The 113802-nt window shown below is 40.7% G+C and overlaps 2 protein-coding genes across 4 annotated transcripts; one reads left to right on the forward strand and one right to left on the reverse strand.

Moving 5' to 3' along the window:
• Positions 1 to 23772: 23772 nt before the first annotated feature.
• Positions 23773 to 87952, reverse strand: Rala (v-ral simian leukemia viral oncogene homolog A (ras related)). Of its 3 annotated transcripts, none has more exons than XR_263026.2 (6): positions 87705 to 87948; positions 40916 to 41068; positions 37392 to 37600; positions 31958 to 32132; positions 24675 to 25800; positions 23773 to 24044 (listed from the first exon to the last, which is right to left on the reverse strand). XR_263026.2 is itself a non-coding variant. In XM_005397730.2 (6 exons), the coding sequence occupies exons 2-6, from the start codon at positions 41027 to 41029 to the stop codon at positions 24009 to 24011; spliced, it is 567 nt and encodes a 188-aa protein (XP_005397787.1). In that variant the 5' UTR covers positions 41030 to 41068; positions 87705 to 87952; the 3' UTR covers positions 23773 to 24008. The 3 variants fall into 3 exon arrangements, 2 of the variants coding, with proteins under 2 accessions (XP_005397787.1, XP_005397786.1); XM_005397730.2 differs by having other exon boundaries at positions 24675 to 24707; positions 87705 to 87952; XM_005397729.2 differs by having other exon boundaries at positions 23773 to 25800.
• Positions 87547 to 89600, forward strand: LOC102016986 (translation initiation factor IF-2-like). Its single transcript, XM_005397961.1, has 2 exons — positions 87547 to 89254; positions 89388 to 89600. The coding sequence occupies exon 1, from the start codon at positions 87547 to 87549 to the stop codon at positions 88546 to 88548; it is 1002 nt and encodes a 333-aa protein (XP_005398018.1). The 3' UTR covers positions 88549 to 89254; positions 89388 to 89600.
• The last annotated feature ends 24202 nt before the right edge of the window (positions 89601 to 113802 follow it).

The following is a 113802-nucleotide window of genomic DNA, read 5'->3' on the forward strand; positions in this document are numbered from 1 at the left end:
AGTTCACTGTGAAGGCTCTGGGTTCAATCCCCAGTATCGGGAGATGAGGAGGGGTTAGGAGAAGAAACAGCTCTTGGGGTTCCTGATGTAGGTATGGTCCTCAGACCACAGCTATATTGACAGACGTCCCCCTTTTTGGCGGTTTTGCTTTTTTGCTGTTTCAGTTACCCACAGTGAACTGTGGTCTGAAAATGTCAAATGGAAAATTACAGAAATAAATAAAGCGTAATTTCTAAAGGGTGCGCCCTCTTGAGTCCTGTCATGAAATCCACATGGTTCTGCCCTGGCCAGCCCAGGACAAAAATTTCCCCTTTGTCCAGCGTCTCCGCATGTGGCTGGATGAAGCTTTGCAGCTGCCTGGATCGTCAGACCAACTGTCATGTTGTCACTGGGCTTGTGTTCAACTGATCTATTTTACTTAATAATAACTCCAAAGGGAAAGAATAGTGAGGTTGGAGATTTGGATATGCCAAGGAGGTGCCCTAGAATGTTGTGAGGGAAAGGGTGGGGGGTCCTTCACTGAATAAGAAAGGAAAAATCAATCAGATATCAAGGTTGTTAACTCCACAAAAAGAATGACTCATCTATCTGTGAAAATGTGATGAAGGAAAGAAGAATTCGTGCTTAGTTTCCGGATCACACCTCTGTACTTGATAAATGCTTAGTTGAGACAGAAAAGGATGAAAAAAGCATTCAGTGTGTGGATGTATGTATATAGAGCTTGGTCCTACCAGTGGTCGCAGGCATCTACTATGTATAGGTCTGGTAATGTAACGCCTTATAGATAAAGGGGTTTACTGTATCTTCAGAGAAACTCATTTTATTTGTCCTAGGTCTGTGTACAGTAATTACTAATTTTGAACCAGGAATAGTAGTACATGCCTGTAATCCCAGTACTCTGGAAGGCTGAGGCAGGAGCATCCTAAGTTTGAGACTATCCTGGGTAACTTAGGGACTTAACAAGACTCTGTCTCAAAACGGAAGGGTTGGAGGGATAGCTCAATGGGTTCAATCTCCAGTACTAAAAAAAAAAACAAAAGAAAACCCTAACATTGAATCTTACTTCTAGATTTACAAAGGGCTTTCACAATGAAGACTGAGAATTTTCCCTTTATATAGGTGGAAGTCTAAGGCTTACAGTTCCTGTGCCCTTTGCTCAGCTGGAGGCAGCCTCTCCAGGGTCCTGCTCAAAGGTGAAGATGATCTCAGTGTGTTTCAAAACACCGCTGGGCGTGATGGTGCATGCCTGTCATCCCGGCTCATGAGAGGCTGAGGCAGGAGGATTGCTGGGAGATCCAGCCCACCCTGGGCTACATAATAGGTTCGAGGCCAGCATGTATTATTAAACAAAAACAAAACCATGGAGCCTGGCCCACAGTCACCTGGGAACTTGTTAAAGCATAATTTGGGGGTCCTACCCTGCCTGGCAGCATCTGAGACTCAGCAATGTGGGTTTCAGCAAAGCTCTTAGTGATGCTGAGGACAAAGGCTGCTGCTGGGGGGCGCTAGATCCCAGAACCGGATTCTGGCACCTAAGGTAGCTCAGGGTCAAGATCCCGCATGTGCAGTGCAGAGTGGAGCCAGCTGCTTGGGAAATCAGCGAGCCCGGAGGAGGTGCAGGGTGAACCAGCCTGGCTGCTTCTGACCTTTTCCCCGGGTTGGTCGGACACCAGTGCCCTTTCTGTTCTCTGCATGGTCGAGTCTGCTAGCAGATGAACTTGTGTTCAACCGGCCCCGCCTCCCGCAGGCCATCTGGGTGCCCTGACCTTCAGCCCAGGTCCCGGCCCCAGGGAATGCTGGAGGAGCTCCTAACCCTCCTCCTGGTCCCTTCTGCTTGGACACAGAATTCAGTCCTGCTGTTTGCTCCTGAAAGCTGAGAATTCCCTGCCTCCCACAAGCAGACATCTGATCCCCCTCTGTCTGCAGGGCCAGGCTCCAGCAACTCCTTTGTGACTCCCTGCTCTCCCCGCTCAGTCCCTTTCCAGGGAAAGAGAGCTGGCCCTTCCTCTGCGCCTCTCTGGGCCCTGCGCTTACTTCAGCCTTCCCCTCACTGCTTTGTAATTCTCGATGTACTCTTCTGAACTCCTTCTTGGACTCCCAATATCTACATCCACTCTTGGCTCAAACTAGGGCAGCAGGCAGTCTTCCTTAGGTGGAATGAAGGTTTGATTTCCTTCTCATTGGGCAGAGTGCAGTCTCCATATCGTGTGGAATAACGGAGACCCATCCCGGCACCCGGCATTATTTTACTGTTTTGCAACCGGGCAGCCTCCCTGCACCCTTGCTCTACGGTCTGTCTTGCTGCTCAGAGAACAGCAGAAAGGACAGTTTAGAGAGGGGGCAGCAGGCATAAATGAGGAGCATCATGGGCAAGTAAAGAGGTGTGGGGTGGAGGTATAGCTCAGTGGCACAAGGGCCTGCCTGGCAAGCGCAAGGTCCTGAGTTCTATTCCACGTATCAAAAAAAAGCTGGGCGTGGTGGCACACGCCTTAATCCCAGCACTCCGAAGGCTGAGGCAGGAGGATAGTTGCAAGTTCGAAACCAGCCTGGGCTACATAAGTGAGCTCAAGGCCAACCTGAACCGCTTAGAGAGACACTGTCTCAAAAAAAAAAAAAAAAAAAAAAAAGTGTGGACACCCCATCCCTGAACTGTGGGGTTGGTTGGGCTCACCTGTATTTGGGAGCCAGCTTTGGCCAGCTGGGCCCAAGGAGAAAAATCTAGATAGGGGACAGTAAGAGTAGTCTCATGACTGAAGTTGACAGCATTTTTCTATGAAAATTAGTGTATATACCACTATCTATCCATGTATCTGTTTATCTGTCTATCTATCTATCATCTATTGTTCGGAATTGAACCCCAGGCCTTCACACTGAAATTTTTTTTTTTAAATTTTGAGACAGGGTCTCATTAGGTTGCTAAGTTGCCTAGGCTGGGCTTGAATTTCACCATCTTTCTGTCTCAGCCTACCAGCGTGCTAGGATTACAGGTGTGCACCACTGTGCCCTGGCAGTGTTGAATTTTGAACAAAAGGCAGCCCAACTTGCAAAAAGTTAAGTCTTGCATTTTGTCTCAAAATTATCTTCATAACAAAGGATTCTTCAGATTATTAAAAGGTCCTTTTAGAAGTAGCTTCAGCCAAGGGTGAGGGTGAAGCTACCTCTAGTGAGGATGTTGTTAGCAGGTAGGCATGAGGTTAAGTCAGTGGATGGTTAAGTTCGAGGCCAGCATGGGCAACTTAGTCCCTACTTCAAAATATAATTTATTTGTTTGGTTGTTTTTTTTTTTGTCTTTTTGAGACAGGGTCTCGCTATGCAGTTCAGGCTAATCTTGAACTCATTTTTTAGCCCTGGTTGGCCTTGAACTTGCAACAATCTTCCTGCCTCAGCCTCCCAAGTGCTGCTCAAAATAAAATTTAAAATGAAACGTAGCCAGGCATGGTAGTGCATGCCTGTAATCCCAGCACTCGGGAGGCTGAGGCAGGAGGATCACTGTAAAATTTGAGGCCAGTTTGAGATGCAACGTGAGTTCAAAGTCACCCTGAACTGCTGAGTGAAAACTTGTCTCAAAAAGACAAAAACAAACAAACAAACAAAAAGAAATGTAGCTTAGGGATAGAGCTCTTGCCTAGCATGTGTGAGGCCCTGGGTTCCACAGCCATCGGTGCAAAGCAAAACAAAACAAAACAAAACAAAAACCATCTTCTCCTGTGTGCTTATCAGAGGGAGAAACTAAAAATCGGAAGTTTCAGTCACTAAAATCAAGATGAAGTTATTCTGAAAGTATGATGCTAAAAATAGTATTTTCCTATTATTATCTTTAAAGGGTTATCTGACCAGTAGTTTTTTAATTTTATTAGGTAGGAAGCAAAAGCCCCTGATGCCCAGCAAGATTAGACCCAGGGAGCACAAAGCCCTGACTAGTGAGCGCCAGGCCCCGACTTAACAGAGGCAGCACAGCTGCAGCTCTGGGTCTGCTCTCCTGCGCTCACCCGAAGCTGGCCCTGCCCCAGGCCAGCTCCCACATCTCTGCCAAGGCCGACTCCTAAGGGGCAGAGATAATGTGACAGAAAACAGACCAAACACGGGCAGAAACGGGGCTGAAGCGATGAGGAGGCAGTTTATTACACCAGTGGGCTTTTGACTAGGAGCTCTCCCAAATAGCCAGAGCCCTGCCTGGCAGGGTTTCAGGGGTTTTAAAAGAAAAGTGAGTGGGGAGGTGCATATGCAGATTTGGTGCATATGATTGGAGGGTTGAGTGACCTCATGGGATGCTGAAGGAGTCTGAGCATCTCAAGTTACATTGTAAGGCTGTCAATTACACAAAGCATTAGTTACACAAAGGAAGAACTTTCCTGTTACATTTTAAGTTACATTGCAAGGCCATCCATTATACAAAGGCAGTAGAGGCAGGGATTACACAAAGGAAGAAATGTCCTGTTACCGGGCCTGCTGGACATGTCCAGTTGGTCTTGGTGGGCATCCCGGGGCAGGCTTTTATTTAAAATTTTAATTTCTCCCTTCAATAAGAAAAATTAAAGGCATGTGAGTCCACTATTTATTCTCTACAGTGACTCTTAAACAGGGAAATCTTCCTGTAACACCCTCAGGCAATTTGGAATTTCTCCAGAATTTTGTGTTATTTCTGCATTACCTTGAAATTCAAAATCAATGGGCCATGCAACTAAGTAACTAGTTTTTAATTGTAGAACAATGAGAAATGTAAATAGAAGTTCATGTAAATAGAATGAAGTTCATGTAAGTAGAATGTAAATAGAAGACATTGACTATTTGAATAGTATTCATCATTTTTTCAAACCTCCCTAGAAGCAGATCCTATCCACAAAAGCAACCAAAGTTATAAACTAGACAGAAACCTCCCAAATGTAATCCCAGCACTTGGGAGGCTGAGGCAGGAGGATCACCAGGAGTTCAAGGCCAGCCTGGGCTACACAGTGAGTTCAAGACCAGCCTAAACTATGTTGTGAGACCTTGTTTCAAAAAAAAAACAAAATAAAAATTTATGTTTACAGGTACATATTTGCAGTACGAAAGAACTGCATTTCTTGTGGGAGTTTGTACGGGTACATACCAACATCTTAATTCCCATTCTGCTCCATGCTGTTTCTTCCTTTTCCCATTTGCAAAAGTCTACCTTTTTAAAATTAATTAATTAATTAATTAATCTATATTTTGTGCTATCCAATTCAAAATGTAAATATTACTTTTCTGACATTTTTACCACATAAAGTACATCTATTTGGAAGAGTGATACACGAATATAGCCCATGAATTCTGAAAAAAAAAAAAATTAATTACCTCTAAACATTAAAAGACATGCACAAAAATGTTCAGAGTAGCATTACTGATAGTAACCAAAGGCAGATAAGGGCTGGGGCTATTAGGTCCAGGGAACACAAAGCAATCAAAATGAATTTCCACTGCACTAGACGTCATGGATGAATCAGACATAATTATGAATCATCAAAGAATATGTTCTATGTGATCTATTTACATAGAGTTCAAAAGCAGGCAAAACAAATCAAAGTGACAGAGGAGAGAGGAGAGAAGCTCAGGGTACTGATATTATTGATTATTGATATTAGCTATTGATATTATTCTAGTTCTTGGTTTGCATGCTATTTACACAAATGTGTTCTTTTTGGGAATTTGATCAAACAGCCTGTGTATAATTCGTGCACATTCTGTGTACCTGATACTACACTAAAATTTCTTTCTTTTTTTGTGGTACTGGCAGTGGAAGATGGGGCCTTTGTGCTAAGCTACATTCTCAGCTCTTTTAAAATCTTTTCATTTTGAGACAGAGCCTCATTAAGTCACTAAATTGCCCACATTGGGCTAAAATTTGTGATCCTCTTGCCCCAGTTTCCCTGAGTGCTGGGGTTACAGGCATGTACCACCACCGCTGGTTGAATTTAATTTTTTCATTGTATATATTTTAGGTGTACAACATGATGTTTTGATGCTCTTATCTTGAGATACATAGCTTTATATAAGAAAGTGATTACTCTAGTCAAGCACGTTAACATAACAACACATCATACAGTTTCCTCCTTTTTTTGGTGGTAAGAGTATCTAAAATCTACTCTCTTGGCAAATTACTGGTATACGGTATGATATTATAATTAGCTACAGTCCTCATGTTGTAAGTTAGATTTCTAGCTTTATTTATCCATAATGACAACTTTGTATCTTTTGACCTATATTTCTTCATTTATCCCTATCTCTCAGGGCCTCACCACCCATAACTGCTGTTTCTATGTATTCTTCTTCTTCTTTTTTTTTTTTTATTATTTAAAACTTCTTAAAAAGTACCCCTGTTAGCCTTGAAGTGCTACCTTCAGGAAATTTTGCTAGGGAAAACAATAAACAAGAGCGCCCAGAGATGTACAAAGATAGATGTTGAAGTACTGTTTATAATAAAAAAATAGAGGCAACCTAAATGTGTAGTGACGAAGGAACAGATGAATAATTTATGACAGTTACACACCCTGACACACTACCCAGCCCACTGTGGATGATAAAGATCTACATTTATGGACCTAGCAAACGTCTCCAATGACACAAGCAGTGAAGTATACTGACATTTTCAAATCCAGCACCAAAATGTTTTCCATAGTAACTATGGTGGTGGGAGGATTATGTCCGACTGCTTTTTGTTTTGCTTATCTGTATTTACCAACTTTTCTATAAAACTCATAGCTTCAAAAAGATGATCATTTCATGGACATTGAGAAGGCACAGCTATGGATATAGAGAAACTTGTCTCCTCTAAGAACTAATACTGCAGACAGATTCAGAATGGTGATCCTGCCACTTCTTAACCGTGCTGCTTTGTGGGTGCTGCCTTGAAATGAGAGTTTCCTGTTCTAGGGTGTACCTCACTGGTGCAGCACATGCTCAGCTTGCAGGAGGCCCTGAGTTTAATTCCCAGGATGGGAAAAAAGAAAAGAAAGAAAAGAAGAAAGAAGAAGGAAGAAAGGAAGGAAGGAAGGAAGGATGAAAAGAAAGAAAGAAGAAAGAAAGAAAGAAAGAAAGAAAGAAAAAAAGAAAGAAAGGAAGAAAGAAAAAGAAAAGAAAAAGAAAAAGCTTCCTTTTCTAGACTTATAAAAGTGAAGGCAATTTTGTCTAGAGGGCATAAAATGATCCAACCTATGTGAAGCATTTCTTATTGAGGGACAATGGATGTCACTGTCCTGCTTTGGATGAGTCCAAGAAAAGTAATTTCTGGATTTAGATTTCATACTCACATTTGGAAAGATGCCCACTTTTCCAAGTATTATAAACTAATCTACAATCTTTTTTGTTCTAATAAACTATTTTTATTCATGCTTTGGTCATTTTGGTGACAGTTCCTAGGCTTTTCTTCCCCAAGAAAGCAAAAGAAATGGGATTGCTGGGCTTGGTGGAGGTCCCCTACTTAACGCTGTGTGCAGGCGCCATTGCTGCACTGGGATTGAGAAGCCAGTCTCTTATAAAGCTCCCTCCCTGCTTCTCTGGGGCCTGGAAAACCACAGCGCAGCGCTGACTGAGACCTCTGATTGTGCTTCTCTATATGGGACCCTGAACCCAGGGGCTCCAGACAAACAAAGCTATGCACTCACCAGTACGTGGCTCCTGTCTCCGTCTCAAAGTTGGTGCAGTGCCTGGGAAAGACATGCCTGAGTGGTCAAGGAAGTGCTGTGGCTTGCAGTCACCAAAGCTTCATGTATGGAAATTTCATTCCAGTTGTGAGAAGGAAGAGCGTGGATATTTAATAGGATATGGGGCTTTGGAGAGGTGATTAGGATTATATAAGGTCATCAGGGTGAGCCCCATGAGTGAATCTTGGAGGATATAGAGATAGCGTCTGATGCTACAGAAGTTATGGTACAGACCTCACCACCCTTTTTGTTATAATTTACCCAGTATTTGATATTCTGTGACAGGTGACAGGAAACAGGCAAAGCAGATTAATACAGGAGGTACAACCAACCTCCTCTTGGATCAAACCTTCTCTGCTCTGGGTATTTACTTTCAGGGACACAGGGTCGAGTGGGTTTCAAGCATCATCTCAACCAGCAAAATGTACATCTGAGGGGAACTTGTTCCCTCACACGGAACTCTATTCTTGCTAGTAGAGGGAGACTGGCTCCTGCTGAGTCCTCCCACCTGCAGGCTCTTGTCTCCGTAGTCGGGGCTAGTCAGGGCTTGTCTCACAGTGGTTCCTTCCACCTGAGACCTCCTCAGAGGAGTGGAGAGATCGCTGTTCTTGAGTGGAAGACAGGCACACAATTTACAGTTTAGTGCCCACATCTGGAGGGAGCTGACATGGCAGCAGAGGGAAGTACCTGCATGGATGGCACTGGAGGTGAGGGCCCAGCTCATGCCAGTATCCAGAGGGGTGCCAGGATGTCAGTGTCCAGGAGTGGAGCCACATTGCATCTTGGTATTGTTTCCTTAAACTCTATAATTTCTCCTCGTCATTAATTTTCTTGTACTCGATGTGTACAAGGGGTAAGTGCAGCAGGCTTAATTATGACAAAGTTCTGTGGCCTCAAATCTTTAGAGATAGTGAGGATAGGAAGAATATAGAGATAGCGTCTCATGCTACAGAAGTTAGGGTACAGACCTCACCACTGCAGGCAGTGGTGAAATGACCAGGAAGAGAAGCAAGCTGAGTGCCTGGAAATTACAGAAGGATGTGTGGGCAGATGGAGAAGACCAAAGAAAGCCAAACTAGCCCAAGGAAGAAATCATTAATAGAGCAATAAGCATGAGCATGGCAATAGCTTTCTTGTCTCTGGGACAAAATACCTGACACAATTTAAAGGAGAAAAGTTAATTTGGGCTTGTGGTTTCAGTGGATTCAGTCCATGGTCAGCTGGCTCCACGGCAGAAACAGCATGTTAAAGGATATGGTGGAGGACAGTTGCTCACATCATGGCAGCCAGGAAATAGAGATCAGTTAGAGACAAGAATAGACCCACCTCCAACCAAGCCCTATTTCTTAAGCTATAAACTCATCAGTGGATGAATATACTGAGGAGTTAGCACTCTCACAGTAAAATCACCTTCTACAATCATAACAAGTACCCAACACAGAACACAAATGTAATCAGACTTCATTTTCTTTATTAAAATTAATTGACAATATTATATTGACCATTTATTAAGTGCCATGTATTTGGCATCTTTTGTAGTGGTTTTACCTAATCTAAGGACAAACTACTCAAGAGGGGTTCACAGTCCTCATTCTACAACCAAGGAAACTGATGCCTTGAAAGAGCTCCACCTGAATTTTCCAGAAAGTCTGGAAATGACCTATGTCCTCACCAGGTCACTTGCTAACTATGTGCTCTGGGGAACCGAACCTCATCCTGAACTCCTGAAAGACATTTGGCAGTTTGAAGACCACAGGCTCAGACACACCAACGTCTAGAGCCCTAATGCACCTCCAGTGCCCTCCCACAGTCCCTATCTTACAGATGAGGAAACTGAGGCCAGAGGCAGGGATAACTCTAGAATGCAGGCTCCGGTTTCCAGGCAGAAGCTGCTTACATATTGCCACTTTGCTTGCACATCCTTTCTCCCTGTTCTGTCTATGAGAAACTGATGCTCAACTCCGAGAGAGGCTAGTCTGAGCTGGAAGTCACTACAGAGGCTGGATTCTGCGCTGCAGGAAGCATCTTGCGCTGCAGTTTCCGGTCTCTGCCCTGGGGATTCCTTCTCCTCCCGAAGGTCAAGGGGAGTCGCTGGGGAGACTGAGCTCAGCCTCTCACAGTCGTCATGGAAACCTCCTCCTTGATCTCCAGGGACAGCAGTTTCTCTCTCTCTCTCTCTCTCTCTCTCTCTCTCTCTCTCTCTCTCTCTCTCTCTCCTCATATTCACCAATGAGGATGCGTGATTCCTGTGACGTCAACGGTAGCTGGTCGGGTTGTGAAGCATTGACAGGGAGTTTAGCGACACCCAGAGCCCCTTGTTCAGGATTGGGAAATACCTGGCGTGATCAAATATAATGTGGATATTTACCTTTTTAAAAAAATGTATTATGACGAGAGACACATTGCCATGAAGTCCCCTCAAAATTTTCTTCTTTGCTCTAAACATACTTATCTCATCATTCACTTTGTGAAGCAGTTCTGGAAGTCTTCTCTCCTGTCTTCCCAGGTATGCTAAAAAATTACAGTGAATGCTGCTGCTGAATGCCATTCAACAGAAAGGCAGCCTTGTGAAGACGTAACAGTGTGTCCTCATCCACCTTATTCACTGGGTCTGGCTCCATGCAACTTCCGGTTCTTCCCCAAAGTCCAAATAACCACGAAAGGGAAATGTTTGGAAGCATTTCAGGACACTGAGGCACTATGTCAGCACAACTACGGACACTCATGAAAGAGGACTCCCAGAACTGCTTCAGAAAGTGGCAAGAACACTGGGATGAATGTGTTCAAAGTGAGGGGAGGATTTTTGAGTGGCATTTGTGGCAAAGTATCTTTTACTGTAATAACTATCTAAAATTTTTAGTAAAACATTCACACTATTTTTCCATCACACCTCATATTGTGCATACTGAGGAGGAAACGCTGGAGTCAGAACAAGCTTCCCGTCCTCCTACGTGTTCCAAGGCACTACCTATCATGTTTCCCTAAAGGTACACTCCCCCTCCCTCACCTGCTCCTACTGGAATAATTTCCACACTGGCACCCCATCTCTTTAAGGAGCAAGGGACCATGGGTGGGGCAAAGTGGAAGAGGAGCAGCAAGGTCAGAGAAGGCTTAGTGGGGGACTTCGGTTGCTGCGTTTTGATTCTGGCAGGAAAGGCTGAGTGGGAGGACGGAAGGTAAGGATGGTGAGAACTTTCCTATGTGGGAAATGCTGCCTAGAAGCAAAGAAGTCTACTTCAGTAACTACACTAGCCTGGGAGAGGATTGGTCCAGCCCAACCGTAGGAAGCTGGGACACCAGCCTGTGAATCTCACTGTCTTGCTGCAGATGACCAGTATTGCTACAGGCAGGTAGTGCATGATTGCTGGTGACTAGGGGAGAGGAGAGGAAGGTCTTTGCCAAGGATGCTGGGGTGCTGTTCCTCAGATGAGGTCTTAGTTATTGTCTTGTTGTTGGGACAAATACCCAACATCTATAGTTAAGGAGAAAGGGTTTATTTTAGTTCACAGTTTATAGAGGTTTCAGTCCATAGTTGGCTGGCTCCACAGCAGGGTGGCATAGCAGAGGGGCATGGCAGAGGAGAAACAACCCATGGTGGGGCAGGACAGAGGCAGGGAGCCTCCTTTTTTCTTTCTCTTTTTATTCCACGCAGGCTGTAACACTATTGGTTGGTGTTACGCACACCCAAGGTGAGTCTTCCCTTTTCAGTAAATCTATCATCCATGCCCATAACCATGCTAAACCAATCAGGGGACTAATCCAGTATCACAAACCCATGATCCAGTCCTCCCAAAAGCCCTTCCTATGTGGGCATCTAGTTATAAGCCATGACAGATGGGCACCAACCTGGCTCAGTCAACTTAGGGAGGGTTTTTGCCCATCCATCCATCCATCCATCCATCCATCCATCCATCCATCCACCCATCCATCCTTCCTTACTTCTTTCCTTCCTTCCTTCCTTCCTTCCTTCCTTCCTTCCTTCCTATTTATGAAGGACCAACTATGAACCAGGCTGTCCTCCAAGGACTGGGCACAGAGTAGTAAATAAGACAAAGACCAGCCCTGGAAGGCAACGGCATTCTTAGATGTGTTAGAACCTGAATTCTAGACTCAGACTGTGCTCTGAAAGTGATCACTTGTGCCAAATGAAGTGAACAGATCATGCTAGACAAGGCCCCAGAGGATATATTTCTCTCTTCTTTCTTCCTTCCTTTCCTTCCTTCCTTCCTTCCTTCCTACCTTCCTTCCTTCCTTCCTTCCTTCCTTCCTTCTCTCCCTTCTTCCTTCCCTTCTGAAACAGTAAATTTTATACAAATCCAAGCTGTTTGTCTCACTAAGTTCAAGAATAAAATCATAGACAAAGGAGGAAGTTAGGACAGTATTTATTGGAAATAAGAAGAAAAAAGCTTGTGGTGGATGCTGACCACAAGGGGATTCTGGACGGAAGTCCAAATTACCTTCTTTGTCCTGCTCTTAAGTGAATAAGCAGAATGTGGGAAGAGGCTGGTTCAAAGAAAAGGAGTTCAAAAGAAATTAGTTATTTTGGATCTCTATTGTTTCTGGAAGTTCCAGAAACTGAGCATACGCTGTTTAATAAGTTTCTTTTCTGGGAGGATGGGCCTTATCTCTCTATTTTATTTTAATTTTTATCTTTTATTCCTGTGGTTCTTTTTAAATTTTTTAAGCTTAACTAGATGCATCACTTGAATTAGCTCTTAACTGGTGTTTGTGTGCTATTTTCTTTGTATTCTTTTTTTTTTTTTTGGTTTTTCTCCGGTACCGGGAACCGAACTCACGACCTTGCGCTTGCCAGGCAGGAGCTTTTGCCGATGAGCTAAATCCCCAGCCCCTGTATTCATTTGACTCTATTTTAGGCCCATTCCTATTAACTTCTCCTTCCTCCCTCCTTTCCTCCCTCCCTCCCTTACAGACAGGGTCTCACTATGTGGTCCAGGCACTTTCAGATGCAAATGGGCCTCCTGCCTCAGTCTCCGGAGTAGCTAAGGTGGATGTTGAGGTGCCCAGCTGATGGTACTCTGGTGGCACTCTGAATATCCCCACTTTGTCCCATTGTTAAGGACTGAATCCTCCTTTGGTGTGTACCCTCCCTCTATGGGCTCAGATTCAAGGATTCACCAAGGAAGCATAGGCAGATTTGGAGGTGGTTCCTCAGCTGTGACCTGAGTTCTGGTTTCCAGGGAAGAGTAAGTGGGGCATGGGATGGTGTTATGGCTTGTGTCTAGATGTCCCCCCAAACTTCATGCCGTCATAGGTGGGAGTTTCAAAGGTGACTGGATTGAGGTGTGTGAATATGGATTAAAGGTGTGACACTGGGGTTAGGGGTGTGGAAAATGGAAGCCCCACCCTGAGTGTGGGTGGCACCCATCACTTGTAGCCTGGTTGGACTATGTAGTGGATTGATAACTGGTAGGCAACTGGTAACCCCCAGCTGAACTGAATAAGTGTGGTGCTGGGTGTGGGAGGCCCACCTGGGGATTGTTGCCAGCAGCATAAGAGACAGACCTGGGGAAGAAGAAGAAGGCTTTGGGGAACTAAAGAGGCTGTTGGGAGCTGAGAGAGGCTGTTGGAAGCTGGTAGAAGCTGTAAGGAGCTGTTGGTTGTTTTGGAGGAGGTTGTCATGCTGGCTTTCCTGATGAACTTGCTGTTTTCATCCTCCAAGGAGCTTGGGACCTTGTTGGTACTGAGAATGGCTTCAGTTCACTTTGGGGGAGCTCTGGTCCTCACTTTGAGCATCGCTTCCTGGCTCTGGAGGGGAAGATGGTGCATTGCCAGTCTCCTAGAGAAGCTTGCTGTGTTGGCTTCCCTGATGGGAACTCGGCTATCCTGATCATCAGAGGAGCTCGGGACCTCACTGTTGCTGAAGATGGCTGTGGTACATTTTGGGGGAGCTCTGGTTCTTCTGAACATCACTTCCTGGCTCCAGTGCAGATCCCTCAGCCAGCTAGCACAGGTCCTTCATCCTGCTGGCACAGACTTTGTAGATTCCACCACTGACCTTTGGGCCTTCGCAGTGCAGATCTGTGAAGCAGGCCTGCATGAGATATTGTTATGGGCTCCGGGCCTCCAGTTAGACTCATGGGAGGCATTGTTATGAGCTCTGGGTCTTCAGCTGGACTCATGCAGGACATTTCTGTGGGATCCAGGCCCTCAGCTAGATTCCTGGTCTATAGTGTGTGGACAGATTTCCTGCATTCTTTTGTACGTTGTTCTTTGGGTGACTATTATAAATAATCTTAAAAATATGTGTCCTGTATTATATTGTTCCCTTGCAATATCCCCCAAACTAACACAGACTATAAAAGGACAGAAAGAAGGCAGGCTGATGCTACTATTTACTACTTGGCACTTGTTGTTTGTTGCCTTCTGTCTGCCACACCATGAACTGTTTTTCCTCTGTGATGTGCCTCTGGTATCGTGCTTTGCTCAAAGCCAGCTGACTATGGACTAAAACCTCTACAAAATTTGTGGTGAAATAAGGCTTTCCTCCTTTAACTTTGGGTGTTGGTTATTTTTGTCCCAGCAATGAGAAAAGTAACTAAGACAGACGGGCACATGGTATCAGGGTTTGAGGTATCTGTGGGCTGATCAAGGAAAAAGATATGACTATCATTACAGAGAAGTTGAGATCAGAGCTGGGACAGTGGGGAGGAGGGAGAATGGAGGAATGTCTCTGGATGGGTGAATAGAGCCGTCTAAATTACAGTTAGATAAGAGCAAGTTCTGGAATACTAATATAACAGGGAGGAGCCTGAGATAGCACTGTGGGCTAGAAAAAAGAAACTAGCACACTGGATTAAGAACTAATTCAAGCAGCTAAGTGAAGTTTAGAGATGTGAAGGTAAACTCAAGAAAAAGGATAAAGATTCAATAAAGAGGGAGATAAGGACCATTCTTTCGAGGAAGAAGCTGTGCCAAGTCAATAGCTCTTCCCTAACTTAGTGTTGGACTTGAAAAAAACTTAAAAATCAGAGTAACCAGCTTCTTTTGAACTCAGTTTCCTGCAGATCAGCTCAATAACTCATTTTCTTTGAACCCCAAGCCCATAATACCACCTATTTAAAACAAGTCCTATTAAAGAAGGCCAAAACAAGGCACGTTGGGCTTCCTTCTCCTCTTGGTTATCCACCAAGAATTTCTTTCTTATTATTCCCTATTAACTCCTAAATGCTTCCTCAAATTTATTCTTGAATTTTGAGAGAAAAAGAACTTGAGTTTATACAAAATTAATTTTCAGTATCTTACAGTACTAGCACAACTACAGATAATAGTAATGTACTATCCATTTCAAAGAGCTAGAAGTATGGATTTTATTTTATTTTATATTTTATTTTATTTTTGTATCAGGAATTGAACTCAGGACCTTGCTCTTGCCAGGCAGGTGCTGTGCAGCTGAGCTATATCCTTGGCCCAAAGTACAGATCTTAATGTGTTCACCATAAAATAATGGTGAGGAGACGGATCTGTTTAGCCTGGTTTAAACATTACACAATGTGTACACATATCAAATATCATAAGGTACCCCATTAATGTGTATACTTTTTGTGTTTTGATGTATCAGTTAAAAATAAATTTAATCAATAAAACAAATAAAAGGTATGATCATAAAAGATAGGGAAACTGGGAAAAACCCAGGCTCTTGGTAGGAGAATCAGCTGCCACAGGCAAACGTGCAAAAAGGGGTCGGGGAGACAGTGCAGGGTTGGGTTCTATAGCCAGAAGTGTGTTCTGGGCGGCACAAGACAGGAGGCTCCCTGCACCCCAAGGCAGGAGGAGAGAGTTTATATGGTACATTACATAAAGGTGAGCCACAGCCAACCAGAATGTGCCTGGCCCTCCTCAAAATTGATTAACATGCTCAGTGTCAGTTAAAAAACCACTCAGGCATCATGTGCAGCACCAAAGCTTCCCGGACTGTCATAATGACTTTCTTTGTCCTTCAGGGCTTGGAACGCAGGCAGCTATAACCAAGATGGCCATAGTCATGCCAAGCTGAATGTTTACAGACAATAGACTTATTGGGAGCCCTTGGACAGGGTTGTGAGAGAGAATCCTTCACAGCAGGAGGCCATCTGGAGGCTTAGGGCTGGGGGAGCCACAATCCCAAAGGGGAGGAGGAAAGAGGAGCTCTGTGGAGAGGACAGAGAGGGGCCCTCCCAGGGAGGGTGACCTCCCTCAGTAGCAAGGTGGGATGTCTTCAGGAGACTGTAGAGGCCTGAGGTCTTCCTCTACAGGCTCTCTCGCATATCTATGGCTTTGGGGATTGGGCAAATTAGGCGGTAGGCAGGCTCTACTTCAAAACTGCTCATTTGGGCTATTTTATAAATAACTGGATGTGTAATAATTTGAACTTTACTCTGGCAGCCCCCTCCCATGCTGAGGATTGAACACAGGCCCTTTCATAATATAAATTTCTTTTTGAGACAGGATCTTGCTAAGTTGCCCAGGTAAAGCTCAAACTCTTGATTCTCCTGCCTCAACCTCCCAGGGTTCTGGGATTAGAGGTGTGGGCCACATGCTGGCCTCTGGCAGGTTTTCAGGCTAATGGGTCTCATCTTCTGAACTCTGAATAGAATCTCCCATTGAGCTCAACGTGCATCATTATAGGACTGCTGGGAACCAACCCTTCAGTGCATGAGCTTTGGGAGGACGTCTGAGATCAAAACCATAACAAGCTTCAAATTCATTTGGAGATACTATCAAGCATTTTGTTCTCAGGGACATCAAATGTTCTTCTAACTTTTTCCTTCTTGCCCTCAGTTCAGAGATTCCTAATGTCTCCTTGGGTAGGAAAAAAATGTTCTCTTACATTCATTCGAATCTATTTGACTGCTGTAGCCATAGAAACACCAAAATGACACCCAGGATTCTGAGGCAGATTTATTTAACGTTTTGATGGGCACTGACAGGGAATCAATCTTTATATAAATGTCAGGCCTCGAAGGCTCAGGGAGGGAGGTTTTTATGGGGTTTCAAAGGGGAGGTACAGAGGTAGAGCACTTGGCTGGCTTTGATTGGGTCTTAAAATACACATCCTAGTGACCAGCTATGCAACTCAGTGACCAGCCATTTCTAGGAGACAGTAGTAACAAGAACTCATGTATCCTGGCTGGGGTGGGGGCATTTTTTGCTACATAAGCACCTACCCTGAGTCCCCTTGTCATGTCTGGGGGTGCACACCTTTTGAGACTTAAAGCTTTTATCTTTCATTCTGTTCTTTCAAAGACATAGTTTGAAAACCAGAAAGACATAATGGATATTTTTGTTTCTGTAATTCTTTTTCTCTGTGGCTGTGAGTGTAGAGTCCTGTAGTTGATATCCAGGTAGAGAGCAAAGGTCACAAGGCACTAAGGATGACCAGGAAAGAGAACACTTTGACTACTTTATCAAAACCTATCCTTCCAGATAAGCCTTGATACTTTGGTGCCTGTCATCCGATATCTTGATAAGATATGAGAAAATATGCCCCTATGAGGAAAAGTCTTCAAGTGTCTCCTCCCAAAGAAGAGTTCTGTGTTCAAATAAGTTTGAGGAAATATTCAGAGCTTATTACTATGGTAATATGCACTGTGATTGCAGTATTTCCTAAATTCACCATTTACCAACACATTAAAGCACATAAGGGGTCTGTGTTCCAAAGTGCATCTCTGTGTCAGTAAGTAGCGGAATCAAGGCAGACATGCTATCCAGGAGGAAATGCTGGAAACTGGTGCAAACGGTGGCCCTCAGGCAGCTGGAGAGGCAAGGAGACTTTCTGTTCACTGCACAATACATTTCTTTGTATTTTTTGATTTCTGTTTATTATGTGCTTGCATTAAAATAGATAAAAATAATTTTGTAGAAGCTTAGATAAGCCCAAAGCTGGATAACCAGGGTATAGAATCCCTTAGGAATGACACCTACTAGTCTAGCTGAGAGTTATCTTGGACGCACCCACCAGAAACTCATGGCTGAGCCAGCTGTAAGGGCAAAATCCTGGACTCGCTGCAATTGAAGTGGTGAACTAAAACTTGTAAACTAGCACAGTAATGTGTCAACACTGATTTCCTGGATTTGCTATTGAACTGCACCATTGAGATGTGTCATAAGAGTGACGTTAAGGATGCTATAAAATAGGAAGGCAAGGAAAACGTCAAAACTTCCATCTGACTGGTCTGGCAGGGAGCTAGAACTACTCAGTTTTTAAAAAGCTTTAGTGCAGACAGGTATGGAGGCAGCTGCCTGTAATCCCAGCACTCTTGGAGGTCCAGGCAGGAGGATTGGAAGCTCAAACCAAACCTCATCAACTTAACAATTTAGTGAGACCCTATCTCAGAATAGTAAACAAAACAAAGCCAGTGCACAGCTGGGGTTGAAAACTCATTGTCATATAGAGGGGCCACGTCCCTGTGTGAGGCCAGGGGCAGCACAAGGAGCTCAAAGGAAATTACGATTCAGCCTCCAGCTTCAAATGGCTCACGGAGCTGGAAGCTGCTCTTATCAAAGAAGGGTCTGGAAAGAGCCATTCTGTCCACTCAGGCCTCACTGTGTACACCCTGGGGCTGAGACTGGGGCTGTGGCTGGGTGATGAAGGGAGGCCAGTGTTGGATTTGTCTAGAAAGCAGCTCAACTGAGCTTTTCAAGTCAGCCCTGGAAAATAAAGAGCGTTAGGTCGCCCGGAACCCCAAGCTCGGTGACTACATTTCAGATGATGCTCAGACCTCCATTCTGAAGTAGGGGGGGTTGATAATTTGAATAGTAGTGGATCCTAGAAGTCTCTCCAATTGTCAGCTCCTAACCACATGTATGTCCATGTGTGGACACACACACACATACACACACACACACACAAACATTTGGTGTTCCAGATACACAGCCACCCAGTCTCTATGTTAAACTCTAGCAAATGGAGAAATTGCTTCAGGGGAGGAAGCATTTATATTTTGGCTAACTTTAATTCTATTTTAAACTTTTTATTTGGAAATAATTATAGGCTTTGCAAAATTAATGCAGCAGAGTCCCTTTCCTCCAACAGGGACATTTTCTTTAGGTGCCGTACAATGTCAAAATCAGGACATTGATATCGGCTCATTACTGCTCCAAACTGCAGGTTTTATTTCACCACTTAAAAAAAAAAAAAAACCAGCAAAACTGCACTAAGTTGTGTGTAGGATATTCTCTGATGTAATTTTACCCTCTGTAGGAATTTGTGTCTCCGCCACCACAGTGAAACTACAGTACTGCTCCATCGATCCTTCACGGGGTGGGGGCTCCTGTTAACCAAGTCTGCACCCCTGCTTTGAGGGCTCCTCACATTTGCCCCTCACCTCACGGTCCAGGCCGCACATCTGCCTTGCTTATCTCTCTGAAGACATCTATCTACCTGGAAAGGTACACCTTTTTCAAATTTGTTTTCTCTCTCTCTTTTCTTTCTTTCTTTCTTTCTTTCTTTCTTTCTTTCTTTCTTTCTTTCTTTCTTTCTTTCTTCTTTCTTTCTTTCTTTCTTTCTTTCTTTCTTTCTTTCTTCTCTTTCTTTCTTTCTTTCTTTCTTTCTTTCTTTCTTTCTTTCTTTCCTTTCTTTCCTTTCTTTCTTTTTCTTTCTTCTTTCCTTTTTTTGAGACAAGAGCTGACCTTGAACTTGCTACGTAGCCCAGGCTGGCTTCCAATTTGCAGTGATTCTCCTGCCTCAGCCTCCCAAGTGCTGGGATTACAGGTGTGCAGCACCATGCTAACCCTCTTCTTTCTTTTCAAAAGTATATTTTTAAGAAATTGACACTGGGGTGTAAGAAAGTAAGCTGGGGTAGGGTAGAAAAAGCAGGACGAACTCAGCAGTGAAGCAGGATCAAGTCCTGACCTAGCCCCTCCAGCTGTGGCCTTGCATGGGCCACCTAGTTCTTTCTTCACCTGAAATCTACTGACTTGAGAGGTTGTTCATGACTTAATCAGTGCTGAGCAGAATGTCATCCACAAACAGCTTTTACTGAGAACAGGGGCCTGAGCACAATTAATATTTTCCTCTGCATTTGAGAAAATAGATGCCATATAATAAAAATAGCTTATTCTTCATATAATCCTCATAATAACTCTTGGAGTTAGGCAACAAATGCCTGTTTTACAATCAAGAACTTAAGTTCACAGAAGTTCCTCAAGGGCCAGTGAGGAGGGAAGGAGGCCAAATTTGGATTTGAATTCATCAGGCTCTGGGGAAACTCAGACTCTCCATTTGAGCCCCTCAGCGTGGGTGTGGGGGCGAACACCTGAATGCGGGCCAGTTGGGAGACTGCGGCAGAAAGGTCACAAGTTCAAGCCTGGCCTCAGCAACCTAGAAAAAGCCTGTTTTAAGATCAAATTAAAAAAAAAATATGGGGTGGAGCTGGATGTATATAGTTCCGGGGTGGAGCACTTGCTTAGCATGCATGAGCTCTTGGGTTCAATCCCCAGGACAAGAAAATAAAAACTTAAGAAGAAAAAAATAATAAAAAATAAAGACCTTTCAGTCTCCCTGGAAATGGGAAAGGTAAATGGCAAGAGCTGGACTTAAAGGACAGAGCCAGAATTCTAGTCCTTCATTATAGCGTGTAGTCCTGGGCAAGTTCCTTCTTCTAGTCTGTATCCTGGCTTCTAACATCCCTGCCCAGACAACTTCTAGGATCCTAGAAAAACCATCTAAAAAGCTTTCCACCAAACCTGGCATCCTTTACAAAGATCAGACTGTCACCAGGTATCATGGGCCCTTGCTGTTGAGGAAATGGAAATGAATAGTAAAGCACAAATTTGATAGTGCATGGTGGTGCACGCCTGTAATCCCAGCACTGAGAAGGCTGAGACAGGAGGATCACTGTGAGTTCAAGGCCAGCCTGACCTACACAGTGAGACCCAGTCTCAAAAAAAAAACAAAAATAAAAACAAAATAGAGCACAAATGTGCAGGGAAAAAGCTTTAGTTAGAAATAAGATAAAGGGCTCCACTTGGGGAATAGCTGGAAGGGGTGCTCTGGTGAAGAAAATCAGACTGGCCCTCGCACAAAGGGTTAGCTGCATGGGATCGGGGCGAGGGTCATGAACTCAGGCCTGGTTTCCAAGCTCTGGAGGAATCCTATGACTTGGGGTCGGGGTGGGAGGCGATTCTGTTCTCACAAAATGATTGTTTGGGGCAGTTTCAGTCGTGTGAGGCTCTGCTGCTCCTGGGACCCAGGTGACTACTGGACCTGGGCATCAGCAGGGGACTTTCAGGGTCCCTCTGCATCCTGACACTGTAGTCGCTCTTACCTTGGTGTCCTCCATCTTGAAGCGGGATGAGCTAGGCCGGGTAAGTCTAGGGCTACTAAACTTTGTTCTGTCCACTTTTCCTACATGAGTGACACACCCATACCCAAAGTTCTACGGTAATAAAGGACAACATAAAGGTTGAGCTTTGTTCTACTCTTCATTACTCTTTGGGTGTCTGGAAGGCCCGGTGAAGAGTCAAGGCTTGCGGCATCAATCCTCTCAAATCTGCCTGTCAAAGGAAACACAAATCATGCTTTAACGAGTGATAGGCTAAGGACCCAGGAGTTTGTCCTTTGTTCCTGGAGCCGTCCCTGACAATGCCAAGTCCACACGCAGGAGCTGGCACGTGAGGCTGCCCCTCACCGGAAATGCCCCTTGAAGTGCCACCGCACATCCACAGGGGCTCAGCAGGACTGAGCTCGTAGGATAGCTCCTGCGCTTCAGTTTACCGAGCTCAGCTTCCTTCCTGGCTTTTCAGCCCTTCCGCCCTTGGGAGTATTGTCTCACTGTCAGACGCTTCTAAGTACCTAACAGCTTTAGCTGTTTTGTTTCTTTGGGGCTTCTGACGAAAGCAATCCCTGTCCTATCAGATTAACCATCACTGACCCAGAGCCCGCCTGAAACAGCTGTCAAGTGCTCTCTGCCCCCTTCCTGGGGATGCTCCCGGTGCTGATGGAGAACGCAGATGATTAAACCTCCCTCTCCGCCTGCTTGCTGAGCATCTACAGGCAGTCCTGTACAACAGCTGCGACAGAGGTGCTGGAGAATGCACTAGGATATTATTTTGCAGTTAAATAAAGAATGGGAGCTCCGGGCTGGCAGAGGCACACTGCCTCAGTACTGATGCACAGCCGGGCCTGGCATCGCAACTAGGCAAGCTCTTCCCTCCATGTGGGTGATCAGTCTGCAGCCCAAGCGGGTCGGCGCTCAGCAACCAGGCTGCAGCTGGAGAAGCCGAGTGTGGAGTGGCAACATCTGCAGGCTTGCTGAAGTTCTGCCTTGAGGAGTGCGAGAACTTGGGTGGTTCTCACCTCTGTACAGGTTAAGGAAATAGTTCACTAGTCTGAGGCCTTGCTGTTTCTCTACTGGTAAAGCCAGGGACTGGACTTAGGCTGACTCCTGGCCCCAATCTTAGCAGTGAGTTGATACCAGCCCTATGCCCTTGGTGACTTCTCTATGTCTTAGAATCTTCATGTGCAAAATAAGGGCTAACAAGGGTATTTATCTTTCTGGATTAAGTTGTAAACTGAAATATACATAAACACAGTATCTTACATGTAGGTGTTTCTTTGCTATTAAATGGACTGGGGGATTATCCCAGAGTAAGGAGACAGAGTTTAAAGACAACCAGGCTTCGTCTCCCTCCCAATTCCAGTTGCATCACCAGCCCATTTATTTATTCAGACAGGATGTCATTCAATTGGCCAGCAGGGACTCAAATTTATCATCCCGCCTCAGGCTCCCTTATTGCTGAGATTACAGGATTGTACCGCCCTATCCAGTCAACACTTTTTTGAGACAAGGTCTCACTACATTTCCCAGCCTGGCCTTGAGCTTGCCATCCTCCTGCTTCCTGGCCATCAGCTGGCGCCGATTTTAGGTACATGTAGCTACGATGTTCTTCATTACGAACATAGACAGGTAGCAGAGATTACAGGTGTGCATGACCGTGCCTGGTTTCTGATCTGCTTAGGACTTTGCTTCCTGTGCGTGTGCGTGGGGTGTGCTGGTACTTTTCTCAGTGTGAAACTCTAGAATACCCAGCTCATGTTTCACTCAATCTTCCCAGCAATACCTGGGTCCACAACAATCTCCCCCAAAATAAAAAACATGAGGACCTCCAATGCAATCTGCAAAAGGAGACTTCTAACACTGGATTAGGTAAGCAGGATTACTTTGAAACCCCTGCAGGAATTTTGGTAAATATTTTGATAATTTACCCTTAAGATTACCAACTGTGGTTTTTGTCCTAGTCACAAAATTTTGAGAGACGGCATTCTGAGATTAGAATTTACCATCATAACTTAGGTTAAGAGCGGATCCACAGTGAAATTTGAATTATGCTGATGGTTACTTAAATGTATTCATCCTAGCACTGCTTTTAAGATATTAAAGTGAACTGCACTGTGAAAGTGTGCTCAAGGCTGGACCAGATGTCTTCTAACTTTGAGGCTGTTTGATAGTCAGTAGGTCATCATTTCCCACGAAACAAATGTGAAACAACTTGGTAGAATAGTACAAGGGCGTACCTCTGTCATGATTGGGAAATTCTTTGGGGGGTCACTCTGATTAGAAAATGAGCTGGGCATGGTGGCACATACATGTAATACGTACTACTCAAGAGACTGAGACAGGAGGGTCTTGAGTTTGAGGTCAGCATGGGCCACTTAATGGGTCTCCACTTCAAAATAAAAAAGGGCGGGGGATGTAGCTCAGCTCTGTAGTACTTGGCTCGCATGCATAAAGCACTGGGTTCAACCCTTGTAGCACCTAGAGTTTAGCAGCATTCCAAAAGCAATGCCCACATTTGTGATTTTCATGACAGTGTAACAAGCACCTTCCGCGTAACTGTGCCCGTGGGAGACTTCCATGTCTGAGTGTTGATTTAAGCTGATGACAGTTATTTAGGAAATCTGGCATTGTACAAAGGAAGTCCCGAAAGTGATGGCTCAAAAGATTTAGTTTCTCAATCTCTGATAAAAATGCCTCTTGTGAAGGTCAGGGATATGGTTCAGTGGCATGAAGCCTGCAAGTGTGAGGTCCTGAGTTTGATTTCCGGAACCCCCCCCCCCAATGCCTCTATTGAACGATTCGATTTTATATTATAAACATCAAGTAACACCACAGACATTTTAAAAAAGGAAGTTTATTGGTCTTTAAATGGCTCAAATTGCAAATAAACGAATCGGGTAGTGGCATCAGCCTAAGACATGTGATGCATCTTTGTCAGTTGGCTTCATAGCACCTCAGTACCCAGGAGAGGAAAGGTCTCAAAGCAAAGTCACAATGTTAGTGGTTAGGTCCCCTGGTTCAGTGAGACTGCAACAAGTACACATGGAGAGCGCTGGGCCTGCTGCCCGGGTTACAGCGGTAACTTGGATTCTGCACATGGCATAGCCTAGGAGAAATACGAAATGAAAGATGGACATCTTAAACCCTTCACGGACAGATATTTAACATGACAAGCTGGATGGGCTATCTAAAGAGCTGAGTTCCTAAAGAGCCTATTTTTGATAACTTTACACACACGCCTGTTACCTGGAATGCCTGAACACATCTTTGACCTGCTGAAATTAAGACTGAGCAGTGAGAAGGGAAAACTTGGCTGAATCACCTTAGTCTCATTCCAAAGAGGAAAAGGAAACGGACAGTGGTGTGTTTCCCACTGACATCACGTTCCCAGAGTGCCCTGCACTTCTGGTGGGAACGCCACCCAGCGGTGACAGCCTGACGTCTGGTCTGTGCGCCAAACATATTTTCTGCACTGTACCTGGGTTTGACTGGTTGATGCTGACTTTAGGAAAATGTAGCTACGGTGTTCTTCATTATGAACATAGACAGACTACAAATATTCCTAGTAACTGCCATACAGCCAAACTGTAAGCTCATGAGTACGGACTTAGAAACGAACAGGTGGCAAAAACAAGTATTTCCCGAAGTATTCTAGTGCAAAATGCGTTAGCACTGTAGATGGTTCTCCCTGTGCCCTGCTCCCAGGAGATAAAAAACTTAATACTTATGTGCTCACCACTTGCAGAAGGTCATTTCCAGGGACCAGCATCTTAAGAGAAAGAAAAGGCGTTCACTCAAATATAACTGGTACAGAATCCTGGTAGTCTACAATTATCTTACAAGTCTATGCTGGCCCTTATCCTCAACTACCTTACAGTTTATTAAAAGCAATCGAAGAGCTCTGGAACTTTATATTTTCAAGTACCAGAGTATGGCACACATTTTGGAATTTGGACAGACTCCTGGCAGACAGTAATTTGTCAAGAATCTTCTATACAAAAGCCGCCCTCCACCTAGGTAAGATCAGATCTCTCACCAGGACGCGGGGGACTGCGGGGGGGAGGGGGCGACCCCTGGTACCAGCAAGAACACACCCGGAATGATGTGACCAGATATTTTTCGGTTTCTAAATTAAGGCATATTCAAAAATTTCCATGTACAAACTTTACGCCACTTTTCTAAGTCAGTCACCAGGCAATTAATGCAGATTCACAGATGAGTTACTCTCAGTTTAACTATATGCAACAACCACGCCAGTAACTTTTTCTTCTATATTTTGCATAACAATGGTTAAAAAAGTGGTACAGTTTAACTATCATGTTCACAATTCATTTTTCAAGGCAGTAGAAGACCAGGACATTTTAAAATGATATAAAATTTAAGCTTTATAATAAACACCAGAGGAAGTGGCCTTTCCTCCATTCCCCACCCCCATTTCATCTCTTTATTCAACAGTTCAGGAAAGACTGCCCGAGAGACACAAGCTCACACGCTACATTCAGGACTGTGGTAGATGTAAGCAATTATGAGATAGGTTGAACTTTACTTCTTGGTGAAGCCACATTAATTTCTTTTTTTAAGTGATTTTGACTTTCAGTGCAGTTCCAATTCATGCTTTTAGTGATACATCACAATTTCCAAAATGTTAAAGTAATTTCAGTCAATTGGGCCTTCGATGGCAATGCTTATAAATTATATTTATTAGTATGGTCAAGATAAGAAAGAAGTTTGGGCTTTGATTATAAAATGCAGCATCTTTCTCTGATTCTCTTGGCTAAACTTTTCCTCTTCTTTTTTCCATTCTTTTCTTTGCTGTCTTCCATCTTTCTGGCCCGAATTTCCCTCATTAAATCAAAAAATACCTAGAAAGAAGAAAGTAGGGTAAATAAAGCAAACAGATAATATGAACTTGGTACTTTTCTGAATCATGGAGGAAACCTTGGGGATAATGGACGAGTAAACACCTTCAAGCCCGCACTGCGTTGCCGGGCTGTGCACTGGGCTATTCGAGCGCTCTGCCTTTGCAGCAGCCGAGCTCTCAGGGCTCTCACAGGAGGGACAGGGAGAGCACGGCCCAAAACCCACGTCTAGCTGGGTGTGGTGGCGCAAGCCTGTAATCTCAGCCCCTGGGAGGCTGAGACAGGAGGACTGCTTGAGGCCAGCCTGGGCTACAAAGTGAGCTCAAGGCCAGCCTGAACTGCATAGCGAGACCTTGTCTCAAAAAGACAAAAAAAAAAACAAAAAAAAACAAAAAAAAAACACCAAAAACAAAAACCAGAAAACAAAAAAACCCACGTCTGCTTCTCCAGTATCCCGGGAACATGGGAAAACTAGAAGCCTTTCTGAATGGTACTTTTTGGTAAAAATGTCCACAGAATACCTGATCTTTCTATTCCAGTTTTCAAGACAAAAACAAAGTGCCACAAAGTAATAATAGTGCTAAAGATAAAACTCAAAATGGATTACTTTTCAGTATCAATAAATGCATTTTAATTCATACTGAATAATTTGCTTAATAAAATTATATTGAGTAACAGTTTAATTATTAAATTTGGTAACTTATTTTCCTCAGGTCTATTTCTAGAAAAGGCCCTGAGGAAGGCAAGTGCTTCCTTATTATCTTGATATTGCACACTTGGTTGTACCGTATTTGAGAATTTGACAATTTTTGTCTGATGTCTAGGCATTGGCAAATAAGGAGATTAACGTAATAACTAAAAGTCACTACTGTCACCATTCAAAAGTTAAATTTCAATTATACACGTTCTCTAAAAGAGAGGGGCCCGGAAGGATACACACTTGTAACACAATGAAGACTTTGTGAGTGTGTGCGAGAGTGGATGAGAAACTTCTAAGGTTCACACTTTCGTATTTTTGGTTCCCACTGGTATTTTTGTATTTTTGGTTTCTTTAGTTATTATTTATAGACTAAAAAGACTAAAAATAAGAAGGTATAAAAGACAACAAATACTCTAAGTAAACTAATACGTCACAAATGAGCAGCGCTTTGCAGCGCAACTCCGGCTCTCTAGTGGACACTGACTGAGCAGGAGCAGGACAGGCTGTAGCCCATGTGCATCCGCTGGCCTCTGAACATGCGAGCAACGAGAGAATGAGCCCAAACCATCACCAATTTCATTTTCAAGAGGAGGGGAAAGCAGCAGATAGGGGGTCTGGGGTTCTCTGAATACACTCATCCTATAATTTCTACTTTGGAAACATAAAATCAAATTAAAACAGTACAGATGGACTGTATTCCAAACTGGTGAGATAATCAGGGAGAGGAAAGAATTAGTTCAAGGGTCTTTGAAACACAGCATACAGAATACTCGTGTTAGCACAGATAAATAAATGAAAGCCCCATAAAAATACTGTAGGATATCACAAGTAAGCAACCCTGTCCATGTGCTGTATGCACCAAGATTCCAGGTGCTAGAGGAAGACACACGGGTAAAATCAAAGAGTTCTGTGGAAGCCGAAAAAGCTAAATTTGAGTTAGAAGTAACAACATGAGCTTGTGAGGGTTTGTTTTGTTTTGTTTTGTTTGTTATTTGAGACAGGGTCTCTCTCGGTCTCAGGCTAGCCTTGAATTCACCATGTAGCCCAGGCTGGCCTTGAACTCACAGTGATCCTCCTGCCCCCGCCTCTTGAGTGTTGGGATTCTAGGTGTGTGTCACTACACTGGCTTTTAAAAAAAAAAATACTATCTATTTCCTACCACTTTTCACTGAATCGGCCACAAAGAAACGATGACCCAAATGGATGAATCCTGATCTGCAGCAAGAAATATAAAATTCCCATCAGCAAGAGAGAACATCCTCAAAGATTAATGAACTGAGCCAAAGGGATACTCGATCAACAGCAAGGGGCACAAATACTTAAAGGGAAAAGTGAACACACACACACGCACACACAGCCACACAAATGCAACGGACTGAAACACAGTGCTGATGTAAAACGCGGGAGTTCTTGCCCCCACATACTGGGGAAGGGATTTTAAGACCTCTGCCTCAGGTTGGTGTGGATGAGCTGGGCCCAGAAGCCTCCAATCTAACCAAACGTAGTTTTCTGAGTAACCCCAGGACTGCTTTCTGAGGTACACACCCCACTATGGAAAGGGTATTGTGAGACGGCTTAATTTCTAATTTTTGTGAATCTCTGCAATAAACTTCCAATGTATCCCTATTAGAAACTATTAAGGCCATTTACACTGGAAAATACACTGGGAAACTTTTAATGTCTGTGTCAGCTAATTTAATGAACTAAAGCTACAGGAAGTTCTGCTTCGACTGCCAAGTGAAGGAAACGAGGAACTAGGGACAGGAATACAGCACTGGTTTTGAGGAAGCAGGCAAACAGTCCCCCTAAGCACTGAGCTTCTTCCAACCTCTTTAACACAGACACTATCAAATACTTTTCTCCCTCTTTTCCTCCCTTCCTCTTCCTCTTCCCCTTCTCCTCTTGTCTTGGTCTCTCTCTTCCTACTGCACGGTAACCCAAAAATTGGCTTTTCTAATTCTGGACCAGAGAGCGTAGGAAATCCTTCCTCTTCACAAACCAAAATAAAACCAGACAGAACAAACATACAAGTTCATAATGTAATCAAATGCATTAAGGGTCTCTTATAGAAAACAAGAAAAAACAAAGTGAAAACCTATATAATTTTTTAAAAAAAGTTTAGAATGCTAGGGAACAAGCCAGAGAACTCAGAAATCAAACAGGAAAATTCCAACATATTTGACATAATCTTTAATGTCTTTCCATGGCAAAAGACAAAATAAGCTAAGTAAAAAGATATGAGACAGATTAGGAGACAGTATTTACAACAGGGATACATGCACAAAGGGTTAATGTCCTTAATATAAATCAGACTTAAGAATCAAAAAGATAAAGAAGCCATTAGATAAGCAGGCAGAGGAAAGGCATTTCAGAGAATTCACAGATGACACAAGGACAGAGAATCACCAAAGGATGCACAGCCTCATCTGTAATTAGGAAACACAAAACAGTAGTTTGCGCACCCTACTGGCGATTTTTAAAGGCTGTTGGAATTGGGGTTGGCAAAGCTGAGTAGCAAGGACTCTTCATGGGACCCGAGGGCAGCCTTCTGCAGGGCAATTGGTCATGGCAACACAAAAGGCCCTGGGGTCTTTTTTCTTGAGTGGTTGTACACATGCAGAGGTCACTGTAGTGTCGTTTGTAACAACAATAACAACAACCAAAATGCCAGTAAGAGGAAAATGGCTGAGTTATAGAAAAGCCTAACTATGGAACACTCGGTAGATTTTCAAAAGAATGTGGGAACATTTATATGCAACAGCATGGAAAAAGTTGTAAGATTTACTTGTAAAGTGTAAAAAGCAAACCGAAAACACACACACACATACACACACACACACACACACACACACACACACACATGCCCGATAAACAAAAAATAAGCAAGTATTTGCTTTAACATCTGGAATGGTACTCCTGGGTTAGCACTGTTTATTGGAGGGAGGGAGGAGTGCAGAATCAGGGCAGAATGTGACTCCTTCACTTCTCCTAATTTCTGGCGGTTAAGCTTAACTATGTCAACTTAGCTTGCCTGAAGCCACCGAGGGGCTTCGTACAACATGCTTCTGGGTGTGTCACGGAATCATGACCTTGGTTACTACATCTGGTCCTTTCCCCCTTCCTCTCCAGCCCTTTTGGCCCAGTTCCCCTGCTCTGCTTCCTGCTAACATGAATTAAGCCCCTGTGTTCCACACCGTTTCACCAGGGTACTTCTGCCTTGGAGCCAGCTAACCATGGACTGAATCCTCTGAAGACGTGGGCCAAATTAAACTTGTGGGTGTCAGGTATGTTTCCCAGTAATGAGAAAACTAACACAGAGCACACTGGTACCAAAGAAGTGAGGTCGTTGCTGCGACTGTACCTGACCACGTGGTTTAGAAGTCTTGGGACCCAGTTTGTGGGAAATGTTTGAAAAGGAAAGGATAGGCAGGCTTTAGAAAAGCCAAAATATTTAAAAATTATTAAAGTTTAATAATTTTAAACTTTTATCAAGTTTAAAAGCCTCTGCATTTTCTGCAACATGTCTACTACTATTTTTGGACCATTTTGAAACTCCACTGGATTGTGGTCATCTTCTGGTCCTGTGAGGAGCTCCGATCGTGCACACTCCACCCTTCCCAGGGCCTTAGAGACTAGCAGCTGACCATCACATGGGCCGTAGCAACTCATGGCTTCGCTGCCTGTGAACAGTTACCCCGCTGCCTCTCTTCCCCATTTGCCTTAGTTCAAGTTGTTTTTACAGTGTGTTCTATAATCTACCCAAAACAGGAAGGAAACAAAACATGTATGTGCTGTGGTCATGATCAGTGTTGTCTTTCAAAACCCCAAACATACTGTCATGGTGTGTGTCTGGGTGTCCCCCCAAAGCCTCATATAGTCATAAACTTCTAGAGTTTATGATTGGTTCACGGTCCAGTGCTGGGACTATGGGTGAGAGTGCTACACCTGCCCTGGGGCGGGTAGCTTGCATACAGTATAAGGAAGGGAAAGAGGCTTGTTCTCTTCCTTTTGCTCTTGCTGATTTTGCTGTCTTCTGCAGCCTTGAAATGTTGCCCCTTTGCTATGTGCCACTCTGCCCTGGAGTCAGCTGATTATGGACTGAAACTTCCACAAACTGTGAGCTAAATAAACCTTTCCTCCCTTAATTTTGGGCATCAGGTATTTTCCCCAGCAATGAGAGAAAAGTAACCAAGACACATACTCAATCTTTTTTTTTTCCCCTTTAAATTTTTGAGACAGGGTCTTGCTACGTAGCACAGATGTGCTTGAACTTCATAGCTCAGGCTGACCTCAAACTTGTAGTCTTCCTGCCTCAGCCTCCCAAGAGATGAGATTATAAGCCTGTGCCACTGTATTTGGCTCCAAACATACTTTCATCAGTACTTAAAAAAAATGACCTAACTACTGAGAAAATCAATGTTATACTAGGTAGAAATCTCGTAGCGTTCATTTTGCACAGATATCTTGGACCATGTGACTAGAAAAATTAATTAGGTAAACCATGCTGACACTGTCTTGAGACCTACAGCAAAAGAACTGCTTCCTGGGCCAGACCTATGGAGCTACAGGTACAAGAAGCTCTGCCCACAAGCACCTGAGGCCCCAGACAGTATAACTCTAAGGCCTATCAGTGCAGTCTGCATCACCTGAGACTTGCTAGGACACTGATTCTCAGGCCCCATTATAGCCCAAGAGAAGCAAAATCTCAGGGGCAAGGCCCAAGGGTCTGTGTTCACCAAGCTTTCCAGGCAATGGCTCACACGTTGGAGCTTAAAAGGCACTGTTGTGGGGGCTGACGAGGCTCCATCTGAGACCTCTGGGCACCTGGCTTCTTACCCAGCGGGAGCCTGGCTCATCCTGAGGGTCTCAGGTGCAGGGTGTGAGGCACCTAAAACCTGACGGGACTTCACACAGTCCCAGGAAGGCTGCGTACCACACGGGAAGATGGGGGCAGGGAGATGACCTCCTTCCCACTCTAGGGGAAATAAATGAAGGCCAAAGGTAAGGAATATAAACCGTGCTAAGAGATCTTAAGTTCTCTCTTCTGGGGAAGATTCCATCATCTTTCTTCCTTCAGCTTTGGAAGCCATGCTCACTTCTGAGAGCTGCAACAGGTCCTGGCAGGCAGCAGGCCAGCGGGGAGGCCAATCAGGGCTAGCATCTTGAGACTTACACAACTCCTTCCAAACTATGCAGGATAAGAAAAAAGCCAGGCAAGCTATCAACGCTAAAAACAAAAGTACATTTTGTTATAGTGTCTCATGTTTTAAAGTCCCTTGCGAGACTGAGAACAAGAAGGAAGAGATTCCCAACCATGCTGCACTTATGCATTCAGGATGATAAAAATCAACAAGTATTAAGTTTCTATTTGAGTCTCACAGACTACACAGAATGGAGACGGGTTAAAGCAAATGGACCCATTTTTAACAGGATGTAGTAACAAGGAGCGCTGTGCTTTACCTTGTCCACGTTAGCTCGCGTCTTAGCAGACGTTTCCACGTAGTTCACATTCCACTGATCGGCTCTGTTTTTGGCTTCTTCTACTGAAACCTGCCTTTTATCTTCTAAATCTGACTTGTTACCAACCAGTAGAAATGGAACGTTTTCATCTTCCTTTACTCTTAAAATCTGCTCCCTACACAAGAGAAAAGGAGGGAGGGAGAAATATTAACAGACTTCCACATGTTAAAGTAACAAGATGACAACTAGTCACCTGCAATCAGCATTTACTTGTAACTGTTTGTTTCTATGCAGCAACAACAGGCTTATCTATTACATGGTAGAAAATAAGTATTTCTTCCGTATTCTACCACCAATTCTTTGAGAAACACACGCATTTCAGTAATGATGGAAAATCACACCAACAGGACAACGTAACATGGAGGTGAGGCGCAAAAGGAGCCAAATGCAACTTCCCCTAAATGCTTTTTTCAACAATAAACTCTTATTTTGGAGGGGTTAGTTAGGTATGTATGTATACATGTATTTATTTATTTATTCAAGGCAGGGTCTTGCTATATAGTTCAGGCTGGTCTTGAACTCATGCCATTCTCCTGCCTCAGCCTCTTGCGTGCTAGGATTACTACAGGTGTGCATCATCATGCCCAGCTTTGGAAGGGTTTTACACTTAAAGAAAAGTTGTGAAGAAGGTAGAGAGTTCCGGCATAGTACATACCCACTCTCCCGACGCTAACATCTTGTATTATGGGGATGTGTATGCCACACAGCATTACTCAAGTCCAAACTTCATGAGGATGTTCTTAGTTTTTAACTAATCTTTTTTCTATTGCTTCAATGGCTACCACTGATCATACATTTCTATTTGAGTCTGGTTTTCTTCTGTTGTTTGGTCATAAGTGTGACAGATAATCACCACAGTGCCCTTCTACCATATTTGTTATTTTTCTACACTCTTGCTGACAGGGTCCCCATCGAGGATTCCGTGTGATATTTAGTCTCCCTAGACTGCACATGGCTGTGACAACTCTCAGATCTCCCTTGTTTGTGATGTCCTTGACCGTTCCCAGGGCTGGCTAGGTAATTTGCAGAATGTCTCTCTGTTGAGATTTGTGTAGTGTTTTTCTCATGATTACACTGGGTTACGGGTTTTGGAAAGACAATACTATTATGCCCCATCAAAGGTCCCACAAAATGGTTTTAAAGCCCCATGCAAGGCAGAAATTGTTGGGAACAGCTCCTGAGCACACACAGCCTTTGCATGTAGAGATGAGTTACATACCGTGAAAGTGGCACCAATTTAAAGTACCCTGGCTCTTGCCCTTCATGTGGCTGAGCAAAGTTCTCCTTTCCCTATTTCCTTATCCATAAAATGGGACCAGCAAAATCAACCTCATATAGTTGCTATGAAGAGTCAATGTACAATGCTTGTCATTATGTGCAGCCGCAGTGAATATTCATTAAGTGTTAGCTGTTCTTATGATTATCGAGAGGAAGAAATTTTGTAAGATTTAGATTTACTATCTTGCTATGTTAGTCCCATTTTGCCTTTGAAATTATCGAGAGAAGCAGAAACTACCAGGAACGTTAGTAATTTTCAAGAGAAAAATGTGAAAATTAATGGACTATTTGAATGGCAGTTCAGCAAAATGCATTTGATTTTTCTAAGCTCTTATGGTCAAAATCTTCATCACAACTTCATCTCCAGAGCAGCTAAAATGAGCTCCCCAGGCAGCATTTCCTCAACACCAGCCATGACCACCCCCACTACCAAGAACACTGGACCTGGTACTCGCCATGGGCCAAGCACTGACTGGAGTGCGTTACATACACTGTCTCACTGACTCCTCAAACCAAACCTGTGGCACTAGTACTATTATTCCTATTCTACAGGTAAGGAAATGGCAGCACATGGAAATCATGCTCACTCACTTACAGTGAAGAACAACTAGGATTTGGACGGGAGAAATCTAATGCTAGAGAACACATACAACTTTTATGCTAGATACCTCAGAGCTTCCAAAATGAGGTAGATCTAAGGGCTCAAATCCTGAAAAGAGAAGGTTGAGTTTCCCAACACTTTTTCAGGAGGAGTGATCCCAGCTTGTGATGTGTGATGAGCACCAAGGGGTCTGGCGCTATAGGGAGGGTCTCATGTCATATGCCACTCCTCTACACGGCCAGGTAACGGGCCGGTTCGGGGGGATGTCATTATTATAGTGATTAGAAAGTGCTGGCTGCATACAGACAACTGTACCTTTCAGAAAAAGAAAGTTTTAAATTAATTGTTTCCGTTCGGTTAGAGTTAACACTAACAAAAAAACAGTGCTATTATAATGTCACAGGGTATTTAAGGTATAAATATAAAATAATATATTAAAAAACAGTAGAGGACAGGATTATATTTTAAATAGGAAATATAGCATATTCCATTGAAGGATCATGACATGTGGTGGCCATATGGTTTTATAAAAGAATTGCCCTTAGTTTAGTAAGAGCTGGTATAGCATCCCCATTACACTCAAGCAGGTAGAAGCAGGCCTTCCTGATTTCAGCCCCTGCTGCTCCTGACTGCAAGGCCTGGGAGAAGTCACTTAGCCTCTCTATGCTGCAATTTCATCATTTAAAATTTTGGATAATAATTTTTAACAATCAAATTTTAAGATTTCCCTAACTGTAAGCTTTACCTTATGTACTACCTAGAGAAGCTGCCTATAATAACAACTCTAAGATGCTGAGACACAGCCTTGATTTTGAAAACGTTAACAGGTGAAAACTGTGTTATCTCAGAATCTACAACAGTATCCACTCCATAGGGGTGTGTGATGAGTTTACTCATGTGAATGCTTAGAACAGTGTCTGGCTCGTGGTAGGACCTGTGTGAGTATCCGGTGGTACAATCACAATCTTCTCCCATGCCTGGTAACAATCATTTTGCTGTGACTTTCTTAACTAGGTTCCTCCATGACTGGCAACCTGAACTAAGATTTTAAAACTGACTTACCACTCAGTCTCACGAACCAGCAAGAAGAGGATGTGGCTCAGGTACATGTGACCCAGCATTTCTGGTTATATGTAGGTATGCTCATTCATTCATTCATTCATTCATTCATTAATAAATACTTTCTAAGCTACTCTTGGACACTACAGAGCTGAGAAGACAAGATTCTGTAGAGCTAACAGGCTGCCTGTATTAGCTACTTTCTGGGATGTCACAGAATGGTACTGCTACGTCTATAACCTTCATATACACTTTGCTGAATGTTATAACCCCTTTAAAATACAGTAAATTATTACAGAAGTTTAGAATATGATGTCCTTTAACAATCTCATCCACCTTCATTTCTGACATAAACTCTTACAACAAAATGTAAGAGTTTTTAAATCAGTCAAGAGTCTAGTGAACAAGTACTACACTCTTCTACGATTGCCATCTGCGCCAAAGGTGGGAGCCAGGATACCAAGATGGGAAAGAAACTGGACCTGCTCCCTAGAGTCTTTACCTTACCAGGAAAAGCAGACGCAAGCCAGGCTCAGCGTAAGGATGTGGTGTGATAATGCAGCTGTAGCAAGCACTGCACCGTCCAGAGGGCTCTGCTTTTGCGATAGAGAAGATCAGGAAGGCTAATGGGAGGAGCTGGCATTAGTGCCACAGAGCTGCGGCCACAGGGAGTGACTACTACAGTCATTCAGACCTTCTCAAAAGTGCCTTTTCCACTGCCGGTGAGTCACCAGCCCCACTTTTATTTATGGGAAGGGCAACCCACTGGAGATATACTAGAAGACTAATGAATCATCCTTATTTTCTGTTAACAGTAATAGCCCAAGATTCTCTCTCAGCATAAAAATAGCTTATTCTCTTGAGATACCACTTTGGCTTTAGTAACTATGGTGACAAAATGTATTCCATTACCTAGAACAGGACTTGCTACATAATAAACTCTCATATACTTGCTGAATGAATGAATAAGCACTGACACTTATATAACTGAACACGTTTCCTGGGTTTACAAGGTTCCAGGATATGTCACCCTTTGTACTTTATCATCTAGGAAATTCCTTTTATAAACCAACAAACTCAGCGTTACAAATAAATCTGTACTTTAAAGTTTCTTAATGACCCTTTTGTCAAGCAATGACAAAAGAACCCTGTTCCTGAGTCTTCCAAGCGCCCATAGGAAGGAGTGCTCTGCGTAAATAAAACCCAGTTCAGGTTTTTGCTCAACCGCCTAAAATGCCTTCTTTTCTCAGCTGTGCCCTCCTTCTCTCCTTTACGCTCAACTACTGGTGAAGGTTTCCAAGTTCCTTTCCCCTTCTGCATCCCCAATACAGTGCCTGCAGCCAGTGTCTCCTTCTTTGTCCCATCCTTGCTTTGCTTAAGTACCTTATATATTCACCTGAGTGGGCATAAAATCTTGAAACTAGCGGATATATATATATATATATATTATGTACGTTTTTTGTGTCCCCATAAGCAAAGCAGACACATAACACAGAAATAAAAATACACCATGAAAGGGCACATTTGATGATGCATGCTGTATGTGTAAGATCTTACGGTTTATGTCTAGATGTCCCCGCAAAGCCTCATTCATATGGTCATAGGGTTTTTTTGGAGGTGGCTGAATATAGAATGTGTAATTGATTTGTAGTGCAAGCTGGGATTAAGGATGGTGATTGCTGGATCAGTCCACTGATTGGATTGGCATCGCCCTAATCCCAGAAGACTGCATACAATGTAAGGGACAGGAAGAGGCCTGTCTCCTTTTCCTGTTGTTTTTGCCATCTTCCACCACCACGGACGCCCCTCTGCCAAGTCACCTGGCCTTGGACCCAGCCAATTATGGACTAAAACTTCCACAAACTGTGAGCTAAATAAACCTTTCCTTTAACTTTGGGTGTTGGGCAAATTTTGTCTCAGCAACGGGAGAAAAGTAACTAAGACACAAGACTACTCAAGAACTTTATGCCAAATTTCTCTCATGTTTATGGAAAGGATCCCCTCTTCCACTCACCAACTCCCCCTCCCCAAACCAAATTCATGCCAGGCTTTGAGTAAGCAAACAATAACTAAGATGTGCTACAGAATACAACCTAGTGTGTCCGTATACAGTGACTTTAACACCAATACAGTACTTATTTCTTTTTTTAAAATGCAGACCATTTGCACTGTGAAAAGGGTGGCAAAGTACTTATGGAACACTACACAGGGACTGAGAAATCAGTGCCTGAAGTCTGGGAGAGCTCCACGATAATGCTGCAAATACTAACGACCCTGACAGTAGCCGCACTTTAAGTATTTCAGTAATGCACAGAGGGACTCTGGTTACCTGAGGCTGCCACAAACTACAGCTGTAAAACCGTCTGCACTAGGAAGGCTCTAAAATTGTGCTAAGTTTCTGAAGTAGGAACACAGTTAGAGACAGAGGTAACATACCTGAAGTCGGCAGTGGCTGCAAAGGATTCCATTTCTGTAATAGAGAAGACACAGAGGAAGCCCTCCCCGCTCCGGAAGTAGTTGTCTCTGATTGCAGCGTAGTCCTCCTGGCCAGCTGTATCCAAGATATCGATCTGCACTTCTTCCCCATCCAGCACAACCTTCTTCCTGTAGCTGTCTGCTTTGGTAGGCTCATAGTCCTCCACAAACTAGAAAACATGAAAGACACCCGTTCTTTCATTATCATGTTTGCTCGTCAAAACTTATTTTGAAATCATGAACAGGTTCATATAAAGGCCAAAATAATAGAGAGGTCCGTGTGTACTTTACTCAATCTTTCTAATGAAAATAAAGTTTTCACTTTCATTTTTAGATAATTAGTCAGCTTCCTTATTTGCAAAAAGAGGGGTCTCAACTATTACTTGCAGGCTGCTTACAGCTTGAAAATTATGCCTTTTTCTTTTGCTAAACCACTATATATGCAACAATATTATACACATATTTTATCAAATGTATGAGAACTGCTTTCTACATGACTCTAAATTCACGGTTTTGTGCCAGAACTGTGGAAATAACTTAAGGGTCAATATTCAGGTAAACAACGAGAGTATCATGAGCCCTTTTCTCTCAATAACGTGGCACTTCTAGAGGAACCAAGTCAATAAAGTTACACTACTCGCAAAAGGTCAAACCTTGACTTTGAGATTTCTTCCCAAACTTTAGAATTTTAAAATAATATAATTAAGAAACTTTACATTCCCACTCCTTTCACCAATTCCACAAATCTGATACAGCTTGATGAACTTTCTGCCATCACCGTTAGTATGCATACAGGAACACACACATTTATAGTTCTTATACATACTTCCATTATCTTTCTTATGTATGTATTCGAGTAATTTGTACAACCTGCTATAAGAACTTAACCCCTTATAGCAGGGACTTTAACCATGCTACTCATTACTGTATCTCCACAGTCTAGAATAGTGTTTATTACATGGTGGCCACTTATAAATAATTATTTTTAAAATGGACAGAGGATTTCTGTAACTGTAGAAATTACTCAACAGTGTACCATATTTATATGCTAACACTATGCTTAAGCATTTGTCCAAAGTTAGGCATGTGAATATTTTTACTTTGGGATTCCTTACTGTTAAGAAGGGGGCTGACATAAGGACTTTTAAAAATTTTTATTTTTATTTTTGTCTTTTTTTGAGACAGGGTCTCGCTATGTAGTTCAGACTGGCCTTGAATTCACTCTGTAGCCCAGGCTGGCCTTGAACTCATAATGATCCTCCTGTCTCAGTCTCCCGAGTGCTGGGATTACAGGTGTGCACCACCACGCCCAGCCTATAAGGATTAATTTGAGAGAAGACTAGCTACCAAATGAAAAATATGGAAAAGAGAACTGAATGAATGAATCAGTAATTTCATTTAAAGTACCACTTCAAAACTGTACCTCTCCCCCAAACTTTCAATTGCAGTCAGTGACAAGCAGGACAAGCGGTGGATGTGCGGGCCTGGGATGTGTGGGAAGGTGCACAGGCAACAGAAAAGACTCAGCACAATAAAACCCACAGGATATTTTTTCTCCCCAGAAGACTGCATTTAACATTTAGTCATTTATTAGAGATCATTCTTCCTGGGCAAGGTGGGTCTCTGAGATTCTGTTTACTTCTGCGTTAAGTGAAGGTACCCCTGCTTACCTTGCAGGACTGTTAGGAGGATTAACAAAGAGAACACTGTAACCATAAAACCTGGCTTCTACTGAGAGGCAGAACTGAGGCTAAATACTTATTAGGACTTGGTCGCAGTTCTCTAGGGAAAGAATATGTTGCTGAATATTGGCTGAGACCTTAACTCAAGGATGATCAAGTCTGACATAAATACATGCACATAAATCTGTAACCTGTCAAATAATTACAGTTTGTCGCGACATGGCCTTCACCTGTTCCATGGTGGGCACAGCAGTATGCCAAATACACAACGAAGAACTGACTTTTTCATTGAGATTATTAGAGAACATGTTATATATGTTAACCTCACCTCAATTAGGATCTATGTGCACCCGTTTTATTACTTTAAGGTGAAACTCTCCATTAAAATACTTTGAATAAAAAAAGCTAAAGTTAGGTTACTCAAAAAATAGGCAGCTTTCAGTTTTGTTTTACTTTTAAAGCCTAAGGCTTTTAAGGATCTGAGTTCTCAACTTGCCTTTTCTAAAAATTAATTTTACTGGTACATTTTAGATATACACAAAGATCACATTCATCACAGGGAATGTGTACCTGTCCATACGTATCTCGCTCCTTTTTTCCCCAATCCCCTCCCTTTAAGCCCTCTTCCCTTTATTTACAGAAGCTCTGTTCCCATTTTTTCCTTCTACTTGCTTTTGCCCTCCACCCTCATTTGTTCACCTTCCCATTTGAACATTTTCTTCCTATTTATCCATTTATCCACTGACGGGCATTTGGGCTGTTTCCAAAATTTAGCTATTACAAATTGTGATGCTATGAACATGGGTGTATACACATCACTGTGGTATGATCCTTTTAATTCTTTTGGAAACATACTAAGAAGGGGAATAGCTGAACCAAATGGTCCTTCTTGAGTTTTGAGGAATCTCTACACTGATTTCCACAGTGGTTGTACCAATCTACATTCTCATCAACAGTGGAGAAGATTTCTTTCCCCATAGCATCACCAGCATTTGTTATTGGTTGATTTCTTGATGATAGCCATTCTTTGTGGAGTGAGATGAACTCACATCTCTTGAATGACCAGTGACATTGAACATTTTTCCATATATTCATTTGCCATTCGTATTTCTTCATCTGAGAAGCACCTGTTCATTTCAGATGACCATTTTTGGACTGGGTCTTTAAACTGGGGAGTGGGTCTATTTTTTTTTGAGTTCTTTATATATTCTAGATGTTAGCCCTTTGTCTGATGAACAGCTGGCAAAATTTTTTTCCCACACTGTGGGCTGTTTCCTCACTCTGTTGGTGGTTTCTCTTGCTGCCAAAAAAGCTTTTCAATAAGATGTGGTCCTAGTTGTTGATTCTTTATAGTATTTCCCATGAGATTGGGGTTTTGTTCATAAAGTCTTTGCCTACATCTATGTCTTCAAGAGTTTTACCTCTCCTCTCTTCCAGCAGATTTAGTGTTTCTGTTTTAATATTTAGATCTTTTATACATTTCATTTTAGTGTAGTGCATGGTGAAAGATATGGGTCTAGGTTTAATCTGCAGGTCAGTTTTCCCAGCACCATTTATTAAAGAGGCTATCTTTCTTCTAGGGAAGGTATTCGGCCCCTCCATCAAAGGTAAGGTGGCTGAGTGTGTTTGGAGTTGTTCAGTTTGTAAAATCAAATTATGCATAGATGTTGACTCAGAACTTCAAGATGGAAAAACATATTACCAGTAGGACTCATGAATCCACCAGAACAGTGCCAAACCTAAACCAGAGAAATATTCTCTCAAAGCCCAAACTGTGATGCTCGGCATGAAGGCAGCACTTACCTCATCATACATGAACTGCAGGGTCAGGGCCGACTTGCCCACACCACCGCTGCCCACCATGATGACTTTGTGTAAGGCCAAGGAGTTCTGACCCTTGGGCTTATTTGTGGCCATCCTGTCGCACAGATTTTTCACCAGAGGCTTAAGGAGAATCTAAGAAAGCATGAAAGAATAAGTAATGGTCAGTACATACTTCTTCAGAATTCCAGCACAGGAAAGAGATGCGGCATCCTTCGGGTTCAGGACAGTTTTCACTCTGCAGTGATCACAAACAGATGGCAAGTGAAGTACACTCACTGAGGGGAAGAACGCTTATCGGAGAATGAGAGTGGCTGGCAATGAAACAAGCAGCTGACTCGAGGGCATCTCTCTTATAATAGTTTCTGTAATGAGCTGTGACCAAATGGGAAAACTTCCCAGTGCAACTACAAGCTGACAACAATGGGGGCCTTGCTGCAGTGGATATATTCACATGGGTTAGGAAAACAGCCTTAAGGATCATTTTATTCATATTAACTTATGCTGGCAATATTTTTAGAGACACTATGTCTAATTTCAGTATGAAACAGATGACCAAAGACTGCCATACCTTATGCTAAGGTCCTGCCGGAAAGCCTTGCCATATTACAGAAGAAGAAACTTCATTCCAGTGACTTGGTGACAGAATTTGAAATAGAATCCAACACTGTACATTACAAGTATTACCAGAATAGCTGTGTGTCTTGGGGTAGGCAGCCATCACTTTTTTTCTTTGTGGTACTGGGGACTGAACCCAAGGCCTTTGCACTGAGCTTTAATTCCAGCCCATCTTTATTTTGAGACAGGGTTGTTTTCTGCCTCAGCCTCCCAGTGTCTGGGACCTGAAATAGAATCCAAATTCTCTTCAGCCAAATTCAAATCTGCGGTATAGACTAGGTTCCTACTGAAGCAGAAGTGGCGTCGGGTACCCAGTTACCTGGCACTGGTATTAGGCCTTAGGACAAAAAGGCTGTGGGGTCACAACAAATACTCTGAGTGTGTGTGTGTGTGTGTGGGGGGGCACTTTTTGTTGTGCTCCTTCCTCCTCGGCATCCCTCCGACACAGCTTTCCTGAGCTGCAAGTCGCAGAACCACGCCCCATCCTGCTTCCCTCCCAATCAGTGCCCATCTCTCCCAGCTCGGCTACGTCACAACTGCACAGGTCTTCTATTCCTTAGATCTCTTCTCTGCCTCTCGGCCTCTGCCATGCGGTTTCCTCTCAGGCATTTTCTTATTCTTTCTGGCCAACTCTTCTCAGTTTTGGGGTCTCTTACCAGACATGCTTAATGTAAACTAGGCTTTTCCTTGTCCTGGTTTTTGGTGATCATCGGATACTTTTTGTTTATAGTCCTGAAATTGCTTGAGCATGTAGTTCAACTTGGGAGTTCTCTAGTACAGTTTACCTGGAGTAGCTTGGGTTCCAGGGTCCTGTCTGTCTGGTTTGCCTTATGCCTGACATAACTAATGTGCTTTAGTGAAATTAGCCTTCCATTCACGCGTGTTGAAGGAAAAAGCAAATGTTTGCAGCCAGATTGAACCCTGGGGAATAGGACACCTAATACGTGTAAAGCTGCTCTGCTACTGGAGAGACGAGTCACAAGGGAGAGTCAGGACAGGGCATGGATCTGTGCCAAGAGGGCAGTTGAGTGCTGAGCACGGCGTCACACCTCACCCAGAAATCATGCCCACTGGCCCATCTGCCCAACACAAAACAGTTTTCAAACGCACAAAAACAAGCCCCGCCCTGCCACACGCTGAACACGAACACGTGTGAGACCGCCTTCACTCTGTATTTAGCACAACTGAGATCACACCATATATGGAACTTTTTCACACTGCTTTTATTGTATCATAAGGATTTTAGTAGAAGCAGCTGAAACTGTGAAGGGCACGACAAAAAAATCTGTACTTACGGGCCCACAGTTCAATTCAACTTGACAAAGAAGGACCAAGCCTCTCTTTTATCTGTGTACCAAGCACATAATCATTAGATTCTGAGCACTTATCACTGCTCAAAAACAGCGACAATTACAGTACACTTCAGATAACTGAAAGTATGGATGATACTAAATCCAAGCCAGTTTATGGAATGTGCTGCTGCTGGTGTTCCTACATAAATCAGGAAATGACTTCTTTTTCACTATTACATTCCTAATTTGATGGCAGCTATAATCATTTCATAGCTATGTAACTACTATTTTATTTTCAAAATACTAAGTACCATATAATCTCAGGGTGTTACCACATCAATTAATATTTAAAGAGGTGTGTATGTGTATGCATGTATGTGTGTTTGAAAGCAAACATTTAGCAGTTACACTAAATTGGTTAAAACACCTTCCCTTCCAGAACTGTTTAATATATTGCCTGTCACTCAAAAATGGAAAAAAGGTACAGATTTGCAAGGACATTTTTCTAATCAGGGGCATTCTTAGTAACTATTAGTGACATACTATAGACTTATAGGAGGCTACCCAGGAAAAGAAGTGCCCACCAAAGAATATGCCTCACCTACTGTTAAATAAACTTGGCACTTCCCAACTTAGCCTCTTACCTCAGCATGCTAGTCAGCTTTCTGTCATTGTGACAAAATACCCGAGAAAGTACACTTAAAAGGAGAAAAGGTAACTTAGGCTTATGGTTTCAGATGTTTTAGTTGATGGTCTCTTTGAGCCTTGTCAGGACATCACAAGACAGCAGGAACAGTGTGGTGGACCAAAGTTGCTTGCCTCATGGTGGCTGGGAAGTAGAGAGAATGGCAGGGTTGGAGTCCCCACAGTCTCTCCAAGGGCACACACCAAATGACCTAATTTCTTTTCACAAGGTCCCACCCCTTAAAGGTTCTACCACTTCCCAGCAGCACCACAGGCTGATGACCAAGCCTTTGGGGGTCATGACCTAAACCATAACACCTGATCTAGATGTTGTTTTGAATGGTAAAAACATCCAATGGGTTTGCCTATCAGAATGTAAAACATACACAGAAATAAAATCCCAACGGTACTAAGTGCAGTGCAAACCTAAGAGGGCGGAGGGATTATTACAGTTTATATCTAGATGTCTCCCTAAAGCCTCATGTGCTCATAGGGAGGGCTTTGGGGAGATGACCGGATCATGAGCACATTATGCTCATCAGTGGATTAGTGCACAGATGAGTTTATAATTAAATGTATTGTTGAACACCTGGTTGGAGGAGGGAGGTGACTGGGGACATGGGCCAGAAGGGTGGGAAGCTCACTCCCCGCACCACCTTGCTGGCACTCTCTGCTCCTGCTGCCATGCCAGGAACTCTTTCTCTTTTGTCATGCTACCCTGACCTGCAGCCAGCCAACTATGGACTGAAATCTCTATAAACTGTGAGCCAAAATAAACTGTTCCTCCTTAGAGCTGTGGGTATGGTGGACTGTGTCTCAGTGACGAGAAAACACAACTAAGAGAGGGATAAGGAGTGGGAGGATGGTCAAGGGTGACTCCTCTGCAGTGGTGGTGTTTTAGAGCCACAACCTGAATGTTATGAAGGAAGCAGCAGCTCTGGAGACAGAGGGCACATAGGGATTACAAGCACAAGGATCCTAAGGTGAAAGCAAACTGGCACTTTCTGGGGATGCGAGGTGCAGAGGACAGCAAGGCTGGAGAGTGACAGGTGAGGGGCTGAATGGGAGGTGGAGGCTACATCATCAAAACCCTTCAAGGCCACTGGAAGGTGTTTCGATTTCACTACAACTACAATGGGCAGATCCTGGAGTGTTTTAAGCAGGAAAGTGCCATAATTTCATGTATATTTTTAAAAAGATCACACTGGCTGGTGTGTGCGAAGAGCTACCAGGTGTACAAGAGTTGAAAGTGCAGGAGGCTGTGCCAGTGGTCCATACTTAAGAGGACAGAGGCCTGGGCTATTGTGGTAGTAAGAGAAATCATACTAGCTCCACCACTGCAAGTATTAGTGGTGTAAGTACTGTGGGAACAAAAAAAAAACAACACCACTGCCCTAGGCCTTGTTCTGAGCATTCAGTGTCCGTTAACTCATTTGAGTGCCATATTTCATGAACAAACAATCCTATGAGCTGCAGACTATTTCCACTTCACTTAACAGATGAAGAATCTGGGTCACAGAAGTTGCCTTGCTCAAGACTGGGCCAGGATTTAAAGTGAGGCAGCCTGTATGCTGCAGGAACACCTGACTGGACTTGTTGACTGACTGTATGAAGGAAAGCAACAGTAACTTGTAAGCTTTTGGCCCAACTAGCTCAATGTGTGACAGTACCAACTCAGAAGGAGAAAGACGGAAAGGAAAGAACAGGTCTGGGAAAAAAAGTCCCAAAGCTCTGCTCGTGTGTGAGACAATTAACTGGAGTTGGTGACTAGAAATTTCAAAGTTCTAGTCTGGGTTCAGGGGTAAAGGCAGAGATGGAAACAAAAATGTAAATATTGGTTTGCAGATGGTATATAAAAAGTCTCAAAATGGAACAAGGGATAAGATGGGTTTGGATGGGAGAGGGCAGCTGGGGACAGTCCTGAGATGACACAACAGGTTGGTTCAGCAGGAGGAACAGCAGTGACTGCACAGTCCACTGAAGCCAGCCAGCTCAAACCTGCTGAGACTGCCTTAGATATAGTGGGGTGAGAGATGCAGAGAGAACTCGTTACTAGATCTGGCAGGATAAAGACTGCTTGGGACCTTGGAACAGTCAGCTCACCAACGGATAAAAATGGGAGGTGGGCGGGAAGTTACAGAGTGGAATTTTACTCTCAAGATGAACTGAAGAAACGGGGCCATGGCCCAAAGATGTTTCAGGAACAAGGATTGCAGCCTGGTTGCTTTTAAATATTACTAATCTTTGTTTGCTAATCCTCCAAAAAGGGTCATTGTTTACGCAGAAAAGAAAGTGGTTCCAGGAGCTAAGTCCTCAAGTGGACCAGGGAAAGTGACAGAAGTGGGGACATCTCCTTGTAATGGGGGGTGAAGCAAGGAAGAACAAGGTGTAGGGTGCAGCAGGCCATAGACAGATCTGGTGTTTCTTTAACTCCAACTTCATATCTTCAATGAAATATGAGCACACTGATAATTCATGAGGGAGTGAGAATTCAGAAGCAAGCTTGTCTAGATCAATGGGAGAAAATATACAGAGTATGTTTATTATTATGTGTTTCCTACAACAACCATTGAGAATAGTTAATGATTATTCAATAGGTCACTCATGTATAGCTCTATTTGTTTTCTTTAGAAGCCACTCTGAAGATACCAAAGTATAGTACAACTATTGATAATCTCCTACCTCTTTTGTCTGTAACTCACTATTATTTGTCCATTTGTTTTCCTGAGAAACTATCTTGTAGATAACAATATGTAAAACAATAACTATTGAGAATTTCCTAAAAAAAAAAATTATATATATACACACACACACAAACAGATTTAAATATCTACTAAAGGGCCGGGGATATTGCTCTGTGGCACAGCGCCTTTGCTTGGGAAGCGCAAGGTCCTGAATTTGAGGTATCAAAAAAAAACCATACATACTAAATAGTACAGTGTAACAAGGTGATATTTCACTTGATCTTAGCCAAAAGGTCGAGAAGCCATATAAGGTGGTATTTCAAACAAGAAGATGAAGAACGGAAAATAATTCAGTAAGTGGTGTTAGGTCAGTTATCTGGAAAAAATAAAGGTGGATGGATTCTCACACCAATAGAAAGTTAAGTAAATCAAAGATTTAAATGATAAAATGAAATCACAAAGACAAAAGGAAAAAAACTAAAGAACTGTTTCATAATCTTTACGTAGAGAAGGCCTGAAGTATTATATGAAACCCTAGATATAAAACCCTATTATATACAACTATAAAGTAAGTTTGATAAAAATTTTACTATTCAAATTTCTATATGGCAAAATTGTCTATAAGCAAAGTAAAAGGTAAAACTGGAGAAATATTTACAACTCATTTCACAGATAAGACAACTTCTTTATGTAAGAGGGGTACAATAAGTTCATCTGTAGGAAATTAATGAATAGTCACAGAAATATACGCAAACTGGATTAAATATGCTCAACTTCAATAATAAGAGAAATACAAGGAAAACTGTATTGGGACACCATTATTTTACCCATTTTTCCTGTTGGGCTGTTTTCATATGGCCTGTGATTAAAAATGATTTTTATGTTTTTGAAGGGTTACAAACAAAACAAACCCAAGAGTATGCAACAGACAATGTATGTGGCCTGCAGCCTAAACTGAAAAACCTTGTCTACCTGGGGCGTAGAGAACAGGCACTTTCAATCATTGCTGGGGGAAGTATAAATCTGACACATGGAACAATATGCAACTAAAAAGTAATGCGCGAGCCTGTTACAAAGCATCGACAGCAAAGGAACTCAAGTATTGTTAAGTGAAAAACAGAACTAGATGCAGCACAAACAATGTATTCTCTATGTTATGAACTGCTAAAAAACCCAAAAAGGATTACTTAGGATTTGCTTATATATTTGGAAGCATGTAAAAAGCTAGAAGAGGACTGCCTATAAGAATGGAAATTATTCTATATTACTAATATGCATTAATAAAACAAAAAGCATGGAAATCATATCACTAGTGGGCAAAGATAGAGGAGTGACAGTTCACTGTGTAATGTTTTGTGTGTTTTGATTTTTGTACCATGTGAACATGTAGCTTATGTTTAAAATAAAATTAGAAATAGTCATAAAACAAATTTATTTCTTGCATTCACTTGGCACAAGCACAATTAACTTTCTTCTTGGTGCCTTATACAAACTAAGAACTAGAGGGCTGCATCTGAATTTTATTTAAAATTTATTTATTCAAGTGTGTATGGATCTGTATGTTTTCTTCTTCAAAGAGACAGGGGTCTGTGGGCTTCAAATTGATGGTTTCCTCAAACATTTTCCAACTCTTACTGTTCAACCTTTTAAACTGCTATCTTCAAATAATAACGTAGAACCTATTTTGGCTATGGGTGGGCCTCAAGTTTGCAAGCCCGCTGGTTTTCTCTGCTTCATCCAGAAACTAGATACCTACATCATGCTCACAAGGTTCACTTTAATTATAAGCTCCATGAAGTATTTCCTCTCTTTCCTTTCTCCTCCCTCTTCCCCACCCGTCCCCCTGCACAAATATGCAGAGTGCCTCCCTTATTCTACAAGGCACTGGTCGAGGTGCTGAGGATGAGGAGCTGAATTTCACAGTCCCCACACTCAAGCACAAACAGCACACTGTAACAAACAGCACACTGCACAGTATTAGTTTCCTGTTGCCACTGTAACAAATTAGCACAAGCGCCACAGGTTAAAACAACACAAATGCATTCATTTACAGTTCTGGACATGAAGTCCAAAATGAGTCAGTGAAGGGTCTAAAATCGAAGTGCCAGCAGGAGCTGTTCCTTCTGGGGGCTCCAGGGCAGAATCTGTTCCTTGTCCCATTCACTTGTAGAAGCTTCAGGATTCTTTCCCTGGCCTTTGGCCCCACCACTACACTCTGTGCTTCTGTGGTCATACTGCCCTCTCTAGTGTCCACCTCCCCTTGTGATGCATTTAGGGCTCATCTGAGTCCAGACTAATCTCCCCATCTCAAAAAAGTCTCAGTTACATCTGCAAAATCCTCTTTTGTGGCATGATGCAGTCTTCACAGGTTTATTGTTAGGAGACAGAATTTTTAATGGGGCCCATCTTCTTTCCATCGCTTCCTTCTTGAAGCAGTACTGGGGATTGAACCCAGGGCCTTTGCCTTGGGCTACAGCTTTAGACCTTTTGTTATTATTTAGAGACAAGGTCTTCTAAGGCAGTAAGTTGATCAGGTTAGGATCAAACTTACAACCCTCCTGCTTCAGCCTCCCAGAGTGCTGGGACTGCCCATGCACCACTCTGCCTGGCCTGCAGAGTCATTATTCAGTCTACCATTCATAGGAAGTAGGTCAGAGCTTTGGGTCACAATTCTCCCATCTAAATTTCCAGATCTCTATTTGAAACTTTAAGAAAATTTCTAACACTAAGGAATAATCTACCAAGTAAGACAGCAAATACTCCCCATCTACCAAAACAAAATCCCCAAAATTTTTATGTTTCTAGGGTTCCTCACTATCATCTTCACACTTCTGCAATAAAGGACTCATCAGGCTGTAGTCTAACAAAAATATTGCTGGTAAAAGTTGTGAGAGATTCTTTGCTAACAAAGAAATTAAGTGAGGCATTTCCAAATCCTCCAATTTAAATAGTGCTTTAAATGCTTATGATCACTAAAGTCAGTACTATTACATGGTTATAAATTATTATAAATCGTAAGTAGAGGCCAAATTAGTGACGCGCTCTCTTAGGATGAAAAGAATTGCATATAAACTCATATGATACTTATCTGCATGAAGAATATTTGCTCAAAGAATTTATATAAAGTGAACAATTTAGAAGATTTGGGAAATACTCTATCAAGAAAATGAGATACATAATTCTATTTTGAAAGAGCTTTAAAACTATTTAAATTTATTAACAGGCCCAGATAAGAATCACAAGTGTATTTTCTCCACCATGTAAAGAACAGATGTCATGAATACTATTTAACTTTCCAAAGCACAAAGCAAGCTTCCAAGTTCCTTTTGGAGAGCTAGTCTAACACAAAGTCTTAACCCAGACAGAATATTGGAAAACTAGACTGATCTCTCATCTGAATATGGCACAGAAATTCTAAATAAAAATGTTAACAAGCGGAATCCAGGCCATTAAGAGAATAAACCAAAGTGACCAGGCGGGACTCAATCAGACACGCAGGGGTAGCTTAATATTTTAGGGAGTCAAAATAGTTCCTGAAATTAATAGACAAGAAAAATCATGATTCTCTCTACAGGTGCAGCCATAATATTTGTTAAAATTCCAAGCTCAGTCCTCCTAAAAGTCTTTTACTACAGCAGAAACAGATGGTGTTCAAGTAATACACACGGAAACTAGCTAGCTGGAAACCAAAGCCATAAAAATATACCATGCTTAATGATAATATAAAAGCACTTGCATTAATGTCAGGAACGAGTGTCGCTATCATCACTCATATTGTTACAAACAAAAGACTTCAAAAGGTAAAATTATATAAAATTGAATTTCTTTTCAAATAACCAGTTAGAATATACAGTGGAAAAAAGAGGCCCAATTTACAAACTTACTAACAGGACTAACAAAGAATATATAAGAATAAAATTAACACATTCTGTATGATATGTGTGTGTGTGTGTGTGTGTGTGTGTGTGTGTATAAATAAAATAACCACAGTTAGCTCACATAAAGGTGACTTGAACAAATGAAGAGAAATCCTGCCCTTGAGCCAGGAAAAGCCTATATTGGGAAAGGCACAAAACCCTGATAATAAAAAAAGACTTGAATTCTAACATTTAAAAATTAAAAATTACTTCACAATAAAGAAAGAAATGCCTTTAAATCAAAAGAACAAAAGCCCTGACTTGGGAGTTACCTGGTTTGTCAAAGCTTTCTCTACTTAAAATTTGTACAGGTGATTTTTGATGCCGAAGACTGGCTTGAGTTTTGAGATATGAAGTCACGTAACCAGGAGCACAACCAAGACGCAGAACCTCTGCACTGACCCGAAGTGTCCCCTAGCCCCTGCGTAGTTCACGCCACTGCTCTGACAGCCACTGATTTTAGCTCCTACTCCTGCGCCTTTCCCAGAACATCGTCAGAGCACAGCCATGGATCATAAGGGAAGCAGCCTTTTGCCTGATTTCCTTCACTTGGATGAAGTTCCTTGGACACCTCCATAATATTTCACGTATCCATTCATGCATTTTTTTCTTCTGATAGTATTCTATCATCCAGAAGTACCATGATTTAGGTAATTTGCATTTTCAAAGTTTTATGAGTAAGGCACCTATAAACATTCATGCATATACATTCATGCTTTTCATTTCTCTTGAGTAAGAAACTGGGAATAGGTCTGCTAAGTAAGGATCAAAATGTTTTCAAAGTGGCTGTGCCTTTACCCTCCTCCACATTTCCTACTTAAACGAGTACAACAGAACACTACAGTATTTTGTTTGTGTGGACACCTGAAAGCATTTTTATTGTTGTTGTTTGCAGAGCTGAAAATCAAACCCAGGACCTCAGCTTACTAATCATGTGCTCTACCACTAAGCTACATGTCCAGGCCCAGGAAGATAGTTTTAAAACTAGCATTTTCTGAATTTCCTGGTACCTTTTTACCCCTATCATATGTTTCCTATAAAACATGCAAAGTGATAAATTAAAATACAAAAAGACAAGGTTTCTATAGTAATCATAAGATAATGTTTCTACAGTACCATTGGAGTTCACAGGTAAGGCTGCACTGGAGCTCACGGTTAAGCTGCATTTAATTGGAATTCTGAAATGAATCAGAGCTATGACTTGATAAACATGGGCATTGATTTAGGAGTTCCTGTTTTCAATCCAATTTCTGCTTCTGATGGTTTGAGTCTCAGCAAATGACAACTTCCCTGAGATCATTTTGATCCATAAAATAGGGGAAATAAGTCTAGACCAGCACTGTGCATAAAACTCTCTGAAATGATGGGAATATTCTTTGCTTTGTCCAGCATGGCAGTCACATTGGTCACATGTAGTGACTGAACATTTGAAATATGGCTGGTGTGACTAAGCAACTAAATCTTAAATTTTATTTAATACTATTTAATTTAAATAGCCACATGTGACTGATGGCTACCATACTGGATAGCTCTGTCTAGACTCACTTTTAACACGTTCACTCAGCAAACACTGGGGAGTGTCTACAATCCCTCAAGCATCAGGGAAGAGAGAAAGGAGGATCATTAATGCTTTTGTCCTCAAGGACTTAATATAGAGAAAAGCTTTGTTTCAATGATCATACCACAGACAGCGGTAACTGAAGGCAGATTATCTCTAAGTTCCTCTCCAGTTCTGAAATTTAATGAATGAAATTCAACAAGTACTTAACTGAAAAGCTATTCTCTATCCAGCTTTTTATTGGCCCCATTTCTTAATAAAGCATTATCACCCAGAGTGAGTAACTAACAAGTATCACTAGGACTCTCATTTTGTTCACTGACTGATTCATTCAGTATTTAGATTTTTGTGTGGTTTATACACTATGTATTTTAACTGACTTAGCGACTGTACATATTTATAGGGTACAATGTGACATTCCAGTACATGCATACAATATGTAATGATCAGCTCAGAGAAGTGGTCTGTCACCTCAGATATTTGTCATCTCTCTACTAGCTATGTTGCTGCACCTTTCTATATTTCCACCAACAATGTATGTGATTTCCAGTTGTACTTCCTTATACTGTCCTACTCTTTCAATTTGAGACAGTCTGACCGATTGTAGTTCATTGTGGTTTTATTTATTTACTTATTTATTTACTTAGTCTCTTTGAGACCTCACAAGGACCCTCCTGCCTCAGCCTCTGAGTGCTGGGATTACAGGTGTGTACCACCTTGCCCAGCTATTCACTGTGGCGTTAATTTTCATTTTCCTAATGACTCATTATGAAAAGCTTTTCTCATGAAAGGAAAGAGAGTACATGTCTTTAGTGTTCAAATCTCCTGCTCATATTAAGCTAAGAGCTGTTAGTGTCTTTTGGTGGGCTGTAAGAGTTCTTTACATACTAGAATCAAATCCTTTATCAGAGGGCTGGGGATATAGCTCAGCAGCATAAGCACCTGCCTGGCAAGCGCAAGGTCCTAAGTTAGATCCCTGGTACAAAAAAAAAAATCCTTTATCAGAAATGTATACTGAAAATGTTTTTCTTGTAGAATAGAAGCTTTTAATTTTGATAATGCAGTTATCAGTTTTTCTTTATATAAATTTCATGCTTTCCCCAAATTTGACAAGTTTTAACTGACAAAGATGCTGCTACATTTGTATATTTATAAATAAAGTTTTATTATTTTGTCATTAATTGTTAAAAAGAGAAGATGGAAGGAAGGCCAAGGTAGAAAATAACAGTAGTAAATGATATCCTAAACGCTTAGAAGTTCTTCCTCTACTTTAAAGTATGTGATTGTTTCTGTTTTGAAATCCAACAACTTAATATTTTCCAATTACCAAATATGACTAAGGAGAACATAAAATTATGACAAAGGCTGAACTCAGGAAATTTATATTAAGGATACAGTAACTGAAAAATTCTTAAAAATGGCTTCACATTTTGCAATATTTGCAAAATAAAATTTATTTATATTACTTGCCCAAAATGATCCCAAATATCAAAGCATGGATTCTTAAAATCAGAAAGCTTCAAATTACCTCTCTGTTTGTAACAGTAGGGTTAAGATGAATGCAATACAGGTAAGTATGTGATAAAGGGTATCTTAAAAGTTCAGGCATCTTTTTAGAAGACCTTGCCTTTCTATGTAATATATATTCAGTCCTGGTCATTTCAAAATTGTCAGTAGTGGCACTGGGGCAAAGCTCTTACCACAGGTAAAGGAACAAAGAGCTTCTTTTTTTTTGTTTTGTTTTTTTTTGTTTTTCTCCGGTACCGGGAACTGAACTCACAACCTTGCGCTTGCCAGGCAGGCGCTTTTTGCCGCTGAGCTAAATCCCCAGCCCCAAAAGAGCTTCTTAAATGCATGAGGAAGTGATGTGAGAGCTGAGACTCGAAGGACAAAGCATCAGCAAGCGAACTGAAGCCAGGAGCCGTGATAAGAAATGAAGCTACTATGTGAAGTAAAAGGCCTGGAATCAGAAGTTTATAAGCCAGACATTTAGATCTATATCCTTAAGACAATGGAGAAGACCAGCGGTTTAAAAGGGAGAGACTCTGGAGGCAAGAAACAGGGAGAGGGCTACAAGTGACAACGACTCTAGGCTAGGGAGGAAGGTGGGACTCCAGAGACATTAAGGTAAAAAGAGTCAACCAAACCGGGGACAGATTACATGTAGGGGTGAAGGGAAGTGCGCCTTCAAGCCAAAACCAACTTTCTGGCTGGAGTGGATCTTAGGAAAGAACAGAAGGGGAATCCGCAGCATTCTAGGGAAGGATGGGGTGGTGATGGAGAGTCAGGTCAAGGAAAGGGAGGAAATCAGTATGAATATTTTAAAAGATCAAGCTATTTTAAAAGACAAATCTGAAACTGGGCTGCAAGGTGAGTTCAAGGCCAGCCTGAACTACATAGCCAGGCCTTGTCTCAAAAAAAGTGAAACAACCACAAAAATCAAAATAAGATCATGTAACTTAAGAAAGCATTAATAACTGCTCAATGTAGATAATGTATGTTTTGCTTCCATTTTCTTATACTAGTCCAAAAGGATATGTAACCTTTTGAACTTTGACCTATGAGAAGGTACATACGGCAAATTGGAAAATTAAACACATAAAATGTTTTGACAGTTACAAAACTGAAAAGAAATAAAATTCTAAGCCTGGAAGTATAATAGATATAATTTTAGGAAATGTAACTTACTATACCCACTGTAAGTTCTGTGTATGAGCTACAACTTGTATACAAAGTCTGCTGGAGATTTTTTTTTTTGATAGGTTCGTGAAATGAATACGATTTACAGCACACCATTTATTGAAGAGATTATGACAAAAAAAGCTGATTTTAAACAGTCATTAGGAAAGGAAATACTTTAAAGAGGCTAATAAAACAGACTCTGATTTATATCAAGACCTCTATGAAATTTTGTTTTTCAGTGCATGTTTCATTAGTCAGTTAGCTCTCTTTGTATAATACCTTCTCTGATCTCTTTGGCTTTAGACTTCCTTTTGATATTTTTCCCTATCCCCATATCCTGCATCAATATATATTTATTGAGTCACTCTTGGGCACTGGGAAGCATTTGAGATCCTTAACTTTAAGGATCTTAGACTCAAAAACAGAGACAGAGAAATGGGGGTAGGTGTATTAAGTTAAAATGCAAAATTCTGTGTTCTGTATCCTCCCCTACTTATGTCATACTTTTCTATATTGTTTTGCTGTAATGTGTAATGGCTACGATTTTAAGATTGGCCTGGATTTTAAAGAATACTATTATTCAGTGACAACTTTAAGTATAAGTCAGTTTACTCATCAAATTTCATAGTGTATGACATTAGTGCTTTTTCAAATTCTTAAATATAAAGGATGAACACCCATTTCTATGTAGAAAATGCTATCAATGTGATAGATTCTAAGAAAGGGAAAATGAACAAATGATTTAAGGTTTACTGTACATACATATGGTCCAATTCCTCTTACAAGGCATCGTACCCTAATATGAACAACTGCCCACAGCATTCTTACTAACGTGGATATTCTTTTAAAAATTTGCTAATTATATACTGAGAAGAGCTCACTGTTATTTCTAATAATGTCTTTAATGAGAAGACACATCTTTCTAGTTATTAACGTATTATGAGCTATCCATACTCATTACTCAGCAGCAAAAGAATGTCCTGTATCAGATTTTATATAACCTCATGCCACCATTAGCTAGGTTTTCTTTTTTCTTGCTTTCCCAGTTCACTGTCACTGGGTAAATCTGAGTCCCACAACAGATCAGGAAGAGACTATACATGAAGTTCATGTGGTATTTAATGGACATGTCAGCTTGCTTCATTTTAGGGTCAAAAGGCAATGAACAAGTGAACAGGTTGACAGGCTGACTCCTTCAAATAAGAGAATGAGAAGCATTTACTGAGTTGCTGACACTTTTATTATAAATCAGTTTTCCTAAGCTAAAAGTGAAAAAAAAATTTGTTTTTGGAAGTAGATTTCCAGAATTAGTACGGGAACCAATGCTGTCCTGCAGGTTGCTCTGTGCGGGTTGCGTGTGTGGATAGGATATTCAGCTAAGCTTTTCATGTGTACTATTTTAATCAGTCCCAACTCCTATCACCTCTTCTACTGACACAAGCTTAAAGCCTCTCTGGGGCTCTCAGGAAGCAGATTTCATGCACCCCTCCCTCCCGGGTAGGCAAAGGGATTCCTCCACCCTGCTTCACCCATTAACACCATCTGTTCTGTCTTCTAGAACCTGGAAAGGCTCTGCTTTGCTGATGGTCACTCCATCTGCTCCCATTCTTATTGCTGTTAGATTTACAAACTTCTGTCTGTAAATTCCTTTTTCTGTCATTTCACAGGGCGGTGGGGATAAGAGGAGAGAATCGCCTGAGTTGAGTCTATTGGCTTTCACCAGGAATTGGGAGTTAAAATCTCGACTTGATTTGGATACTCCAAATATTTCATATTTAGAAAATGAAAATAACTCAAAGACATTAAGACTGGCCTGGATTTTAAAGAATACTATTACTCAATGACAACTTTAAGTGTAAGTCAGTTTCCTGGAACAGATAACCTAAGGATCATAAATAAAGACCACAGTTTAAGATTTGGGCAGTATCTGCCATAAAGAGGAGTGGGGGTAACAGGGGAGATGCAAAAGGAGAGCGTTGTCTTGTTTTAGGAAAGGGATGAAATGATTTTTTTAGACCCAAATCTGTTTTCTCCAAAGCAATGGAGCAAACTGGCAAACACTAAAAATTTATATGAGGACATGGTGATCAATCCAGGCCTCCAAAATTACCTATCAGAATTATTTTTACAAACTAGGAATTTAAAACCAAGACCGACTCTACAGACACAAGGACTCCCTTTGTGCCAATTAACCTTTACTAATGACTTTTTACTGCTCCTCTGCAGAATTATGACTGAAAAAGCAATTAGTTCCTTTTACATAATAACGGGGAAGAGGAAGGAGGGGCAATGAAGAATAGAAATTAAAGCAAATTTAAAAATTCTGACTTGGTCCACATAGCGCCACGTATCCATTCAGTCAGCGGAACATCTCGGTGTGCACTGTAAGATGCTCACCGGAAACTGGGTGTGGTGGTACACACCTATACGCTACTCCCAGCCACTCAGAAGGCCGAGGCAGAAGGACTGGCAAGTGTTTGAGGCCAGATCAAACTTAGCATCCTCAGGGCTTTTTATTTGACACAGGGTCTTGCTAAGTTGCAAGGTTTGATTGCTTAGCAACCCTGTATTAATATTCCACATTTTTATCTTTTCTTAAGGACCATCTTTTACAAAGCATTCAACCAAGTGTTTGGTTCAGGAAGCTTGTAGGAAAATTCCAAGGAAAGCAGGAAAAACACCAAGAACAAAAAGATTAAAAATATCATAATATCTGGGTACAACAACCTTGGGGAAATAATTTCCATTTGTTGAGTACCTGCTCTGTGTCAGACATTTTTTTCAACTATTTAATTATCTTGCAAACTCTCAAAACAACTTTATATCTATTATCCACATTTTCCAGGTAAGAAAAATTAAGCCAGATGGAGCTTTAAAATAGTGCGCCCAAGGGGCTGTGTCTCAGAGGTGGAGCATTTGTAGGGCTTGCACAAGGTCCTGGGTTCCATCCCCAGCACCAAACTGAGGCAAACAAAACAAAAGGCCAAGTTCCCCACCCAGGTCACACTGCTTAGGTAAAACAACAGCAGCTTGAACCCTAAAAACCAGCTCTAAATGTTGACCATCTTTAAATCTCTTACAGGCTATGGAAGAATAATCAGTGAGAACTGACCTTACATGAGGATTGGGGCCCAGTTTTAGAGGCAATTTCTTTTAAATATAGAAAGATAATTCTCATGGATAGCTGAGAAAAACTACCCAAAGCATTTTATAAAATCAGTGGTATCAAACTAGCCATGGTCACACCAAAAACTATTAAAATCTCATTTATGAATATAGAAATTTCATAAAAACACGAATATCTAGATTTTATTTCTTAGTATTCTTCACAGTTTAGCGTTTTATTCCAGAAATATAAGTGCTTAATATTAGGAATGCTATAAAACACTAGCCACACATGGTGGTGCACAGCTGTAATTCCAGAATTCAGGAGGCTGAGGCAGGAGGTTTGCCATCTATTCAAGGTCAGCTGGTCTACACAGTTAGCTCAAGTCTAGCCTAACTACATAGCAAGACCCTGCCCCTCTCTCTCTCTCTCTCTCTCTCTCTCTCTCTCTCTCTCTCTCTTTCTCTCTCTCTCTCTCTATATATATATATAAAACACAATCATATGAATTGAAAAGGCCCAATGAAAAGAACCACATGATTAGGGAACGCAAAAGAAAAGGATTAGGTAAAATTCAGTATCTCGTCCTGATAACAATTCCTTTGAGTTACCCACTGGCCGCTGTCCCTGTAAGTGTATGACTGTATTTCTAATGAAATGTTTCACAAATCTGAGGGCCATTTTTGTACAGAAAACATTTTCATAAAGCCACTCAAAACGTCTGTGTATTTACATCACTAAAGCAAGCATACTTCATTTTTAAGGAACGCCAGTTAGGGAGAACGTGACAGTGAAGAGGCAGAAGTGTCTTTTGTGAATGTGAGCACAGCGCTCTTTTGTGCAGTTGCCAATGAACTAAGTAAAAACCATTTCTAATTTTAGGCCTATCCAGAGCCTGCTTGCCCTGAGAGTCTACAGCACGGGCTAATATGAAAAGCAGACCACACATATTAACACAAATAAAGGGAGACAGCTGTTGTCCAAAGAAATTCTCATTTTCTCTGGGTCACATGAAAATTATGAATCCTGTGGGTGAACTGCAGTGTGAATCATTAGGGTAAGTCAGAAAGGAACTATGGCCTGCTTAACACTGTTAATTCCCTTTCCACTGAAAGGCAAAATGTATTTGGAGTGGGCAAAATCCTAAAGTTATATGAAAGATAACATGAAGTTACAAACAAGGAAAACAAAAAAGACTCAGAAATATCCTGAAAATTACAAAGACATCTCACAGCACCTAGATTGTTCTTAAGATTGAGGACTAACAAATCTTAAAAATTTTAAATGATTGGAACTTATAAAGTCATAAAACTAAAGTTACAACATATCACTAACTATACCCCAAACAAACTGGTCTATATAAAATAATTACGCCCTTAAAAGAGAAACTGCCTGAGGGGCAGGTACTCTCAAAAGTGTTTTTAACCAGGAGTTTGAATCAGAATCATCTGGGGCCCTTTTTTCCCAAAATGCATTTACCCAAAATCCATTCATGGAGATTCTGGTTCACCAGCCTGGAACAGTGAATGTGTACTTTGTAAGCTTCCTAGATCCTTCTAGTTCACACCTCTGATTAAGAATCATCACTGCACGCTGGACTTAGTGGTGCAAACCTGTAATCCCAGTGCTTGGGAGGCTGAGGCAGGAGGACTACCCTGTGTTCGAGGCCAGCCTGGGCTACATAGTGAGTTTAAGGTCAGCCTGGACTACATGGAGGGACCCTGTCTCAAAACAAAATAGATCCAAACAAAAATTCCAAGAAGAACCATCACTGCAGAGTGGGGGTAGAGCTCAGTGGCAGGGCACATGCCTGGCATGTACGAGGCCCTGGGTTTGATCCCTAACATCAAAACAAAACAAAACAAAACAAAACCCCCCAAACCATCGCTGTGTAACTATAAAGTTAAACCATATAAAGTTACCAATTTGAGTCTTTTACTATATACAAAACCCCAGCAATTTTCTATAGTTCATCTAATAGAAAGCAGGGAGGAAAGAAGATCAGTTAACATTCATTGAACAAACTACAGTTGTCCCTTGGTATCTGCAAGAAACTGGTTCCAGGACCCCCGTGGATACCAAAAGCTGAGGGTGCTGAACTCTTATACAACTTAGGAACATCCTCCAGTACACTTCAGGTCACGCAGCTAACTTCTGGTGCCTAACACCATATAAATGCTATGTAAATAGTTGTTATGCTGTACTCTTTAGCGACAACACACGTGAAAGTCTAAATGTTGAGTACAGGTGCAATTGTTTTTTGAAATGTTTTTGATGTGCAGTTGCTTAAACCTAGGGATGTGGAACCCACGGATATTCAAGCTAACTGTATTTTGTACAAGGTACTTTGCTAAGTTATTTATACTTGTGGACAGTTCTGAAAACACTAGGCAAGAAGTGGGCAGAAATATAGCTAGGCTTTGTATGGAGAGGTGAGAGGGGCGGAGAGGCAACTAGGAAAGAGAAGTCATGGATGCCACAGCACAAATCACTGCTATGTATGGATGAAGACCACTGGTGCTAGAGATGGATTACAGATGGTTACAGATAGCAGAAGAGACCAGAGAACATTAACTTAAGACAAGACCCAGACTTAGCAAAGGGTTAGCCCTTCTCAGTTGTTTCTAATATGTGTAATAGCAAGAAAAGCAGCAAGAGTAGAAGCATGTCTTATTACTCCAGCCAGCAGTGAGAGAGGTGAGTAAAGTGCCTTGTCTTTAATGGGCTTGCTGGGAAGAGTCATAACTCATTAACAATGGTCCAGTATCAAATGAGCTGGACAGCAGGCCCAGGTACAAGGGAACCTCCAGTCTTTTAAAACTTTATCACAGCCAATCTGACATTTGAAGTTCAAATATTAAACATGCACGCTGAAATTCCAACCAGCTGTTGGAAGGAAAGTTTACCATATTATTTTAGGATTTTAGAGTTCAACTAGCACATAGGACAGTATGATGGCCAGTGGAAGGTTAAGGCCCCACAGGCTTTTCTTAGAGACCCCCTCCAATATAACTTTCTTCAGTATACATGTCTACTTCCCATTTTACAACACAATATGATATTAACAAGTCTCCTTCCTCCCTTTTCTTCCTTTCTTGTGGCACCAGAGATTGAACCCTGGGCCTCAGGCATGCTAGGCAAGCACTCTACCACTGAGACAGATTCCACTCCTTTTAAAAATTTTATTTTGCTAAACTGCCCAGGCTGGCCTTGAATGCATGGTAATTCTCCTGCTTTAGCCTCCTGAGTAGCTGCGATTACAGCTGTGTGAAACCACCGGGCTCACTTTCATTTTTACCTAGAAGACCGCACTACAAGATCTTCTGAAAGTCAAGTAAATAAAATGAAACTGAAGAACCACAGCAGAAAGGCTTAAAATAATCCAAACCTTTCATTTTTCATATAAAGGAATAAGGGCTCCAGAAAACTGAAGTCACCTGCAACAAGTTCCATAGAGAGCTGTGGTGGAGTTAAAACCAGAACTGACCCAAGCTTGTATGAGTTTCAAGAGATGGTTTATTTTACTTGGTAACTGGTACCGGTCCGGGGCTTCCACAGTCATTGGCTTGTCATGTGAGAGGACTGAGTTTAATTGAGCCTAACTTCCTGTGGGACTGGCCTCCATGTGTCCTAGCAGTTTCAAGTTATGCCAGGTGTACACAGCCACGGTCTTGGCTGCGAAGTGACAGTGCTGTATGGAGACGGACACTGGTTTCAAAAGACTCTTTAACAACAAAGCATTCTAATTCCCAGATAATTGCCTGCAGCTCGTAAACCTTTTTTTCCTTTTCAGGTTCTTACTGTCGTCATGACTCAACAGTGGCCTCATAACTAATCCCAAATCAGTAAGCCCTGACTCCAAAAGCTTTGCAAGGATGAAAAATAAAAGGTTAGAGCTCTTACATGCTACTTTATAAGACTGCAAATTGAGCAACTGCAAGCATGAATGGATAAGGCCTAGAAAGCCTTAGGCTTAAATATAGTTGTCACATTCATGAACCCAAGAAAGATCTGGAAGCAAGAAAATTCAGGTAATTCTGAATTTTGAACTGCTAGTTACATTTTTATTGATAGGATGCAACTATAATAAACAGTGTGAGAATAAATATAAGATATAGTTGAAGAGAGGTTTTGACTCTGATTCTGCAAAAATCTACATACTAATTAAAATACCAAAGACACTACAAAGCCTCTTAGATGAATATTGGCTGCATTTTTATATAAGCTCGACTTATTACAATAAAAAGTGAAATGCTTTTGACACAGTGTGTTTAAAATTCTTCTGAGACTGCATAGTGCTTGTAGATTAAAATTTCAATTCCTTAACTATCTCCCATATGATCCAATTCTGCTCATTTCTTTTTCACTCTCTCCCCTTTAAACCTTATACTGTTGATTCTGAAGCATTCTGCAATTTCTACTAATAAAGTTTTTGTGGACAATATCGGGACACATGGCTTAAATGACACTTAGCAAGGTGAATGTGTAGGTAGGCGAACAATGGTACCAGGGAAGGTAGACAGACCTAACTTGGCATGACCTAACTTAAATAAAGAAACAGAAGGTATACTTAAGTTAGATGGAGGGAGGGGAAGAGGATGAAAGAATTAAGATGTGTTATGTGCATGTACCAATGCCCCACAATGTCTAATCATTATGTACTACACACATGCACTAAGAAAAATAAAAATTATAAAACAAGCGAAAGGTTTACCTAGCCACTAAGGACCCCAGGTACATTTTAGAACTGTATCTGTAAGAGCTTTATTGAGGTATGACTTAGAATAAACTGCACATATTTAAAAGTCTGTCCCCCGTGAATTCCTTCCCTGGCCCAACTCCTCCCTCCCCAAATATTGATCTGATTTATGTGACTACAGGTTAGTTAGTATTTTCTATATGTATGTAAAAATAAAATTATGCAAAAATATACTCGTTCTTTCTTTTACATTGATTTCTCTTAAAAATTTAAAATTTATTTTTAACCAATACATAAACATATAAAAGTGTACATATTAAGGGCATTATGTACTGTTTTATCTGGCTTCTTTACCCAGCAAACTCTGAAAGTCATTCCTGTTGTATCCATGGTTCATTTCCTTTTACTGCTGAGTAGTATTCCATGCCATAGATACACAATAATTCATTATTTCCTCTTGATTGAGAGGTAAAAGTCAATGCAGTGAAGAAAGGATAGTATTTTACAACAATGATGCTGGACCAATTAAACATTCATATGCAAAAAATTTAAAAAACTTAGATCCGTATCTTATATAGTATTAAAAATGAACTCAAAATAGACTATTCTAATGTAAAACCTAAAACTACAAACATTCTAAAAGAAAGCATAGAATTAGGCAGGTAACCTTGAATTTGGTAATGATTTTTTTAGATTCAACATCAAAAGCAAAATCTTACAAGATCAAACAGATAAACTGGAATTCATCAAAATTTAAGCCTTCTGTTCTTAAAAATACAGTTAAAAAAAATGAAAGGATAAGCACAGACTGGGAGATAATTTTTGGAACTTAAGGCTAAAATTACTGAGCAAGAGACAAAAATAGGCAGATTTTGGCTCACTAGCAGAATCTTTTTGATTACTTAAAATGTCAAAAATGGAATGAACTGTCTGTAAGCTTCTATCAAAGAACTGAAGTAGAGAAAGGGGTTTGGAGACAGAACTGATTAAATTTAAATTCCTTCTTATTCTAGGGAATTGAAGGGAAAAAATGAGAACAGAGCTTTTGTAAATGGGGGAAAAGGGTTGAATGGAGGGGATATATTATAGATTAGATCATTAAGCTATACTACATATACATACAAATTCCTCATGATGAAAGTGAGCATTATGTATGGCAAACATGTACTAATAAAAAAATTCCTCCTTATTCTATATGCAAATTATAGCAACTTCTAAGATGACCAATTTAATGCATATTTGCTGTAATAGTATTCAACGATAAAAGAAGCAAGTTTGTTCTTGGTTCACATAACTCAATCAAAATGTTAACTAGAACATCTTTCCCTAAGAGGGTGAGGTGAATGTACCCATAGAGGTAAAGAGAATTGTTTATAAGGAACCTCTTGGGTGCAGTGTTCCCGCCTTGATTGCTCTCCAGGTTCCTCGGTGGTTCCAGACATTCCACACATAGCTTCTCTCAGTGCTCCTCACCTCATTAATTATTAGGAGCTTTTCTACTGACTGAAGAGAGTTGTCCTCTTTTGTTCTGTAATCCTTGCACCTAGTATTTGCAAACAACTAGAGCATTCGTACACATTTGAAATAGAAATCAAACTCTACAAGTTGACTTTGGAGAACAGTTAATCAGTATGGGTATAACTCTGAGTCACCCCCCAGGAAGACTAGGAGCCCCACTTAGTAATTCCTGACTGAAAAGCAGGACGAGGCAGCAAAGCAGATGAGTCCAACTGTTCCCACATTTGATACAGTTAGCTGTGCACCTGAAATTACAATGGCCCAGCATGAAAGACAAATGAAAACTGCAATCAAAATTTAAGAGACTAATGTCCAATTCCCTCCCCCACATAAATGGAACTGTCACAGATGATAATTCTGAGTCAAGCTGACATTTCATGCATTTTTCTTAACAAATTAATACAAGTGTATCAACTGTATATGATGTAACTGCAAAGAAATTCAATCTTCTCATAAGCAGTCATTTATTAAAATCACTATTTCTTAAAAGAACTAAGAAGTGGCAAATCTTTACAAAACTTTTGTTGGTTCCTCTCTTTTATAGATATTTATGAGGCTTCGGAGTTTGAGGAGCATTAGAATGGCCATATTCTTTTGGTTATCTGTATTCTAGTTTTCTGCCATGAATGTTAATTTTGCAAGCAGAAATAAGCTTAGCAAAAAGAAAAAAATATTTAAAATGTTTGTCATTATAATTAAACTGTCACAAATAGCTACTCTTGACAATGACGACAACACTGGTCACAGGCCAGAGCTGGATGTACACAATGTACAGAGGTTCAGTAGACTCTCGAGCAGGTCAGTGTGGGAGTGAGCCCCCAAGAGGACTCCACCAGTGACCCGTCTCCCGGTAATCATGTCTTTTGTGGACTTCCATGCTCTACCGGGCTGACCTGTGTGACCAACGTAATAGAGCAGAAGTGACGGGATGTCATTTCCAGGATTAGATTATAAATGACTCAGCTCTCTCCTATCTTTACATGGGGGAGATAATGCTGTGGGCAGTTCTAAGGAGAGGCCGGTGTAGCAAGGATCTAAGTGTCCTGCCGACAGGGGGTGAGCAAGCAAGACTCTGGATCTAGCCAAGTCTCAGATGACCACAGCCTAGCGAAATATGGAGCCAAAGCTATGCAGCTAAGCTGCTCCCAGTTCTGACCACAGAAGCTGTGAGATGAATGTTTGTCTTAAGCAGTTAATTTATAACACAGCAGTGGATAACAATATAGTTAGTATACAACTTTGGAGACTAAGCACCCACTTCAGGAAAAGGCATCTGGGCTGCAAGTCATGTTGCTTTAAGTTTTAGGTTTGGATTTGCTATTTGCTTTGACCAAAATCAGAAAAGATATCTAAATACCTTTTTCAAAAAAGTCAGGTCCCCAGACTTTCTTCTACGTTTCTGCCTCTCCCACTCATATTTTACCTATCTTTTTTAGTTACTGTGAATCTAGGGCCAGTAAACCATTTGTACACACGTTAGCCATTTTTGTCTTTTTTTTTTTGGACCGGGGATCGAACTCAGGACCTTGCACTTGCCAGGCAGGCACTTGTGCCACTGAGCTACATTCCTGCGCCATGTTAGCCGTTTTTAAAGCACCTCCTTAGCTGTGCCGCTGTAGTTCAAAAGCAGCCATAGACACCATCTAAAAATGAGTGTGGTTGTGTTCCAATAAAACTGTATCTCAAAATCAGGCAGACCTTTTTTATAAGCAAAACTGATCAAAATCCTAACAATCCCAAACTTTCACTCATGCAATAGACCCCATTCCCTTTAGCCAACTCTGCTCCACAAATTTTCCCCTACTCACATATCAACTTTTCTTCTCTACATAATCCAAATGTGTTCCTTCTCCTCTCTTAAAAAGTAAACTAAAAAAATTTCTCTGCCCTACTTCCATTTCTCAAACTCAACTGTCTCAAATTTTGCTTCTCTCATCCTTTCTCCCAAGCCTACTCACCACTGGCTCTTGGGAAAGGTCACCAATGACTCCACACTGGTATGTCCATGGATCAATTTTCAATCTTTGTTACATGGTATTTTTTGGTAGCAGGTGAGCCAGATGATCATTCCCTGTTTCTTCAAACATTTCCTTTGTTTGATTTCCAGGGCATCACAATGAACTTGTTTTCTTTTTTCATAACCCTCTATGGCTGCTCCCTTCCTGTTCTCCTCACTCTGAATTTTGGTAGACCTCACATACGTCAGCTTGGACCTCTTTTTTCTACCCATACTCATCATCTTCATGATTTCCCTCTGTTAATAGGGTGCTCATGCTGCTGCAACACAAAATCTAAGACTTGGGAATATATAAAAAATAAATTCATTTTTGCAGCTGGCTGGGACAGCAAGATGCCACAGGCTCAGTGAGGACTGCTCTGGTTCAGAATGGCATCTTGTCACTGTGTCCTCCAGAGGGTACAGACATTGCGTCCTCACATAACAGAAAAGCACAAGAGCAAAAATGGGCAAACATTGCTCCCTCCAGCCCTTTTCCAGTCACTATCACGGCCTAATCACCTCCCAAAGGCCCAACTTCCTGTTACTGTTACACTAGGCATTATGTTTCAGTATGAATTTTTGAGGGGAAAACATTCAAACCATACCGCTGAGTACGTCATCTAAATGAGGAAGACGCCCATATTTCTACTTCCAGATTTCACCTCTCTCTTAAACGCTGGATTCACGTTCCATGGCCTACTTACAATCTAGCACTGGTTGTCTAACACTAGGAACTTTTAACTTAACTGTCCAGACTCCAACTGTCTGCAACTCGTTAATTTCACTTACACCAGCAATGGCAAACCTTTTAGAGCTTTCAATACTAATAAACAGCTTGCTGCAGCATGTGTGCCATCGGTTCGCCACCACTGACCTACACCAACTTCCTCTTTTTTAGCTTTCCCTCTATCAGTATGTACCAGCCCCATTCTTCAAGCTGTGCAGGACAAAACTCTTGAAGTCTTTCTTAGTTTCTCTTCCACCGCCCATATCTTATTTGCTGGCAAACGTGACAGCTCTACCCTCAAAATATATTCACTCTTGTGAAGACTTCTTAACTCATGTGAATGAAAGCCTTACTTACAAAGTCTATAAGGCTCTAAGTTCTTTTGCCATTCCTTCTACTGGGAAATGAATATATGGCTCTCTTGCTCATGTCCTTTGGGTTGCCCTCCATAGAACACAAGATCCATATGGTCAAGGGCTTTGTCTTCTTTGTTTGTCGTTATATCACCATTATCTTAGTTCTTGACACACAGTAAGTCCTTAGGAAACATTTATTGAACAATTAAGTATGAAAATAGGCAAAAAAAATTTCTAAGTTGATAGAAAACAAGCAAAGTAAATACATTAACTAATTTCTCATGTTCAGTGTTTTCTGATGATACAGTGTAGCAGAAAGAAGGTTAGGGTGTGAGGCCTATGTGTTATGCTTGACCAGCCTCTAAAGAGGTTGGGTTTTTGCTTACAAGCCTCTAAAGACCATGGTTTTCAGATCTATAAAATGACAGGGCTGAACACAAAGCCCCCTTTAACTCTATAAAATGCCAAAATTTTGCATATGACCTCAGAGGTTTAGGCAATGGCAGCATCTATAAAGGTGCTGACAGGGAGTATACATCCCACTTCCTGGAAAAAACATCACCCTATGCAGAAGTGCCACACCAGCTGATAAAGCTGCTGAAATAAACACCTATTTAAATGTCTGAGGCTTTGAGCTAGATACGTGAAAAACTTCTCTCTTAGTCTTTGACAATAACACAGAAAAGTAGGTAGAAATTTCCTTTCTTTCTGATGAGCAACCCCCCAAAAGTTATGTAACACTACCAGAGCTCATATAGACTGTCAGAACAAAATACCACAGGCTAATGGCTTATATGCAACAGACATTTATTTCTAAGTTTTGGAGGCAAGAAGACCCGGATCAAGGTGCTGGCAGATTAGGCGTCCGGTAAAGAGGCCCATTTCCTTACACATGGATGTCTTCTCAGTATAACCTTCCATGGCAGGAGGGGTGCAGGTATCTCTGGACTTTTTTTTAATTGAAGTGAGGACACCAATCTCATTCAGAGGGCTTTGATCTCATGAGCTATAATTACCTCCTAAAGGCCCTATCTCCTAACTTCTACCACCTTCGGAATTGGGATTTCAACACCTGAACTAGGGGTGGGGCATTAACATTCAGTCCACTGCTAACATGTCTTAGGTCACACAGCTACTAAATATCCAAGCTGGGATTCACCTACAGAGCCGTGAATCTCCACATTTACATTATCTGTACCACAATAACTCAAGTCTTAGTTACAGCACACAAATCTACTGGAAAAGGTATGGATTTTAAAGGAACCTTTTTATCAGAGACAACCAATTCTACCTCTGGTATATTTACAAAAATCATTTTCATACTTGAGTAATTACGAAGGACAGTATCACAATTTCCATCAGAAGCTACAGCTAGATTTCCTATTAGAAAGAATATGCTCATAAGAAAGCAATACCTATAAACTAAGACAGTCCTCTTTTAAATAAAAGGAAGCTAAAATTTGAGGATGAATATCTTTTATCTTCTAATATTCTATAGTATTTATCAGTAACTTATAAGGTACACATCAGATAGATGAAAAACACAGGATTGACAAGATCACACAGGATTATACATCTTGCACCCAAATTCAGTGCAGTATAGAACAGTCAGTGGAATGGAGATGTGAACGGAGTCCATGTGTTTCCAGCTGCTACTGCTAATATCTACTTGGACATTCACAGACAACTCAAACTTAAAATAATGAAGCAACCATCCCATCTCGTACAAGGCCCATTTCAGTGGATGATGTCACCCTTCACTCAGGCTCAGGTACCCTCATCAGAAAACTGAGTCACCTTTGGTGTCCCTTACCTAACTCTTCCTGTGCAATTAATAATGTCAAGTCCTGTACATCACATCTCCTTACTGTTTCAAATCCAGCTCCCCTTTGCAATCCCGCTAACTCAATTCAGGACACCAATACATCAGGCTGGGTCATACTAAGAGTGATATTATCCCAGCAGAATTTGCTTCTAAGATGTTTCGCTCATGTGGCTGCTGAGCTGCTTGAATGTCTCCACAATGTGACAGCTGCCTTCTTCCAGAACGAGTGATCCATAACAGCAAGGCAAAAGCTACAATTTCTCTTATGTCCCAGCCTTCAAAGGTACCCAATGCCACTTACCCAGTACCCTTTTGGTTCCACAGGTCAGCCCTATTCCCTGGAAAGGAGCCATAAACGGATGAACACTTAAGAGGTACTGAACTTCTGAGGGCAGTCAGCAGCCTGGCTACCACAAAGAACTAAACTATGAAACACTGAAAACACTTAATGAAGACCTAAATAAGGTGTTAGGTCATGTTTATGGACAGAATACCTACTACTGTAAAACTGTCAACCCCCCTCAAATTTATCTAAAGATCCTCAAATTTACCTATAGAGTCAACGCAACCCAATAAAAATTTCAGTAGGGATTTTTTGGAAATTGATCAGTTGATTTTAAAGTGTGTAATGGCTAAAGCCAAAAGCACCCAAGACAATCATGAATATCATCAAAGTATGCAGAGGTTGACCAACTAGGCCACATGCAATTACAAAGCTCTATTTGTAAAGCTTTTGTGGGACCCAGTTACTCCATACTGTTTTCATACTGTCTATAACTACTTGTCTTAGTTACCTTTTTCACTGCTGAAACAAAATACCCAACACCCAAATTTAAAGGGGGAAAGGTTCATTTAGCTCAGCTAGTGGAGGTTTCGGTCCATAATTGGCTGGTTCCAAGGCAGGGGGGCAACAGTTCACAGCAGCAGAAGACAGCAAAAGCAACAAGAGAGACAAACTTTTTTCTGTCCCTTATATTGTATCCAGTCTACCGGGATTAGGGCAGTGCCAATCCAATCAGTGGACTGACCCAGCAACCACCCACCCTTTATCAAGCTCCGCATTACAAATCAATCACACACTCTAGATTCAGCCACCTCCAAAAAACCTTATGACTGTGTGAGGCTTTGGGGATCATCTAGACACAAACCATAACACTACTTTCTATTTTTAAAAGCTGAAACAAGTAGTTGTGGCAGAGATCATTTGGCCTGCAAAGCCTAAAATATTTACTATTTGGCCTTTTATGAAAATGTCTGCTGACCTCTCTTCTACTGACTATGAAGACTTACAAATTGGAGAAGTGATTTCTAATTTGATTAAAATCTTCCAGTTTCACTGAATTTTGAACACATTTATTAAAAATACAAAACAAACAAAAGTAGCATATTTTCACGAGTTGGTAAGAACTGTCTGACCTGAAGGAAAATGAAAATGATCAAGCCAAATTTCATTTAAAAATCTGTGCTTAATTGTTCAATGGAACTGCAAACTGAGAATTGTTACTAAGGAAACCAGCCAATAACATAATTCTCTCATTTTAATCTATATATACTTATGTGGCATCCATTCAACTATCACAGCCACTAAAATATAAAACAGACTGTCTGAGACCAGGCCTTTCAATCAGTGCATCACAAAGAGTTATTCAACCTTGGTTAGAAGGAAGACTACATAAACAAGGATTTTTGTGTACTTTATGCTCTACTGTATTTCTAGCACCTGTAAGGGGAACACCTGTATAAATGAACCAAGAGTTTTAAAAGTTGTAATAAAGCACATTCAAATACAATACATTACTCTCATTAAACAATATTTTAGTGCTAACATACAATTTTTTTTTTTTTTTTGAGACTGGATCTTGCTATGTATCCCAGGCTGGCCTCAGACTTATGGTGATCTTCGTGCCTCAGCCTCCTGAGTGCTGGTATGTGCCACCATGCCTGGTTACAATTTTTAGACAGCGGTGCATGACTATAACCCCAGCACTCAGGAGGCTAAAATAGGAAGATCACAAATTCAAGCTCAACCTGGGAAACTTTGCAACTTAGTGAGACCTTGTCTCAAAGTAAAAATACAAAAATAGGGCTGAGGCTCTATAGCTCAGAGTGAAGGCCCCAGTTTCAATCACCAGTATCAATTAAAAATTTTTGAATTTTATAATTATATAACCTGTTATTATTTTCAATTTATATTTGATGGCTTAGAAGGGACATGATAAAACTGCACAGCAGTACATGGGTACAAATGAAAAGTAAATACACACATGAGAAGTTCTGGAGTTAAAGACCAAGAACAATCTTAGCTCTGTAGAAGAGGTACTCACAGTGAACTGCCTCATTCCTAGCGCAGAACAAACGTAAGACACATTTCGAGACTTTCATAGAGGAATACACTTGACAGAGTCCTTTTATATCTGTTCAATCAAACTAAAAAGTGGGCATGTTTTCTATATTTTAAACATTTCACCTTTATAATAACTCATTTATATTATATTTTACAGAAGTATCAGTCTCCCTGCTATTGAAATGTAAAAAGAGATAATTTCAGAGGCATTGCTGTAGAGTTAAAAGTCTGTCTAAAGGCAAACCTGATCAGAATGTTAGCTTCTCAAATGTTTTCAGTGGCTCCCCAGTGGATACTGAAGGTGCACTGTGATCTGCCCATGGCCTCCTGCCCCTCTCCTGTGAGGCTGCTTTTGCTTTTCCCCTTCACTGCATAGATTTCATCCACAGTCCTGACACCCAACATCCAATACAATTTGATGCATTGCCTTTATCAAACTCCTACTCATTCTCTTTGTGGAAAGCTTTCACCATTCCTTGAGTGTACGTACTGTCCTTTTCCATGCCTAGCAGTGCCTGGCCCACAGTAGAAGTTTATCACTCAACAAACATTTATTTAAATAAGACCTGGACTCATATCACCACAATGCACTGTTTCCACCAAAAGCCTCCAAGCTTCTATTCAAAACTTTACTGACAGTAAATGGACAGCTATTAGCTTCAATGATTAGAGTACATACTACAGTTTCTAGAACAACAAACCCTCAATTATAATCCTTCCTCTCTTTCTCATTTTGTTTAGGAGGCTACAACTGCCAACATATCCCAGACTGGAAATGAAGAAACACATACTGGCAACAACTTTCATCTCAAAATTACTTGCATGGGATTCATTGAAAGGGAACATCCTTTATGAGTCTGTTGCCCTTACTTTCTATACTATGAAAGACTTGCAAAATATGTTTATGGAGTAATGTAAGAAGAAAGCACCAAAAGGAAGCCTGCTTTTGTTTACCCTTAGCCCAATCATTTTAATGTGATAGTTACCAAAAAAAAAGTACTCAGTTGTGAACCCAAAGGATACTATGCTATAACTGGAAAAGCAATAGTTAAACCAAAAGGTACTTCACACTTTTATGATTCGGAAAAGCCATTGAAAAGTCTAGTTTTATCACACCTCTTAGTCCACTGACACAAGAAATAGCAAAAAAGATACCACCTCACCTCAGAAAGAATGAGTATCATCAAGAAATCAACCAATAGCAAATGCTGGTGAGCCTGTGGGGATTGCTGATGGGAATGTAAACTAGTATAACCACCATGGAGATTGCTATAGAGATACCTCAAAAAACTAAAAATAGAAATTCCATCTGACTCAGCTATTCCCCTTCTAGGTCTCTTCTCAAAAGAGTTCAAGTCATCATATTACAGTGATACATGCATATCCATATTTACAGCAGCACAATTTATAACAGCTAAATCTTGAAAACAGCCTATATGCCCATGAGCAGATGACTGGATATAGAAAACGTGGTATTTATATACAATGAGTATTATTCTTCCATAAAGAAGGATAAACTGGTATTATGGTTTGTGTCTAGATGTCCCCGCAAAGCTTCATGTGATTATAGGTGGGGCTGTTTCACAGGTGGCTGGATCTTGAGTGTGTGACACTGGAATTGATTCATGATGAAATGCTAGGATCAGGGCACTAGGATTAAGGGCGGGAGTGCTATCCACCCTAAGTAGCCTGAATAAAATGTAAGGGACAGAAGGAGCTGTGGTTGTTCCTTGCTTGTTCTGCTACCTTCTGGCAGCCATGAACTGTTTCTCCTCTTGATGCCTATCTGTCACACCACCTTGCCTTGGAGTCAGGCAATTATGGACTGAAACCCCTGCAAACTGAGAGCCATGATAAACCTTTCCTCCCTTAACTTTGGGTATTGGGTATTTTGTCTCAGTAATAAAAAAAGTAACTAAAACAACTGAAGTCATTTCTAGGGAAATGGTTGTACCTTGAGACTATGATGTTAAGTGGAATAAATCAGACACACAAGCTTCAATTATTACATGGTTTCTCTCATATGAGAAACCAGGAAAGAATAAAAGATAGATAATAGGAAGTAAGGAGATCTTTTTCAAATGTGAAAGGGAACAAGAGGTAGAGGGAGGAGAGAAGGAAGAGAAAAGGGATAAAAGAAAAAGAAAAAAATGGAAAGAGAGCTTCTGCAAATGGAAAAGGGAACAGGGTTGGAGGGAGGGGGAGAATGGAAAAAGGATTAAAATGTGTTATGAACATGGGCAAACTCCCCACAAAAATGTAATCATTATGTACTATAAATATATACTAATCAAGAACATAAAAAAAGAAAAGAAACAGTAGAGAGTAATTTACAAGCAGAATCTGGGTTTCTTATATTTTGCATCTCACATTCTATACAATGTAACAAAATTGTTTTTAACATGAAGTTACTAAAATCTCACTAAAAGCATAGGTAAATTTACTGTTTTATAATCTGAATGGCAGCAATGCTCTGACAAGGACAACTTCTAGGTTTCAAATAACTTTTAAAAACCCAATACGTATATTCTGGACTGCATATTTTACCTAATCTTTTTGGATGAAGCAAAAAAATTGTTATTTGTACCCAAGATTTAAAGATGTAATACAAGCTGAGTGTGGTGGCACATGCCTGCAATCCCAGCACTCTGGAGGCTGAAGCAGGAGGATCATTCCAACTTCAAGGCCAGCCTCAGCTACATAGTAAGTTCAAGGCCAGCCTGAACTACATAGTGAGACCCTATCTCAAACAAAACAAAACAAAACAAAACCCCCAACTCCCCTCCCCCATAAAGAGGTAATACAGTCAGAAACAGTCTGAGCACCCAATCAGGCAGGGAGGATTTTGCAGGATAACGAGATGAAAGATTCAATAACGCATTTCTTAAATAATACAATTTTATTCTTTTACTTTCCAATTTAGCAAAGCAATGCTAACCAGATGGCTTAATAGTATGTATTCACAAACATTCTTACATGCTGTGTTTGCTAAATATTTTCTTAAACACTGAAGGAACCGGTAGCAGAAGAAATGGACCAAAATGTGCTGTGATACATGGGAAGTTGAGCTGGGATAAAACTTAACGGGTTCAAGATGGAAAATCCTTGGAATTCAACCAAGTTATAAGAAATGAAAAATTATCTCCAAAAGTAATCATTGATGATGTTATGGCTTGTGTTTAGATGTTCTTCCAAAGCCTCAGGTGGTCATAAGTGGGGCTTTTTTGGAGGACTGGATCTAGAGTGTGCGATGTTGGGGTTAAGGGTGTGTGATTACTAAATCAGTCCACTGACTGGTTTGGCATTGCCCTAATCCAGGTAGCCTAGATACAATATACAAGGGGCAGAAAGATACCATTAATGTTCCTTCCTTGTTTGCTTGTGCTGTCTTCTGCTTGCCATGAACTGGTTCTCTATGATGCCCCTCTGCCAAGCCACCCTGCCTTAGAGTCAGCCAATTATGGACTGAAAACTCTACAAACTGTGAGCTAGATAAACACTTCCTCTCTTTACCTGTGGGTGTTTGGTATTTTGTCTCAGCAACAAGAAAAGTAACTAAGACAAACAGTAACTTCCTATTTGAGTATCCTCTTAAGTACCTTACTTTACTATCTTCTTATCAGATACTTATTTTAAAAACTCATAATCATGAGAATTTCCCAACAAGACCATAATCAATGAGAATTAGGCACCAGATATAATTTATATAATTATAATTTCTCCTATCAGTACTCAGATAGGACTTTTAATTTTTAAACTGTATTTAAAAAATTTTAAACTGATACACAAAAACATAAAAATTGTACATATTAATGGGGTACTATTATTTTGATATGTACATATACTGCATAATGCTTAAATCAAGATCTCCTGAAGCATTTATAATTTTTACAGTGAAAACTCTCACAACCATTCCTCTCGCTTTCTGAAATGTATGTTATTGTGACCCATAGTCACTCCATGCAAAATAGCACACTGAGTCGTATTCCATTGTATTTGTGAGTTCCTCAATTTAACTGAATAATTCTTTAAAAAATTCTTGGTGACTCCAAATCAATGTGATCAATTATAATCCTAACCTTAGAGGCTATTACAAATTCAGGGCACCTTTCCTCAGGTTCAACTCTAGGATGCAGAACTCTGAATTCTTCACCGGCATTTTACAGTCTTTCCCTGTCTCTTCCATCCTTCTTGTCATTGTTCCTCACGCTTCACTGCTGCCTGTGTGCCACCTTTCAGCAGCATCTTTCACCCATAGAAAATGTGTGGTGTGCACTACCGGGCTTCCGGCTGTAAGGCACAAAGTGTGAGCAAGTAACGGTGACTCTCCCGAGCATCAGAAACGGCCTCTGGCGTTAGGACCTTGACATTCCTACTTTGGATGTTCAAGAGCACTTTTGTTTGCTTCTTAGTTCCTGTTTTTTACACTTCCTGATTCTTAATGATGCGGGCTTTAGTTTCACCTTCTCCCTCCAGGGTTTGGTGGACGACCACATGGAAACAAGGAACCTGAAACTGCTTCTGTCCAGCAAGCCCCAGAAGGAAATCTACATGTTCTAGCAACTTTCTCCTCCCTTGTCAAGCATGTTTCCTGCGTAAGGTGTAAAACATGATCTCCAAGGAAATGAATGTTGCTATATAATTGTTATAAGTTTGTGTTCAGGATCGTTAGGAACTAACTGAAGAAATGAAGGGCGCCTGGCTTGAAATGCAGACTATGTGGGAAGGGAAAACAGCTGTGCAACTGCCAAGTTCCCTCGTCTGAACAAAGGTAGATGTTAGGTGACTACGCTCCATTCTGTCACCAGATGTCTTGTTTAACAAGTGCTCAAAACTATGTGTGCTAAGTGTTGTTCCAGGTGGCAAAACAAAGAACAAAGAGAAGCTGCAAGATAACGTGCTCCAGTTCAAAATGAGGACAGATGTTAAAATTTAAACAGCCAAAAATGAAGCAGATTTCTACAGCATTACTACAAATGTGTGAGAATGGCTAGCAGCTAGATGGTTTTGGAGGACTTTTGTAAACAGTGCGAAAAAAATCAGAACCTATCACTTCAAAATATGCCTTTGCTATGTACATGATTTTGAACTGAAGGTAACTGAGAAGTAGCAAACCAAGAAACAGCTGTCTCTGTCCTCCCCCTCTTCTGCCTGCAGGACACAAATTTTCCTGTACTGGAGACAGCTCTACACTCTGCCAGAGATCTGCAAACAACTCTAACTCCACCAGCTTCCTCCAATACATCTATCTTCCCACAGTTTCCTGCCCACCCCTTCTCTTATCCTGTTTTCTCCACAAACTTACTGTTCTGTGTTGAAGATGCTGTACAAACCAGTGTTCTAAGCTGCTGCCTTCAGTTTCTTTTCATTGCAGTTCTCCTGTGCACTGTGTGTGTACACACTAATAAACCTGTTTGGCTTTTCTCTTGTCAGTCTGTCATTTTTTACCGGGTTCTCTTACAACTAAGAACACGGATGGGTACAGGTGATCTTTAGCCTTTCCCACAAATGGAAGGACACACTCAATAACCTGTTAAGTCCTGTTTCACTCTGACAGATCTATTTAACACAGACAATCCAAAACCACAAGGTTTTAGTTCTACATGTAGCCTTCATGCTGAAAAATAAATCTTGAAGGGTACTACATGGTACGCATGGAAGAAATTCAAGAGCCACACATTATCCAAAGTTACTTATTCAATGACATGAACAAATACCAGTTATATCTTCAAGGGATTAGCTAAGAAGCTCTTCAAGTGAAAAAAAAAAATCATTTCCTTTTTTGAGCAGGATAATCACAACTACTTTGATAGCACCATCACCATACACATCACACACCCAATGTCATGAAAAGGAACTGGGAACTCTCTTTAAAAAAATCACTTCAAAGATGAATCATATAACATATGGACACTGACAGAGCTTAAGAATCTGAGTTAAGTGAATGTGTGGTTGTCAGGGGGGAGCAAACTAATTATAAAAAATTGATTTCAGCAATCTGTAGGAATGTAGGAACTAAAAGAAACTTAGCTGCAACATTCACCCAGAGAGCTGAGAAAAGGATATAGAAGAATATCATGAGAAGCGGGAGTAGGGGTCAACCACAGTCATCAAGCTGTTGTTGATTGTTAGGTCCTCTCATCTCCTGGTGAGGGGAAGAAGTGTGTGGAATGTTGTAGCTTAAACCAGGTAACACATGTAAAGACATGTAGAGAAGAAAAGAGTGCTACTGGGAAAGTCTGACTTAAGAGTTGAAATTCATCGGATAATGAACATTGATTTTTTCCCCAAATACTCCAGATGACCACCGCTTCATTACTTGATACTATCTCATAAAGGTTTTCTACCAATACCCAATACCCCTAAAGCAGCAGACACATCTGTCTACTCTGCACTCCTTCCTCCTGGGGAACTATGTCCTTCTTACTCTGTTACAACAGGACTACATCAGGATGTGCCCTGTAACAGCAAGGCGCAAGGTGCTCATTGCTCAGGACTCCATCCCTGCGTTCTTCCCTAGGACTATGGAGGAAAACTGGCTCTTTCTGCAGTGTGAGAAAAACTGAATCCAGAGAAGAACTGTCAGTCACACCCAGAGTCTGCGTAAAAATGAAGAAGGGGCCAGAGGAAGGGAGAGAAAAATTCTGTTTGGCTGAAAGGGATTTCTGCCCCTTGCAAATGAAAGCTCCTCAGTGCCCACATATCTATATTTACATCTTGTAGTTTGGACAGAAGAGTTCTTCATTGCTTAACAGTGAAGATGAAAGTGTTGATCCTTATCTTTGGTTTTATTATTTTTTTTGCGGTACCAGGGATCGAACTCACGACCTTGTACCTGCCAGGCAGGCGCTTATGCCACTGAGCTATATCCCCAGCCCTGATCCTTATCTTTAACCATTAACTCTCTTTCAATACTAGATGTGTAGAGGAATTAAGAAGAATTAGCTTTTAGTCCAACCATCCAAAAACACCCCACAGCAAACTAGAGAACATCAAGTAAGGATCATGGTTAAAATAATTACCAAAAAATAGTACTGCGGGCAAGAAAACATCTGTTAATCACATATATATCTGATAAAGGACTTATATCTAGAATATACAAAGAACACTTACAACTCAGTAACAAGAAGATAATCAACTCAATCAGAAAGAAATGGGAAAAAGTTTTGACTAGACATTTCACCACGAAAGATACGTGACTAGATGTAAGTATATAACAGGATGCTGCAAACCATCTGTCATTAAGGAAATGCAAATTAAAAATGCTCTAAGATACCATTTCATACCCACGAGAATGGAACACAACAAAAATAACAGACTATTAACAACTACTGGTAAAGATGTTAAGAAACAGGAGCCCTCAAACATTGCTACTGGGAATGCAAAATCATGTGCAGTTTGGTGGAAAGCAGTCTGGTGGTTTCTTAAAGAGTTAAATCTAAATATAACATAAAACCCAGAAATTACACTCCTGGGTATATATACCCATGAGAAATGAAACATATGTCCATAGAAAGACTTGTACATGAATGTTGATAGCAGGATTATTCATAAATAAATAAAAAAGTGAAATAATTCAACTGTCCATCAGCGGGTGAATGGGTAAGTAAAAATGTAGTATAGCTAAACAAATGGAATAGTTCTCGTGGAAAGGAAAGTACTGACATACGTTATGACATGAACAGACCAGAAAAATGTCATGACAAACAGAAGAAGCCAGACACAAAAGACAATACATTACATGACTCCACTTATATATATGGTCCAGGAAATGCGAATCTCTGGAGACAGAACATAAATTAATGGTGGCCTGGTGTGAGGGCTATGGGGTAGGGCTGAGGATTAACTATAAATAGACATAAGGGATCTTATCTAGGTTGGAAAACTAGTTTAAAATGTTTTCAAACTAGATTATGGTGCTGTTACACAACTGAAGAGTTACTAAAAGTCATTGTAAACCCAAAACGTGTGCATTTAGGTAAGTCAGGCATGGTGGCACATGCCCGCAATCCCAGCACTTGGGAGGCTGAGGCAGGAGGATTGCTGTGAGTTTGAGGCCAGTCTAAACTGGATAGTGAAACTGTCTCAAAAAGACAAAAGACAATAACTAAGTAAATAAAATGTTCATTAGGGGCTGGGGATATAGCTCAGTGCCAGGATGCCTGATTCATATGTCTGAGGCCCTAGGTTCGATCCCCAGCAATATCCTACCCACTTGCCCCGTAAAAGAAAATGTAATGAAGCTCACTTTTAAAAAATGAATAGGCTAAAGAAGACACAATAAACAAATAGAAGTCATGAATTTAGATCCTCAGTGAAGGGAAAAATAGCTATTAAAAACATTAGAAGACAACTGGGGAAAAAAAAAAAAGAACCTGCCATTTAGATGAGATACTAGATAATATTATAAAATTACTACTAAATGGGGCTGGAAATGTAGCTGAGCAGCACAGCATCTGCCTGGCAAGCACAAGGTCCTGAGTTTAAATCCTGACACCAAAAACAAATAAACAAAATTACTACTAATTTTCTTAGGGTTTATAATAATATTGTTATGCAACAAAATACCTTTATTCTTAGAAGATGCAAGCCGAAGAACACAGTTTAAGTTTCTCCAACTTACTTTCAAATAACTCAAAAAATAAGAGCATACATCCTTAGAAATAAAAAGCAAATGAGACCAAAATATAACTAGTGGTGGGCGAACACAGGTGCAAGCATTCAATGCACTCCTCTTCTAACATTCCTGCAGGTTTGATATATCTTAAACCAAAAAGCTAGAGGGAAATAGCACTCTCATTTGAGACTGTAAGCACATGTGAAATAAATCACCAAAGCAGTTCTCTGGATGTCAGAAAGGCCCCATAGTTAATGTATACTGTCATCTTGGTTTATGATTGTGTTAACATACAGAAACTAACAGAGGGAACAACTGAGAACTACAAATACAAAATAATTCTGCAGCCAGCTGTGAGAGCACATGTCTGCAATCCTAGCACTCTAGAAGGCTGAAACAGGAGCCTAGCCTGGGCAATGTACTGACTTAGTAAGACTCCACCTAAAAAAAATTACAAAGGGCAGGGGATGTAGTTCAGTGTGAAGACCCTGGGTTCACACCCCAGTACCAGGAAGAGAAAAAAAAAGCACAAACTGAAAAGTTAAAGCTTTACAAAAATGTTTTTGTTAACAAATGCTTTTTGCAATGGCATTTAAGTCAAAGCAAGACACTTATTATTGATGCTGAAATCTTTAGTTTCTAGATGTGCCCCCCTCAAAAAAATTTGTTGAATGACAGTCAATAAATTTGCCCATCTGAGTGAACACCCGTCCCACTATATCTTTTGGCCTATATAAACATCAAATTAGATCTTGGATAAACGTGCTTTAAGTTTTTATTCTAAAAAATTCTGTCACATTTTGTACTAGGGTGTATAGAGAATGAAATCTAGGATTTCTGGTTACTCTGGCTGATTTTCTTAGGTTTTACAATAGTACAGTTATGCAAGAGAATGTTTTTATTCTCAGAGGATGCACACTGCAGAACACAGCTAAAGTTTCTCTAACTTTAGCCTCTAACTGGGCCTCCTTAATTTTGTAGTCAGCACTACACTAAGAATCCACTGAAAGAGCGTCAGTCATGTTCATTATGAACAGTTCCTCTGCACTACTCTCAGACATCCTGTCTTATCGTTATGCCACAATTTCTGATAGTGTACTTTTAACAATTTAAAGTTTTAACAGCTTAAAACTCATCCAACATGAAATCCTGCTAATTTCTTGTTAAAATAGGAATCTTGTTAATGAATCGACAGGAAAATTCACCTAGAAGTTCAAATAAAAACATTTATATCTTTCACAATGAAGAAACATTCTACGCAGTGGAACTTAAACTAAGTTACTTAAGAAAAGGATTTGACATGCTAAGATAATTATTTCATACACACAGGACTTCTGAAGACAATATAGTCTAGCAGATGAAATAAGATAGAAATAATAGCTAATAGAATGGTTACAATAAAAAAGATGGACAATAACAAGTTTTAAAGATGTGGGAAAATTAGGAACAATCACACACTGCTAGATTTTCCACATTTTCACCAAATTGTGTGACCACATTAGGAAACAGTTTGCCAGTTCCTCAAAATGTTAAACATAGTTACTGTATGATTCATCAGTTCCACTCCTAGGTATGCATTCCAGACAAATGGAACCTTGTCTGTGCTGAAGTATGGACATCAGTGTCCATAGGAACATTATTCAACACAAAAAGCTGAAAAGTGGAAACACCCAAATATCCATCAGCTGATGAATGGATGAAATGCTGCCTATCCACACAAGGGAACATTATTCAGCCATAAAAAAGATAATATATTCATACATGCTACAGCATTCATGAACCTTGAAAACATTATGCTAAATGAAAATAGCCAGACACAAAAGATCATATATTACATGATTCCATTTAGGAAATCCCACATTGCCCAGAACAGGTAAATTTGTACAGATAGGAAGTAGGTTAGTAATTGTCAAACTGAGGGAACAAGAAAAATCTGGGCTGATGGCTAATGAGCTCGAATTTCTTTTGCAGGGGCTAATGAATGTGTTCTGGAATTAGTGGTACAAGTCTGTAATTATACCAAAAGTCAACGAATTGTACACTTATAAGAGGGTGAATTTTATAGTATGTGAATTATATCTTAATAAATCTGTTATTAAAAAGAATCAGCTCCTGCATTAGGGGTAGAGGTAAGAGTGGGGATGGGAAGCAAAAGACATAGGATAATTCTCAGCAAAAGAAATTAGAACGACCAGTGAATGCGTAAGAAGTTTCAACAATTGTAACCAGATAAATATAAGCTTAAAACAGTAACAGCACTTGGTTTTATGAACTAAACCAAAGCAATGGATAAGACATAAACAAATGATCATTTTATTCTTAAAGACCAAAAAAGCTACTAAAATCCATAAACATTAAATAAGAATAAATGAAGTGACAGACACAGAGAACTGTCCAAGTTGTGGTAGGTAGACATGAAAACCAGGGAGACCTTGGAGAGTAAGAGGGCAGGGATAAATCCCCAATTATCCAAGTACGGGTCTCAGAGACCCAAAACTTCAGAGGATGAAGATTCTCCTCCAAGGAAAGGTTTTGTTTTGTTTTAAAATAAATAGCATTAAAATAACTGGGCAGCCATTGGGAAAAAATGATAAATTAGATCTATTCCTCACACAGAAATATGTTTCAAATGGAAATGGAAAAAATAAACTACCTGAGTATCAGAAGAAAGCATGTGTGAATTGTTCTATAACCTGAGGGCCAAGAAAGACTTTCTAAGTAAGACTAGAACTGAGAACGAAATAAATTTGAGGTTAATACATTTTACTATGCAAAACATACTTCTGCACGGCAAAAAACAACATAAGCAATGGAAAAGATGACTAGGCAAAATCTTTACAACATATGTTAAAGCTAAATAGCTAATAATCTTAAATATAAAACTACAAAGTTGAGAGGGAGAAAAAAGGCCTGAAAAGATACTAGAAGGGGTGCAAATAACATGAACAATTAAGAAAAAGAAATTGTAAAATGGACCTTAAGCATATGAAAAAAATGTTTAATTTGCTTGGACGAGAATACAAATGAAAACTACACTTGAGATACCAATTCTCTCCATTAGTTTGGCAAAAATTCAAAAGCTGACAATAAACTCACTGGTAGGGTTGTGGGAACATGCACTCATACATTGCTGGAGAGAAGGTGAAACAGTACAACCCCATAGGGAGAAGAATTTGGCAACATCTAACAGATCTATACATGCACTTGGCCTGAAGATACACTTCCAACAATACAAAGACACATTTGCAAAGTTTTAAATTATAACATCATCAGTAATTGGAAATTACTTAAATTTCCAGGTAAGACATTTGTTGGGAAAAAAACAAATCATGGTACATACAATGGAGTACTATGCAGTTAAAAATTAAAGTGACTTAGCTGCATGTGGTGGTGCACACATGTAATTCCCAGTACTGTGGGAGATAATGGCAGTAGGATTAGAAGTTTGAGCTCAATATGGGCCACTCAGTAAAACCCTACATCAAAATTTTTTTAAAAATCCTAAAAGGCAAGAAATGTTGCTCAGTGCAAAGATCCTGGGTTCAATCCCCCATATTAAAAAAAAAAGTTATTTAGATCATGTGTATTATTTCTCAAAAAGCTACTAAGATGTTAGACAGTAAATTATTTGGACTAACTACTTAGTAAATTAAACTGCCAGGTGTGTTGATCTAGCGATGAAAAAATTACTGATATAATAAGAATGTCAAGAACTGAGAAAGTTGGGGAAGTTCTGATAAAGGCTTATGAAGGCACTTAACAGGAGCTGAGAGAAGAGAGGGTGTGTCTGTTTGTGTAGTTCTGAGGTAACTATGGAGTAAGGTAAACCAAATAGGCTTATGAAAGCACTCTCTTTAGAGTAGTAAGTACTGGAACTAAAGACAAGACAGCACACAAGAAATGCAACGAGTCCAGACTTGAAGATTTCTTTCTTTCTTTCTTTCTTTCTTTCTTTTTCTTTCTTTCTTTCTTTTTCTTTCTTTCTTTCTCTCTTTCTTTCTTTCTCTCTTTCTTTCTCTCTCTCTCTCTCTCTCTCTCTCTCTCTTTCTCTCTTTCTTTCTCTCTTTCTCTCTTTCTCTTCCTTCCTTCCTTCCTCTCTCTTTCTTTCTTTCATTTTTTTACTGACTGACTGATTGAGGGATGGGTCCAGAAAAAAGAGCTAATTGACATGGTTTTCAGAGGCATAACCTGAACTGAGTCCGAAAGCCTAGTTAGAGTGGTAGACTGGGAGAAGGAGTGGCTAGCACTCCAAAATGGGAGAAGGAAAAAATACTAACATTCCAAGAGCTTCGCACAGCTGGAACAGTAAGTACTATGCAAGAAAGAAGAGGTCAGACAGCTGATTAGGTAAGGAGCACATCTGGAGGGTTTTGCACATGATTAAGGATAAAAGAAGTTTGATTTTATTAACGGGCAAAAAGGAGCTGCAAGATGTTAAAGGAAAAGATTAGATTTTAAGGAAAAGATTAGAGAGGGCCAACCATAGGACAGAAGGCAGCTGCAGTATTCCAGAATAAATCTACACAAGGTGTGTAGGAAAACACTTGCAATTCTGGGTGGTAACATCTACTTTCAATGGATTACTATGCTAATTACTCAACTGCAGAAAAAAATAGAGATCCTGTGGCTTCTATGGCTACAAGCATGATCTTTGTGGAATCTAGGAATCTCTGTCCCATCTTCACAATGAAAGCATGTCCTAATCTCACTGTTTTACTGTTCAAAACGACACTGTCAACCCTGATACTCAGTTTCAAAAAGTGAGTTCAGCAAGGAAACTGAATTCTAGACTGTAAGATTATGTGTGTCATGTATTGGTCTCCAGCATCTAATACAGGACACTAGCCGTGGAGGCCTTTAAGGAAAGTATCATAATATTTTATGGCAGCCTGCTTTTTTTTTGGCTTGTACAGACTACTGTTGACTTTGGGGAAGCAAGTCTTCACCTTATATATAATTAAATCAAGGATGCAAATTCTCTTCTAAAATTTACTCACACAGCTTTGGGAAAGCATCTAAGAGCTAAAGAAAAAAGAACTGCTTCTTACGGGGGGGACTAGAGAATGAGCTGTGTTTTACTTAGAACTGTATCTTTTTTTCTCTTTGAACCAAGAGGCGAACACATTCTTCAAATTAAGCCTATGAAAAACTGCATTAAAAAAAACGCACAGGCTTAGAAGGAACGAAGGGCATTCTCTTTGCACTGAATAGCAATTAGACCACTAACAAAAGTTCTGCAATCCTCAAGTTGCCATGCTAAATCCAAAGAGAAACATGATTCATGGCTGCAGTGGTCAGAACAGACCTGGCACACCTCTGCTACTATATCTGTAGGCACAGTGGGGATAAAGAGGAGAGCAGCTGCTGTTGTTTAAGGCCACCTGGCCAGAGTCACTGCTGACCCTGGCCACACGTGATGGCCAAGAGTGCTGAGATCAGTATCTTCACTTTCCTCAAGCTCAGCTCCGTCAGAATCATCTTTTCCTCCCTTTTAGGGTTAACAGCAACCCTCACTACTCTCAGAAATCCTTATTTTATTTTCAAACCCAGGCTCCACTACACACTAGCCAGGGGGCTGTGTCTCTGGCAAACAACTGCAGGCTGTGTTAGGAAAGTATGGAAAAAGTCTCCATCTTGCAGAGGTATGTGGCGATTAGAAACAATGTAAGCAAAGCTCTAATCACAGTGCTTGGCAGGAAATCAATAGATGGGAAGTATTATTTATTACCAAGGGGGTTACTGAATTAAAGAGGTGAAAAATCTAGAGTCTATATAGTGGTCATGTTGCTGAGACATGAAATGGCAGGCTTTTCTCTCCTTTGTCTAAGAGTTCGAACATTTTACAAAACACTGAAAATCATGAACTGTCTTCCCTCCATCTTTGAAAAGCGTATTTTTCCTCATTAACATTAATAGCTTCTTATTCCAATACTTTAAAAGTGATTTGCCCTTGCCATTCATATATTAAAGAATACAAGTGTATATACTGTTCAGAGACACATACATAAGAAGCGATACTGAAGCCAGGGACTGTGACACACACCTATAAATGCCAGCACTCTAGGAGGCTGAGGCAGGAGGCAGGAGCTCAAGTTCAAACCCAGGCTGGGGAATTCAGCAACTTAGCCAGATCTGGTCTAGGGAGAGAAAAAAAAGAAAAAAAGGCCCTGGGTTCAATCCCCAAGTACCACCCACCACCTAAACAACAAAACAAAACAAAGCAAACAACAAAAATGATTCTGGTATGTTTATTTATGTTCTGTAGAAAGTGAGTTTCTACAGAAACTTTGGAAAACCAACACAGGAGTGCCACTAGACACTGGGCAGGAAAGAAGAGGCTAGCACTTTGTTCCGATTTGGACCACAACCATCTATAAACAAAAATGTTCCCTCATAAACTGTCAGTAAGATTTTTCTCTGTAAGTCAGCCTTTCCCCCTCTTTTATGAAAGCCCTGCAAGGAAAAAAAAAGGGTGTTGCAACGAAGTAAAAGATACAGATGACTGCATACTCAGCAAACACCAGAGAATAGCAGCTGGATCTCGAGAAAGAAATGTGTAAGTGGCTACTGGTAAATCTTATCAAGGTCACATTAGATAGCAGAGGACTTCAGGCATCAGTGAGAAGAAGGAGCCACTATAAGCAATCCTGTGATGTACCACGTTCCCCACACAGTATTAACTCCCCAATTCCTCCTTTTGATTAAAACAGGGTACAGTTATTAATGCCAAACAAAAACGTAATGCCCATCACCAGGAAATCTCTTCCTCTTAACCGTGGATATGCTCAAACTGTAAGCACTGAACACTGGAATACAAGTTATTACACTGCCCAATAACAATCCCCCAAATATAATTTTAACCTTTCAGGGAAGGGTAGAGTTTTGGGGATTGTTCCTTAATCTTGTTGAAGAACAGAAAGGCAAAGCAAAATCCACAAGTGCCAAGAACCTCAACCAAACGAACAAACACTCTAGGTCAATAAAATAAACGACACTTCTGGAAGGTGAGATCACCTACACATCCATCAATTCATTCATTCATTCATCCCGTGCAAAAAACACTGTGTTCTAGATACACTGCGCTGAAACACTCAAGACAAAGCTCCTGCCCTGAAAAAAATTCAACATCTAAAAACATTTTAATGGAGTCAAAAACAGGCCAATCTGATACATTAACAAACATAAGCTAAAAGGAAGGCCTTCGACTGTGAGAGTTTCCTTACTAAATGTGCTATCCTATTTTTGGAACGGTTATTAAAGTTGCAATTTACTTCCGTGGAAAGAATGATGAACTCAGGACACACGTTTTATAAAGGTTCTTTTCCTCGCACACATCAGACTACTGTATTTTATAGGGCGTGGCACTGGAGTTCTCACATAACCTCAATGACACTCGACTGAGCTCTCACAAGTCTGGACATTCAGGTTTCCACGCAAAAGCCAGGGAACTCCCTAATTCCCTCTAAACCTCTAAACAACGCTGCCACCTCCGCGCGGCCCCCCCACCCCCTACTTCCCAACACAGGTGCCCAGGCTCAGGCAGAAAAATCTCACCTTCCACTTCCAGAAACAGCGGAAGAAAGGCCCCCACCCAGGTACCTCCATCCTCTCCTCATTTCTAAGGCTGGGTCATCCTACCAGACAGAAGCAGCTCAACCTCTGCAGCAGCCCAAGGCCAGCTGTTCAGCTCAGTGAGGAGCGTCTCATGACTTCGGTCCCCAAAGCCGATCCTATCCGCACATGAGCCCGGGCCGGCGGAGGCTCTAGTGCAGACGAGGGGTGCAAAGGCAGGAAGGGAGGAGAGAAGGGTGGAGGGAGCGGGGGACTGCGGCGGCGCCAGCTGGGAGCCCCCAGGTCGCGGGCACCGCCCGGGCGGGGACCTCAGTGCCACCGGCTGGAGAAGCGAGGTGACCTTCCGAGAGGCCGCCCCGAGGGGCTGCGGGCGCGGGGACTTCGCTCCCGGGGCGCATTCGCCGCACAGCCGCGAATGCGGTGCCGGGGTTCCAGCGCCCGGGACTCGTCCCGCAGCCTGGCCCGAGAGGTGCAATCTGGGCGTCCGGACTCCTCGCCCGGGCCTCGGCAGCCGCCGCCCGGACACACCCCCGCCGCCGCCCCGGCTCTCCTGGCCCCGGGGGCATCGCTTACCTGTGTGCGGCAAGCCTGTCCGCCGCCCGCGGGCTCCAGAAGCCGCGGCTGTGCTGCCTCTGACCGGAGGCTCCGCGGCCCTTGTCGTCTGGGAGAGTCTGCGCCCAGAGCGGCAGGAGCAGGAAGAGGCAGAGTCCGACGGGCGGCGGCGGAGCCTGGGCGGCTGGAGGAGGAGAAGGAGGAGGACTCGGAGCTCCGCTCAGGGGAGAGCCACCCTCCTCCTGGCCGCTCTGCAGCAGCCGCCGCCGATCACTTCCGGGCCGCCGGGAGCGGGGCGGGGCCGACCGGGAGTACTTCCGGCCCGCGGGCGCAGAGCGGAGTGATGGCGGTCAGGGCTGGAGAACAAAGGCTCTCGAGGGCGCGGGTTGGCCGGCCTCCGCCCCCTGTGTCTCTCACGGGCGGCCCTTCCTTCGACTCTGCGCTCGGGGAGGTGAAGTCACCTCCCGGGGGTCCGGGAGTGGCCCCGGGCCTCGCGGAGGTTCTCGGGTCGCGGCGTCCTGTCTTCTGCTGGGGACCGGGAAGAGGTTCTCGGGAAGGGAGGGGAGGCCGCCATCTTGCTTGCTGGGGGCAGCCTCTTCTCCCCAGGCGTCGTTGGGCGGGGGCCGCTGTGTCTCGGGGCCGGGATTTTCCCGGTGTGACGTGGCGTGTCGTGGTCTTAGTCTTAGGTGGCGGCTGGACGCAGGTTCTGGTTGGGGGTTTCGGGGCTCTCCAGCCTCGGGAAACCGCCCTCGCCGATGCTCCGCGGCTGCTTCCGAGGCGCGCAGGTCGCCTTCGTGCAGCAGGTGTGATGTCGGTGTGGCGCCGAGATCGCCCTGCGGCCCACAGCGCAGATCGAGTGGCATAAGTCTTTTCACTAAGTTGGCTGCTGTATTTATGTCCCTCCACAGATTCGAAGTAGATACTTTGCCCATCGTCCGGTAGCAGATTCTTATTTCTTGATACTTATTCATTCTCATTGCTTCTCCGTCTCCAATTTGAGTATCATCCACGTGCTTGGCATTACCCGCTGAAGGAATGTCCGAGTGGACCGACAGGAAAGCAAACAATTGTATCTAGAACTATAGTGTATCAAGGTGCACAGAGGAAAGGACTAAAACTCGACGTTAGTGTTTTGAAGCTACATAGGCATTTTTCCAGCATAAAAATAGTGGAGAAGGCAAATTCGGATCCGTACAGGAAAGCTGTGCATCACAGGGTCAACTAATTGAGAAAAGGCTGAGTAGTAATTACAGGTCTTAAAAGTTCAAGCTTGGGTCGCTGGAAAAGATGAGGCCGCCGAAACAGAAGCCACATCACGAACTCCTTGCCCTTATGACACGGTGAGCGAGTAATGGCGCTGGGCAGATTTACAATGTAAGCTATTCTTTTGTTGGAGAGGGGCAGATTAGTTGCTGGGGAAGAGCAGGGCAAAGCGTTGAGACGAGGAGCCATTGGAGAACTCAAGAAGATTAAAGACAAGGACTGTTGTGACAGTGAGCGTCCAAAAGAAATAGAGTTCTATAATATTAGGAGACCAGACCGTCTGATAATTGGTTGCTGAGGACAGCTGGGTAAGAGAATGGCAGGGGCAATAATGATGCGTTGTTTTATGTTGGGGGAGGGGCAGGATAAACGTGTATTTTACTAAATGGCGTGAGAAAGGGTTGAGGTGGGCTGTGAGACGAACTTTTTTTTTTTCTGCAGAAAGTGAGTTCAGCTTTCGACTTTGTGAGTTTGAAGAATGGCAGTTCTTAACTTGAGTCGAGGTCTGGGGAGGTGAACTGACGTTAGAAACACCACAGGATTATGTGATCTCATCAAGAGGACTGCAGTTTCAAAACCACTTCTCCTTTCTCCCTGCCTTAACTTGGGAAAATTCCTTGAGTGTTACATTAAAAAAAAAAAAAAAAATCCCAATTGAAAGGTTTCAGTGTGGTCCTATGTGCCCATCCATAGCTCAGCACTACTACTTAATGCTTAATGGTGAGAGGATCCTAAAGGTCAGGCTTTTTATTTTTTTTTTTTTCAGTACATATGGGGAATTGAACCCAGGACTTTCACACTGAGCTACGACCCCAGCACTTTTTTATTTTGAGAAAGGGTCTTGCTAAGGTTCCCCAGGCTGAAATTGAACTTGCAGTCCTGCTACCTAAGAATGCTGGAATTCACTATCACACCAGCTTAAGGTCAGGCTTTGAGTATGGTAGCGCTCATTCATCACTATAAACTCATAAGATGAAATATTACCTATGTTGATATTTTAATAAAAGTACTTTAATGGTTGGCAGTACCTTAGACTACCACAGACCAAAGGTTGAGGATGACGGGCTGCACAAATATTTGCTGAATGGAGGACCACAAGGAGGGTGACTTCAAGAGCAAACAATAGGAACACCATGAAAGACAGCCTCAGATTCATTAGTCAGCCTGTCTCGGCAGTCCCAGCTGTGCTAACCTAGCATGATGCAGTCAGAATAGTTCATTTTGAGCAGAGGCTTCAGAAAACCACAAATAACAAAAGCCCCATAAATAATAGCTACACAAGCAAACCAAAGACTAATTACTAGTTTTTGCTCTACGTTCCTGTAAAGCAGCATTTTTTAAAACACAAAGTGAAAAACAAATTCATTCACACACCTTTAGTTCTTAGATGAAACACATTATTTTCAATGTTCCTAGAATAGAAATTCTTTTAGGTGTGTTAAGTGTATAAAAGGTGATATACTGAACTAGAACTGAAAATAATTAACTTGAGTCCCTTTTTTATTAGTTGGTCACCATTTTGACCTGACCCCAGCGAAGTCACTTCACCTTTCTATGCCCTAGTTTTTCTGGCTATAAAATAAAGATAATAATAACTTTCTACCAGTCTGCTTCTTGGAGATATAAGAAATAAGAAATGAATGCTCTAAGAGCTCTTTGAGGTACATGGATGAAAGGGTGTAATTATAAGTACATATTAATCATTAGCCCTAACATCCAGTAGAACTCATGAGCATTCCTAAATTTGCTCCCTGGGCAGCTCAAAGAACATGAAAAATCCTGTTTTAGAATAGGCTTAGATCTGTCTCCCTGTTTCCTGATATCAAGCCTTTATTTTGCTCTTTATTTGTACTTTGCCTAACTCAGAATGAGAGGTACTAAAAAAAAAAGATACTGTACGATGTTTAAGCTGTGTGTTTGATTTCACTTACCATTATATTTTCAAGGTATCTATTTTCCCCAGATGTGTCAAATTTATTCTGTGTAATAGCTAAATGGGAAGGGATCTAGGAGACAGACGGAGGGGGAGGGAAGTGGAAAGGAGAAGAGGAAGTAAAAAGATTTAAGATGTGTCATGTACATATACCAAATACCCACAATGAATGTAAACGTTACATGCTGTAAACATGAACTAAAAATAGCAACAAAAGTGAAAATGAGAAAAGGGGATTTAGAGATGCAGAGAGGGGTGGGTGGGCAGAGAAAGGATTAAAAAGAATCAAGCTGTGTTACCTACGTGTACCTACTTTCTAACATGAATGTAAACATGTACTGCAGATGTGTACAAATAAAATAAATAAAACATAAAGTAGGCCTATGTTTCTTCTTGACTTGTGAATAAGTAAAAGAAGGGAAGTTGGGGGCTGGGGATTTAGCTCAGCAGCACAGCGCCTGCCTGGCAAGTGCAAGGTTGTGAGTTCAATTCCCGGTACCAGAAAAAAAGCAAAACCGAAAAAAAAAGAAGGGAGGTTTTAGTAACTACAATTCTTAGGTCCACTATTACTCATAGCTAATATATGCTTCTTGGAGAAAATAGGTGAGTGTGGATTCGTCAGTCAGGTTTCAAAACTAATGATTCGTCGACTGCAGTCATTTAGCTGGAATTTTGTGTTAAAAGCATTGCTCGTATTTCTATAGAATAAGTATTTACATGCGGTTACATGTTTGAAACAGAAAGATGAGCATTTCTGCAAACCTGCCACTGGCAGTACTGGTTACTCAGAAATACTTAATGAAGTACATCGTCCTGTGAGATTTGTCCAATGTTTATCCCTAAAGTAGGTGAATGTTTTCCATTAGATTGGTGGCTTCAGAATTTCTTTTTTGACAGGCATGTGCACATATAAACATTTATAGTCATAACCGTAGATTACATATTTATAACATCACAAAAATATATGAGGGGCTAAGTAATCCCAGCAGTCAGGAGGCCGAAGCAGGAGGATTGCTGCAGGTTTGAGTCTAGCCTGGAATACATAGTGACACTGTCTCAAACAAACAAATATATATGAGGATACATTAACTATATGTCTAGTAACAACAAAACTTCATAGATGGATTTGGGGTCAAGTAAGAAAGTTGTTTAATAGCAGTTTGTTGCCATCAGTGAAAAAATAAAGTACATGTTTTATTATAGCTGTTTCTTCCTGCATGGTGTCACACATCAGTAGTCAGAAAATATTTTTAGGGGTGAATAAAAAGTATATTGTGATGTTTAGTTTTAAGGAGAAAAAAAAGTGATCAGCTTAGAAACGTTCAGGGACATGGTGAGTACAGTTGTCCTGCCATTCAAGTAAAGGTAGTGTGCTCTGGTTCTATACTGGTGGGACCATTGTCTCACTTTCAGGCTAAACTTTTATTGACACCATGCCTTGGAGAGGGCTAGACTTAAGTAGATGGTGAAGATGACAGTCACCTGTAGGGTAACAGGATAATGTATCCATCTGGGCTTAGATATGCCAGATGACCTTTCTGTTGACACACAAAGATTGGGATAATGACAGTTTCTGGTACCTAGAATCCACCCTTCTCATCCAGCCCGTGGGCCCCATATTGTCATACTGGCTCTCTAAGGAGGTTAGAGCATAAGACCTGGATTAGTGGGTCCCAAATGCAGCTACTCAACAAAATAGCCTGCATCACGTTAAGGGAAATTCGGATTTTAAAGTCCCTCTCTGAATAATCAATTAGAACATGTTGGGTGAAGCCCAAGGCATCTGTCACCGTAACATTCTCAGGTTCTAAAGATGACCCAGATTTAGAAAGTTCTAGTTCCAGTAATTTGTTCAAGGTCACACCAAACCCTAAATATAACCAGAACTACTGTAACTCAAATCTTATGAGTTCAGTTTGGTTTCATTGAATTTTTGCTGTCCTTTTACTGTTTGATAGGGGCAAGAACCCAAGGTGGGGAGAAAAATAGCAATTTCTCTTTTTATTACTTGTTAACTATATTCTGTTACATGATTTTAAGATTGAATGGGCTAGTATCTGCAGAGTGCTTAGAACAATGGTAAGTCATGTGTTAAATAATAGGTCTCTACTGTTTTAGCTTTCACTTTGCTAGGATTAAATTAGGTAAGATTGTATTAGATATTAATATTTCCTATGTACAAAAAAGATGGCATCCTCAACCTTCATTTGTCATGGAAGCCCTTCACTTGTACAGCTGAAGATATTTCTATATTATTTCTTTTAATAATTTCTGGTATATTAAGAGAAATGTTTTTTTTTTTTTTTTTGGTTTTTCTCCGGTACCGGGAACCGAACTCACGACCTTGCGCTTGCCAGGCAGGCGCTTTGCCGCTGAGCTAAATCCCCAGTCACTAAGAGAAATGTTAATGATGTATTTATAAAATAAAATTTTGGAAAAAATATGATACTGTATATTTATATTCTCTTAGTTAAGAGATGGTAGGACACATGGGATAAGGTAATTTGCATTGACCTTCTTTCACTGGACTAGTTCCAAAATTGATTCTTATTTTTATGTAATTAAGTAGTCATTACTTAGAAACCAATGTCTGCATAGCTTGATCTTCCAAATGAAATCGTTCCCTTAAATGAGGTAATAGATATGCTTGATTCTATTTAATTCCTTTTCTGCAGTGTTCTTCGATCTTTCTGTCTTGAACGTGTTTTTACACTTGCTTATTATAACTAAAATTGAGTTTTTATTACTAGTAAATGAAGAACCCAATTTAATGTTTTAAAGTGCTCTTTGATACTTTTTGACAAAGTAGGTGAAAATTACTTTTGGTCAGTATCTGTCTCTATGAAAACTGATAACCATTTTAGGTTTTGTTTAATTGTATAAGCTGTATTATTTTTCAGAGGGATTACCACACACTCTTGCATCAGTTTTTAGAGGCTCCAATATTCTAATGTGGGTGTGTATATATACAGAATAGCTTCACATCTTTGTCCAGAATACAATTTAATCTTTAAATAAATTTTGCTAAAATGAATTATATCATAAATGGATTTTTTCCCCGGGAAAGTGGAAGTACGGGTAAAGCAGAACAGAAGATATTTATAAAGTTAAGAGCCATCTGGCAAGTAGAATAAATTAGACCAGCAGGTACAGATCAGAGAAACCGGAAGAATCAGATGCCATCATTAATGAAGCAGCCACGGAAGGGAATTAGGTTTCCAGTAACTGAAGATTAACTATACAGTATTTCAGACATTGCACCAGGCATCTTACAAAAGAAGAAACGGCAGGCGAGGGCCCATAAATCTATGTGGTTTGTCTTGAGAGTCAGAGAAAATAGTATTAAGTAGGACATGTGAGCACATTTTATTTTTCTTTGTCTTTTTTTATACTCAGACTATGTAGTTTATAAAAATTCAGTGGAAAATGGGATAGTCCATGTTAGTCATTACTTAAACTTAACTTTTAAACCTACTGATCCTTTCCTCCTCCAGGCTTTTTATAAGACCATTATTCAATCTGTGTTTTGGATATCAGCTCCTGTCTACTTGGGGTCCTTACTACATCAATTACTCTTGCTGTTGGGTCAACTTCTCACTCTCTATTGGCTCCCCTCCATTAGCATTCTCATTCGTTTATAGTGTCTCCCTCATGCATATTATCCTTTCAGCTTCTGCTTGAATCCTTGTCCTTTTTACTAAACAAAAATTTAGAATTGTCTGTTTGTTATATTCATTTCCTCTCCTCTAGGTTACTCTTCAACCATTAAAAAAAAGGGCTTTCACCCCAACACTGCTGTGAAACTAGTCTTGATAAAGGCATCAACATTATTTCTACTGCATGATGCCTTCATTTTTTTGAGACAAGGTCTCACTGTCAGTTCAGTCTGACCTTGAACTCACTATGTATCCCAGGCTGGTCTTGGATCAAGGTGATTCTCCTGCCTCTGCCTCCTGAATGCTGGGATTACAGGCATGCACCACCACAACTGGCCTACACAATGCCTTTTAATACTGCATGTTTCAACAACATTTGAAGCCCCTGACCATTCCTGCCTTTTTGAAATAATCTCTTCTCTTGGCGTCTGTGATACTATATACATCACTGTTTATTTCCCTCTACTGTCTTTTGGATGTTTCTCTCATTGCATAAATATTGCAGTTCCAAGAATTGTAGGCACATTATCAGGCTACACGTTCTTCTTGGACGATCCCCTCTATAGTCATAGTTTTATACATTCATGGCTTTATTTCTATTTTTGGTTCCCTATTGCTGTTGTAACAAATTGACACAGATTTAGTGGCTTAGTAGGAAAACAAATGTATTATTTTTACAGTGCTAGAGGTTGGAGGTTTAAAACAGGTTGGCAGGAGCGGGCTCCTTCTGGAGGGCTGGAGGGAGAGTCTATTCATTGACTCTGTGGCTTTCAGAGGCTGACTCTCCTTACCTGAAGCCCTCTGTCTTCAAAGCCTGCATCTCATAGCTGACCTTTGCTTCTGTCCTTCCAGCTCCAGTCTGACACTGACCCTCTTTCAAGAACTATTGTGATTACATTACTAGGTGATTTAAGGGAATTTCCCCATCTCAAGCTCCTCCTTGTCTTAGTCACATCTGTGAAATCCTTTTGCCTCAGGAAGTAAAATATCCACAGGTTCTGGATAGTTAGGATATGAACAGCTAGGTAGTGGTATGATTTAGCCTAGTGCCGTACATGATTATCGAACTGATACACTTAAGTAAAGCATCAAACAAGATTAAAAGTTCCTCTCTCCAAGGCAAGTATTTTTAGCTTTTTATGTTTCTTTGAATAATTAATAATTAATTCTGTAATATAGAATGAAACTCCAGAAAATGTGAAAATTTTAATTAGCCCTTACCCATGTCGAAAGCGTACATTAGGCAGCATTAGCCTTTTTCCACTGAGAAGCAATCACAGTGTGACGTTGGTCGTTCTGTGAATATTTATTGGGTTTTTATCACAGTTAGGACACCAAGTCTCCTGAGAGTTCTTTGCCACATTCTCTTCCTGTCTTCGTTTTCTGTTTTTGTTTCCATTCTCAAGACCACCCATTAAACTTTCTCTACCACCCGCTCTATCTCCTTTCCACTTCCTGTGTTTCAACCTCTGTCTCCTCTTGTTCAGTGATCACTGGCTCAACAGTCTATATCATCCCCATTTTTAACTTCCCTAGGGTACTGTGCTGGATATTTTATAGACATTGAATAAATTATTGGCCACTGAGAGCTGTTAGAACTATTAGTAAATATCTCTTCATTTCTAAGCCAATTTTTATAAATTGCATCTTTATACCCATATGAGAATGGCACTTTTGCCCATTTTAGGTTTTTTCACCAGTTTCCCTAGTTAAATTAATTTTGTTGACAGAAGTAAAAGAATCAGGCCGGAGATGTTGCTCAGCAGCACAAGTGCCTGCATGGCAAGCACAAGGTCCTGAGTTCAATTCCCCGTACCCCCCCAAAAAAAGAAAAAGAAAAAGTAAAAGCATCATGAAAGGAGCATATCTATGCTAGGATCTTTGGATTTTGCCTGAAGGTTATTAAGAATTTCAGTAGAAATAGAATCTCTGTACAGGAAGTGCCAAGAGAAAAAAAACCAAAAACAGAACAAATGTATTGCTTCTGCAATTTGAATTACCACAAACTTAGTGGTTTCAAACCACGAAAGTTTATTATTTTACAGAAATCTAAGATTTCTGGACCTTACTGGGCTAAGGTCAAAAAGTTGGCAGGGTGTATATCAGAGGCTGCCTGACTTCCTTGGCTCATGCTCTCTTCCTTCACCTTCAAAGCCAGAAATGCCAAGTTCAACCTAGGCAACTATTTCTGGTTCTCCCTTTTATATTTTAAAGGTTACTGTGATTACACTGGACCCATCTACCTAATCCAGGATACTTCCCTATTTTAAAGTCAGCTGATTACCAACCTTAATTCCACCTGCATCGCTAATTCCCTTTTGCTGTATAATCTAACATATTCTTATGTTTTGAAGATTAAGAGGGACATCCTGACAGGAACATTACTTTAGTTAGCACAACATGCAAACAAAGAAGAAGATTCAGACACTCCTCAAAGAAGGAAAAACTATGGTATTAAGTAAACAGCATAATTTAGAGGTGAAGATGGTAACAAAAAATTCTTAAAGATACAGTAGTCCAAAATATTGGGAGTACTTAACATACCTATAGAGTTCTGAGAATGAGAACTTGAATATGTCATGTAATTACTGATGGAAAGCAAACATCACAGTCAATGTGTACTGGTAAAAAACATTTCAGGAAGAAATAAAAATTGTGCCACTTATCTCTGGAAAGATTCAAAATAAAATGATGATTGGAGGCAACTTTATGTAACTCACCTGGAACAAAAGAGTATATATTTAATTATAGTACCAATTACAAAAGGAATATATTCTGTAATCATACAAATTGATGCATTTTAGGTTGTAAATTGTTTAACAGTTAATTACATATGGCTTCTCACAACTGTTGTGTAAATGCTTTCTTGGATTTTGATAGTCTGGATGCTAATTGGGTATTGTGTTTGGAGTTTTCGAATTTGCCTCTAACTAAAATGGAAAATACTGGGCCCACCCTCACGTACAGGCACAAATATAGCAACTGGTTTGTTATCTGTGTCCCGCCATCTGGCCAGTTCTATTCCATGCTCAGCAAAAGTCACCAGGGTGGAGTAAATTTATGCAGCACAGAATAATAGTTTTACTTTGCTCCTTTGTTCCTGCTACGGATCACAGACTAATCATTGTCACAGAGAATGAGATTAGGATTCTTTCTTTTTGCATTTGCATAAGGTTTCCCAGAGTTCAACTAAGAAAACTACAAGTGGGTGCTCAATACAGCAGATTTCTACTACCTGACAAAAATTTATCAGATGTAGCTAGAAGTTTAAACCCTAAATGTCTTTATATTTTTGAAATGGTTATGTAAAAATGCAATCTATGTCTCGCTTCTAATTCTATTTCTAATTTTTTGTAATTAAATTTTCTCTTTTGGGGCAGGTACAAAAATAACAAATCCCAAAGGAAAAAATATGAAAGCAATAAGTCACTATAATAATGACATTTTTAGGGGCTGGGGATTTAGCTCAGTGGCACAGCGCCTGTCTGGCAAGCACAAGGTCGTGAGTTTGGTTCCTGGTACGGGAAAAAATCCAAAAAAAAAAAAAGACATTTTTGAGGTGGTCTTTCTGGACCAACGAATTTCTCAAACATTGTTTTACCATGAATCTTGAGGTAGGGGAAAGACCCTGTAGGCTATCTGTTTCTGGTTTCCAGTAAAAAGAACTCAGTCATTACAAGTGAACCAGTAAAAATTGAAGTAGAACTAGAATTTTATTTTATTTTAATTTATTTACTTTTTTGAGACAGGGTCTTGCTATGTAGTTCAGGCTGGCCTTGAATTTACTATGGAGCTCAGGCTGTCTTCAAACTCATGGCAACCCTCCTACCTCAGCCTCCCAAGTGTTGGAATTACAGCAATGTGCCGCCAGATACAGCGTCATAGACCTAGAATGTTAATCATCCTCAGAATCCAAAAATAAGTAAAAACAGAATAACCTAGAGAATGTGCTTCACTCATCTACAAGAAATGAAGAAATGGCTTGCTTTGGAAGACATTCTCAGCCCAAGTATTAGTCAGGGTTCTCCAGAGAACCTGGGTATGTGTGTGTGTGTGTGTGTGTGTGTGTGTGTGTGTGTGTGTAGAAACAGAAATTGACTTGTGTGACAATAGTGACTAAGAAGTTCCAAGATCTCTGGGTAGCAAATTGGAGACCCGGGAGAACCAAGGTGTAGTTCTAGTCTGAGCCCAAATTTTTGAGAACCAGGAGAGCAAGGGGTATATGTTCAGCAGGAAGGCAATCAGGCTTGAAACTAAGATCTGCTGATGTTTTATGTAATATGAGACTGCAGGCAAGATAAGACCTGTGTCTCTGCTCAAAGAGTCAGGCAGGAGAAGTTTCCTCTTATTGTAGAGAGATCAGCATTTTTAGCCTTTCCAGGCCCTCAGGTGAGGGTACCCACATTAGGGAGAGCAACCAGCTTACTCAGTCTCCGGTTTCAGTTGTTAATATCATCTAAAAACATTCTCGCAAACTCATCCAGGATGTTTAACCACATGGGCGTTCCATAGCCCAGCCTGGTGGACACAGAAAATGGTCACAACCTGTAAGACAGGATAATAGTTCACAAGAAGGCGGCATGTTTAGTCTGTTACTTTGATCTGGTCTGTTTCTTACCCAGAGCAAGATTTGTTCAACCACATTGATGCTAGATGGTCATGTAAGATCTTGGAAATTTCTAATAGAGAACCCAATATTTTGTGAGAAAGCTCATAGGCAGTTTTCTGGGTCTTTTTGTTTGTTTGTTTTTGTGAGACAGGGTCTTGCTATGTAGTTCAGGCTGGTCTTGAACTCACTTAGTAGCACAGGCTGGCCTCGAACTCACAGCAATCCTCCTGCCTCAGCCTCCCAAGTCAGGGATTAGAGGCGTGGATTACCACGCCTGGCCTCATAGACAGTTTTAAGTGATACTATATGTTGAACCAAAGCACATCTCAGTGTAGTTTCTACACCTCTGCCCTACTTCTAACCTGTAGAATTGCACAGAATAGATCTACACTCTATTCTAAATACTAACTCTTCAAATAAACTAAGATTTTTAATGCATTGTATTTCTTAAAATAGGTGGAAGAAAGGAACTTGAATGTACTTATCATAAAGCAATGAGAGACGTTTAAGGTAACAGATAAGCTAATTATTCTGAGTAGATAATTACCCAATGTATACAGGTATCAAAACATCAGCTCCAACTCATAAATATGTATAGGTATTATGTGTCAATCAAAAATTTAAAGATTCCTGAGATATATTTCCAAGTATTTTCCCCAAGTTAAACATCTCCATCTTTTCCCCAATCCTCTTAGTGTATGGTTTGTTTGTTATATTCTAGTTTTCATAAAATGTTATGCTTTAAACTGAACACATTATTCTGTGTCCTAGCTCCTTTTTAAGAAAACAAAATCAAGTTTAAATCTCCATATAAATAAAAGCATTTTTAGGGAATCACTGAAATCTTTACTTATGACTGCAGTACTTCTAATCAAATTAGCCTTAATATAGTACAAGCTGCCTGATCCAAGAATTTACACAAATGATTTCCAAAATCCACTAGCATGCATAATATCTGTATTTGACACATATTAATACAATAATTCTGTTTTCTGTGAGACTCAAATGGCAGTCAATGGTGGTCACACTGTAACGTATCAACCTTAAGTTTTTTAAGGTACACATCTATCCCCTTTGCCACTCAGGTGAAGGGAACAGGAATGAATCCTGGTTGGTCTAAGCTAGTTAAGGTTTTTCAGAATGGAGGCAATCCCCCTTGCCAGGAAACTGATTTAATGTTCTGCTGTAGTTACTTTTTCGAGAGATTTCCTCATTCAGAAGGGGAAGACCCTCAGGAAATGGTGTTTTTTTCTTGTTTCTGGGTGTTACAGATAGATTTTTTTTCCAGGCATGATTATAGCCCTCTTACTGTCACAGGAAATGTCAGAATGAACATATTGAAAGAACCTAAGTGCTTGATATCAACCATCCACCCTTCCTCCATATTTCCTGCCCTTTTTCTATAGTTCCTGTTGTGTGAGATAATAAACTCCTTCATTATTTAAGTCAAGTCAAATCAGGGTTTTTGTTTTGTTTTGTTTGGTTTTTTGGTTACTTGAAGCCAGAGTCATCTTAATTGACAAGCTCTATGCAATTTTTTTTTTTAAAGAGTAAAAGAAGGATAACATAATAATAGGGGGGGCTTACCAAATTACAGACAAAGTGGTAGGAAATTATCAATGTCTATGCAAATTTTTGAAAAATTGTGTAGACCTTCCCCTTACATTTGGTGATAAATCAAATGTTCCTTTAAATTCCCTCAATCTTTTTCTAAATCTGTCTTCCTGATACTGAGCTCTTAAGCACAGCACTGACCCAAAGAACATGATTTTTCATTTCAACAAAACAAAGCAATAACAACAAAACAGCCACTCATATTGTTCATATGAAAGCTTTATAAGAGGGCATGTGTACACAGAATTTTATAGAAAGATTAAGCCAGGCGTGGTGACAAATGTCTGTAATCCTAGCACTCTGGGAGGCTGAGGCAAGAAGATCACAAGTTTAAGCTTAGCCCGTGTAATTTAGCAATTTAGTGAAACCCTATTTTATTTTATTTATTTATTTATTTTGAAACCCTATTTTAAAATAAAAAATAAGAAAGGACTGGGGATGTAGCTCAGTGAGAAGACCCTGGGTTCAATCCCCAGGGTTCACACCCTACAGCAACAAACAAGCAAACATCCCCAAACAAAACAATCTAATGTCTATTTTATCATTCATTTAATCATTAATTCAATAGTAGACTAAGGAAATAGAGTTTACTTTCCTCCACTAAAACATCTTACAATGGATTTTTAGATATTCTTGTATTCATCCTCAGCAATCCCATCGGCTGGAATTTTCCACTGGTCACTTCCAATAGTCAGCAGTCTTTGGATTCATTCTTCAGGCTAATCTCTTTAGAAAGAGACACTTCATTCTGATTATCACATCTTATTTTCAAAACAATTTAGTTTTCTGCCTGGTTTGCTTTTGCACATTAAAATTCATCACATGCTCTGCTAAATTAAGGAACACCTATTTTGAGTCCTTCTTTTGGTGGGATTGAGATATTGGTGGAAACTTTGGAATTTCAGTCCTTTCCTCTTCTTTTAGCAGCCTCTGCAAAGGGAGCAAAGTAATAAAGAGAGTACAGTGATTCCCTCCAGGACCCCTGTAGGTACCCAAATCCATAGTGCTTGACTTCAATTTATGAAATGGTATAGCTTAAATACATTATATTGCTGTACATCAGTCCATCCACATCTGGGCCTTTGAACTTTGGCAACCAAAAATATCTCCAGAAACTTCCAATTGTCCCCTGAAGGGCCGATTGCCCTAGCTGTTCACACAAACATGGAAAACTCAGAAACTTCAATGACATACAAAATAACAAAACTAATAAAAGCTGAGGAGCTGCGACTGATTAAACAATGGCAAATAAATGCAACCTGTTGTCCTGACATGGTGCCTGTATAGAAAAAAGTAATTGCTATGAAGAACACTATTAGTATAATTGACTACCTGGAATAATATACTACAGACTGAGGTATTATAACAATAATAAATTTCCCAATTTGACAAGTGCAGTGGATTATATAAGAAAATATCCAGGTTCCTAGTATGAAGAGTTAAGAAGTAGAAGGAAATAAATATCTACTCTCACATGGTGGAGGAAAAAAATAAAATAAAATGATATAGTATTTGCCTATAGCCTACCCACATCTCTCATAAGTTAATCCAGCTCTAAGTTACTTGCAACACTTAATACAATGGTAATACTATGTAAGTAGTTGCACTATATTGTTCAGGAAATAATAACAACAAAAAAGTATGTACATGTTCAGTACACACACAATTTTCCTCATGTATTTTTGTTTTGTTTTGAGATAGGATCTCACTATGTAGTGCAGGCTGGCCTTGAACTCACTATGTAGCCCAGGCTGGCCATGAACTCATGGCAATCTTCCTGCCTCAGCCTCCTGAGTGCTGGGATTATAGGCATACTCCACCATGCCTGGCTCCTCATGTATTTTTAATCTGTAATATTTTGGACATTCCAGTGTGGAACCTGTGAGTGTAGAATTCTGACAGTAATTTTCCTACTGATATGAATCCTGTTAGCCCAGTTTAGAGAAAAAAAGCCCCTACAGTACTTTTGAATTCTAAGTAACATATCCCCATCCATTGGAGACACAAGAATGGTAATATAATGAGTAACTGTCCTAGAATATTTCCAAAGTGAGTCTTCTTAACAACTGAATTTTGTCTGATATTGATAGGCATGAGAGACTCTATTTTCTTTTTTTAACTCCATATGAAGAGATGTCACTTAAATTCACTTAAACTGTAGTTGACCCCACTCTTCACCCCCTCCCCTTGTTTAGTTATCAACCTACTTAAAGGAGAGCAGAGTCGTAAAATGGGAAGAGAACAAACAGGACAGATTGGGAAGTAGGCTAAAAGTTAAACTGCAATGATCATCTGGAATCTGGCTGTTCGACAGCTTCTGGGAAGGGTAAACTCTGTGATAATTGTGTGACATTCTTGTAAGATTCCTCAAAATGAGGTAATGGTTACTATGGAAATCTAAAAATGTACTTAAACCAAAGGTGAGATCCAGATCATCATGGACATCTCTAGCCCTGGTTAAGGACTGTCCATCAGCTGGCTTAATAAAGCTTTGTTTGTTCCTGCCTTTTCAGTTTTCTTGTGAGTGCCTGTCTTACTGAACTCACTTGCCATATCAATATGACAGAAGTCTACAGTACGAAAAACCATCATTTCATCATCAGTTGCTACTCATGATAAGACTTCTCTAAAAATCTCAGAAATTTATTGGATTCATTAGCTTTCCCATCACTGGGATTCAAAATTTAACACCCACAGCTCAAAGGGTGAGGAATTTACCTCGGCACATGATTTCAGAGGGTTCCATCCATGGTCAGCTGGCTCCAATGGAGGAACATCGTGGTGAAAGGGCATTGGTGGCACAAAACTGCTTAGGTTATGGCAGCTGGAGCAAGCAGAGCAGGAGAACAGTGCCAGAGAGGAAAGGTCCAGGGACCATACATAGACCCCAAAGTCACACCTCCTTGGCCCACTCAGACACATAGAAGTGGGCCTTACTAATCTCTTAGGTGGCAAAATCCTGCTTAATGGTCACAATTATTGTCTATTACCTCTCCAAGTATGAAGGTATGAAGGAAGCTGAGCTGTTTTTACTCTAGCCAACTGTTGGCTGGATGGGGCTGGAATTTAGTATCCCTCTGGCAGGAGGAGGTTGGCAGTTTTTCAGGGATAAACCCCACAGGCTCTGTCAGTTCTCAATTTAATCATGCATCTCTTCTAGGTGGTCTCTTAGGTCTCTTAATCAATTCTGAATGGCTATCTCTTTGAGTCTCTTTAATTTGCTCCTTAAAAAGGTATAAATGATAAGTATGATCCTAGGGCTATTATTACAACACAAAAATCCTTGTTAATTGCTCCTGGGTGGCCCAGTTTTTAAAAGCTTTCTAACCTGCTTTCTAAATCCATTCACATATTCATTCACTTGTTCATGGACTCATTATACTGTTTACTAATTGTTTTCTATATGCAGCCTTCTGCTGGGTACTTGTTATCATTATGCCCCTCTGTAATAGTTTGCTTAATCCACTGATGAGCATAATGTCCCTAGGATTCAATCACCTTACAAAAGCCTAATACTAAACACAAGAGACTCTCAGGGGACATTTTACATCTAAATTATAACACCCTGGAAGTTATACTATTGATGAAAATACTTTAAAATTTTCTAATTTTTAAAAATCAATGTAGCTGGGTGTAGTGGCTCATGCCTATAATCCCAGCACTTGGGAGGCTGAGGCAGGAGGGTTGCCTCATATTTGAAGCCAGCCTGGGTTGCATAGTGAGTTCAAGGCCAGCCTGAACTACATAGTGAGATCCTGTCTTAAAAAAAACCCAAAAAACAAAAAAACAACTTAGAATAATACTCCACTCAAATGTCTGCTTAAATCTAATGCGATTCAATACAAAAGAGAGCCCAATTAAGTCACAGAAGTTGGACTATTCTTTATAGTTTATTGTTATACTAATCATCAGCTGTCCTTGAGAATGGGAAAGAGATCACACTGTAATCATAAATTTTGAGCTGGCTGTGGTGACACATGCCTGTAATTCTAGCACTCAGGAAGTGGAGACAGAAGTGTCTTAGTTTATGGACAGCCTAGGCTACATAGTGCATCTGAATAAACACCCAAGTTGGGGCACCCTTCCCCCTACCCAGAGCTATGCCAACCCAATTTAGTAATCACACACCCTTGATCCCAACATCACACGCTTAATCCCAGCATCACACACTCTAGATCCAGTCACCTCTGAAAAATCCCACCTATGACTGCATGGGGCTTTGGAGGGGGGACACGTAGACAAAAAACCATAACAAATACCAAATAAAGCTGTTATTTCAGAGTAGAATCAAACTATCACAAGATTATAACACCCGAACTGGGCATGTGGCACATATCTGTAATCCCAACACTCTGGGAGGCTGAAATGAGAGGACTGCAAGTTGAAGGCCAGCCTGGGCAATTTAGTGACTTAATGAGACCTTGTCTCCAAATAAAAAATATAAAAAGGGAAAAGTGATGTAGCTCAGTGCAAAGACCCTGGGTTCAAATCCCAGTACCATCATATATATATATATATATATATATATATATATATATATACACACACACACACACATATATGATTACTAAATTGATACACTGATTGGGTGTTTATTCAGATGACTATGTAGCCTAGGCTGTCCATAAACTCAAGATGCTTCTGTTTCCACTTCCTGAGTACCATCCCAGTACCGTCAAATATAATATATATATAAAATATAATATATTATAAATATAATATAATTAATAATATTTCTTAAAAATATAAGAAATGTAATATATAATACATATTATATATAATATAATCAATATTATATATTGATTATTGAGTCAAATATATATTGAGTCAAATATAATATATAATCTTAAGATGATGATGCTACTAACTTGTATTAGTTTCCTAAGGCTGCTATAACAAAGTACTGCAAATGAGTGACTTAAATGACAGAAATTTATTGTGTCACAATTTTGGAGGCTACAAACCCATGATCAAGGTGTTAGGAGGGTTTGTTCCTTCTAGGGTTGTCAGAAAAAATAGGTTCCACGCCTCTCCTGGCTCTTGGTGCTTGCTGGCAATCTCTGATACTTCTTGGAGTATGAAAGCACTACCCCAACATGCACTTGCATCTTCACATGGCTTCTCCCTGTGCCTGCATCTTCCCCTTAGTGAGGATATCAGTTGTATTAGTTGAACAGCGCATCCTACTCCTGTTGGACCAGTTAAGTATTTAAACAATCATGTTCTAAAGTAAGGTCACAGTCTGAAGAAGCAGACCTTAAGACTTTAACATATGAATTTTGGGAAATAGAATTCAATGCATAACACTTGTAAATAAAATTATGTATTATAGTAATGGATCACTCACTTTTTAAATAAATTTTGCTGTGTACCAAACAATATGCAAGGTACTAAGAATAAGATATATACTCCAATACACTCTCTTCTCTAGCAAGTGTCAAAGTTCTGAGACTGAAACTAATATATTTGATTATGTAACACATCATGAGTAGTTACAGAAAGGTTATCTAGACTAAATATTTTCTTTAGCATTTCTAAAGGCTTAGATTTAGGATTTTTTTTTACTGTGAAGAAGCCACAGTTCAAAACTGATACCATTTTAGAGACAAGCTTTTCATTTCCCTTCTGTTAACTGGTGGCCCATCCACAGTTATCACATCATAGTAAAGAAATATCTTTTCAAAGTCTAGATGCAAACTGTCACTGGAAGCATGAATTAAAAGAGAAATTCAGTTTCAGTTGTATTTTGCCATATTTGCTTCTAAAATCTTTCCCTTGAAAGTTTTATAGAGATATTCTGTTTACTTAAAGTGTTAGTGGTTGTCCCTACATTAGTTGTGCCATGGATGCTGTTATGGTTTGAATTGAAAATGTCTCCCAAATGTTCATGTGTTCAGAAGTGGGGTGTTAGAAGGCAATTAGATTGTGGAGCTCCTAACCTCATCTAGCCACCTAAGAGCTGATAGTTGAATCTGCTGTTAGCAGGTAGGGCGTACTTGGAGGAAGTATGTCACTGAGGAAGTACCTGAAAGGGTCTCCTCTTTCTGGCTCTTACCTAGCTCTATTTCCTGGCTGATGTGGGTTGAGCATCTTTCTTCTGCCAAGCCCTTCCACCATGATGTCACTCCCTATGATGTTCAGGCCATGAACTGAAACCTCTGAAACCGTGAACCAAACTAAGCCTTTTCTGTATTTGTCAGGTATGTGGTCCCAGCATTAAAAAATCTAATACAGGCACAAAGATTCATATATTCAAGAAGCATATATTGAGTATCTATTTTATTCTAGGTCTTAAACTAAGGGCCAGGATACAAGATTCAGTGAGAAATGGAGCACACATACTCTGAAGAAGGAGATTGTCTGATCAGTACAGAAAGATAGGAAGGTGAATGGGCAGCTTCAGTACAAGGTGGTAAATAACATACAATGTACGTTTGCACAGGGAGCCCACACTACAGCTAAATTGGGAGGTGAGCAGGGTTGGAAACATGGTTGAGGAGTAAAAAACTTTGAAACCATATGATAAATCATTAATATTAGAAGTGCCTTACTGATTGTTACATGTAATAATGTTTTATTTTTTCAGTTCCCAAATATTCCAAGTGCTAAGTGCCTCTTTCCAGCAAACTTTAAAAGAAACATTATTTTGATGGAGTGCTTGCTTCAGCAGCACATATACTAAAATATTTTGATGATGGAGAATTCAGTGTTTGTCTTGTGTTTATACCTCTTCATCTGCAGTAGAGTGGTTGCTGAGAAACATGTAATCCAATGGAGAAAATGAGTGATTGGTGCCCAGACTTAGCTGGTAGAGCTAAAGAAATATACAGAGTCTTGGCCAGGAAGAAAAATATGATTCCTTCTCATCTTAGGAAAGTTTGATGTAAGAAACATCCAAATGAGTTCCTTGAGTGGTGCTGAATCTGTGTTCTTTTCAACTTTAAGTGCAGTCATTCCAGGCTTGAAACTCAGCCATGTAACTGCTGATTGTCACCATACGAAGCTTTGAATAGGGCCAGGGTGTCACTAGTAACAGTACTTCGGAGTAGGAGGTTATTTTCCTCTTCATCTGCAGGAGAGTGGTTACTGAGAAACCTGTTTTGTGCTCTTCATTCATTCACTCAGACAGTATTCATCTTTAAAAAATTGTAGAGTGAAATGTAAATTAGAGGTTAAGAATCTCATCCAAAATGCTCCCGGAAGAGAAGTGTTTTGGATTTCAAGATATTTGCATATACATGATGAGATATCATGGGGATAGGATCCAAGTCTAAACACAAAGTTCACTTATGTTTCATGCACACCTTATACATATAGTTTCAGAGTAATTTACACTGTATTTTTGGTATATCTGGGTGACCTGTTATGACTTGTCATATAAAGTCAGGTTTGGAGTGGTCTACTTGTAGTATCACGTCAGCACACAAAAAGTTTTGGCTGGGCATGGTAGTGCATGCCTGTAGTCCAGCTACTTGTCAGGGTGAGGCAGGAGTATTACTGGAGCCCAGGAGTTCAAGATGATCTGGGACAACATAGTAAGATTCCATCTCATTCTCTCTCTCTCTGTCTCTCTCTCTCTCTCTCTCTCTCTCTCTCACACACACACACACACAGGATTTGAATATTGGAGCATACAGGCAAGGAACTTGTATATTTTAATGAATCTGTTATAAAATATCTATTTATGATGTTGTCTTAGTTACTTTCTTCATTGCTGGAACAAAATATCAACACCACAATTTAAGGAAGGAATTTATTTAACTCACAGTTTGTGGAGGTTTCAGTCCACAGTCGGCTGGCTTCAAGGCAGGGTGGTATGGCAGAGGAGACACAGCTCATGGTGTAAAAGGCAGGAAGAATAAAGCTGTGTGCCTCTGTGTCCAGCCATAAAAGTTTTTTGGATCAAGTAGACTTTAGGGCTTTGCTGGGTTCTTCTGTAGCGTCTTCTTTTTTCTCTGTGACATGTCCCAGGGTGATAATCCTTTCTCCTTTCAGGTTATACCACTGGATATGAACTCAAATCCCCTTTATTCAGAAACTTAATGTGCAAATCTCCAGAAAAACTGTATAAAATTCTCATCAATAAAACAAGAATAATTGAATGGAATGCTTGGAAATGTTCCCAGGAATGTCCTCAATGTTGGAAAAAAACCATCTAGTCTATAATACTTTTACTCACTTGTCCACAGGAATGGAGTTGAAGGGTAAATCAAGAAAAAGAGAATCTTATTAGCACAGAGGCTCTGAAAAAAAGGTGGCCTAGCTCCTCCTCCTCCTCCTCCTTCTCCTCCTCCTCCTCCTCCTTTTTAGACAGGGTCTCACTATGTAGTGTAGGCAGTCCTTGAACTCACTTATGTAGGCTAGGTTGGCCTTGAACTCACAGTGATCCTCCTGCCTGGGATTCCTGAGTGCAGGGATTACAGGTGTGTGTTTCCGTGCTTGGCTTGACTGCTTCTTTTCAGCAGAAAAGTGAGCTTGGAGTCTACAACCTGATGGAGGATGTGGTTCCCTTTCTAAATCTTCACCCTAAACAATAAAAATCAAAGCATGTTTTGATGGGGAGTAATAGGTTCAATATGATAAGTAATAAGTCAATAATAAGTAATAAGTCAATGATAAAAATATGGATATCTAGATTTGGAACAGATTTTTGTTTAAAAAATGAGGTTTTATTTCCATCAGTGGTGGAGTAGTAGAAGATATCAGATTAACCATTCCACAAGTAGCACTTATAAACCTGGACAAAACATGGAAAACAACTACATGAAAGCATTGAACATTGACCAGAGTAGGCTGAGAATGGTGGAGAGTCAAGCCAGGAGGAAAGGAATGAGGATGGCTGAGTTTCCTTCCTTTTTTTAAAAGAACAGGGTCTCGCTGTGTAGTACAGGCTGGTCTTGAACTCACTATGTAGCCAAGACTGGCCTCAAAGTGGCAGTGATTCTCCTCCCTCAGCCTCCCAAATGCTGGGATTACAGGCATGCACCTTGCACCCAGCCTTGCACCATCACCCCTGGCTAAGTTTTCCATTTTTATTTCTGTTTATGTGCAGGCAGACTTTAGTGTGCAACATACAGGGAAACTAAGGCCCAGAAACTCAGAGTCTTTTTGTTGAGACAGGGTCTCAGTGTGTAGTCTAGGTTGACTTTGAACTGTATAGATAGGCTGGTCTTGAGTTTTTGATTCTTTTACCTCAGCTTCCTGAGTGCTGAAACTATAGCCATGCATGACTGTGGTTGGCAGAAACTTATAATCTTACAGGTTAAGTATTCAGAGCTAGAGCTTGGGGCAACCACAACTAGATGTGAAGAAGAAGGTTCCAGAAAGGAGAACTATAGAAGGAGGGAGCCAGTTTTTTAGTATAAACTCTGAAAATCTAACTGACCTCTGCACTGTGCTTCTGGAGGGCAGAACCTCAGAAGCCCATATATGGCTAAAAACCAAACCAAAACAAACCTGAAGACAGATTTCAGCTACTTGTTCAACATATAGAGGGCAGAGTTTGGACTTTGAACTTTGCCAAGGTAACTGTCTACTACTAAGAAAGAAGTCAATACTCTTGAGAAGAACATGACAAAGTCCAGAATTGCTGCAACACTTTCACTTACCAGATCCTGGATACAATCCAAAACTCCTAGGCAGAAGAAGAAACAGGAAAATGTGGCCCATGCTGGAAGAAGACACTAGCCACCAACCCTAGGATGCTTTGGGTGTTACAATAAGCACACAAAGATTTTAAGGCCACTATTATTATTTTTGTTTCTTTTTGAGACAGGGTCTTGCTAATGTAAGTCTAGGCTGGCCTCAGACTCACAATAATTCTCCTGCCTCTGCCTCCTGAGTGTTGGGATTACAAGCATATGCCACCACAGCTGGCCATTAAGGCCATTATTATTATTATTATTATTATTATTATTATTATTACTATTTTCCCCGGTACCGGGAATTGAACTTGCCAGGCAGGCGCTGTGCTGCTGAGCTAAATCCCCAGCCCCAAGGCCATTATTATAACACTTGATATTTAAGGATACTGAAGGAAATATGATTTTAATGAATGAGAATATAGGAAATCTCAGCAGAGAAACAGAAACTATACAGAAATGACTGAATGGAAATTCTAAACTGAGATATTAAGAAATCTAATGTTTTATTTATTTATTTTTGTTGTTGTTGTTGTTGTTTGAGACAGGGTCTCACTATGCAGTTCAAACTGGCCTTGAGCTCACTTTGTAGGCCTTGAGCTTGAACTCATAATGATCCTCCTGCCTCAGCCTCCCAAGTGCTGGGATTACAGGCGTGCGCCACCACGTCCGGCTGAGATCTAATATTTTAGAAATCATAGAATAGCTGTAACTGCAGACTGTAGAGAACAAAGAATTAGTGTCCTTGAAGATAGGGAATAGAAATTATCCAATCTGGGAAAAAAAAAAAAAAAACCAGGGAAGAAAGTCTGGGAGAAAATGATCCAAGCCCCAGTAATTTGATAAACAATATTGAGAAGTTTAACATCTGTGTAAATACAATTACAGAAGAAAGGGGTGGGGAAGGGAAAAGGGAGACAGAAAAAGGGGAAGGGTGGGAAGGGGGGAAAAAGAGACAGAAGAACTATAAATAGGACCAAAAATTTGAAGAACTAATGGCCAAAGCATTTCCAAGTTTGGTGAAATAGACAAGATGTTGGCAAAGCTTCACAGGTTAAGTACGGTGAAAGCCATGCCTGGACGTATCATAAGCACTACGTGAAAGAGGACAGCTCTGAGGAGAAAACCACCTCTGAGTGAAAGAGAACAGCTCTGAGGAGAAAACCACCACATAGTAAACAGGATGACAGTGACACACATGACAGATGACTTCTTACCACAAGCCAGAGGCAATGAATAACATATTTACAATACTGAAAGGAAAAAAATCCTAGAATTTTATACCTGTCTCCTGTCTAGTGAGAGTACACAAGATTGTGCATGGAGGAAAAAAATCCCCAGGGAAATGCAAATTAAAACAGCAAGCTAGCATCACACATTTATTTGTACAGCCAAATTTCTAATCACTGACACCAAATCCTGGGGAGAGTGTGGGACAATAGGAGCTTTCAGTCATTGCTGGTGGGAACGCAGAATGGAGGAGTGACTTTAGGAGACAGTTTCTTATAAAATGAAACAATTACTGTATGACCCAGCATTCATGCTTCCTGGTATTTTACCCAAGGAAGTTGAAAACTTATGACCACACAAAACATGCATGCAGGTATTTATAGCAACTTTATCCATATTTGCTAAAAACTGGAGGATACCAAGATGTCCTTCGTTAGGTGACAGGAAAGTATATCACAATGGGATGCTATTCAGAGCTAAGCAGAAATGAGCTTCCAAGCCATTAAAAGATAAGGATTCCTCCTTAAATGCACATTGTAAGTGAAAGAGTCAACCTAAAAGGCTACACACTAGATGAATCTAAATATATGATATCCAGAAGAAGATAAAACTATGGGGTCAGTAACAAAGATTAGTAGTTTCCAGGACTGGGTGGGAATGGAGGGATGAATCAACAGAGCACTAAGGATTTTTTTTAGGGCAGTGAAACTACTAAGTATAATGCTACAGTGGTGGATTACATGTCATTCATTATATGATGTATGATAAAAAATAGTGAATGTTTACATTTAAAAATTTATTGCATAAAAGATACATGCTATTAATCCCATCAAAATACTCTACCTCAATTTGAACACACTTATCTCATATTCTTGCAACTTTCTGAAGCAGTTCTGGAAGTCTTCTTTCGTGAATATCTTTAGCTGTACTGTCATCAGTGCTTAATGTTCTGAATCCATTAAAAACATCTAACTTTCAGGGTCCTTTTGACTTTGAGAAAGATCCAGAAGTTGTACAGTGCCAGATCTGGTGAATAAGGTAGTTAGGGACTGTCTTAGTTACTTTTCCATCATTGCTGAGACAAAATACCCAACGCCCAAAAGTAAGGAAGGAAAGGTTTATTTAGCTTACAGTTTGTGGAGGTTTCAGTCCATACTTGGCTGGCTCTGAGGCAGAAGATAGCAAAGCAACAAGAGCAAAGAGGGAAATGACAGTGGAACAGCAAAGCAGCCAGAGCAAAAGGGAGAAATTGCAGCAAGCAGCCTCTTTCCCTCCCTTACACTGCAAATAGGCTACCTCCAACTAAGAGGCATGTAGCTCTCACATAATCTCCATGCTCTCCTCTTCCACAGGCTCAGGCTGTATACAAAGCAAGCACCCTGGCTTCCTGCTGAGTCACTTAGCCAAACCTCTAGACTCCCCCAGTTGACACAATGTATCAACCATAACATTCCACCCCTTATCAACTTGGCAATATCAACTTGGCAACAGACACATTTCTTTAAAACAGTTTCCAGGTACAAAGACATTGTATTACATTAGAACCATAACATTTCACCCCCTAAAGACTCACGCACATCCCTTTATGCAAGAGTTTCAGCATTGCTGAGAGTCCAAGTCCCAAGTCTCTTCCAATATGTAAGGTAAACTCTTAGCTGTGAGCCCCTGTACAAATGAGAAGTTAAACACTTCCAACATTCAATGGCACAAAATAAACATTACCACTCCAAAAGGTACAAACGGGGAATACAGAGCATTGGGACCAACGTAAGTTCAAAATCCAGCAGGGCCAACATTATGTCCTGTAGTTCCATGTCCAGCATCTGAAGCAATCTGTGGCATATTGTGAGCTCCAAAGGGCTTGCATGAGTCCACCCCTATGATACTTCTAGCGGTTACAGCTCCCATGTCTTCTCTCTTAGGCCTGCTTTGCTCCTTCTTTTTTTTTTTTTTTCTGGTACCGGGAATGGAACTCACGACCTTGCGCTTGCCAGGCAGCCGCTGTGCCACTGAGCTAAATCCCCAGCCTCTTTGCTCCCTCCTTGCAGCTTTCTTCAGGTAATCCATAGTCCTGGCTTTTCTAAACTTCTGAGGTCTCCAGTGCACCTTTTGCTTCACATTCACAGCTTTACATACTGCCCTCTCAGACTGCTTGGCCTCCCAGGCCTTCTGA

Source organism: Chinchilla lanigera, unplaced genomic scaffold (assembly GCF_000276665.1).
Source record: "Chinchilla lanigera isolate Chin_1 unplaced genomic scaffold, ChiLan1.0 scaffold00059, whole genome shotgun sequence".
Classification (NCBI taxonomy): Eukaryota; Metazoa; Chordata; class Mammalia; order Rodentia; family Chinchillidae; genus Chinchilla; species Chinchilla lanigera.

Bases quoted from the DNA above. Each gene is read 5' to 3' on its own strand.
- LOC102016986 (XM_005397961.1), top strand. From the start codon at position 87,547: ATGCGGTGCCGGGGTTCCAGCGCCCGGGACTCGTCCCGCAGCCTGGCC.
- Rala (XM_005397729.2), bottom strand. From the start codon at position 41,029: ATGGCCACAAATAAGCCCAAGGGTCAGAACTCCTTGGCCTTACACAAA. The intron at 37,601-40,915 runs GTAAGTGCTGCC...CATGTTTTCTAG, and splicing joins TGCAGTTCATGTATGATGAG to TTTGTGGAGGACTATGAGCC. The intron at 25,801-31,957 runs GTAAAGCACAGC...TCTTCTTTCTAG, and splicing joins CGCGAGCTAACGTGGACAAG to GTATTTTTTGATTTAATGAG.